Genomic DNA, 101,222 nt, shown 5'->3' with positions numbered 1-101,222 from the left:
TCTGTCACATAGGGCGTATACTTTGTGTGCCTCACTTCTTGCCATTAGATTACAAGCTCCAAGGGGACCTCTCCTATCTTCATATTCCACAGAGCCCTTCACAGATTAGGTGCTCAGTAAATTTGATGAATAGGACAATCAGCAGTGTGATTTAAACAAGTCGTTAACTCCACTAAGTCTGTTTCTTATCCATTAAATAGGGATAATAATAGTATTTTCTTGGTGTCTCTATATGAGGATTAAATAAGGAAATCCCTGTAGAGATATTGGAATAGTGCACAGAACACAGTAAGAACTCAATTTATCTAAGCTAGTGTTTATTGTTAATATTGGTGCACGTGCTTGTGTTTAAGGCAGGATTCAATATGAACTGAAAAAATTCACCACTCAAAATTGAAACCAATATGGAAGCCCCTGTATGAATCAGTGAGAGTCTCCTTTAATCTCTCTTCCCATCTCTACAACTTTGGAAGATGCTGCTTTTTGTACATCTTTTCAGCATGAGTAGACAATCAAATAAGGGGCCAGACACATGCTGTCATCTGACCTCTTGACACACTATACCTAGGTCAATAACAAAGAGAAGCTTTTAGTTCTTCTAGAAGGATATTCAATAGTGAAGGTGGTTGAGAAGTATATATTCTCTCTTCTGTAGAACAAAATGGATCATTCAGTATTCTTTTAGGCAGAAGTGGAAAATACTTCATTTGTGGTGAAAAAGTAAATTTTATTTAGGGGTGGTGTATTATACATATGTGTGTATATATGTGTGTGTGTGTGTGTGTGTGTGTGTGTGTGTTTATGTTTACTTTTAAGCTTCAAAGCCCTAATCTTGTCAGAATCCCAAACAAGTAAGAAATAAACCTTGATAGAAATAAAACATATTTATTTTATTTTTGAAATTCTATATTATTCACTGAGCTTTTTTCTCTGGGTTAGGTAAAGGTATTATTTTATTAATATGAATTGATTACACTTATTGAGTTTTTACTATATCATTATCTGATTTGATCCTCATAATGGATCTAGGAGATAAGTAATCACCCAATGGGTTCTCCCTGACTGTTGCACAGAAAAAAAAAATTCACTGAAACTATGATACTGCAGTAAAGAAAGAATTTAATTAACACAAGGCAGCCAAGCAGAAAGATGGAAGTTATCACTCAAATCAGTCTCCCTAAGAATTCAGAGGCTAGGGTTTTTATGGACAATTGGTGAGTAGGGGGCTAGCGAATGAGTACTGCTGATTGGTTGGGGATAAAATCATAGGGGTGTGAAAAATGATCCTCATACACTAAGTCTACCTCTGAGTATGGGCCACAGGACTGGGTAAGTTATGAATCATGAGTCACAGGTCCAGGCCTGTTGCCAGAGTGCAAAAATCTAAAAAACATCTCAAAAGACCAACCTTAGGTTCTGCAATAGTGATGTTATCTATAGAAGCAATTGGGGAAGTCATAAATCTTGTAAACTCTGGCCACATGACTCCTGAGCAGTAAGGGATTATAGAAACTATGCCTACATTTTAGCAGAGTTCAGGCTCCTCCCCTAATCCTAATCTCATTGCTTTTCATTAGTTTTTGGTCCCTGAGCAAGGAGGGGGTGAGTTTTAGAAAGGGACTATTATCACCCTTCTTCCAAGTTAAACTATAAACTAAATTCCTCCCATGGATAGCTTGGTCTATGCCCAGGAATGAGTGAAGACAGCTAGCCTGTGACGCTAGAGGTAAGATGGAGTCAGTCACGTTAGATTTCTCCCCCCGTTATGTCTTTGCAAAGGGGGGTTCGGATAGGCACTACTATTAATCCCATTTACAATCAAGAAAATCTGAACTCAAGAGATTAAATTATTTGCCCAAGAACACACAGCTAGAAAGTTGAAGGCTGGGATTTAAGTCCAGCTGTTAAATTCCAAACTTAATACCTTTAATCACTGCACTCTACTGGTAGAACTATCAACAAATGAATAAATAAACACATGAGCTCAGACTCTCCTTAGGTGGGACTTGCTGCAGCTACTGTGGGGTACAGGTGTGGTTCTCACGCCAATGGAGTTATGTTCTCAGGAAGATTATGGCTGCCTCTGCTGCATCATCCAGGTCACCAGGGAAGAGGGGAAAGCCAGCAGTTACAGGCTTCATGCAGCTCCCTTGCAGCCCAAAAGGCTGATCTCACTCCCATTGTGCCCCCACCCCAACAGCACCAAGTTTATTTTCAGGCAGAAGGTGAACAGGGCTGAGAACTTGCCCCAGGCTACCAGTCTCACGGCTGAGAAAGCACACAGGGTTTTCAGGTTTAGCGTCTCCCCACCTGCTACAGGTTCTGTGCTATGTCTGCATTCCAAATTCACACCCCTCCACACACCCTCAGATTCTCTCCAGGAAACTTTGTGTTCGGTGAAAACTGTTACAAAGTTCAGCTAGAAGTTTCCTTCTCCCTGTGGTCTTTTCTCAGTTCCTCTGGCAGCCCTCCCCAAGGACCTCTGTGAGACAAACTCAGAAACGGCTTCCCTTGGGACATAAAGAACCCACAGGGCTCATCCCTCTGCTTCTTCTACCCCTGTACTTTGCTCAGCTCACTAAATTTGTCTCAGCTCCAGGTAAGATCAAATCCTCCCATGATCTGGACCTTCAAGTTCTCCAGTGAGGGTGTGTATTCGAGGGCAGACAATTCCCCTTTCACACTTTCACACTTTGGACAGTTTTTCAGCTGTCTCCAGAGGCCTGCAACAGCAACCTGCTTCTTTCAAAGGGTTTGTGGATTCTCTCGGCTTTCCTAGTATGTTCCTGCAGTAGTTCTTGGAGCAAAAATTCACTATGTGAGTCTCCACACACTGCTCTGTCCATCCAAGTGGGAGCTACCAGTTAGTCCTGCCTCCTATCCACCATTTTGTAAAAGAACGAATGAAAAATCCTGACATGATTGATTCTCTTTTTTTAATGACATGATTCTTATGAAAGTCTAATTTTGTAAATTACATTTATTTTTTCCTGTTACAAAGTTAACTGCATAAGGCTGTTCCTTCAACAGGATCATGATGTAACAGGCATGATAATATAATCAAATCAACATAACCACAAGAATATTGACTCCAATTAAACCAGCATAGCTTGTCAAAGGCCATTGGTTTCTCAAGGGCCTCAAAGATTCTAGTAATAGGTCCCTCCTGTTTTTGAGCAGAAGCAAGAAATAAATACTCTTCTTGACAAGAGAACAATCATCTCAGAACTCAAGGATCCCGTTATTAATCACCTCTCCTTCAACTCAAATCCCCTTTATATACTAATTTAGAATTTCTATGTCCATTTCTATCATCTACTCAGACAGCAAACTGCCTAAACTACAAAGGGAAGGGTCTATGGTCCTCTAAGAGTTTACCTTGCAAGGAAGATCAACATTTTCTTGGGGAAAGAAGCCAAATAAAGCCAAGAGTTTGTATACGTCTTCCAAATATCCTGAGCTACAGAAAAGAAGAAAGGGTCAGAAAGAAGATTCTCTCTGCTAGTAGGTCTGAAACAATCAGATTCATATGTGTCTTTGTGTATTAATATGAATATCTTTTCTTGAATAAATGAGCTTTAAATTTAGAAAACTTTCTGGTTTATATTAAGCATATTAAAATTTTATCTTTTTGAAGGCTGATTTCCACCTCCCACCTCCTACATCTACCTCACACAAATTTAGAGTAGGTTGAGTCTCACCCCAGCAGTGAGAAGAAAGGACTGAAGCGATTTTGAGAGGGTGAGGTAGATGCTGCCCCTCTTATTGTACTTTACCTGGCCCAGGGCTGCATGTTGGACAACTCCAGAGTGCGCCATTCACACTGCACTCTTTGGAGGCCAAAGCAACTCCATCTTGGATGCTGATCTACCACACTGACTTCAATTAAGCCCTGTTCTGGGAAGGCCTCTAAGACTTCCAGTTTATCTATTGTTCCTTGTGTAAGAGCAGGTACTTACCATAAATTCTGCCCTCAGGTCAAACAGTCTAAATACTTTTATACTTCAGTCATCCTACACATCCATTCTGAGTCACCTTTCTCTATGGTATATAAGCCCTGGGTCTGGAGAGTAACGGCATGGGATCCACCATCTTGTCTCACCTACACCTGAGACACAAACATGGCTTCTGTTTGTAAGTCCCTATTAAATGTTTCTTTTTGAGAAATATGACACACTAAATATGCCAGCCTCTTTCTTCAGCCTCTCAGCTTCCTGGGACTTTGGGGGTAGGTTTGCACATACCTGCCCACTGAAGAACACACTCTGTGTGGATGTGGCTAATGCCCTTGGAGATGTGCAATGTGGCTGGCTTGTCATGGCCTGTCTTAAACCAAATTGGGAAACAGATGAAGTGTGTCATAGCCTCAACCTATCTTTTACTCCATTTCCTTCTTTCACTTGGTGGTGGTCTCTCTCATGTCCCCCCTTCCTCCCTCCCCAAGCACCTTCTCAGATGGCAAGGTAGTGTGTATGTGGTTGCTATGTGCAGTCAGCCTGTGTGATTGGTCCACCCCTGACTCCATGCTTTATGAGCACATGACCTTGGGCAAGTTATTTTACTTCCTTTTGTTTCAGGTTCCTGACTGTAAGATGAGGCCAAGAGTATTTTTTACCTCATAGGGTTATTGTGAGTACTAAATGAAGTCAGCCATGTGAAATGTGTAGCCCTCAGAATGTGGTTAGCTATTTTTAGTGCTATTATCATTATCACCACTGCCATTTGATTGCCCAAAACCCAATACCCAAAGCACAGGAGGTCTTGTTCACCCTCTAGTGAAGATAAGTAGAGATGTTAGTCAGCTCAACAGTGTCTCATAGATTACAAAACCCCACCCCTTCATTTCAAATTAGTAGCCTGGCAATACAGAGATAACAGGAAATTCTCCAAATCGCATAACTGGTTGTAGATGAACTAGAAACAAGAACTGGAGTCCCCTGCCTCCCAGTCCAGTACATTTTTCATTGCATCAAACATTTGATTAAACTTCCACGAGACCAGCCTGCTTCAACTATTCAATCTTCAATCATGAACAATTTCAATCAGGCATATGTATCTGGATGATTATAATCAGCTACTAGGAAACAAAGTCCTGATTGATCAACTCATTTTCATCCTCTTCTCCCTAACATGAGGTTAATGAGACAAATATCTTTGGCTCATGAATTCTGAGCAGTAAGAGGCAGAAAAGACCTTGTTCCTGAGAAAGAGAGGTTAGTGCTGGTCAGCTTTTCCATGTCCCTGCCAGGCAAGGTTCTCTCTGAGCTCTGTGTCAGACTTTATTGAATCCAGAAAAGAGGAACCAAACTTCTCAGCAGAAAGATTGTCTTCTTCAGAGTTGTACAGTAAGGGTTCTTTGCTAGATTAATCCTGCTTGCCCTTGAGAGTTCAGTTTAAATCCTTTTTCTTCAGAAAGGTCTTTTCCCCAGCCTCTAGCCTAGCTTAGTCCTGCCCACCCTTACATTCCCACAGCCTTCTGAAAGAATAAGCAGTATTATTGAAACCACCATAGCTCACTGGGGGACTTTTTTGGAGCGGGTCATATTATCACATCATATTTTCAGGGTCTTTCGTCTTATGACATTTCAACAAAGAATTACAGTGATTCTCTAATCACTGACATTAAGGGAAAGAAAAATGCTTAAGTTTTTAATCTACTCTTCTTTTTCTAGCCCCTTAAAATGGATGTTAGCACAGTAACATTCATCCTTTGCTTCTAATATAAAAGTTTCTAACTATACATTTCTCTCAAAGCTGGCTATAAATATTCTATACTGACCTTCTTTTCAAGCTTATGCAGGACATGAAAATTGACTTTGAAAATCACCAAGTTTGAAATTCACCATGGTTTAGTAGAAAGACTTCATTTTTAACCATTATACAGTTAAGGTAGAAATCAATAATAGGTCATTAGAACAACCTCTAATATTTCACAATTTCTAAAATACTCATGTGTATTCTCCAGTTGCTAAACATAACGTCCTATATAGAGCAGATCATTAGATCAAGGTTGCTATTGATTGACCAAATAATCAATATTTGTTCTGACTGTTGTCTGCTTTATCCATCAAGTACTGAGAGGGAAATATTAAAATTTCCAACTGTGAGGATGGGTATGTTCTTTTTTCCCCTAATAGTTTTGTCAATCTTTTATTGATATATTTTGAGGCTATGTTACTACAGATGATATGGTTTGGCTCTGTGTTCCCACCCAAATCTCATGTCAAATTGTAATTCCCAATGTTGGGGGAGGGACTTGGCAGGAAGTGACTGGATCATGAGGGTGGATTTCCCCTTGCTGTTCTTGTGATAGTGAGTGAGTTATCATGAGATCCGGTTATTTAAAAGTGTATAGCACTTCCCGCTTCACTCTCTCTCTATTGCTCCACCATGGTAAGATGTGCTTGCTTCTCCTTCATCTTTCCACCATGATTGTAAGTTTCCTGAGGTTCCCTTGCCATGCTTCCTGTACAGCCTGCAGAACTGTGAATCAATTAAACCTATTTTCTTTATAAATTGCCCAGTCTCAGGTAGTTCTTTACAGCAATGTGAGAACAGACTAATACAACATACCTATATTTTTAATTGTTTTATCAACACTGAGAGTTGATTGTCTTATAAATATGAAGTAAACCTCTTTATTTCTAGTAATGCTCCCTGAGTTTATTTTCTAAACTCAATTGATTATAAACCTTTTTCATTTTGATAAACGTGTCTGAGACCAAATGTTTTCCAAATATACACTCTGAAAAAATGTTGTCGTATGCCAAGTAAACTTTGGTTTAGGAATTCCCTGTCTCTTTATTCAGAACCTTCATAGCCCCCTCAGGTAGCCAGCGATGTTATAGAGAAATTGCTCTCTCTTCACCTATCAAATATTGCTTTTAATAAAGAAAACTCATTCGTCTAAGATGAGCAAGTACTTTTTTTCTACATCAAACATGGTATTTTAAGTTGATGGGAGTATATAATGTGATCCTTTGGATTGTGAGGTAGGGATGGGGTAAGAAGCCTTCCCAGAAGCTAAACATTAGGTCACACAAGCCATGACATGCTTACCACTACTCTTTTTTTCCCCCCACAGAAAGCTGGTGAAGTATCATTTTTTTAAATTTTAGACTTAAGGGGTACCTGTGCTTATTTATTACATGGATATATTGCTTACTGGTGGGGATTGAGTTTTTAGTGTACTCATCACCCAAACAGTGAACATTGTACCTGATAGGCAATTTTTCAACTCCTGTTCCCTTCCTACCTTCCCCTCTTTTGCAGTCCCCATTGTCTATCATTTTCTTTTTCTTTTTTTTTTTTTTTTTTTTTGAGATGGAGTCTTGCTTTGTCACCCAGGCTGGAGTGCAGTGGCATGATTTCGACTCACTGCAACCTCCGCCTCCCCAGTTCTAGCAATTCCCTTGCCTCAGCCTCCCGATTAGCTGAGATTACAGATGTGTGCCACCACACCTGGCTAATTTTTGTATTTTTGATAGAGACAGGGTTTTGCCATGTTGTCCAGGGTGGTCTCAAACTCCTGGCCTCAATTGATCCACCTGTCTCAGCCTCCCAAAGTGTGGGATTACAGGCATGAACCACTAGACCCAGACTTTTTTCCATCTCTATGTTTATGTGTATCCAGCTTTCCGCTTTAAAGCATATTTTGTCTGATGTGTTATAACAGCAATACCATATGTATGTTTTGTTCCGTTTTCCTGAGACAGGGTCTTGCTCTGTCATCCAGGCTGGAGTGCAGTGGCATGATTATAGCTCACTGTAGCCTCGAACTCCTGGGCTCAAGCAATCCTCTCATCTCAGCCTCCCAAGTAGCTTGGACTACAGGTGTTCACCACCATCACAACTGGCTAATTTTTTTCATTATTTTTTGTAGAGGCAGGGTCTCACTGGGTTGCCTAGACTAGTCTTGTTCTCCTGGCCTCAAGTGGTCTTCACACCTTGGCCTTCCAAAGTGCTGGGATTACAGATGTGAGCCACCATGCCCAGCACCCATATTTCTGTTTATTGGGATTTGATGACATATAATTTTTATTCTCTCACTTTCAACTAGTCTGATTCTTCATTTTAATTATATCTCTCATAAATGAGTTATATTTTTTTAAAAAGTCCATTAGAACTACCTTTGACTTTTTAAATAAACTTTTTTGAAATAATTTTATATTTACAGAAAAGTTGCAAGTATAATAGTTTCTATATACCCTTTTCCTAGCTTCCTCTCATATTAACATATTATGTAACCTTGATACTGAGAGACAGGACTAGCTGGATTTCCTAGGCCGACTAAGAATTCCTAAGGCTAGCTGGGGAAGGTGACCTCACTCACCTTTGAATACAGGGCTTGTAACTCAGCTCACACCCGACCGATCAGGTAGTAAGAGGGCTCACTAAAATACAAATTAGGCTAAAAGCAGGAGGTAAAGAAATAATCAAATGATCTATTGCCTGAGAGCACAGGAGGAGGGACAATGATAGGGATATAAACCCAGGGCATTTGAGCCAGCAGTGGCAACCCCCTTTGGGTCCCCTCCCATCGTATGGAAGCTTTGTTTTCACTCTATTAAATCTTGCAACTGCACACTCTTCTGGGCCGTGTTTGTTCCGGCTCAGGCTGAGCTTTTGTTCACCGTCCACCACTGCTGAACGCCGCCGTCGCAGACCCGCCATTGACTTCCACCCCTCCAGATCCGGCAGGGTGTCTGTTTAGCTTCTGATCCAGCGAGGCACCCACTGCCGCTCCGATAGGGTTAGAAGCTCACCATTGTTCCTAGCGCGACTAAATGCTCAGGTTGGTCCTAATCGAGCTGAATGCTAGTCGCTGGGTTCCACGGTTCTCTTCCATGACCCACGGCTTCTAATAGTGCTATAACACTCACCTCACGGCCCAACGCTCCATTCCTTGGAATCCGTGAGGCCAAGAACCCCAGGTCAGAGAACAAAGGCTTGCTGCCATCTTGGGAGCAGCCTGCCACTATCTTGGGAGCTCTGAGAACAGAGACCCGCCAGTAACAATACATTTGTCAAAACTGAAAAATCAACATTAATAGAGTGCAACTAAGTAAACTACAGAGTTTTTGTATTTCATTAGCCTTTTCACTAATGTTCCTTTTCTGTTCCGGCATCTAATTCAGGATACCACATTGCATTCACTATCTTTGTCTCAAAGAGTTTAGCCCTTTGCATTTATTGTGATTTGTAATATTTTTAAAGCTGTTGTCACCACTGTATCTTATGCTATGTGTGCTGTTTTTTGCTAACTTCTTTTCTTTACTTTGACTTCTATTAATTGAATTTTTTATTTGAATCATTCTCTTTTGCCCTCAAATAACATGCAGCTTATATAAGTGATTTTCTAGTCTTTTAGTGGTTATGCCAGCAATTTTAATAGACATAATTAAAAAAATTAATCAAAGCTGACTCTAGTCACCGCCTCCCAAAATATACATTCATATTTCTATGTATTTTAATTCTGTCTTCTTTTAAGCATACATGACACTGTGATTGTTTTTATATAGTGTTTGTTCAGATCATATTAAACTCTTTAATATGTAGCATCATATTAAACTCTTCCTCTGCTCATCAACACATCTTTCACTTAAGACCTTTCATCTGGGAGTTTTTTTCTTTCTACTTGAAATAGTTCCTTTGGTAAAGATCTGTTTTTGGCAAAATGCTTCTGTTTTTACCTGAAAAATAGTTTTACATTTATCCTTGAAATATAGGTTTATTTGGATTTAAAATTCTAGGTTAGCAGCTATTTTGTCAGTTACTTTAAAACATATTTCACTGGCTTCTCCCTTCTTTCTCTGCTGTTGAGAAGTTTGCTGTTAGTCTACTTGTTATTCTTTTTCAGATAATCTGTCTTTTCTCTCTGACTGCATTTATGATCATCTCTTTTTCTTTGGTTTTCTGCAATTCCACTAACAAATATCTAGAGGTATATTTATTTTTATTTAAGCTGCTTGGAAACGTTTTTGGGTTTCTGAAATTAAGAATTCATTAAGTCTTTAAGATTTTTTATATTTTTAAATTATTTATCTCAAATTATTTTTTTAATACTCAGGCATAATTACTTCTAATTTTGCCTCTCACACATTCCATTATTTTATTTTGGAATTCTAAATAATTCCTAATAATTCCAATTAGATGCATGTTAGACCTTCTCATTCTAACATGTTAAAACTCTCCTCTTTGAAATTGTCTACCTCTGTATCTGTTTGTGTAGCTTTTGGGTAATTTTTTCATATCTATTTTTCAGTTCATTAACTTTTTTCATCTGTATACTATTTGCTCTTTAACCATTTATTATGGTTTTAAATTCAATTTACTTATTTATATCTCAAAGATCTGTTTGATTTATTTTCAGGCATTTTAATCATATTTTATTGTCATCTAAACTTATGTTAATCTTATATTTTATTTATTGTAACAAGTTAAACATACAAAGTTTATATTCTTCACTTGGTCATTCCAGTATCTGCAGATACTTCACATCTGCTCCTACTCTCTGGCATCATGTGTGTTTGTCCGGCTTTGTTATGCTGATGAACTTTATCAGTCCAAATTTTTCAAGGCCTGCTTGAAGGTGATTTAGAGGGGACTTGCCTTTGTCTCAACGTGGAGTCACTTTAAAATTAAACCTTGACTTGAAGTTTTTTGAACCTGCACAAGTAATATAAACTTAGGCTACAAAGTGGCCAGAAAATAGGCTCATAGCTAAGACATTTCACTAGAGATATTTTTTCCCACTTCTACTCAAAACCAAGATGGTAACAGATAAGTTTTCTTAATATTTCCTTCTGGGAGTAATTTATTTTTCACCCTTGCACTGTAATTGTGGCCCTTCAGTCCCAGTGTCAAGAAGGGGTCATATTTAGACTCATTACCTTGGTTGGGCTCTATATGTTTTCTTCTGCTCCCCTGTTCCCTGCATAGCCTTCAAACTAGGAAGTGAAGGTCATGAAGGCCCAGTAGATGGGCAAAAGCTGACATCAGAACTGGCTCATCTTTCTGGAGACCCATGTTCACGTCATTGGACTCTCAGGATGCCTTACCATGTTGTTAGCTCACTAATGCATAGTTTTAATATGTTACCCATTTTTAGTTGTTATCAGTGACTATGTTGTTTAGCATATCAGACTGTGATACACTAGAAACAGACAGCAAGGAAACCTAAATATGACTGGTTCAAACTTTAAATATTTTTCTAAGCCCTTTTGTTTCCCAAAACCATTATCTGGAATTTGAATTATAATCTAGATTTCATGACAAAATCTCAGGCAGAATTCATGAAATGCCAAATCTGCTGGAGTCCCTGATGACTAATTATTAACTTCTCAACTTAGCAAAATATTTTGCTATCTTATTAGTTTCCTAGGGTTTTAATAATACATCATCATGAACTTAGCTTAAAACAACAGAAATTTATACCCTGATAGTTCAGGAGGCTAGAAGTTCAAAATCAAGCCATGAGCAGGGTTAGTTCCTTCTAGAAACGCCAAGGGAAAAAATTAGTCCCATCTCTCCTCTAGCTTATGGTGATCCCTGACAATCTTTGGTGTTGCTTGGTGTTACTTCACTCCAATCTTTGCCTTTGTCTTTATATAGTTCTGTCTGTCTCTGTGTGTCCTTTCCTCTTCTTATAAAGAAACCAATTATTAGATTTAAAGTCCACCCTAATCCAGTGTGATCTCATCTTGTTTTCTCTATTTATCTAGCAAAAAATGACTTCATTTTAACTTAACTAAATATATCAGCAAAAACTATTTCCAAATGTCACATTCTGAGCTTCCAGGTGGACATGAATTTTGGGGGAACACCGTTCAATCCTTTACAACCACCTTGAGCTTTCTCCTGAAGATAAAGCTCCCATGTAACCCAGAGAAACAAATATACATTGTGTCATACCAAAACATACTTACTGGCCTAACATCACTTCCCTATATTTCATAATGTCAAGCACGGTTCCCACTGTCGATTTTTTTGACTTCAAATAAGTTCATTATGTGTGAAGGTCTCCTTCAAGAACTCTGTAGTCCAGAGCTCATCACTCCTTTATTTCCACCATCAGAATTGTTTTCTAGACAACCTGATAGCTCCACATTCTTAAAATGACCCATCAAAACACAGCCAGCCATATAAATTGTATTGAGACTTTCTCAATGCAGCAAAGCAAGTTAGTTTGTTAAAGTTTAGCAACAAACTTTGTCTAGCAAGGAAATTCAGTGATCTAGCTCCTACCTAACTTTCCAGCCATATCTCTTGTCAAAATTACTCCCCTACCCACTCTCCTGCCCTTGCATCCTTCTCTTCGGCAATATAGAATTTCTTGTAATTCTCCGAATATAAGATACTACATCATGCCACTGTGGATTTACAAAGCCTGCTCTTTCTGCCTGGCTGGCCCTGGCACTACTCATTCACCTAGTGATCTCCTACTGTTTCTTCAAGAAACTAATCCACCATTTTCTTTTCTGTGAAGGCTTCTCTGATCCACCTGTTCAGATCATTCTTTTACTAATATTCTTTCTAGTTGCACCAGTCATAGTACCTCGATATTGCACTTTTTCACTGCATCTAATGTATTAGTTCATCTTAAATGTCTTCCTTTACCAGAATATAAACTCTCTTGTATCCTCAGCCCAGCACAGAGTCTAGAACATGGTTGGCACTCAATATGGATTTAGCAAAACGGCTATTGCCTACTTATACAGGCCCAGCTTAGTGAAAATAAAAGGATAGTTAAGGTCTGATTCTGACTTTCTGGGTATTTGTATTGTGTATCTATGTATTGACATCTACTTGGTTGCATGAACTTTCAAACTCAAGATCTGCTATTTGATTGCTCAGTATAATTCTGATTTGGGGAGATGTGATTTATTAAACTGCTATCACTTCAAATTAGCAAGCGAAGCCTTTTAAGCCATCATTCACAACTACTTCTAGACAAAAAAGAAAAAAAAATGCTTCTTCCTCTCCACTAAAATCAGATACTTCATTAGTATATGAACCCTCTGGCTTCTCTACTGTCAGACTCACACATTCATCTTTCACCTAATGCTCGTCAGGCCAGTCACTTCCATTCCATTTGTAAAACTTCTGAAAAGAGCATTCTTTTCTAGATCTATGTATATCATTCAAATGATTTAATACAAAAACTTTTGGGCCATCTTAAGAAGCTCTAACTCTTGTCTTCTTGCTGCATAAATGAAGAAAAACTTTTGCTTCTTCTTCAACCTGCTAATCATGTTTTTAAAACATGATTAAACCATTTCTCTAGCCCCATTTTTCTTCCTGCATTTGTCTGGTCAATGCTCCATCACATTTTTTAAGCAAAATGCCAGTTATTCAAGTAGATGACAATCTATATCAAGAGCATCTCACACTACCGTCAATACATATCTTCACAATCTGGCAATGCAATTATTTCTCCTTTTTCAAAGCCGGAAAGAGCTTTCCTATAAATGCAGTGTAACCTTAACCCATGCACTTCCAAATGCTACAGTTTTAATTAAGATTTTTACTGCATTCTCTTTCTCTGCCTTTTAAATTAACAGCAAAATAAAATTCCAGAAGGGTTTGTTTTCTCTTTTAGAGATTTAATGATGGGAAATTCCCTGAAAAATAGAGAGATAAACAGTACATTTCCTGAAAAACTGAAGATATAAACCAGGATCTTCTTCAACATAAAGGCAATCTTGAGGTTGTCCTCAAAACGGTAATCTGTGGACTTTTGTAAGCAACCTAGGCTATTATTCTAAATCCAATTCCATTGTGTCATACACTGGTCTTGTAATATTTGAAATGGTTCAATTGTACTAATTTCCTCTTTCCCTGGAAAACATTGGAGAAAATTTTAGCTAAATGTGGTGCTTTATTTTTTCTAATTCAAATTTTTACTTGTTTGAGTAGAGGAGTATGACTCTCTGTGTGGGCATGTCTGTGTGTGTGTGTGTGTGTGTGTGTGTGTGTGTGCGCGTGTGTGTGATATGGAAAAGTCTTTATGTAAAAGGTGATAGGATAGAACTGGATGATTTTTCTATTTGACCTTGGAATATTCCATTAGCTTTTATATTTTTTTCACTAAATGAATTAGATAATCTCTAAGTCATTCCTGGTTCTGACACTCTAAAACATCCTTGATTAAAGTTGAAACCTGAATTTTTATGTCTGTGCACAAAGATTATTGACACAAGTTTTCAGGACAATTTCAGAAGTATCTAAGAGAGTACAGAAACTCCATTCCTCACCTAGAAAGGCTTCATTTTGTTCTTCCATTTATCCAGTAAGCCATTGTTAAGTATGTGTTTCATGCAAAGACTAAACACCCTGCTAAAATGGTGTTTATGCATCCTTCCAGTAGAGCCCTTACCACACTGAATTAACATAGCTGATTAAAGCCTGTCTGCTCCATTAGAATATGAACACCTGCAGGGCACCTCATATGTTACTTTTATCTCTATATTTCCTAGGTCTCGCATGGTGTTGAACACATAGTAAATGCTGAATTACTATTTCCTAAATTATCATAAACCTGAGAAGAATCGTGATTCTCAAACTTCACCTTGGAATTAAAATGGATTTCCTTGAGAAGCACATATGAGGTATACTCTTACTGGCATTTTCAACTTAAGCCTTGATATCTCTTGACATGTGATTCTTCAGCATAAGAGTACCGATGCTCTAAATAAAATGCCATTTTTATGGGAAGATCAGGATAAATCAGCATGCCTTGGTTACCTCACACTTTCAGAGTCACTGCTGTTTTAACCCCCCAAATAGCATGTTGATTATATTAGGAAACCTTTCTGACAAGTATACTTAGAGCAGAAAGGAAAAATAAATATTTTATCTTAACAATTTGCATCATAATTCCTTTTAGGGAGAAAACCATGTTTAGGGAATTAACTCACAAATCTTTCAAGTGGGCATTTCTTATTTTTGATTCCCCCAGAAGCAGACCCTGAAACAAAGATCTGAGAACAGTTGGCTTATATGGGAGGCAAACTTGTAAAACACTGGTAGGGGAGTGAGAGACTGAGAAGAGAAATAAACCAGTCAAACATGTATTAGCAACGAGAGCTTAAACATGCCGAAGGATTCTAAGACTCCCTTTAGAACATAGGCTCAGAGTCACCTAAACCAAGGGTAAGGGACCTGGGGTATCTACACATGGGTATCCATCAAAATCAGTTAAGAATTATCTGAGGAGGGGATATTGTCCAGTAATTTTGGCCTAAGACATACATAATCATATGCATGGGGCTGACTGAGATGACCAGACAAAACACTCAGGCAAAGAGACACAGGTGCTATGGTTGAGTTCAGGACTGCATGCACTAATATGGTATGTATATGAGAAAAGAATAGGGATTTCAGGATCAGAGGAGAGAAGGATAAAAAACTGGAATGGAGAAATGGAGAAACCACCCAAGCAGAAACTATGCATTTTAAAACAGTGAATTCACATCCCCTGCAGCAAAGTGGCTGATGAAATTTTATGAACACGAATATCTAATGTTTAACTTTTGTTGCTTATGTTGCTGAGATGTAAATCCGTCCTCTGTCATCAGCACCAGTCCAAATTTTTAGCATAATCAGCTTTACATAAAGCCCTTGAGAGAAGATCTTTTTTAAAGTTGAATGTGAAGAAAGGTCTGAAGTTGATGTTTTTGGCTAATAAGGTATAAAACAAAGCCAGGAGAAGCATGATGTTAAGATAAACCCATGAACACCCCTAAGTCCCTGGACGCTGAGGTTCAGAGCTATGAGTGACCATAAGGCTATGAGTACCTCAAGACTTTTCAGATTTTTGTAGTAGTAAGCATGGAATTATATTCTCAAATGGTGGTTTATGGAAAAGTTATCCAAATCTTACAGATCAGGAGACACAGCTAACAGTCTGTTTCCCACCACTCCTATTCACATGCAGAAGGAGCCCCTAATTTACACATGAAAGGCTGGATCACACAGAAAAAAATAATAGTGAGAAATGAATCACCTTTTACTTTCCCAGAACAATGATAGGTCTAAAAGACCATATGGCCAAATGATGGACCAGATTTCTGCCTTGTTTCTGCAAATGACTCACTATGAGACCTTGAGGTTCTTTGGCTGGTCTACAAATAAAGTTGACAAAAGACAGATTGACAGGAGAAAAACAATTTTAATTGCAAACGTACACACAGGAGTTTCACAAAAATATGAGGTTCAAAGAAGCACCCAGATGATTGAGTTTTATACATCATTTTGAGCTGCAAAAACGAATAGGATTTTGTGGCCTCTAGGGGCTGATAGAGACAAATTCCGGGAGGGTAAAGGAGGGAAATATACAATGAATAAAAGTTGCCTTGTTATTCAGATAAAAATCTCTCAGGTGACAAAAGTTGTCTCAGAGTAGCTCTCTTCCTGATACAGATAACTTTACTAATGAAAATTTCCTCTATGAATGTACATTTCTTTACAAAAGGATAGCCTTTCAGAGCTTATGTGTCTGTAGTTTCTCAAACCAGCTCAAAACAATCAATACGCCAAAGAGGCATATTTTTACAGTGGCATATTCTTGTCTACTATAGTCATGTATTGGGGTGGTATGTTCTGAACCTCATTACCCATGTGTTGTTCATTATGTGAAATGATGTTATATTTTATATTGGATTAAATAACTGGTAAAATTCTAGTCAGTAAATTTATCTCCAGAATTGTTCTGTGGTGAAGTCAATTTACACAGACAAGCCAACAACTATTTACGAGGTTCTCTTTTTTTTTTTTTTTTTTTTTTTTTTTTTTGAGATGGAGTCTCGCTCTGTCGCCCAGGCTGGAGTGCACTTACACCATCTCGGCTCACTGCAAGCTCCGCCTTCCAGGTTCAGGCCATTCTCCTGCCTCAGCCTCCCGAGTAGCTGGGACTGCAGGAGCCTACCACTTCTCCAGGCTAACTCTTTATATTTTCAGTAGAGATTGGGTTTCACTGTGTTAGCCAGGATAGTCTTGATCTCCTGACCTCGTGATCCGCCCACCTCGGCCTCCCAAAGTGCTGGGAATTACAGGCGTGAGACACTGTGCCCTGCCACCAGGTTCTCTTAAGGACACCATGTGCCTATAATTCACACCTAGAACAGCTCTCTTTTCCCTTTGAGTCAGCACTGATCATTATGGCATCCACTGTTCTATAGAGACGAGGAAAAGAAAGTAAGAAATATGACATAGAAACAAGAACGCTGACTTTAAGCACAGAGAGGCTTGGATTTGAATTATAACTCTGATACTTCCTAGCTATGTAGTGTGTCCCTAGGCAAGTTACTTAAAAGGACTTCAGGCTGGGCGCGGTGGCTCACACTTGTAATCCCAGCACTTTAGGAGGCTGAGGCGGGCGGATCACGAGGTCAGGAGATCGAGACCATCCTGGCTAACACGGTGAAACCCCATCTCTACTAAAAAAATACAAAAAAAAATTAGCTGGGCGTGGTTGCGGGCGCCTGTAGTCCCAGCTACTGGGGAGGCTGAGGCAGGAGAATGGCGTGAACCCGGGAGGCGGAGCTTGCGTTGAGCCGAGATCGCGCCACTGCACTCCAGCCTGGGTGATGGAGCCAGACTCCGTCTAAAAAAACGGAAAAAATAAAAAGGGACTTCAAAATCTCCATTTCTTGCACTGTTAAGTGGGGGGTAATTGTAATGGTTATTTTATAGAATTTCTGTGAAAATCCAGTGTGAAACTGTGTACAGCATTTAACAGACTCCTCGGCACATAGCTGTGCTTAACAGTGTTTGTGATTTTTGTTATTGTTATAACCTAGACGACTATACACCTTGCAGTGGAATAGAAATATGGTTGAGAAAAGAAAATACATGGTTAAGCAAAACAGTATTTCTGATGTTTGTTTCAGCTCTGGCTCTGTTTTAATTTTCTCCTCTGTTTTATTATTAAGAATTAAGAATTTCGTAGGGTTAGAAAATCTAGACAAAATTCCCCACTATTTTCCTAATAGAATTCCAACTGTAAGACATATAAATTAAGCATCTTTCAGACTCAAAGCTTTGGAATTCTCATGGCACTACCTTGAGTCTGCCATTTATTTATTTATTACTATTATTATTTTTTGAGACCAAGTCTCACTCTGTTACCCAAGCTAAAGTGCAATGGCGCGATCTTGGCTCACTGCAACCTCTGCCTCCTGGGTTCAAGCAATTCTCCTGCCTCAGCTTCCTGAGTAGCTGGGATTACAGATGTGCGCCACAACGCCGGGCTAATTTTTTGTATTTTTAGTAGAGATAGGGTTTCATCATGTTGGCCAGGCTGATCTCAAACTCCTCATTTCAAATGATCCACCCACCTCAGCTTCTCAAAATGCTGGGATTACAGACATGGCATCTGCCACTTTTTAGGTTTTATTGACAAGCTCAGTTCTTTCTGACTTGGTATCTTTATTAATGTTTCACCATTACACCATTTTTTATTTATTTATGTGACATTTGGTTTTTTTAAGAGATAAATACAATTCAGTAGGATTATTCTTTTCCCAATAGAACTCATCTTTAATTTTATAAAAGAATATTGGTGCTAGAATGAACTTAGACATCATCTAATCTCACTCACTCATTTTGTGAAGAAAGAGTCAAGGCATATTGGAAGTTCCATCACTTGCCCAGTGTTACATAGATTTACAAACATGTTGCTTAGATGAATGAATAAATGCTAAAATTAGAATTCAGTTTATCTGCCTTCAACTCTAATCCATTTTCTACTATTTTAACAATAATGAATAAGTTTAAAAATGAGTTAAATAAAAATTTTGCAGACAATATTTTTAGAAGGCTTCTAGGCCTTCAAGTGTAAATACCTCTTTAACTTTGATCACAGGTAACAAATCCAGTTTCATAGAAAGAAAGAAATGAAAATCCATACTAAAGCCCTTTCCTTTGACCTTGGATGTGTAAGAGTATTCAGAAAGAGTCTGAATTTTGGAGGTTGCCACTAGTTGCTTTATTCAAGACTCTGAGTTGAATAAGTCATCTGGACTTAACCTCAGTTTTTCAGAAGTCTTTAATTTAAGATCTTCTTTTACTTGATTCTAAGGTTCATAAAAGTGTTAGGAGCTTCCTGGCTTATATCTTAGAGTAAACATTAAAGAAAAATGAAGAAATTTTTTCCCTTGGCTAGAATATTGGTTATGTTAGAGGCAAAGGAAACTTTTTCCTTCGTCTGAAGTTTCAAGTCTGCTGCAATAGACTGGCAATAGATTAAAAGGAGAAAGGACACATAAATGTATTAATGTGCAAGTGTGCACAAGAGCCAAGCAAGGTACGATACTCAAAGAAGGGCCAAATGGTTGATGCTTAAATACTCTCTTTACAGGAGATAGGGAAATGCGGGAATATAAGCAATTTTGAATGGCAGTAAATTATTTTCAGGAGAGTTGTTTGAGCCCAAAGAATAAATGATAGTTTGTAAGTAACTCTCTTTGGAAATTGAATGGGACTGGAAAACAATAGCCTGTGTCGAAGTGTCTAGGTGTGGTGACATTCCTCAGTCTTCCTTTCCGAGATATGAATCTAATATTCTCTGGTTAATACAATTTCAGGGAGGGGACTGAAGGCAATTGTATTCCAAACTTCAGATACTGGAACTTCAGAGAGAGAGATTTCCGCCCTGTACTTAGGGGGAAACACAGGAGAATGTTGAAAAGTCCTTGGTTCTGGGGCTACTTCTAAGTTCTTATAATTCACTGTAGTTCAAAGTGTTCAGCATGCCATAGCGTCACACTTCGGGGTATTACTTTCTGAACTCCAACAGTTACTACATCATGGTGAAACTGGCCTAGCCACTGTAGCCTCTAACTTTTCAGCAAGCCCCTTGCATCCTTTTCTGTTCATTATTAGCTCTGTGTCCTCAGTACTGGGTGAAAGACTTATCCTTACTATGCAGCTCCATCACTCCTAACACTTGATGGAATTTGTGGAATTCTAAGGATGTAGTTATGAACACTGAAATACAAGGGAGGAAATGACCATTTTAATCAGCAATTGAAATTAGTTCCCAGACCTTGAGCATGAGGAAGAGAGAGGATTGCAGACAATTAGGCCTCCTGTGGTTGCTCAGTTAAGGACTGGCATAGGATTTCTGCATTCTTCTATAATTCATAGTGCAAAATTTATGGCCATTGTGTTCTGCCTAGAATCAGAAAATTTCCTGCTGTGGTTTACAAGGAGGGTTATTAACCATGGTGATGCCTGATTAGTTTCATTGAATTAATAAAATGAACAAGTCTCAATGCTTTAGCAACTTTAATACACACACAATACATTACAATCCCGCAAGGGCAGGGCAAGGACAGATGCTACCATCCACTGAGCCATAGCATTGATCTTTATTCTGCTTTGACCACCAGGCTTTACTACTATCCTGAGCTCCAGACATGTGTTCCCAACTGCCTCCTCAATTAAATGTGTCCCAGCAAAGACTACACTTAATTTTGTATTAATGTAAAAAATATAGGCCGAGCACAGTGGCTCAGGCCTATAATCCCAGTACTTTGGGAGGCCGAGGTGGGTGGATCACCTGAGGTCAGGAGTTTGAGACCAGCCTGACCAACATGGAGAAACCCCATCTCTACTAAAAATACAAAATTAGCCAGGTGTGGCACATGCCTGTATTCCCAGCTGCTCGGGAGGCTGAGGCAGGAGAATAGCTTGAATCAGGGAGGTGGAGCTTGCGGTGAGCCAAGATTGCACACCATTGCACTCCACCCTGGGCAACAAGAGCGAAACTCCATCTCAAAAACAAAAAAAAGTATATATATATATATATATAGAGGGAGAGAGAGAGAGAGAGAGAGAGAGGGAGGGAGAGAGAGAGAGAAAGTGAGAGAGAGACAGTGCCTTTTCATTTCTGTCCCTTCAAATAACAGCAGTGTATCCAAAATTAAGTTCATTCCTCAAAATCTGCTTCATCTTCTCCGTTCTGTATCTTAGTAAGCAGCTTTATCATTCATCCAAATGGCTGTGGTGGTCACACTTTCCCTCTCCTCACCCTTCCCATTCAATCTATAATGTCCTCTAAGTTTTATATTCTGAACAATACTTGACTATATCTTTCCTATCCATTCCCATTGCCATGAACCTTGTTCTTGAATGTACTAAATTTCACCCAGACTGAAGCAATTGTTTCTTAATTTTTACCTTTACCTATTTTAAACTTACATAGGTTTACATTGCTAAGTGTTAGAATTTTTACTTTTTGCTAATGCTTTAAATATATTTTCTTAGTTAAAAAAAAAATCTGGGGGTAGGAGGGACCCTTCCTATATTAACCTGTATCAACCACACAGCTTAATAGGATTAAGAATTAGAAATGTCTATAGTAACATCACTTTACTATTTTGGGAAATTCTCACCCGATGAGGTTAAGTTACAAATAATGTTATTGGTTGACAAAGAAACTTCCTAAAAATACATTTATCTGAACAACGGACTGCACAACCAGCTCCCTCTTCAGACAATAGATTACTCATCAGGATATATAGCCCTCGTGGTACAATATAAAGTATATTTAGCCTTTGCCCCAATGTTGATGAAAAAAGCCAAACTCTGTAAAATATTTGAAAAGGTTTATCCTGAGCCAAATGTAAGGGCCATGACCTGTGACACAGCCTCAGGGGGCCCTGAGAACATGGGCCCAAAGCGTATGTGTTATGGCTTGATTTTATACATTTTAGGCAAACAGAAGTTACAGGCAAAGACATACATCAATAAATGTAAGTAATACATTGGTTTGGCCCAGAAAGCTGGAACATCTCAAAGCAGGAGCTTCCAGGTCTTAGGTGGATTTAAAGATTTCCTGATTTGCAATTGCTTGAATGAGTTAAGCTTTGCCTAGAGAGTTAAAATCAGCAAAAAGAAATGCTTGGGGTTAAAATAGAGGGCTTATGGAAGCCAAAGTTCTTGTTATATAGATGAAGTCTCCAGGTAAGCAGGCTTCAGAAAGAGTAGATAGTAAATGTCTTTTTTTTTTTTTTTTTGAGGCAGCATTAACATTAAAGTAGAGATCCTTAGACTCACAGAATAAACTCTTTGTAGCAATAAGATACCAAGTCCAGCCTAACTCTAGTATAACATCACATGACAGATAACAGGCCCTATCTCTCCTAAAAACCCCATCTCTCCTAAAAATACAAGAAATTAGCCAGGTGTGGTGGCACACACCTGTAATCCTAGCTATTTGGGAGGCTGAGGCATGAGAACTGCTTGAACCCAGGAGGCGGAGGTTGTGGTGAGCTGGGATCACGCCACTGCTCTCCAGCCTGGGCAACAGAGTGAGACTCTGTCTCAAAAATAAGTACATAAATAAGTAAAGTATTCAGCATGTCAAAGCACCAAACTTTTGGGGTATTATTTTCTGAGTCCCAACATTAGCAAGACTTGTTTGTTCAGCTTCTCTGTGTCCTTGTGTCTTCAGAGATAAGAATGTTTCTTTATTCTGAGTTTAAGGAGGGCACCTCAATAATGGACTTCTGACCTACTTCAGAAAAGAAGGGTGAGGGTAAAGTGGGGATGACCTTCCTAATTCTGCTGTTTTCTTAAATGCCAATGTGCCGTATTTTGGGGTATGTGTCCACTGTCATGTCTCCAATGTCTCCTTCTGTGTAGACATCCAAACAGCCCTCTGGCATTCCTTAAACTGAATCAGGCTCTTCTACCTCCCTGGTCTTTGCACACATTGTTCCTGTAGCCCACAGTGTTTGCACACCCCTTTCCACCTGGAAAATCCATTTATCCTTCAGGATAGGACTGGATGTCCCTGATAGTTGGCCATTCCCTCCTCTCTGCTTTCTGAGCATTTTTCATTAATCCATATTTTTAATACTTACCTATGTTATATCTATTTTTCTGCCTCTCCCTTGAACTGAATAATGAGTCATTCCAGAATAAGGATGAGATGATTTTTGTCCAACTGAGGAGCTAGACAACCTGGATTTCATTTCTCTCTCTTCCACTTTCTGTTTGGCTTTGGTCAAGCTACCTAACTGCTCTTTGACTCAGTCTCCTTATATGTAAAGTTGGGGTAATAATAGTGTCTAATTCATAGGATTATTGAATGGATCAAATGAGCTTATATGTATCCAACTTTGCTGGCAAACCTCCAAGTTTTTCTGTCTTATTCTTTGAACCAGGGCTTCTTTGAATCTGTTTTTTTTTTTTTTTTTTTTTTTCTGTTTTGTGGGAGCTGGGAAGGTGGTAGTGACCAACAGCCCTCAGGATACCAGTGAGATAGCAGAGAGGGAGAGAGACTTACAGAAAATTTAAGAGTGAAGACTTTGGTATGTAGCCTTGCCATGGATGAATAAATGAATGAAAAAATAAAATTTAAAAATATATAATAGGTGAATGTATGGAGAAAAGACCAAGATGAAAATGGTATGAATTTTAAAAAGCATGAAGGCATAAATGATTCAAGCTTTAGGATACATAACAAATTAATATACAAACATCACTTAAAAATCATGACACCTTGAGTCTATGGTGGAATTCATTGTTTTACTTTAGAATAATAGAATTAAAATTTCACGTTTATTGAGCACTTATTACACATAGCATCATTCCCAATGCTCTATTTTTATTATCTCATTAAATCTTCACAACAGCTCTGTTACAGATGAAGAAACAGCATTAAGAAGTTAAGTAAATTGCTCAAATTCATACAACTGATGAGAATTAGGGCTGCAGTTTGAACCAAAGCAGATGAGGCTCTTTTATACTATTTACAATTCAGATATATATAAATCATGTATTAATTCAGAAATTTGAAGTGCTTGAGAAAAGGCACAGCTATTAATGATTAGATGCCAGCCCAAAAATATGCATTCTCAGGTTTTCACATTCAATGTGACTCCAAAATGAAGCAACTTATTTCCAAAATTCTATGGTCAACTCTCTTGAATATCGTAGTCAGATGTGCTTAGAATTTTCCGATATACATTGCGTGTAATAGAGGAGGAAGGGGAGGTGGAAGACAAGAGAAAGAGAGGAATGGGAAGGATTTATATAAAATGATTCTGAGTCAATGGCTACTTCTGATCAGATGCAATAATTCCAGTAAGCCTCAAGCAAGGCTTCCACCATTAAAGCTAAAGTTATTTCATTTCACCAATTATCTTCAACACATAAATGTGGAGCATTTAGTAAGTGTGACTGCACTACATGCTGCTAATTCAGTAGCATAAACAACTAGGAGAAAAAGAAACACACAAACCACCAACCATGTAACACTGTCAAGTGCTACAATGGAGGAACAGGAAGGAGAAGAGCACCTGAAGCAATCTGTGTGTAGGGGAAATGATCCTGAAGGAGGTGATTCTAGAGCTAAGCCTTTAAATGTCTCCTGTTCCCCTTCCCACTTAAACAGGTTAGATTGAAGGCTCTTGGTGTATTTCTGTAGAGCTCAGTTTAGAGGAAAACAGTTAAACTCTGGCTTTCCTAGTTGTTTTTTTGAGAGCCACCCTCATACCTTGCAATTTTGTCCCAAATCAAATATCAACGACCAACAACTGCCTGGCTGGGAAGTCTGGGAAAGGGATACAGAAGCTTTGTGGGCCTAACACCATTCATGTTCCTTACCCTCTGTCTCTCCTCCCTGCATCCCACCTATGGTTCAGTGTTGCAAGAGTCTGGGCTTGGGGTCTTTAAAGCCAGCAAGGGGAAATGGTAAAAAGAGAGCTGCTTTCCCTTTCACCTTGAGGTATTTGTCCCTCGGAACAGAGCACAGTTTGGCCAACTCTGGTAGCATTACCCTGTGACACTGTTTTGAGGCCCCCTTCCCTTCTTTCCTCGAGAAGGAATGTCTTCTGTCTTTGGTATTATAGTTCATCTTCCCGTTCTTTTACTTAGAGCATTTGTGCAGGTATGTTTAACACTGTGCATCAGAAAAGAGCCTTTGGTAACCAGTTTTGTTCTTCTTCTGCCACTCCTTCTTGCTTGCATCTTGTTGCTGGCAGAGTCCTCTTGTACTTCAAGAAAGCGAGGTGATTTTGTCTGCTTCTAGAGCAGGTCCGTACCAAGTAATAGAGTCACTTTAGCCTTTACTTGGGGGGTAAGGCCTGATCATAGTATTGTGTCAGATAACGCCTAAGAATGACCTCTGAAGAGCGTTGACCCATTTGAGTGCCCAGTCTCAGTCGTCATGTTTAAGTCCAGTGAGCCTTGTGATAGTTGTTCTCAGATTGCAGTTTCTTATGTTTTGAGTTTGAAGCTGATTTTCAGAATGTTCTTAGAAAAAAAACTGCATTTTTTTCCTTTCTGGATCTGCTTTGTTTGGCTGCTGGGATAGATAAGCACGGGCTTAAAAAATGTGTTCCTACCAGTTTTCTTGCCTTTCCTATTGTACTCTGAATTTCCCTCCCTACCTCCCTCACTGTCTTCCTCTTTCCTTTCTTTCCTTTCTCTCTACCAGGCCATTTTTCAAATTTACATCAAATATACCTCAAGTGTTGGTATATGAGAACATCTGTCTCTCCTCTTATCTGAGAAGTGACCTTTTATTTTTAAGATGATGACAGACCTATTTTTAGATACGTTTTCAGTACAATTTTGAACAGCAACCTTTTAGTTAAACATCTTCCAGTGTTAGCAAGGTGAGAAATGTTCATAGGCGAGCCTGCTGTTCTATGTCACCATGTTTTGTATCCCCTCGTCCCCCAGGAACTCTTTCCTTTCCCCTCTAGTTTTTGGGTGTGCATGCTTGGAGTCTGCAGTGGGTGGTTTATAAACTGGACCATTCTGCCTTGCTATGAGTTGTTCATAAAAGCCTCATTCTTTTCTCTGACCCTTTAGCTTTTGCATTCACCCTCCTTCCCACCTACGTCTCCAGGGACTATCGACTGACATAATAATCCTGGGAGAATGACTCCCCTCATAGAAAGACTAAAGCATCCATCACCTCATAGTTAAGTAGCCAATGGTGTCCTGGGAATTTCTGGCTGGATTTGGTGCCCTGAACTTTCTTATTAAGAAATCAGATCCCAGGGTGAGAGTAGAAGGCCATTTGGCCAAGAAAGAAACCTGTTTTTCTTTTGAACTATGAAAATACCCTGTTTGTGAATACATTTTAGAAAGAAGAGAGAAAGGATGTCTGCAGAACTTTGTTCTGTTTTCTGCTACAAAAATGTGAATAGTTCAGAATGAAAACATTTTGTGATGGTTGATGTCTCTCGGGAATAAGCTGGATATCCAATGTTTTGGGGGATGCTTTGAGTCTCAAGAATTGATAATCAGAAAAGTATTTTTTGTTTGTTTGTTTAATGTATCCCTGTTCTGATTTTAATTAAACTCCAAGTCTCATTTTACATATTCTTGGAAAAACCTAAAAAAAAGAGAGAGAGAGTGAGAGAATGTGGTGACGGAGAGAAGAGGTGAGTGAATGAGTTGGGGAATTACTTTTTTTTTTTTTTTTTTTGACACTGAGTCTCCCTCTGTTGCCCAGGCTGGAGTGCAGTAGTGTGATCTCAGCTCACTGCAAGCTTCACCTCCCGGGCTCAAGTGATTCTCCTGCCTCATCCTCCCCAGTAGCTGAGATTATAGGTGCCTGCCATCATGCCTGGCTAATTTTTTGTATTATCAATAGAGATGGGGTTTCACCATGTTGGCCTGGCTGGTCTTGACATACTTACCTCAGGTGATCCACCTGCCTCAGCCTCCCAAAGTGCTGGGATTACAGGCATGAGCCACTGCACCCATCCAGAGTTGGGGAGTTACTTTCAAGGTGAGGGAAATAGTTTGAGCAAGCTTCTGAACACTTGCTCAGATATTTCCCTCACCTTAAAAGTAATTCCCCAACTCTAGCCTAACTCCCAAAAGTCCAAACTAAGAAACTCAACGCATGACATTCCCTCAGGCAGAAGGATTGGTTCCAAATGGGACTATGACCCAATTTGTTGCAATAAAACATAAGGGAGAGTTTCAGGGGGCTAATTAGGGAGAGACTCTGTTGCTCTTTGAGAGCTAGTGGAGAAGACACTCTTCCTCTGGTCTGCATAGGATGTAGATGTGAATGCTGGAACTGCAGCGGTTACTTTGCCATTATGAAAAGAGCTGGCTTGATAATGAAGCCAATATACTGAGAAGAGCAGAACTGGGAGAGTCATCACAGAGAAAGAGATCTGACTGAAGTCCTTTCTCCAGGAGAGTAGGGCTTCGTTATAAGAACACTCTGGGCTTGTTTCACAAGGGTTACTCTTCCCCTCCCCTTGCCGGGTCTGCAGGGGAATTTTCTCAAATCATTATTAGGAGAACCTGGTGGGTTTCCTGAAGGGCAAGCCTATAAATGTGAGACTGAAGTGTCCAAGTGTTTCTTACTCTCAAGGTAATCCACGCTCAGCCTTTAGCAATTCACCAAAATTACCATTTAAAGTGCATCCACCTGTTTTCACCTCTAGCCGCTTCTACCCCAGGTAAGCAGACCTCTCCTGTGATGTTCTGGATATGCCTGTCTCAACAGATTTCAGGGTGGCCGTCTTCTCTGCAAATTCAGTTCTCTGATGTGTCCAAGGTAAGTCATTTGTTTTTAATTTGTCCAGCTTTTTCTTGTAGTAAGGATGAGTTGACAACTGGCAATGACTCTTTAATCCTAGATGGCCAAATTTACTTGGCCATCTGAACCTTTGCCCATCTGTGCACTTCCTGGTAAAATCCAGTTTTAGCCATCCTTGCTAAGTCAATTTAACAAGAATCCCCTATCTCCAATATCTGATCATCCTGGATATCTTCAGCAAGAATCCTATTAGGTCATATAATAGGTTCATTTGCCTGATGCACAGCAAGTGAATATACTGAGACACTGGGGACTGCGGCAGAGAAAGGGTTTAATAATCATAGGGCAGCCAAATGAAGAAACAGGAGGAAACCTCAAAACTGCCTCCCTAAAAAAAATTTGGGATAGGAATTTTAGGTGGGCCAAAGTGTGGCAGAGTGGTACAGTTTGCAGAGTGCAGGGTGAAGTCATGGGTTGAGAGATGAAAAAACTACATTGTCATGCTGATTCAGTTTCTCTGTGGAGGTCCTCAAACTGGTTGACATCAGTCATTCCATTGGAATTCCAGTTCTAAAGAACATCTTAAGCAATTCTTAAACAAAAGCCTATGACTCTAACATCAGAATTCCTATCTGTAGGAACAATGGGGATGTAAGTGGTCAGTATCTAGTGCTACGTGATTCAGTTACAAGGAAGTGGGTCAAAGTGCAGCCTGTTTAATGCTTAATTATAACTATATTTCTGTCCAGACCCTGGTGTGTAATTCTTGTTAACCCTGTAAGGATACTTTCAGTTGATTTGGCCAGAGTCCCCCTTATCACAGATGTTTCCTATTAGTAATTTCCATCCACTAGCCCCTACCCTGCTCCCTGCCTATAAATTTCTGCTTTGCCCATGCTGTGTTCACAGTTGAGTCCAATCTCTTTCCTCCACTGCAAGACCCTGTTGCAGTGGCCCCGTGCCTATCTCAATGGTCTTAAATAAGGTCTTCTTTAATATGCTTTAGCAAATATCACTGAATAATTTTTTCTTTAATACAACTTCCAAGTTTTTTACATATTACAGCTAAAACTGTAATTCCTTTCTATTAATAGTTCAGTATTGTATTTTCTGTGTGAAAAGTCTTTAGAAGGTATTCCGCATGTGTAGGGGGTTTCCAGCACTAAGATTGATCATAGATTGGGTAAGATTGACGTAATAGAGAAACTGTATTTCCTATACAGAAAATGTTTTTGACCAGAAAAAATAGTATTTAATCAGGTGGAAATTCTGTTCTGATTTCCCCTTCTTTTAATAATCATCTTCTTTTTTTTTTTTTTTTTTTTTTTTGAGGTGGAGTCTCACTCTGTTTTGCACAGGTTGGAGTGCAGTGGCGTGATTTTGGCTAACTGCAAACTCCGCCTCCCAGGGTCAAGTGATTCTCCTGCCTCAACTTCCTGAGTAGCGGGACTATAGGCACAGGCCTGGCTAATTTTTGTATTTGTAGTAGAGATGGGGTTTCGCCATGCTGGCCGGGCTGGTCACGAACCCCTGACCTTAAGTGATCCACCTGCCTGAGCCTCCCAAAGTGCTGGGATTACAGGCATGAGCCACTGTGCCTGGCCCCTTCTTTTAGTCTTCTATTTTATAATGACAACAACAAATTTAGAGATGGAGAACACGGATATGAAAGTGATGTGTCACTGAGTCTTTTTATTTACTGCATGAACAAGAGTAATATTTTTTCAGTTTTATTGAGGTATAATTGACAAATAGAAATTGTATTTAAGGTATACAACTCGATGTTTTGTATATGTATACATTGTGAAATTAAAACCACAGTCAAGCTAATTACAGTATCAATCAACTCACATAGTTAACATCTTTTCTTCCTCTCTGTGTGGGGAGGTGGGGGATCAGAACTCTTAAGCTCTACCCTCTTAGCATATTTCAAGTATAAAATACAGTGTTAACCATAGTCACCACGCTGTGCATTAGCTCTCTAGAACTTACTCATCTTGTGTAACTGAAACTTTGTAAAAAGTAACAGGAGTTTTTAATTATTTTAAAAATTTTCATTCTTAGTTGTAAATTGACAAATTATAGTTGTATATATTTATGGGATACAAAGTGAGGTTACAATTTATGAATAGAATGTAAAATAATTAAATCAAGCTAATTAACATATCTATCACCTCAAATATTTCCTGTGGTGAGAACATTTGCAATTTTTTCTTATCAATTTCAAAATGTATATTATTTACTACATTCACCATACTGTGTAATATGTTACAAAGAAAAAAACTTATTTCTCCTTTCTGAGGCTTTTTACCTTCTGACCATCACCTCCCCATTGCCCTCATCCCCTCAGCTTCTATAACCACCATTCTACTCTCTGCTTCTTTGAGTTTGATTGTTTTACATTCCACATATGAGAAAGTGTATTTGTCTTTCTATGCCTTGGTTTACTTTAGTCAGCATAATGTTCTCCAATTCCATTTATGTTGTCACGAATGACAGATTTTCCTTCACTTTTAAAGCTGAATAGTATTTCCTTGTGTGTATATACCACATTTTCTCTATCTGTTGACAGACACTTAGGTTGGTTCCATATATTGTTCCAATGTTCCAAGTTTCAATATTCCAACTTGGATATTATGAATAGTGCTGCAATGAACATGGGAGCACAGATATTTTTTGACATATCAATTTCAAGTATTTTGTATAAACACCCAGAAGCAGGGTTGCTAGATCATATAGTAGTTCTGTTTTTAATTTTTGAGTAACTGCCATAGTGTTTTCCATGGTGGCTGTATGAATTTACATTCCCACCAACCATGTACAAAGTTTCCCTTATCTCCACAATTCTTATACATCGACCTGAAGCATTCCCTCAGAGATTAGGTGAGGAATGGAAGAATTTCAAGCTCGCCTGCTTGCCCATTTCCCTAGTCCAGGAGCAGAGCAGCCCACCACATTAGCCATCCAGTTGCCTGTTGCCCAGCTTGTGCAGCTTTCTCTGGGGCTGTCATCCCAGGTAAAGGTTATTTAGGAGATGATACCAAAGTAAGGGGGACAATGATGAAGATTCTGCTTCAGCCTGTGCCCACCTCAACCTTCTCCATTCAGGAGAACCTAGTCATAAGTGCTGAAGCATTAGTAGCTGCTGAGAAGTTCTCTGATAAAGACTGGAGAATAAACTTGTTACAGGAACCCTTAATGAAAGCCTTCTACCTTCCAAGACACCACGAAAAAAAGAAAATGCAGTCCTACTGCTTAGATAGATCTTTCAAGGGATCTCTACCTGATGCCAAAAGCATGTGTATACACTACTTAGCTTGTGCTCATTTAAGCATTTGCTGAGAAAGTGATGGATTTATTTATTTAACAATTGCTCATGAATGGACCTTGGCTATTTTAGCTGTTCACTAGCTTTGACTATAAAAAATTAAAATGTAGATTACAGCGTGGCTGAACTATATGTCAATTAGGTTTTAAAAAAATCCATAAACTGTCTTTGTAAATGATAGGCGTAATCCTTACCACATAAAATTCCTGCACAGAGGGCATATGGTTTATGGCAAATTAGAGCTGTGTGATCTCCAGTAATTTAATTCAAAATATTGCCTGAGGTGATTGTGTCTCTTGGGTTATGTTTTTACAAGGCATGAGGCCCTGCTCTGGCTACAAAATGACTGGAGTAGAGTGAGCTTAAAACAAGAGTTCTCTAATGAAGCTTGATAATTGTTAATGCCAATGTGCTCTCAATTTGCATGCTGCTTAGATGTCTGGAATTTCTGGTGTGTCCCCCTTCCTGGAGCTCTAGAATGCACCACAGCCACCCTTTAGCAGATCCGGTAGAGGAAGATGGTCACATGTGTGACCGCCATTTCAGGATATATAGAGGACATTTGGGTTCTAGACCTCTTGGGATACAAAATAAATATTTCTATTAATTTTCATGTCTTGAAGATGTCTCAGTTTTCTAAGTCTCCACTTATCAAATAGAGAGACTCTATCTACTTAATTCTGTGATGTTGGGTTTGCCTAACTCGGGATGGCAGTGGCCCCGGGTATCACCCTTGGGTTACCTGTTGCCCTCAGAGGCATAATCACACACACAATAAAAGACTCTTGAAACTCTGTGTTTCACCTTTCATTCTGAAAGCATGAATTTGCAGGATGACTGACTGGACAGAGTGATTGTCTTTGGCTAGGGAACCTAGAGTATATTGTAAACACCTGTATTCCCCCTACACTGGGGAATAGGGACAGTGTTGTGTTGACAGTTGTAAACCTAGACTCTAGACAGTGCCTAACACATATACAGTTTTGTATACATTTTTTAATAAAAGTTTTGTATAAATTTATAAATACTCATAAATATTTGTCAAACCAAAGCACAAAACCAGTGTCCCAGTTAACACCTATATTAGGGTTCTCTTAGAGGGACAGAACTAATAGGATAGATATATATGAGTTTATTAAGTATTAAATGACCACAAGGCCCCACAATAGGCTGTCTGCAAGCTGCGCAGCAAGGAGAGCCAATCTGTGTCCCCAAACTGAAGAACTTGGAGTCCAATGTTTGAGGGCAGGAAGCATCCAGCATGGGAGAAAGATGCAGGCTGGGAGGCTAGGCCCATCTCTCCTTTTCACATTTTTCTGCCTGCTTTATATTAGCTGGAAGCTGATTGGATTGTGCCCATCAGATTAAGTGTGGATCTGCCTTCCCCAGCTCACTGACTCAAATGTTAATCTCTTTTGGCAACACCCACAGAGACACACCCAGGATTAATACTTTGTGTCCCTCAATCCAATCCAGTTGATACTCAGTATTAACCATCACAACCATCACAATCCCAATCCTAAGCAAAAAAAAAAAAAAAAAAAAAAAAAAAAAAAAAAAAAATCCTTAGCAGGGCTGTGTGATTACCAAAGGAATTGTGTACCAAACCCCTACCCTGGGTTCTGGGTAAGGCTGAGATCCAGTGACTGAAGGACAGCCAGAGGAAGCCTATATAGAGTATGCTTGAGAAAGGCAGAGAAAGGGTTTTCATTCTCCCTGTTCTAAAAAGAAACAAAAAAGTGATGGCAGTTGTGTTTGGGAATAGGAAAGAATGAAATGCTGAGAATCTACCTCACTGTTGGCTTCTTGGTGACCTCCAGTTAACTCTCAAACCCTCCCTTCCCACCTATTTCCTCACCCACTGCCTTCTCCACTCTGCCAGCACTGACAGTCTTCCCTCTCAACTGGCTGAATGCTGATTCTTACAGTTTTGCCATTTATTGCTACCCTTGTTTACAGTCCTTCATCTCTGTTCCAAGACCATTTAAATTAATTTTGCAAATAAGATTTCACAAGACACTGCATAATATGCTTCAATAGGATCCAGACATATTACGTTTACTGTATAGCAAATTAGCAAATTAGCTTTTGCACAGATTATAATTTATTGTTTTACTTATGCATTTCATTACTTCTCTTCCTATTTTTCACTATACAAAGCTGCCTGAATTACAACAACTGGCTGCTGAATAATACAACATCTTCTCATGCTACAGCTCAGCAGAAATTTTTCAAACACATGCCGCATGGGTAATACTGAACCGTGCAATTGTACAGGAGTTCATTAAAAGCAAACTTTCAAAAGCAAATCAGAAAGGAAAATCATGTTTTATGAAATATATATCTAGAGTTCTGGGCTCAGACTCTAGGAGACAAAAATTAAGCTTATAAAAAAATTTCTAAGAAACTTTATCGAATTTTGACATTTATGACAGCCTTGTGCCTAACTGTTTGGTGTATTATTCTGGTTCAAATAAAAATGACTTCAGTATCTGGAGGTAGAATGTGTGTTACAAAGGCATAGAACAGTACACAAAGGAGCTGGTGCTTGCTGTTAGGCTTGTCAAATTGTCCTTGCCACAGGAGATTCAAAAAATAAGCTTCAAAGAGGAGGCAGCCTCTGTTCCTGTGATGTCTATCGTGGTTGCTGTATGTGAGCATTTGTGGAGCTTGTGAGCATCAAAAATGAGGTCACTGTGTTCACCTCTGTTTCTTGTATCTCTGTGATTTTGTGCCGCCCTAGTTAGCCGTTTCTCTAACTCGGCCATAGATGTGATGCTTGCCCTCCGAGGAAGAGCAGAAAGCCTCTGAGCATTGACCTTGGACACTCATTTGTGATTTAGAGAAGAAAAGGTGATGAATATGCTAATTAGCCTGATTTGATCTTTTCATGTATTGAAACATCACATTGCACCCCATAAACATATACAATTATTCTTTGTCAATTAAACATTAAAAAAATCATAAAATAATGAATACAACAAAAGGTAGGTTAGGAAAGGCAGATGGAATGAGAAGTAATATTTCTCCAAGTTGTTTTTTTTTACACGGGTGTCTGTGAACAAGCCAAACAACAGTGACACAGCTGCTTCAGTTTGGCACCCTCTGCCGTTTAGAGCCAAGTGTTGACAGGGGATAGGATGGTGCAGAAAAACATTTTTATGTGTATTATCTCTTCAGCTTTCGAAAGATGCTTATCCTCACTCTATTGACACAAGATGCTCCAAAATAGCATAACTGATGGCAGAACGAGGAGGTCTGAATCCTTAAGGAAAAATTCCCCAAGATCAGGATCTGCCCCTTCTCTCCCTCTAGGAGATAGTGTGATATGGAGAAAAAAAAAAAGCCTCCCCTACTCCTCCCTTTTTTCCTTTTTTTGTCTTTTCTTTTTTGGGGTGGGTGTGTGTGTGTGTGTCTGAGTCGAGCTCTGTCATCCAGGCTGGACTGCAGTGGTGCAATTATAGCTCACTGCAGCCTTGACCTCCTGGGTTCAAGCAATCCTCCTGCCTCAGTTTGTGTCTGGGAATACAGGCATGCATCATTATGCCTGGCTAGTTTTTAAATTTTTTGTAGACAGGGGGTCTCACTATGTTGCCCGGGCTAGTCTTAAACCCTTGGCCTCAAACAATCCTCCTGCCTCAGCCTCTCAAAGCACCGGGATTACAGGCATGAGGCACTGCAACATACCCCTGCCTCTTTTTTTTTTTCCCCCAAATTTTGCAATCACTTTCTACTTATGAGACCCTGGCCGTGTTACTGAAAATTTATGAGCCTCAGTTTCCCACCTGTAAAATTGGAAAAAGATTACTTACTTTTCTTATTGTGTCTTAAATGTTGTTGTGACATTTGAGGTGTTCATTAGATAACTGTTGCCTTCCTCTCACAAACTGCATCATCAGTACCAAATAACCAGCTCCTGAGAACCATCTGTGGTGGACATGGCAAAAGAAGCGACTGCCAATTCTGTTATCCGCGGATCAGGTTAACTGTTTCCACATTGCCTGAAGATGCAGCAGTGGTTATTGTCTCTAACAAGTACATTCCTGCTGAGTGTTTAACTCCTGCAAAATGAAGGTTACCCAAGTAGATGCTACACATAAATGAGTCATGAATCCTGCAAAATCTTTGTAACTCACTCTCAGTACCCCTTTTTAAAGTTATATAAACTTCAGATAAGATGATTCTGGGTGGATCTCTTGGAATCCGTCCTACTCTAAGGATCTTATATATTCAAAAGGCATTTGGGATGGGCTTCTCATCTCACCCCACCAAACTAATGATAATGGAGAACAATAACACCTCATGGCAGAATTTATCTCTTTTAAATGTGGCAATAGAGAAAATAATTACTGCCTCTGTTTCCTATCTTCTTTGGTTTAGCATTTACACGCCTTTGTTAGAAGAAGTTTAGATATAATTAATCCCAAACTGAGCCCTAATAGAGTTCCTAGCTGTAGGTACAGTCTGTCACTATCCAATAGATTTTTCTGCAATGTTGGAATGTTCTAATACCTGTGCTGCCCAATATGGTAGCCACCATATGTGACTGTTGACATGTGAAATGTGGCAAGTGCAATTAAGAACTAAATTTTTTTTAATTTACATAGCCATGTGTGGCTGACGTCTACTGTGTTGGACAGTTTAGGTTAGGGCTGTAGGTTGGGTTTATTTTCATATATATGATTGAAAACCTAAAGGAAATACAGATGACACTGAGAGAGAATCCATATATTGCTTCTACTTTTACTTATTAAATTGTCTCCCAAGTAGCTGGCCCTCAAGGGTTTATAAAATATAGTTATTCAGTACAATTGCCATATTTCTAATAATCGATATCCCAATAGGATCATATCATTGTGCCATTTTTGTTATATTTGTCATGAATATTTCAAAGCCAAACTTATTAGAATCATTTCAGTATAGTCACTTCCAAATGGAAATGTTAGCTGATAGGAGCAACTAATATTTAGACCACTGAGCCTAAGGAACTGAATTGGAAAGAGGGTTATATATTCTTACTCTTCTTCCATTTCCTGACACACTGCAACTACCATTGTCTTTTCTTAAACCATAACTCACTATCTCAATATTTTATTAAGCTAACACATATATAGTACTTATAAGACACTATTCTAAAACAAATGCCTTGTCTACCCATATTCATGTTGGAAGAGAGAGCACACAAGAATACACTGAAATTTTTACTGATATGTAAAAGTGTATTTTTGCTATGACTGAGGAAACAACTCTTTTATATATATATATATATATATATATATATATATATATATATACACACACACACACACACACACTTTAAGTTATAGGGTACATGTGCACAACAAGCAGGTTTGTTACATAGGTATACATGTGACATGTTGGTTTGCTGTACCCATCAACTCATTTACATTAGATATTTCTCCTAATGCTATCCCTCCCCCAGCCCCCCAACCCCCTGATAGGCCCCAGTGTGTGATGTTCCCCTTCCTGTGTCCATGTGTTCTCACTGTTCAATTCCCACCTATGAGTGAGAACATGTGGTGTTTGATGTTTTGTCCTTGCGATAGTTTGCTGAGAATGATGGTTTCCAGCTTCATCCATGTCCCTACAAAGGACATGAACTCATCATTTTTTATGGTGGCATAGTATTCCATGGTGTATATGTGCCACATTTTCTTAATCCAGTCTATCATTGATGGACATTTGGGTTGGTTCCAAGTCTTTGCTATTGTGAATAGTGCCGCAATAAACATATGTGTGCATGTGTCTTTATGGTAGTATGATTTATTATCCTTTAGATGTATACCCAGTAATGGGATGGCTGGGTCAAATGGTATTTCTAGTTCTAGATTCTGGAGGAATCACCACACTGTCTTCCACAATGGTTGAACTAATTTACACTCCCACCAACATTGTAAAAGTGTTCCTATTTCTCCACATCCTCTCCAGCATCTGTTGTTTCCTTTTTAATGATCGCCATTCTAACTGGCATGAGATGGTATCTCATTGTGGTTTTGATTTGCATTTCTCTGATCACCAGTGATGATGACCATTTTTTCACGTGTCTTTTGACTGCATAAATGTCTTCTTTTGAGAAGTGTCTGTTCATATCCTTTGCCTACTTTTTGATGGGGTTTTTTTTTTTCTCGTAAATTGAAGTTCTTTGTGGATTCTGGATATTAGCCATTTGTCAGATGGATAGATTGCAAAAATTTTCTCCCATTCTGTAGGTTGCCTGTTCACTATGATGGTAGTTTCTTTTGCTGTGCAGAAGCTCTTCAGTTTCATTGATCCTATTTGTCTATTTTGGCTTTTGTTGCCGTTGCTTTTGGTGTTTTAGTCATGAAGTCCTTGCCAATGTCTATGTCCTGAATGGTATTGCCAGGGTTTTTATGGTTTTAGGTCTTATAATTTAAGTCTTTAATCCATCTTGAGTTAATTTTTGTATAAGGTGTAAAGAAAGGATCCAGTTTCAGCTTTCTACATATGACTAGCCAGTTTTCCCAACACCGTTTATTAAATAGGAAATCCTTTCCCCCTTGCTTGTTTTTGTCAGGTTTATCAAAGATGGTTGTAGATATGTGGCATTACTTCTGAGGCCTCTGTTCTGTTCCATTGGCCTATATATCTGTTTTGGTACCAGTACCATGCTGTTTCGTTACTGTAGCCTTGTAGTATAGTTTGAAGTCAGGTAGCATGATGCCTCCAGCTTTGTTCTTTTTGCTTAGGATTGTCTTGGCCATGTGGGCTCTTTTTTGTTTCCATATGAACTTTAAAGTAGTTTTTTCCAATTCTGTGAAGAAAGTCATTGGTAGCTTGATGGGGATGGCATTGAATCTATAAATTACCTTGGGGAGTATGGCCATTTTCACGATATTGATTCTCCTATCCATGAGCATGGAATGTTCTTCCATTTGTTTGTGTTCTCTTTTATTTCATTGAGCAGTGGTTTGTAGTTCCCCTTGAAGAGGTCCTTCACATCCCTTGTAAGTTGGATTCCTAGGTATTTTATTCTGTTTGTGACAATTGTGAATGGGAGTTCACTCATGATTTGGTTCTCTGTCTGTTTTTGGTGTACAGGAATGCTTGTGATTTCTGCACATTGATTTTGTATCCTGAGACTTTGCTGAAGTTGCTTATCAGCTTAAGGGGATTTTGGGCTGAGACAATGGGGTTTTCTAAATATACAGTAATGTCATCTGCAAACAAGGACAATTTGACTTCCTCTTTTCCTAATTGAATACCCTTTATTTCTTTCTCTTGCCTGATTTCCCTGGCCAGAACTTCCAACACTATGTTGAATAGGAGTGGTGAGAGAGGGGCATCCTTTTCTTGTGCCAGTTTTCAAAGGGAGTGCTTCCAGTTTTTGCCCATTCAGTGTGATACTGACTGTGGGTTTGTCATAAATAGCTCTTATTATTTTGAGATATGTTCTATCAATACCTAGTTTGCTGAGAGTTTTGAGCATGAAGCACTGCTGAATTTTGACCAAGGCCTTTTCTGCATCTATTGAGATAATCATGTGGTTTTTGTCACTGGCTCTGTTTATGTGATGGATTACATTTATTGATTTGCATATGTTGAACCAGCCTTGCATCCCAGGGATGAAGCCGATTTGATCATGGTGGATAAGCTTTTTGATGTGCTGCTGAATTTGGTTTGCCAGTATTTAATTGAGGATTTTGCATCAATGTTCATCACCGATATTGTCTAAAATCCTCTTTTTTTGTTGTGTCTCTGCCACGCTTTGGTATCAGGATACCTCATAAAATGAGTTAGGGAGGATTCCCTCTTTTTCTGTTGATTGGAATAGTTTCAGAAGGAATGGTACCAGCTCCTCTTTGTACCTCTGGTAGAATGCGGCAGTGAATCCATCTGGTCCTGGACTTTTTTTGGTTGGTAGGCTATTAATTATTGCCTCAATTTCAGAGCCTGTTATTGGTCTATTCAGCAATTCAACTTCTTCCTGGTTTAGTCTTGGGAGGGTGTATGTGTCCAGGAATTTATCCACCTCTTCTAGATTTTGTAGTTTATTTCCATAGAGGCATTTATAATATTCTCTGATGGTAGTCTGTGTTTCTGTGGGATTGGCGGTGATATCCCCTTTATCATTTTTTACTGTGTCTGTTTGATTCTTCTCTCTTTTCTTCTTTATTAGTCTGGCCAGCGGTTTATCTATTTTGTTGATCTTTTCAAAAAACCAGCTCCTGGATTCATTGATTTTTTTTTTTTTTTTTTGTGAAGGGTGTTTTGTGTCTCTATCTCCTTCAGTTATTCTCTGATCTTAGTTATTTCTTGCCTTCTGCTAGCTTTTGAATTTGTTTGCTCTTGCTTCTCTAGTTCTTCTAATTGTGATGTTAGGGTATCAATTTTAGATCTTTCCTGCTTTCTCTTGTTGGCATTTAGTGCTATAAATTTCCCTCTACACACTGCTTTAAATGTGTCCCAGAGATTCTGGTACGTTGTGTCTTTGTTCTTATTGGTTTCACAGAACATCTTTATTTCTGCCTTCATTTTGTTATTTACCCAGTAGTCATTCAGAAGCAGGTTGTTCAGTGTTCATGTAGTTGAGCGGTTTTGAGTGAGTTTCTTAATCTTGAGTTCTAAATTGATTGCACTGTGGTCTGAGAGACAGTTTGTTATAATTTCTGTTCTTTTACATTTGTTGAGGAGTGTTTTACTTTTAATTACGTGGTCAATTTTAGAATAAGCACGATGTGGTGCTGAGAAGAATGTGTATTCTGTTGATTTTGGGTGGAGAATTCTGTAGATGTCTATTAGGTCTGCTTGGTGCAGAGCTGAGTTCAAGTCCTGGATATCCTTGTTATCCTTCTGTCTCATTGATCTGTCTAATATTGACAGTGGTGTATTAAAGCCTCCCATTATTGTGTGGGAGTCTAAGTCTCTTTATAGGTCTCTAAGGACTTGCTTTATAAATCTGGGTGCTCCTGTATTGGGTGCATATGTATTTAGGATAGTTAGTTGTTCTTGTTGAGTTGATCCCTTTACCATTATGTAATGCCCTTCTTGGTCTCTTTTGATCTTTGTTGGTTTAAAGTCTGTTTTATCAGAGTCTAGGATTGCAACCCCTGCTTTTTTTTGCTTTCCATTTGCTTGATAGATCTTCCTCCATCCATTTATTTTGAGCCCGTGTGTGTCTCTGCACATGAGATAGGTCTCCTGAATACAGCAAACTGATGGGTTGTGACTCTATCCAATTCGCCAGTCTGTGTCTTTTAATTGGGGCATTTAGACCATTTACATTTAAGGTTAATATTGTTATGTGTGAATTTGATCCTGTCATTATGATGTTAGCTGGTTATTTTGCTCGTTAGTTGATGCAGTTTCTTCATAGCATCAATGGTCTTTACAATTTGGTATGTTTTTACAGTGGCTAGTACCGGTTCTTCCTTTCCATGTTTAGTGCTTCCTTCAGGAGCTCTTGTAAGGCAGGCCTGGTGGTGATAAAATCTGTCAGCATTTGCTTGTCTGTAAAGGATTTTATTTCTCCTTCACTTATGAAGCTTAGTTTGGCTGAATATGAAATTCTGGGTTGAAAATTCTTTTCTTTAAGAATGTTGAATATTGACCCCCACTCTCTTCTGGCTTGTAGGGTTTCTGCTGAGAGATCAGCTGTTAGTCTGATGGGCTTCCCTTTGTGGGTAACCAGACCTTTCTCTCTGGCTACCCTTAACATTTTTTCCTTCATTTCAACCTTTGTGAATCTGACAATTATGTGTCTTAGGGTTGCTCTTCTCGAGGAGTATCTTTGTAGTGTTCTATGTATTTCCTGAATTTGAATGTTGGCCTGCTTTGTTAGGTTGGGGAAGTTCTCCTGGATAATATCCTGAATAGTGTTTTCTAACTTGGTTCCATTCTCCCTGCCACTTTTAGGTACACCAATCAAATGTAGATTTGGTCTTTTCATAGTCCCATATTTTTTAGAGGCTTTGTTCATTTCTTTTCACCCTTTTTTTCTCTAATCTTGTCTTCTTGCTTTATTTCATTAATTTGATCTTCAGTTGCTGATATCCTTTCTTCCACTTGATCAAATTGGCTACTGAAGCTTGTACATGCATCAGGAAATTCTCATGCTATGGTTTTCAGCTCCATCAGTTCATTTAACAACCTCTCTACACTGTTTATTCTAGTTAGCCATTCGTCTAACCTTTTTTCAAGGTTTTTTGCTTCCTTGCAATGGGTTAGAACATGCTCCTTTAGCTCAGAGATGTTTGTTATTACTGATCTTCTGAAGCCTACTTCTGTCAACTCGTCAAACTCATTCTCCGTCCAGTTTTGTTCCGTTGCCAGCGAGGAACTGCGATCTTTTGGAGGAGAAGAGGCATTCCGGTTTTTTGGAATTTTCAGCTTTTCTGCTCTGGTTTCTCCCCATCTTTGTGGTTTTATCTACCTTTGGTCTTTGATTTTGGTGACCTACAGATGGGGGTTTGGTGTGGATGTACTTTTTTGTTGATGTTAATGCTATTCCTTTCCATTTGTTAGTTTTCCTTCTAACAGTCAGGCCCCTCAGCTACAGTTCTGTTGGAGTTTGCTGGAGGTCCACTCCAGAACCTGTTTGCCTGGGTATCACCAGCAGAGGCTGCAGAACAGCAAATATTACAGAACAGCAAATATTGCTGCCTGACCCTTCCTCTAGAAGCTTCGTCCCAGAGGGGCACCTGAATGTATGAGGTGTCTATCGGCCCCTACTGGGAGGTGTCTCCCAGTCAGGCCACACAGGGGTCAGGGACCTACATGAGGAGGCAGTCTGTCCATTCTCAGAGCTTGAACACCATGCTGGGAGAACCACTGTTCTCTTCAGAGCTGTCAGACAGCAACATTTAAGTCTGCAGAAGTTGTCTGCTGCCTTTGTTCAGTGATGCCCTGCTCTCAGAGGTGGAATCTCTACAGGCAGTAGGCCTTGCTGAGCTGTAGTGGGCTCCACCCAGTTCGAGCTTCCTGGCCACTTTGTTTACCTACTCAAGCCTCAGCAATGGAGGACACCCCTCCCTGCAACAGGCTGCAGCCTCACAGGTCAGTCTCAGACTGCTGCGCTAGCAGTGAGCAAGGCTCCGTGGGCATGGGACTCACTGAGCCAGGCACGGGAGGGAATCCCCTGGTCTGCCAGTTGCTAAGACTGTGGGAAAAGTGCAGTATTTGGGCAGAGGTGTACCATTCCTCCAGGCATATTTTGTCATGGCTTCCCTTGTCTAGGAACAGGAAATACCCTGACCCCTTGCACTTCCTGGGTGAGGCTACACCCTGCCCTGCTTTGGCTTGGCCTCTGTGAGTTTCACCCACTGTCCAACCAGTCCCAATGAGATGAACCAGGTACCTCAGTTGGAAATGCAGAAATCACCCGTCTTCTGTGTCAATCTCGCTGGGAGCTGCGGACCAGAGCTGTTCCTATTCGGCCGTCTTGGACTCTGTCTTCTGTTTGGAAACAACTCTAATGGTGATGCCTGTGAGCTGGAGCATTAGCCTGAATGCCACCTGCAATGCAGGTAAAGCAAGGTACAACCTAACATGACTAGATTAGAAGTGTGGCATAGCAGCCAGCTGGCACCAAGGGAAGGCGGCGAGTTATCTGAAGTATACGGGAAAATATAATAGAGTGTGTTCAAGGCAGTAAATAATTTTACCTAAATAGTTACATGATGCTGAAGGGCCAATTCATAACTAGCGGGTTTACTATAAATGCTTTTGTAAACATTTTGAAACACTGCTATGAAGGTGTAGAGTTGTGATTATCGATGTGTGGTATTGGAGTACTTTAATATTTTGATCTCTTGAGCATACCCACCAACATTTTAGTATTAAAAATAAAAGTTTAAAAAGATGAATGCAAACCATTGCTCTACAATGTCTGTATTTTCCCCTAAAGAACCATTCTATGCCATTCTCTGAGCCTAATTGATTATTTTCATCCTTCCTTCTAAAAATTACATTCTTAGCTATCCCAGTTAATTCCCAGAACTGTATCTCTCCCAAAGAAAACAGCCAGCAGCTGACCAATTTCTTACTCAATACTGTGCAAAAAGTCATTTTGGAGGCTCCCTTAGTAGAAAGGAAATATACTAAGTATCCCTACTGTATTAGTCCATTCTCACATTCCTATAAATAAATACCTGAGACTGGGTAATTTATAAAGTAAAGATGTTTAATTGGATTATGGTTCCACAGGCTGTACAGGAAGCCTGGCAGTATCACCGTCTGGTGAGGCCTCAGGGAACTTTCAATCATGGCAGAAGGTGAAGGGGGAGCAAGCACTTCACATGGCTGGAGCAAGAGAAAGGCGAGGGGAGATGCTACACACTTTTAAAACAATGAGGTCTTATGATAACTCACTCACCATCATAAGAACAGCACCAAGGGGATAGTGCTACACCATTTGTGAGAACTCTGCCCCCATGATCCAATCACTTCCCATCAGGCCCCACCTCCAACATTGGGGATTACTGTTAAACTTTAGATTTGGGCAGGGACACAGATTCAAACCATATCACCTACAATAACTCTTACCATGCTGTTGGCAAAACCAAAGGAGTCAGTAGAGTCTGGAAACATCTCCAAATATTATACAATTTTTCCATGAAGAGATATTGGCCAAGAGGCCAGAAAGGAAGGATATCTTAAATGCATCTGTAGATATTAAGATAATTGTGTGTATTATCGCATAACAGAGAGGGAATAATGAAGGCTAGAGGATAAACATGTCCACATAGATTCCCTGTTAGTGGCCTTTTTCCCCACATAGGAGGGGAACTCATCCTCACAGAACTACACAGAAGGGAGTTTAAGGTGTATTTCTCAGGCATTGGATAAGAGGTTTTGAGGATAGCAGAGTCCAGGGCCCACTCTGTTGGTTTCCCATTTGCCTTAGTTATTAAATCATCACCTTTTGGTTCCAAACTCATTCAAGACTACTACTTTGCTTCACAATGCGGGCTGGGACTCAGAAAACCACATTTCTGTTTTGCCAGCTAGTCCTGTTAGACTCTGCCAGTAGGGGGACTGGGGAGGACTGCAAGGCTGGAGAAGGAAAGAGAACATGTTCTTTTCTGTGTGCTCCTGGTTTCCTGTGGTCTTCCCATTACTGTGAGTAACACCTCAGGAATGTTCTTCATCTCAGCAGCAACAGTTCCTAGTAATAACTGAATTGGTGTTTCCTTTTTCCAACACTTATAGAACCAGCTTCATCATGCCTCCCCGTAAAACCTCCAGTACCAACCAAGCCATACCCTCTCTTTGGAGATTTGGGACCCCACAGGGTCCCTCCTTCAAGTTTGAAAGTGTTCATAGTTCTAACCTGTTACCTGTGTTCTTTCAGCCCCAGGGGTGGTAGCATAGCTGCTTCCTGCAGTAGCCAACTCTATAGCACCTAACTTTTCACCACTTTAGTTACGTATTGACAACTTACTTACAACCTACTTACGGCATTCCTTTTCTTTTTTTCTTTATCTTTTTCTTTTTTTTTTTTTTGAGACAGGGTCTCTCTCTCTCTCCCTCTCTTCCTCTCTCTTCCTCTCTCTCCCTCTCTCTCCCTCTCTCTCCCTCTCTCTCCCTCTCTCTCCCTCTCTCTCCCTCTCTCTCCCTCTCTCTCCCTCTCTCTCTCCCTCTCTCTCTCTCTCCCTCTCTCCCTCTCTCTCCCTCTCTCTCCCTCTCTCTCTCCCTCTCTCTCTCTCTCCCTCTCTCCCTCTCTCTCCCTCTCTCTCCCTCTCTCTCCCTCTCTCTCCCTCTCTCTCCCTCTCTCTCCCTCTCTCTCCCTCTCTCTCCCTCTCTCTCCCTCTCTCTCTCCCTCTCTCTCTCTCTCTCTCTCTCTGCCAAACCAGGCTGAGAGAGTACAGTGGTACAATCATAGTTCACTGCCACATGGAACTCCTGAGCTCAAGAGATCCTCCCATCTCAGCCTCTGGAGTAGCTAGCACTACAAGTGCATGCCACCACGTGCAGCTAAATTTTTTTTAACTTTTTGTAGAGACAGGATCTTACTATGTTGCCCATATCCATTCTTTGTTCTAATAACAAGTGTGGTTTCTCTCTCCTGCTTGGACCCAGACTGATGTACCTCTGAAATGGTCGTTTCAATGAACAAATAGATACATGGGATGTACCAAACGTTAATAACTCATTGTTTAGAGCTGGGTGATTCTGCTAAGCCATGTGGTACTTGTGAGTCACCAGCAGTGGCAGTGGCTAAAAAATGCTACAGTGAAATGGAGTCACACCACCTTAAAAAAGCCTTTCAAGTCATACAATATTTGAATTGTTTACTTACCCATAACTACTGGACTGCAAGCTCTATGAGGTGAATGATGATGTCCTGTTGATAGTTTTATCTTCAGTTTCAATGTGTACTTGTTGAATAAGTAAATAAATGAATGAAAAATTTAAGCATTTAGTGTGGTTTTAGATGATAGCAAATTTAACCACATATTCAAGGACCTCCTTCCGCAACAAAAGTTTAAAAATCAGGTTAAAATGGAAAAGAATCCCTTTATAAATTTAAGGGTGAACTTTCCACATTCCTTTTTATTCTACAATTTCTGCTCTCCCTCAGTTTCCAGACATCATTGTGAGCTCTTTAGGCCCTCGGTTCTTTCAACATTTTTAATTACCTTTAAACATCATTCAACTCTAGCAGTCTTGGCAATCTTATTATCTCGAAGGGACAAGGAGCAAAGATTAGTAGATTAGTTGTTTTATCATTTAAGTAATGAGAATTTTACACTTCTCTAAAGAGATTTATGAGAGTAATTAGTCTAAGCAGGAGTTTCCAGCATGAATGTTACTAGGTGTAATAATTAACCCTAGCGGGGTGAGTTACTGCCTAGTAACTTGACAATCATTGAGGATGGCATGAAATTTCAGTTTTAGGCATTTGGAAATATTTATAAATATGCATTACTAATAAGCATTTAATAAAACACTAAATTTAATTATAAAAGCATCAATATAAAACAAAGTATTGGCAAGTTTCATGCTTTATTAGCTTATTTTTTGTGTTCTTACAATATAATTACTTATCAAAGAAATGAGAGGGCAGCATTATATACTACCAGAGCACTAGTGTTAGAGTTAGATCTCAGCTCTGCCATGTGCTAGCTCTATGACTCTGGTTAATTCATTTGACCATCCAAACCTCAGGTTTCTTCAGCTTCAAAACAGGTGGTAAAAAGTGATATCTAAGGCCTCTCTCAACCCTGGCTATCTATAACTATATAAGACACAAACATAAATTAAGTAGCTAGAGTTAGTACCTAGGCCACCCAGGCTATGACTGACTCCTTTGTCCCTAAAGGGAAAATAAAATTAATAAAGTGTTTACTATGTAATATAATTTTCATATACATGATCTCATTTATATTTCTTTAATAATGATATCCTTATTGTATAGATAAGAACACTCAAGAAATTTGAGGAACTTGCATGGCAGGTAAGTTTGTATGAAACAGAATAGGTTCAAATACCAATTCCGTTACTATATAACATCTATAAGTGAGAATAACCATAGTTTCTACCTTAGAATTACTAAAGGAAATAAATTAGATTTCACATGCAAGGTTCTTAGCAAAATATCTAGCTAGAAATGAACACTCTATAAATGTTAACTATTATTACTATTATTGTGATTATTTTTAATGTCATAACTACAAAATGCCAGTCAAGTTTTGAATCCAGGTAATTTTGACTATAAGCACCATATAGATTCAGTTATATCATCTTGATAAACTATGAGAACTTGGAAATGTTAGGTTTTTTAAAATTACTATGCAGCTCTTTCTCCCCTATTATCTCCCAACTAATGCCTTATGCCTTAATACACCAAGAGACATTCGATTTTTCAGTTGTGAAACACAAGCCAATGTCTCCATGCTACTTCATATTCCATAAGGTCAGATTCTATGATAAATGAACTATTTCCCAGACATAATAACATTAGCACATTAAAAAAGATTTTTGAGGAAATTAATGTAAGTCTAAAACATAACTAAAATTTAATTTCAGTTCTTTGGTTTCACAAAATCCTTGGTAAGACCATAGAAATGATAGGACTTTATTAACTGGGAGGAGAAGAATTTATTGAGTCCCTGCTAAGTGTTAGGCATTGTGTTATCACTTTTAGCCAATATCCAAATCACTTGGTTTAGCCTTTCTCAGTTTGGATTCCTCATATGAGCCATAAAATTAAAAAAAAAATTTGAGTGATTATTTTATCCATCTTCCCAAAGGTGGTACATAATTAGTACTATAGCATATTTTATTTTCTAAATATAGAAGTACCTATATATCCCACACAACTAGCTTTTCTTTCAATGTGACATTGGCATTCCTCCATTGAGAGATGGGGATTACATTCCCTCCACTTGAATCTGGGTGGCTCTGTGTCTACAGCAGAAGTGACGCTATGTGATCTCCCAAGGCTAAGTCGTTAAAAAATTCTTCAACATTCTCCAGTTCACTTCCTGGTCCTCATGGAAGTTTGCCCTTAGAACTCAATCACCATGCTGTGAGGGAGCCATGAAAAAATCATGTGTATGTATCTGGCCATAGCGCCAGCTGAGATCCCAGCCAGTAGCTAGTGAGGCTTTAAGATTATTCTGTCCTCCACCCTTGGAGCCACCCTAGCTGACTGAGTAGAGCAGGAACAAGTTGTTTCCACTGAGCACTAGCCAAATGCAAACTCATGGATGAAATACATGTTCCTGTCTTAAGCTACTAAGTTTTCAAGTGGTTTGTTGTTAGCAAAGGTAAGCAGAAAGATTGTCATTCAAGGTGCATTGTACTACATATAATGGTCACCTTAAGGCATTAGAGCTTATTTTTTATTCAAAACCAATTGAGTACAGTTTGGACAAATAATGGTTGTTATTAAACACATTATTTTCTTCTGTAGTGGTCTTACTCTTCGTATAGATAATCAAATAGATATAGATATAAAAAGTATAAACTAATACTATATGAGAGGAAAACAAATTCTGAGATTTCTAGGATTTAAAAACTATGAAAATTGATTTGTTTTAATATTAGAAACTTCCAGAATTTTATCATCTTCTAGAGTAATAATAGAACAATGTGATACATGCAAGCGGTCAGGAATTTAATAAATAACCCTTAAGGTTTAGATGACATTTGATGTGGACAGAATCCAATTAGAAATATGCTTTGCCTCTAACCTAATGTAATTTCATTTTCTGACACTGCACTGTGAATTTTTAATAAACCAACCCTTTTTCATGTATGTCCACTTATTTGTTAATCTTTTTTTTTTTTTTTGAGACGGAGTCTCACTCTGTTGCCCAGGCTGGAGTGCAGTGGTGCCATCTCCACTCACTGCAAGCTCTGCCTCCCAGATTCACGCCATTCTCCTGCCTCTGCCTCCCAAGTAGCTGGGACTACAGGCACCCACCACCATGCCCAGCTAATTTTTTTTTTTTTGTATTTTTAGTGGAGATGGCGTTTCACTGTGTTAGCCAGGATAGTCTCAATCTCCTGACCTCATGATCCGCCTGCCTCAGCCTCCCAAAGTGCTGAGATTACAGGCGTGAGCCACCATGCCTGGACATTTGTTATTCTTGTTCTCATAAAAAGAATAGACTTAACATGGAATTTTTTCCTTATTTTTTTCTCCTCCTTTCCATGTTTATTAGCATCAACCCTAAGCAAAATTCTTCACTTCTTTCCAACATCTATACTCATTTTTCTATACCCTATCCTTTTTGGTTCTGTTCTTTACATTTTAGTGCATCTCCCAAGTTTTACAATTGTACTGTTCCCATGAGCTGTTTACATATGTCCAAAAGATTTTCAACCTAGGTCTGCTTTCCAAGTCTTATCAATGTTCTAGAATATTCCCTTTGCAGTATCTGGGATGTTTATGCTTTGTAGAGCTTCAGGGAGACTTAAGACACATAAGGGATTCATTTTGCTCTCAGGAGGGGCTAGGACTGAGAATTATAAAGTTGATGAATGGGTAAACGAAAGAAAGCTAAGGCCATGATATCTATTAGTAGCAGTCACTTGACACACACTTTTTACTTCTCTTCAGATGCCAATCACAAACATTACTAACCAATTATGATAGTATTCATTGCTAAGCCCTGGCCTCCCCAAGCACCTTTCTTAAAGCAGCACTCAGACAGCCATGACCAACTGCCTGGACAGAGAAAAGAGGGAAAAACTTTTTGTCATTCCAAATAGATAGTAAATAACAAGCTATTAGTCATTTCTCCTGGAATGAGGCCACCGTGAAGAGTTTTTGCTTTTTTGGTCCAAAGCCTTTTCTTGCTATTACCCAGTTTTCAAGTGCTGATGCATTTCCCAGGGTTCCCAGCACTTATTAAAAACTGAGTGTCCCCCTTTCATGTCTTTTGCAGATAAAATGTATGTAACTTCTACCATATGTAACAATGAGCTGAGCTCTGGCAACATAATGCCAACGAACCAGCCAGTTATATAACACTTAGATTTCTTTGGTGTTCTTTATTGCTAGGTGATGATATTGCACAATATATTACAACCAGAAAGAGAAAAGGAGAAAGAAAGTCAATCGTGATAAAAAATGTAAAGAAAAAATGAAAGAGGATCATACATTACCAGTTGAGCTTTAGGCTGCCTCCTCGGGGGCTGGGTGAAAGTTTTAGAATCATCATGTGTTAGTGCTTCTCCATCAAGAAAGCTTTCGATTTTAGAATGATACAGTCAATGTAATAAAAATAGGAAAATAGTTGTTTTCTTTTCAATAGCCTTATCCTGCTTTTTGTGTTGTTTCTTGTCCTCCACATGCTTACAGTCCTCCTATTATAATCCATCAAGCCCCCATGGTTGGATCTGATTTTTTTTTAATAGGAGAAGGAAAGAGAAAAGGAGATTAGCATTTCATCTCTATAACTAAGCTATGAGCCAATAAAATGACATTTTCATACACATTTTAAGAGCTAGCCATAGTAACTTAAGGAACCATGGTTAGAATCCTCTGACATCTTATTAAAACCCTGAGTGATAATAGAGTACTGTGATGGTTAAGGAGGTTATTGGTCTTTAAAGAGAAAAATGCTCTCTGAATACTGATTCTGATTGTTTCTGATTAAGGCTATCCCTTAAACATGACTCAAGAAAAAAATTGTTACTCTGGAGCTTTTATTATTCTCCATTATTTTATTTCTGGATACCTTTATTTTTAATCAATTTCATTAAACAGAATATTCTCATTCTCATAAGGATTGCTGTCCAAAATGCAATTTACAATCCCATTCAGAGATCTGGTTGTCCTTAATGACTTTCAGTGGACAAATTTGCCATCCCCTTCAGTAGGCAGATGTGTAGCTGCTTTTAGTTTGGATGTTTCAAATCGGGTAGAATTGCCTGACATTCCCCATCCCCAGTGTCTGATTAAAGTTACTATACAGAGGAGAAAGAGAATTTATAGTGTGAGCAATATCATCAAGAGTTGATCTATAATCCCCTATAAACAATTGGCTTTGAATAATTGATCGCTACCAGACCTGGAAAACACAGGACGTTGCGTTAGATTGGCGATTCTGGGAGTAAATGATCTACTTTCTGTAAAGGCATCTCCTGCATAGACGCCAGTTCTGTCAATTGTGAAGTAGCAGTTTCATCTTCCCTAATTAATTTGGGAACAAAAGGTGGATGGCACATCCCAAATGGTAATAATCTGAACAAATTCAGCAGCTGCCTTTGTGTACAGGCTGTGTACACGAAGTCCGATGGAAAGATTTTTAAAAGAGCAGTAAATGGCAATTCACATGGATAATGAACTGGATTAATGTAGCAATTAAAGTTTATTAAAATGAAGTATTACCCTTAGACAGAACGTGGCAATGATGTAAAAGCTGAGGATCTGCTTACAAAAATTGAGGCTTAGCAAAGGAAATTTAAATTCCCAAGTGGTTAATAAAGTCCATTGTGAATATGCATAACCATGCTGAGACAGTTGAGGTTTAAGAAGTAATCTTAGAAGAGTAAAGGATTTAGAGCAAGAATAATTACATATCTCTCATATAGAAGATAGGCTTTCTTTAGACAAAGGGTGCCAAGTTTTCTGCTGATAAAGGAATCTCTGGGAGCTAATGTTTTGTTCTTATCCTATCTTGAGAAAGACATTTGTGAACTGTAAGTACCTCACCTGAATGCAAAAACCAAAGAAAAATGGTAGTGGAAAAGGGAAGGCAAATGATGTACAAATTATTTTACAAATGTAAAAGGAGGCATTGGGAAATGAAGGAAGGCTTCCAGCAAAGTTAATGAACCCCATTCTTAGGAGGTATCTGACATCATTAGATCTTACTAAATCCCATTATAGAGATTATGCCCAAAGCAAAATGTATGAAGGTCCCTGAATTTTTTTTCCTGTTACTCATCAGTTTATATTTCAGGGATGAGAGAAAGGTACTCCAGAGGAAACAACATATAAAGCTCCCCAAGTTGAGCTATTAAAATTTGTCAGCATTTCATTATGGAATTTTCCTCTGTGCTAGAGGTTAGGTTACCATATCTGGTTTGTTCTCAGAGGTATTCAAACATAAAGCTATTACGTTTTTCTCTAATCAGTGTCCCCACTAGTACTGTGTCGAATCCCTCTTCCTGACTTGGTGGTAGATCTCCCAATAATACCTTGTGCGGAAAACATTGACTTCCGAGTTATTTTAGGTTCAATTTAAAATATGACTGATTAAAACATTCCCTGACTTGGCCAGACCTGTGGTTTGAGGGACCTGACTTGGTGAAGGGACATGGCATGGTTCTTTATTTCTCCCTGTTCACCTCTACCTTGAAGTACAGGAAAGATTTTAGTCTGCTTCTGGAATACTTCTTTTACCCCTTTTTATAGAATTTTGGAAGTTCTCAACCCTAGCTGCTCATTAGCACGAGCAAAGACTTTTAAAAAAACATCCTTACTTGGCTCCTTTCTGGTCTCATACAAAATTTTAAAGATGAGGAAAAAAAAGAGCATGTGTTCATTATTTCACAAGATACTGATATTGTCCTCTATGTTCACACTGACTAGTGATAGGGTTTAGGACACACTACCTTACAATTTGGCACCTTGGTATTTGAGAAAACAGCAGAAACAGGAAGGTCTTGCTGACTTTTTCCTGCTGTTCTCCCCTGTTCTAGACCATAAAATAATTATCTGACCTTCCTCTAAAGTATATCATAAAACTCCCATTCCAGAGTGATCCTCCCTATACCTGGAGGAAATGAATTAATATACAGAAATGCCAAAAAGCGTCTGAAAAAGAAATCATGCATTACTAAGTTCTTCCCAGTTTATTATCATTAAGTCATAATCTTCTGTTTTCCAATCATACTTCTGGATGACTATCAAAAATACGTAGGCTTCCTTGTTTTGGGGGGTCTTCAATTCTGAAGGCTTCCATATCACATAAAATTTATATGAAATGAATTTTTTATGCTTTTATCTTGTTTCTCTTGCCATGAATCTAGTGATAAGTGAGAAAGGAATCTTTTCTCTCCTGCACTGGCCATTGATGTCCTCTAGGTGGCAGGCAACCCAATGGCATGACTGGAGAAGGCATATATATGGAAGAAGAGTCCCTTCAGCTGACCTCCCTGCTATATAGAGAGAAGTGGAACAGTTGATTTCAACCTAACCTCTTCCAAACCTCCTAATTCCCTCTTAATACCACTAGAGCGCAATCGTCAGCCTTTGGCTCTTGGAGTCTTCTTGCCCCGAGGTCAGATCTCTTGGATGGGCTATTGGCAAAAAGCTTCTTCTCCAGGTACCCTATTACACACAAAATGGTAAGAGGGTGAGCAGATTGCCCCGCTGATGCCCTTTCTCCCAGCCTGCCAACTTTCTCCAAGTCTTTTTTCCTCTGTTCAAAGGGAAACAGGGTGCATATCCGCAGAGCTCTGTATAAGCAGATGAACCAGTGATGAGATATCATGCTCTGCTCTTTGGGGCATCATAGTCTTCACAATTGATTTAGTCAATGCCATCTTCAATTGGCTGGAAGTAGAGTTGGGAGTTTATGCCATTCTTTTTCTAAGACATAAAATCTTCACTAGACATTAATGGACATTAAAAGAAAGAGAGAGATCAAGAATGCAGAGCACAGAAGGGAGACAGTGGGAATGCTTAGGTTAACAATTCAACCTTGGAAGCCAACTCCAGCCACAGCCTTGCCAGGATACAGTCTGAGGGACTTAGCATTTCTCTACCCTTTGCCTTGAGCAATTTCATTCTCTTGTGTTGAATGAATGCATGGCCCCAGACAATATTTCTCAAGCATAAAAACAATAATTAGCTTAGACGTAACACAGAAGTAGAAAAATTGGCTACCTCCACAATTACAGAATACCTAATAAATAAGGTAGGGCATGGTTCCATTCACAGATGTACAGGTAATGTAATGGGTATGTCCTTTGGAGGAACTTTGGTATGTACGAGAATTTTTAAAGCTTCACAAAGCTACTAATCAAGTATGTCACAGTGACAGGTTCATCTGCATTTATTTAAAATAGAAGAAAATTTCAATAAGTTAATTATGAGACGCTTCATTTACAGTGGTAGAAAAATTTTACCTGTGTAGCTTGGCACTAGATTCTTAAAATGTGTCTTCAAATACAGACCTACAAAGGACTTCCAACCAACTTCTCCTCAGCGAAACAGCAATGCTTTTAACTCACACAGCCACTTAGAACTGATGAGAAAGTCTTCTAGGTGACCTCTTTGAGAAGTGGGCAATTTCACTGTAGGGATGGCAGATATAAAAAATCAAAACTTTAAGAAATGAATATCAAAACTACAGTTAGAATTTCACAAATTAGAGTATTTTCTTTTTTAAAAGTCAGAGCACATCTGCTCTCCTTAATGGCAGGCTAGACCAATCCTGCCACCAAGAACAACTGAAATATATGGAGAAAATGTTTTTAAATTTTTGGCACAGTGAGAATAGCAAAGCAGACAAAAATAACAGTAGCAAGGTTAGGGAAGAGAAGGAAATGTGGAGAAGGAAGCCCTACAATTGAGGGTGCTGTCAGTTCCATGGGAAGTAGCTGAGAGACTGAAAAACATAGTAGTACTTACAATGGCCCAAGGGGGCATGTGGTAAATTTGGAGTCCCAGTCCACCAGGTAGAAAGGATTCTGGTAAACTCTTCAGGATTTAGGTTTAGACCAGAAGGGCTTTACCTCAGAGTAAGAAAAAAACATAAATCTCTGTTGTGACTGAAACCCGGTTTTGAATCATCTCAGAGCCCTGAGGCTATATTAAGGTGATCCAAGTTTACACCTACCCCTAGTTACCTGACCAAAGGAAATGTACATCCCACATAGAGAAAGATGGTTGATATATTTTGGCTCTGTATTCCCACCCAAATCTCATCTCAAATTGTAATCCTCACGTGTCAAAGGAGAGACCTGGTGGGAGGTGACTGGATCACAGGGACAGTTTCCGCCATGCTGTTCTTGTGATATTGAGTCAGTTCTCATGAGAGCTGGTGGCTTTAAGTGTTTGGCAGTTCTTCCTTTGCTTGCGCGCTCGCTCGCATGCTCGCTCACTCTCTCTCGCTCTCGCTCGCTCTCTCTTCCCCCACAGCCGTATGAAGGAGACGCCTGCTTCCACTTCCCCTCCTGCCAAGATTGTAAGTTTCCTGAGGCCTCTCCAGACATGTGGAATTATGAGTCAATTAAACCTCCATTGTTTATAAATTGCCCAGTCTCAGGTAGTATCTTCATAGCAGTGTGAAAATGGACTAATACAATGGTGTCACCCGGAATCTCAAAATATGTCTATATTTTTCCATGGAAAATGAATAGCACTCTATCAAATAACAAATCACACAGAGAAAAGATATTGTAAATAAAATCCAGGATAATAAGTAGCAGAAACACATCAGGAACTCCAAATTTTAGAGTTATTGAGCATCGTTTTAAAACAACTATCCTTAATCTATTCAAGGAAATGAGAGAAAAATTAAGAATTGGGACAGCAAACCAGAGATTATTAAAAAATATTCATTGGAAATTTTTAAACTAAAAAAACACAATAACTGAAATTAAAAACACAGTGGGTGGATTTAAAAGGATATTAGACATGGTTGAATAGAGATTTAATGAACTAGAATGTGGGTCAGATGTAAGTATCCTGAATGAAGCACAGAGAAATCGATGAATGAAAACGCAAAAAAAGAGCATAAGAGATACAGGTGATACAGTGAGGTCAAACATAAAGGTAATTAGAGATCCAGATAGGATAGAATGAGCATAGCAATACTTGAATATGTGATATGGACAGTTTTCCAAACCAACAAACGCCATCAAATCACAAATTCAAGAAGCATTTCTATCCCCGAGCAGTATGAACACAAGCAAATTAAACACATCAAGGCATATCATGGTAAAATTGCTGAAACAAAAATAGAAAAAACTTCTAAGCAGCCATGGAAAAAAAATATAAATGAGCATCAAAGAAGTAACAATCTCTTTCCTCAGAAATCATATAAAAGATGCACTGTGAGCAAAATACATCTTATGCACAAGGCTATTCATTGTGGCATTATTTGTGATAAACAATTGGAAAAAACCCATAAACATCTACCGATAGAGGACTAGTTGAATAAGCATGGTATCTGCACAAAATGCTGCTATGGGACATTCAAACATGGTGTGCTTCCTGATATGATATAACATGAAGTACACAGAACCACCTGTGAAACATTCTTGCCAAACATAGTTGAATCTGAACCTTATTAGAGCTAACTTTCAATTTCTAGGAAATATGGGGCTAAAGGAACAAATTAAATGACACTCCAAAGAAACAGACAAATCCAAATTATGGGACAATATCCAGGAAAATAAATCTAGTTCTTCAATAAGACAACAGCATGAAACAAAAGAGGTGATGGGAGGAAATTTAAACCATAACAACCAAATGATATGTGGGTTATTTTTCCCCTAATTGGAATAATCAGTCATAAAAGCTCACAGTTGACAAAATCAGGTAAATCTGGATCCTGACTAGGCAATAACTACACAAAAAATTTTTGTTGATTATGTTTTGTTAAATGTGATAAGGGCATCATGGTTAAACAAGAATATGGCCCTGTTTTTAGAGATGTATTCTAAATATTTAAGTGTAAAAAAATGAGATTTGGGCTTTGCAAAAAACTACAGAAGAGGAAAGATGAAGCAAATATGGCACAATTTTTATCTTTATCACTGTTGAATTTGGATTACGTATATATGGTGTTTCATTATATTCTTCTTTAGTGTATGTTTGAAAGTTTCACCGTAGGTTTTTTTAAAGCGAATATGTGTCCCAGAAATAGAACCTCAGAAATAGAACATCTGTCCCTGAGATTTGCAATGTGGGCTCCTATTTGAAATCACCTGTTTCCTTCTGTCACCTGTTTTACTTCTTTAAATATATATATTTAAGCAGAGTAGACAGAAGGAAACAGGTGATTAGGCTGCTAATTTATTATATATATATGCCTCTCAGTGTACCTGTTTTAGCTACTTTGAAAGAAAACTTTATCTTCAAAGTCAATTCCTTGGATCTGTCAATGTGAATTTTGCACATTCCATATGGTTTATACATTGAGGACACATTTTCTGAACATACCCTCCATCTTTGGATACAGTCTCCCTAACTGGTTTTACATGATGTGGTAACAGATCAACTGACACGAGCTTCATTTTCTTCATGTCGTTTTGATTCTAACAACAAACCCGTGGTAAAGGCACCGATATCCCCATTTTACCAAGGAGGAAACAATAGTTCAGCAAGATTAAACAACTTGTCCAAATTAATGCACTGGGATTCTTGTGAATAAAATCAGTTTTCTTCCCCCACTCCCACCACCAGTACCCTCCAATGCATCCCCTAAGCTTAGGGTCATAGTTGAAATAGAAATTGAAGCAGAAATTGGGTTTGTCATTTCCAGGATTAGATATAGGTCTATGATAAGAAGCTGGCAATTCTAAGCTAGTTGAAGGCTGACTTTTGCAATATGACTGGAAGTACTGGTTGAAATAAAATGTCATCATCATCATCTGGTACAGGGCAGCGTCAGAGAACTGTGTTGAACAAATTAACTTCTACTGAATTCATGGGAATCATCCTCATAAAAATATACTGTGTGATTTTATAATCTAATTTTTGAGAAATTGTATACTATGAGAATGTTACCCTTTCCTTTTATCTCAGCTTGGCCCATTCTGTACGTTCATTTCATCACTGGTCCTTGATTGGACTCGAATTTCCAGTGTGGTCCATGAATGTATGAATTACCATCCTGGATAAATAGCCACATCCAATTTCCAGGAGCAGAGAGAATGGCAACAATGATTGTGTGGTTTAAATAAATATAGCAACAGTAGTGCCAACACAATCTATTCCCATGGTGAAAGTAATTTAGCATCCCTATTCAGACATCTCCTGCTTACCATCAATTACCCGATCAGCATGAATCACACATTCCAACTGAGCCACCTGGATAATTGTGGAACGCATCTATGCTTGTTTAATCCAGCGAATCTACTAAGAAGGAAAGGGCTGAAATGTTCCACTGCAGCAAAATAAACTTGCCTCTGTTTTTCTTTAGCAGCCTAATTCTGATGCAGTGAAGCCAGGAATACGTGGCATTTTTGTTTTACTTAAAATGAAGGAGAACACGCTTCAAATCAGAGTGCTGTTATGCTACACTAACAATAGCTTCTACTGCAGGGTAAAACTAAAATATTGTTTATCAATACTGTAATCGTGACAAGCAGTTAACATTTATTAAATGCTTACTGCTTGTACATTATCTCATGCCTCACAGTAATCTTATCAAATAGGTTTCTATTATCTTCATTTTTATAGACCAAGAAACTGAGGTAAGAAGGTGAAGTAACTTGTTTAAGCTACTAAATGGCAGAGTCTGGCCTCAAATTCAGATGCTCATTCGACTCAAAAACCTAAGTGCTAAATGAATGTTATACAGACCCTGTACGTAGTATTTAAGGAAGACTTGTCTATATCAATCATTTAGGATGTTTAATGTTGCAAGTAACAGGATCCAATTAACTGTTTCAACACCAGGCCTTCATTATCTCACTTTACAAGAAGTCAGGTGCCAAGCAGATCCAAGTTCATTCAGAGGCTGCACCATGTCAGCTGGGACCCAGGTTTCATCCATGTTTCTGCTCTGTCATTATGTCATACTACAAGGGAGTCACCAGATGACTGCTGCAGCTGAGGCTTTTCTTTCACAGCATCTAACAGAGGCATAGGGAGGGTTTTCCCACACACTTGTGTTTTACAGGAAGGCACACCTGTTCCAGAAATCTCTAAGAAAGTTCTTTTGCTAAATGGCCAGGGTGTAGTCACAGCCCATACTTAAACCAATGACTGTTGCTGATCATGACTTTGCCATGATTGCCTTAGACCTATCAAATTTTCTCACCCCCAGGCTGGGGAGAGGCCCCATGAAGCACGTGGTTTCCTAATACCAGAAGAAAATTCAAGCCTTTTAACATGGCAATCCACAGTGGTAGGAGGCGGAAAGAGACTTTGGGTATTCAGCAATGGTTTATCACCTTCTACTTCTTTGGCTGCATGATACTCAGAGATGCCATTCATGTCTGTATCTAAATGACACTCATTTTTTTCCTTTCTAAAGGGAGCACCTGGCTCTAAGTTCTGGACATCTGGGTGATGCAGTGTTTTCTTCATTTATCCCCTATGTACAACCCTATGGATATAAGACAAATAATTTACTAATTACACACAAATATACACTGAGAAACAGAAGAAGCTAATTCCAAAATTCTTATTTGCTACCCACTGTCTGTACCTTGACCTTGGAATCCTGACCTTCTCCCTCTCCATTGGTTTAATGGCCTCTTCCTTAAGACCTTTGAAAGGTGTGGCCTTTGTTGAGAAAGTGCCCATCTTTATTCAATCTTCACAGACAGACTTGCCTCTCTTTCGTTTAGAAGTAAGTAATAATGGGGTATTTGCGAGAGGCCCAAGGCACCAAACTGCTTAATTTTATCTTATAAGTTTGTTTCCCTGCTGCTTCATAAACTAGCTTTAGCTTGGGGGAGGGGGGGTGGGGGAGTTAACACTGCAAGGCAGTTTTCACTGCCATGAAAACTTACATTTGAACAGCAATAGAATAAGAAACAATGCAGAGGCCCTGGTGTATACTCATCCCTACCCAGCTGGACAGGAATCATGAGGATTCTAAGCCCAGGCAGTGCAGTCACCTCTCAGGACAGCCAGTCTGGAAGCCTAGGTTCTGCCCTTTAAGAAGATGGCCCTTGTCCCCTGTCCTCAGTAGACCTGGTTCTGCCATCTGGTGGAGATAGCTTTTGTCCACAGTCCTCTGAATACCTGGTTCTGCACTCTAGGGAGATCTACCTTTGTGTCCTCTCCTCCATAAACCTGGTTCTGCTCTCGGATTGGCTGATCCTCCCTGGCTACCTCTGAGATGAGCAATGTGAGACTGCATTCCTGTAGGAGGCACAGCAGTAGCTACCCCCTGCATATTTGTTCAGGTGTAGAGGCCTGCAATTTGCGTCAGGGGTTATAATTCATAAGCTGTTCTGGGCCAGGATCAGTGTTTCTTTTCAACACAGTAATCATACAAACTTGGCATACATGCAGTCTATTTACTTCCAATTTCATGGGTTACTAAACACAGCTAAAATTTTTGACTGGACATGGTCACTAATTCCAAAATTCTTGTTTCCTACCCACTGTCTGTCCCTTGATCTTGGAAACCTGACCTTCTCCCTCTCCACTGGTTTAATGGCCCCTTCCTTAAGACCTTTGAAAGGTGTGGCCTTTGTTGAGAAAGTTCCCATCTTTATTCAGTCTTCACAGACAGACTTGCCTCTCTTTCATTTAGAAGTAATTAATAATGGGGTGTTTGCAAGAGGCCCGAAGCACCGAACTGCTTAATTTTATCTTCTGATAAGTCTCTGTTTCCCTGCTGCTTCATAAACTAGCTTTAGCTTGGGGGGCAGTTAACACTGCAAGGGTTTTTCAACACTGCAAGACTTCAAATTAAAAGATTCTCAGTCAACACAGTTTTCAGCCTCTGGGTATAAAATACCTCTCTTAGCAGTTTGTTTTCTTTAACTTTGTTCTCACATGGGCCACATTCAGGGGGTGTGTCTCTTGCAGAATCTTATGAAGGAATCTATAAACAGTCACAAATCCCTCATATACTGAATTTTTCCTCTCATTTCCTCTAACTCAGAGCCAAATCAGAATATAATCTGCATCACAAGAAACAAGTGGCAGTTGGATCAAATACCTGCATAATGGGTATCTCCAACTTCCCAGCCTGGAGTGGTCCAGTTGCCACTGTCTTCCATTCTATCTGCTGCACTTACAAGTCCAACATGTTATGGTCTGTTCCTTAGAGCATTCTGGAATAAAACTATCATAAGATGCTATAAGTTTCAAATAGCAGGATATCTAACTTAAAGTAGTTCAAATTATATAGGGCTTATTTTCGTATGTAAGTCCAGTGGCAAGGTATTTCAAAGGTTATTTTTAATCATTAGCAATGTCATCAAGAACCTACATTTCTTCCCTCTTTCCTCTCCGTCATCCTTAGTATACTGGCTACTCTGCCTATGCTAGGATATGGCTTTGCCAACTCCAGACACTATCTTCCCACACAGCTTCATCGAGGGGCAAAGAAAAATTTAGCAGTGGTTTGGTGCATTGCCCTTTCCAATCAGAGTGAGAAAGTTTCCCTAAACACCCATCATGTTCTCTTACTGGCCTGTGTAACTTCTCATGCCAATGCCTGTCAAGTGATTGGCATTACAGCTAATGATTTAATCAAATCAAAATTCATCCCCTTGAACTGGGGTGGGCTCATAATACATAATATTCAAGAATCTTTTAGTTAAAAAGTCAGTTGGGGAGAGGAGGTTATTGAGTCGGTAATCCCATTTTCTAATCCCCCAAACCCTTATTTTTGAACAGTGTTTCTTAGTGTGGTCCATGTATAGTGCTAGTATTCTGATGAACACAAACATATACCTGGACCCTACTCAGACCTAAATTAACAAACACCCTACAGTAATGTTCAGGAACTTGCATTTTAACAATCTCCCCAAGTGATCTTTTAGCACATTGCAGAAGTCCTTGGGACCTCATCTGATTCAAATTCACATCCTCATGCCATCTATAGAGAATATTGTTCTTGGGCAGATGTTTAATGGAGTTGTTTAATTACTGTTATATTAAAAAACTGATCAATTTTTTTCTCTTTTCCTTAATTTTTCTTTTCAGCAAAAGTCATCTAGTTTCTTATTACTCCCTATAGGATTAAGCACTTCTCTTTGTGCACTGTGGGAACCCTGTAAATGCTGTTATAGGGTTGTGTTATTTCCTCTTCTGCTCATATTATTCCCAGAAAAAGGGGCAAGAGGAAATATTATTAAAAACAGCAACAACAAATAAGATGGAAAAATAAAAGTGAGAAATCAGTTCTTATTTTTACGAGGAAATAATTTTTTCATAATTTTTTCTGGGCCCCCCTTGATGGAAATTTAGATAGAATATAGACTGAGGTTGAAATAGGGAAAATATTATAAAATCAATAGTTTTTCGATGTCAGTTATTTGATGTCTGCACAGAACATTCTTTTCCAAGAAAAGCTACTTTACTTACCACCCAGAGCTATGCAAGTTCTACATTCATTGTGAATGATTGATTTCGTGTCATGGAGCAAAATTATAAGAAGATATAATAATAAGTACTAACATAATGCTTATCATGTGCTAGACACTATGCGGGAATCTTAATATTAACTCATTTAATCCTTATGCCAATAATTTGAAGGATACATCCTCACTTATGTCATGAGGCCTATTTTAGAGACAAGGTGACTAAGGCCAAAAAGGTTAATGACTTTCTCATTGTTAATGGGGTGGGCATTTGAACTAGAAGTCTGGCTTCAGAGACTTTCTTATAACAATGAAGCTATTAATGTGCTCAACTGACAACACAAACTATTGTCCTGTGAACCACGGATGGCTTGTGTTGAGTTCTTAAAATTTTGTAATTAGTCTGAAACAACTAACAATCAGTAGAATACATTTTAAAATTCTGAACTCTGGCCTTTATTGAAAAATCAGAATATTTATGCTGGCAGTACTAGTCCAAGAACATCCATGGCAACCGACACTGGATGTGAGTAGAGCTGTTACCTTCAGATGAGTCATGCGTTCTTTTGTTTGCCAGTTTCCCTTACTCTCTATTACTTTCCAACACTTAGACTAAGAGATTATGCTATTGCTTTGACTATGGTAAATGAAAGAACCCACATCTCTATCTAAGACAGTCAATATAATACAGTGGTTATGCCCATTGATTCAGGAGGTGACTGCTTAAATTTAAACTCCAAATCAAACATTTACTAGTTGTATGATCATGAGAAGATACTTTATCTCTCTATGCCTTAGTTACCTCATTTTTAAAATGGGAGTAACGATAAAATCCACTCAAAATTTTTTATGATTGGCTGGGCTCGGTGGCTTACACTGCAATCCCAGCACTTTAGGAGGCCGAGGCGGGCGGATCACGAGGTCAGGAGTTGGAGACCAGCCTGACCAACATGGTAAAACCCCGTCTCTACTAAAAATACAAAAATTAGCCAGGCATGGTGGGGCATGCCTGTAATCCCAGCTACTTGGGAGGCTGAGGCAGGAGAATGCCTTGAACCTGGTAGGCAGAAGTTGCAATGAGCCGAGATCGTGCCACTGCGCTCCAGCCTGGGTGACAGAGCAAGACTCCATCTCAAAAAAAAAAAAATTGTGATTTATCAAATGAGTTAATATATATATGAAGTGTTTGAAGCAATATCAGGCATGGAGTATCATGCACTTCTGATGAAAAAATAAAAGATGAACCAAGAGAACCCTGTGTGTGTTTCATGGAGAAGAAAGCATATTACTTTGGAAAACTGAAAAATCTTCCTGTGTGATGTTCACTGCATAAACAATATTCATGATCCTGAAAGAGGCAGATTGGGTCCAGGCCCAATAAATGACCCCAGCTTAATCTCTAAAAGCATGGAGCAGGGGAATTCTCCATCAGTCTCCTAGAATTTTCTTGTTGAGGAGGCCTTATTTCAATCCTCTTTTATGTCTGTGAAGCTGAGGCTCAGAGAGTCCTGTGACTCCACCTAATGTAACACAGAACTGTGATGGCAGAGCCAGGATTCATAGCCAGGTCAATCATTCCAAAAGGAAAGGTTTCTTCTACTTGGCTCCTGGATCCATTTTTACATCAAAAAGTACAAGCAGATTGATTTGTTTTGGAGGTAGAAACTTAACTCTGTTTTCAAATGCCATATATTTATTCTCAACTTTATCCAGAAGTTTGAAAGTTGTCTAGTTATGCCAATTTTCACATGAGGATGCTGTAGAAAGGGATGCTGAGGAAGATCATGGCTTCTTGTTTTCACTCCCAGAATCCCTATAAAATGGGTAAAATGCATGTCTTTTAGTAGCTCAGACACTACCATTCCTGGGTGGCATATTTTTGATTGTCTTTTTATCCCCAAATCACCTCAATTAAAACATTATTGAAATGGGAGAATTTCCTGATCCCCTTATGGGATGGTGTGGCTCATTTATTTGGCCACCATGTGCTCAAATCCCTTACAGGAAGGGAAGTATGCAGGTGAGCAGGTGCAGGAGCTGGGATGAGCACTTTTGGGCTCCAGCCCCACAGCACTGTCTAGGGGTCTTACAGTGCTCTTTTAGCCCTGCTGTCCAGGGATGGCTTGAGTGTTAAACAGCTCTGTGAAGAGTCAGTGTGACAGCCTTTTTGGGTTACCACACCCAGTGTGTCCCAAATTCTTGTCCAGCATCCAGGAAGAATCAGGTTGCACAGACTTGAAGGATGGTGAATGCGGGGATTTTATTGAGTGATGGAGCTGGTTCTCAGTGGGATGAGGAGCTGGAGAGGGGATGGAGTAGGAAGATAATCTTCCCCTGGGATTTGGCCATCCCATGGCTGATCTCCACCACAACTTCCCCTAGCCAAACTCCTCTCAACATTCAGACACTTCTCTCTTCTTCTTCTCTGCCATGCTGCTCTGCCACTCTGCTACTCTTCTGCTTATGGAGCCTGGGGTTTAGGGTTTATATGGGCACAGGCTAGAGGGGCATAGTGGGCCAAAAGTCAACATTTAGGTGCAAAAACAGGAATGCCTGTTCTCATTTAGAACTGTGGGTCCAGGCTTGAGGGTGGAGCCCTTTCCAGGGACCCCACCCTCCTGTCTCCTGTCCATATCATTATTACTCTCCGTTTTTTAATACGCTGAAAAGCTAATCACTGGAAGAAAATGGCAGGATCTAATGCATTCTCATGCCATATAAAAAGTATTTAGGCAATGAACTCAGAATAAATAGCCAAGCCCTAACTTCTTGACTTGATGTTTAAGACCCTCCATGATTCATCACCAACATGTATCACACTAATCCATATCTATACCTTTTGGAACCTGCCATGAGGATTTGCACAAAATAGTTGCCCTCTTTTCCTGTCCTACTGACCATGCCACCGTTGTTGCTCCCTCCATCTACATCTCAGACATTACTGACTCCAAGAAGTATTTCTAAACATTTGCTTTCTGCCCTCACGGGGTTCATCTTCCCCTGCTTTGTTCTAGCATTTAATAATTATACTTAAAGTGTGTCCCCACAATTGTGTCTCCCCCACTAGACTATGAGGTCTCTGATAGGAGAGACTGAGTCTTCAATTTCTGCTTAAAATTATTTCCATTTAATAATTTTAGTTTTTATTTTAGAATCTGTTCTTGTCATACAAACATTCTTTCAAGATAAATCAAAAGATATGTCCCTCAAATCCTCTCATATTGATTAATCCACTGTGTATTTTCCACTGGCCTTTCTAAGTTCACTCTGTTTTCATAATTTCACAATGTTCTAGCACAGTGCAGATATCACATTAATAGCTGATATTTATTGAACTTCAGCTATGGGCCAGGCATTCTCCAAAGCATTTTACAGCCATTATCTCATTAGTAATGAGGTGTAAGAGCTATGCATCATCATTTCTATGTCCAAGATAAGAGACCTGGGATCAGGTAAGTTATATAATATGTCAAGTGGGGGTAGGAATTCAGATTCTAAAGCTGTGCTTTATTACTCACTGCACTACACATCTTCACAAACCAATCTTTGTAATCTGTTATTTTTATATTTGACACTGCATCATCAACAATTGCCATATCACCTAGATTTAAGTAATTATTATTTATATCAAGACAATGCAATCATTTCAAAATAAAAAAAGTTATCAAAAAAAGCAAAAGCAAGGAATGTGTTACTCATTTCCTTTTTCCGAGCACCTAACCCAATGTTTTTTACTTGAATTGTTAAATCTGTTGATTTGATTTGACTTCCTTAGATATTTATAGGACAGTGCAGGATCTTTGCCTAAGGGGAAGTGTTTATCCAGGGAGACAAATGCTCTTGAGAAGAGCAAGAAGTATGAATACTGCAGCCTGGATTCCTCTTTCATGCAACCACTGCAGGATATGAAACATAATGTGTGTTTAATACCCATTGTTCCTCTAATTCACTCATCCGTCTGGCCGAATTGGTCTTGACAAAGACTGAAATTGTGGACCAATCAAATCAGAACATTTGCACTGTTAACAAACATCTTGTGCTATTCTTAGAAATTGTTTGTGACCTTGGAGAAGTCTAACAAATCAGTCTTCCACTGACTCTTACCACCTCTTCCCTCTTCCTTAACACCATTTAAGGTGACAAGGAGACAAGCTGAGGGCTCTTGGTTTGTTGACAGTGCATTCAGTCATAAGTGTGTTGCTAAATTCCAGCTTTATCAAGTTACAAGTAACAAGTAATTACCATGCAGCACATCACCTGGAGTCCCATTATGCAAATTTACATATGGCTCAGCTGCACAATCTAGACAAATATTTATCATCATCCTAAAGCCTGCCTTGCAAAGAGAAAACAGGCCGAGTGGCATTTTATCATTGCACATATCCCATTTTTTAAAGTAGAAATGAACTAGGCTGTGCTTATCTCTGGCACTAAAACTCTCTAGAGGAAGTATCCTCTTATTAGTCTTTCATGGAGGAGGGAAGTTTCAAGGATAATTTGATTAACTTCATGAAGAGACAATTCAAGGAAAACCAGAAAACTGTCTTCAGATATGTGTGGGGCCTTCATCTGGAAGAGGGAACACACTTGATCTTTATTGTTCTGAAAGGACATGTTGGAAGATGTGGGCTGGAATTTCAGAATTACAGAGACAGATCTCAACCCAATCTAAGGTAGAATTTTTTTTAACCAAGGGGGTTGCTTTTTTGGAAAGTTGGACTTTGTGTGTGTGTGTGTGTGTGTGTGTGTGTGTGTGTGTGTGTGTGTGTGTGTGTGTATGAAGTTTTGTACATTAAATTTGTGGACTTTTTTTGACCAAATGAGTCAGATATCCGAATTAGTATGTTGCTTTCAAAATTGTCACCCTAGAAGGTTATACACTCATTCCATAAAGGCTGCCCTTGACAGTTCTAGAACACCCTTTTGAGAAGAGCCTTTGTAGCCTATGGACCATTTTCTCCTGGGATGCCTCTGTAATGGCAAATCCACAATACTAGATTCTTGAATAGGTCAACGGATACCCAGACCTATATCTCTCTCATAAATAATGTGATTAATAGAGGTAGATGGATACTTTTGAGGGATCAGAAAGTCAAAATCAAAATTAAAGTGTTACTATAAATGTTGAGATGGAGCCGCCTAAGAGGTTTTTGAAAGCAATTCTTGCTGAGATTCCCCCAAACTTCTCTTTAACCCTGCTAACTAACTTGGAGAATGGAGGGTCATCCAAGCAGGAAAAATATTCAGTGTGTTCTTCACTCATAACTCAAGCTAAAAATAGAACAAAAAACATTGCATTACATATCAGGTGTCTGAGTTCTATGAGCTCCCAAGAATGGAAAGGTATAGAATGTCACAGCTGGGCCTGGGTTTAAACCACAGCTCTGCTATCACTTGCTAGATCACAGCGACACATAATGTAACCTCTTTGAGTCTGTTTCTTCACCTGTAAAATTAGAGTGATGATAAATACCTCAAAGGGTTGTTCTAAGAATTTAGACAATATACAAATAAGTATGTAACACAGTGTTAGGCATATATTAAGTTCTCAACTCATTGTAGCTGATACAATTATTATTACCATTGTTAAATGCTATTATTGTTATCTTCATTCTGAATCACCATTCTCATTGCACTTCCTTACCTCATCTTTTCTGCTTTCTCTAGTTTTCAAATTAATTTGCCTAAAATTCATTTTAATTACCCTGCCAATTTCCAGCCCTCTATAATCCTCTTTAAGGGATTTTGTCAAATTATGTGTGACAGTATTTCTATACACAACGTGAAGATTAGAAAAACAAAGCTGTTTTTAAACAAGTTTTATCATCCAATTATACACATACTACAATGAGTTTTCAGTGCTATCACAGTATACAAGCTAATAAAAATTTATAGAGAAATCTTAAAAAGACTTGAGACAAGGTTGCTGCAACAACCTTGGAGCAGACTCCCTGGGATAAAACTCTCTGACTAGTTCTCTAACATTGTACAAGTTGATTAAACTCTGTGTGCCTCAGTTTTCTGATTTTTAAATTGGATATAAAAATAGGACCTATCTTATAGGGTTCTTATGAGGCTTAGATAAGTAAAAAGTACTTAGAATAGCACTTGGCAAATAGAACTTAACGAGCGGTAGCTATGATTACCGTTGTTAGTGGTTAATGTGGTTTGGCACTGTGTGCCCACCCAAATCTCATGTTGAACTTTAATCCCCAGTGTTGGGGGAGGGACCTGATGGGAGGTGACTGGATCATGGGGCAAATTTCCCCCTTGCTGGTCTCATGATAGTGAGTAAGTTCTCATGAGATCTGGTTGTTAAAAAGTATGTAGCACCTCCCCCTTCGCGGTCTGTCGTCCTCCTGCTCCGCCACGTGGAGAAGGTGCTTGCTTCCCCTTCACCCTTCTGCCATGACTGTAAGTTTCCTGAGGCCTTCCAACCATGCTTCCCATATAGCCTGTGGAACAGTGAGTCAATTCAACCTCTTTTCTTAATACCCATTCTCAGGTAGTTTTTTATAGCTGTGTGAGAATGAACTAATACGGTGGTCCATTGTAGCAGGGACATAAGTTTCAAAATTATGGAAGAAAAAGACTGAATAGTCAGAATAAGTGGATGACAGATATGATTTCATCGAAAACAGATCCCATTGTGGTATCTCAATTAGGTCTTTAAAGTTTCCTGCTCTTGCTTAACTATGGAATACAATCCAAAGAGAATGGCAGGCATGCTTTGCATGCTGAAGACATGAAAGGCTGACAGCTGATATACAATCTCAGATTTTACAGCCAAGCCCAACAGGCACTACCTTTAAAACCACTTTTCCGTATTCATTAACTATCCTGTTAAATGTTTTTTCCCAAATTAAAATTTTATATCTAATACATAGAAATTAAATGCATGATTTAGCAATATAAAAAAACTGTTGATAGATGTGAGTATGCAAAGAACAATGTTACACATTTGTGAAAAAAGAGAATATGATGAATGAATTAAGAGTCCCAAATCCTGGCTTAAGCCCCAGATTTACAAGAGATTCACTGAATGACCTTGACCTAATCATTTGTCTCCTGGGTCTCAGTTGTCCCAGCTGTTGAAAGAAAAATGTAGATAGCTCAGTGCTTTCCAAGCTTCAGCCACCCATAAACCCTTACAACTATTGCCATGTCCATGTGTACATTCACCCTATGTAATAATATCCTTGAAATCATGCTTTTCTTGTACTATTCCACATTTTTTGTAATGCATACAAAAATAAATGTTTGCCTATTTATAATTTTTAAAGTTAAAAAATAATTATTTCATGTACAGTCTAGAATCATACTGTGTACTCTGTGAAACATTAGAATAGATGATCACTGAGATCCCTTACAATTTGCAGGCTTAGTCATGCTGTACCTGAAAAAAAAAGAATGAATGAAATTATAATATGGAGATAAACAACCTTTAGCCTTGCAATGTCTGCATGATTTTTCTCATTTTCAGTTAAAGGAGCCAACACCAAGCATATTGTTGTCTTCCAATATGGAAGATTCTATCGAATCTCAAAGTGAATGCTTTGGCCAGCCTATAAAAGAGACTATTAGCTACAGTGAGAAAATTGAAAATCCAAACCACAAGACTGCCAAGAGCACTGAGTTAGGCCCATCAGTCCAAATGAAGGACAAGATAGCATGACTTAGGTTCAATCTGGAAAAGAGTCCAGGTATATGTGATAGAAAAGGGTAGGAATTTTCATAGTAAGAAGTAAGGAAGATGTAATGTGAGGGCAAGGGAAAAACAAAATGTTTCTTCGTTTGCATTCTCTCAGTTACTTTTTCTCAATTGTCATCTTTGTCACATAAAATTTACTGTCTCAACTGAATCAGAACATCCTAGTAGGTTGTTAATGACCTTCATAAATCAGGTAAATTAGTTATTTTTTTCTTACTATTTTTTCTTCTTCAATAGTTGTGTGATCAATTTATGTTGCCTCTCATCCAAGGAAGAAAGTAAGGCCTTGCCTTCTCTTTGCAGAGAAAAGGAAGGCAGAGAGCTCAGCCCACTTAACACCTCCCTCTGTCCAGGTTGAGAACTATCGACAGCACCACGAGAGCCAGAAAAGAAATGAGTCTTTCCTTCAAGAGTGAGCCTTAGGCTGTCTTCTTGTGTGACATGCAAAGCTCAGTACTTTGGAATGTTTAAGGAGAAGGGAAGAAGGAAGGATTCTTTTCTGTCCTATCTTCCTGGTTTAATGAAGGGGCTTCAGGCTCCTTGTTTCCTTAGAGTCTGTGTTCAGGAGCATTGTTGAGGACCCATGGGTCTCTATGAGTTACCTTTTTAGAGCTTTTGGAATACTTAAATTACTTATGGCATGGAAAATGTCAGTCTCTATACCAGTGTCATAGAAAATCCAGGGAAAAGCTAAACTCACAGCTGGATCCCAGGAAAGAAGCCTTCACAGTTTTGTTCTTTCTGCTCAGCTTCCTCTTCTGCCACTGCAGTGAGGGCTTGTTCTTCCCCTCTAGAGAATTGTTCTTATTCTTGAATATAAAATTTGCTCATAACAGCTCACAGATTATTAGTTTGAAAGATGCTCTGAAGACTTATGAGTGTATTTTCCTGGTAGTTTTTTTCCTAAAATTAGTCACCCCAAATCCTCTGATAGTATATGTAAGGAATAATATGCATATCCTAGACTAACAAGAGACTTCAAGCATTTTCCATATGTGGAGGTGCCCAACATTTTTGTGAGAGGTACGTTTTAGTTTCCCAATGCCTTGAGGTACCCATGTGAGTATAACTCCAAAGTGCACATTGGTGACGTTGGACTTGTACATCTCAGAGGGGCTCCACATCACCTCTGTCTGCCTCCACCAGAAACATTCATGAGCCCCCAAGGAGGAGAATTCATCTACTGACTGTGGATGCCTGTCATAATTCACTCAGTTACCTTTAGACCAGGGGCAGTTGATGTCTTTGTTTTGTATATGAGGAAACTGAGTCACAGAGCAAGGAGAGAAGCCTTCCTAAAACTCAAACCTCTTGCACTTTGTAAGCCTCATGGCTCCCTCTGTCCTAGTACTCACCCTACCATAAGACCGTGAACCTACCATTAGGATTTAAGTAGACATATTAAATTCCATATAACTCAAGGAACAAAAGGCTTCAACTAGGGAGGGAATAACATAAGAAAGATAATTTAATTGCTGTAACTGCCATTTTTCAAGTAGGCCTTGCTGTTCCAAGATTTTCCATATTTATGATGTCTAAAATGTCCTTCTCCCTGTTGCTTGTCAAACTCCTGTCCATCCTTCAGGACCCAACTCAAGTGTTATTTTTCTCAGTGAAGCTTCTATTGGCTTGCACCTGTGCTTCCACTGCCCTCCTTGGTATATCTACGGTAGCAGCTATGATAGTGCATTCTGATCACCTGTTGATACACTTGGGAGCCCCCTAATACTTAGAATGTTCAAATTTTGTCCTCACTCGAGTCATACAACAGACTCAAGATATTATTGAGAAATATAATTCCACACTGATGAGCATTTTCAACTCATAGTAATCTAGCTGGAGTAGGAAGCAGATTGTGCAAACATGCACAGTTAGAAAACCAAATTACACACCACTTGGGATTTGTAAAGAGAATCGTTGTCAATCACTGCCCTCCTTCTCAAACGATATGATAATAAATACATCCACAGCCCAGAAGTGCTAGGGGAATATAATGCAGAATGTACAACTGACATTAATTAGGAAGGGATGTAGTGTGCAGGAATTTTACACCTGAAAATGATTGTAGAGGCCACTTCCACCTTTTTTACAGGAAGACATCTACACTGTTTAATAACTGAACACAAATGGCAGGTTCCATTTTCTACCTGTGAATACTAATGAGTCACATCATTATTTTCAAATCACTGCACAGAGCGATTTACAGGGCATATTTTCTTTCTAGCCCAGGTTTGACAGGCATGAACCTGCAGCCTTAGGAAAGAGCAGCCTACTTTTACCAAAGTGTTGCCGTGTATGAAATCACAGAAGTAGGCGAACAGAATTCCTGAAAAAGGGATAAAGGATTTATGTGCTTTCAGAGAAGCAATGCAGTGTGACTTGAGGTAACAAGCCTAAGTTATGAGTGGGCATGATCGATGTCACCCCTGATGGACGACTGCCCTGAGACCTTTAAGAAACACAGCAGGGCGATGAGAAACACCATAGAGGCAGAGCACCAAAGTGAAAGATGTAGCTTTCCCCGCTCCAGGCTATCAGCATTAGGTCCTGCTGTGCTAATGTTAAGGCCATAAAACCCAGGGTCTAACCACTGTGGGGAGGATGGTTTTCAGCAGTCATCACTCATACGTAGGTAATTACCTTTCTTCTCCTTTCATCGTCCTGCTGCTTCTGCAGAAGCTCAGGGTGGAGGCAGGTCACATACTTACCATTGTGATGTACTGTGTTGTCCACTCTCACTCCTCTGCATGGTCAAAGGCCACCTCCACTGTTCCAGATGAAAGATCTCTCTATAATCATGGAAACTGGCAAAGCAATATAATCATTAGCCAGCATGTAATCTTAAACAAATAAGCTTGATGACATGCATAGTCACAAAAATTGTGGGCTCGGTTAGTTTACAATATAAGAAGCTATCCTGCTATGTTTCTTTAAAAGGCACTTAAGATCATTTTAAAACAGCATTTCAAAGAGTTTTCAAAAACAAGTAGGCTGCCAGTATCTTTTCGGAGACTACTGTGAATGCAGCATAGTATAGTGGAAAGAATTTAGAGTCAACAACCCTAGCTCAGCCCCTCATTAAACTCATGACTTTGGATCAAGTTATTAATGACAGTCTCTGGTTTTCTCATTTGTAAACCGGAAGTAGCAATATCTATTTTCTAGGGCTGTGGTGAAGGTAGTATACATAGTTTTTGGCACAAGTTTGACACTAAATAAATAGTGGCTTTTAACATTATTGGTAGTATAATTACCTCCCATTTCTCTCCCCAAAATCTGTGCCTACATGTAACAAACTGTGTCCTCTTACACCTCAGTTATAGCTGAGTATCTTTGTAAAAAAAAATTGAGAATTGTCCGAAACATAAATTTTAGTCAAATCTTTATAATAATACCAAATTTCATAATGCTGGATTTTCAACGTTAAGGTACCATCCTACTTCCCTCACAAATTAGACGGTAAACAAATAAACCCATAGACCATAAGGTAGAAGACAGAAGGACAGAATCCCCCAACAGATCACTGGGAGACATAAAATAATTTTGCTGGTGCCATCAAACAGAGAAACCAGATTAGGGAACTGAAGCAAAGCTATGCTGAAAAGGTTCTTGAACTTTTCTTATATTCTGATGTAAGCTATATAATAGACATTATATCCCAAATTAATGGAGTACCCACTACATGCCAGGAACCTTTCTAGACACGGGGGATAATGTAATTAGCAGAATCAAGTTACTAAACTTATAAGCCTTTCTTTCCAATTGAGAAAATGGGATAACAAATATATAAATGCATATATGTGGGAATATAAGTGCTACAGAGAAGTAAAGCAGGAAAATGGGGCAGGGAGTTTCCATTGTTGGGGGTGGGTGTTGTATATGTTTGTTTGAGATGAAGTCTCGCTCTGTAGCTCAGGCTGAAGTGCAATGGCACAATCTCAGCTCACTGCAACCTCCATCTCCTGGGTTCAAGTGATTCTCCTGCCTCAGCCTCCAATTAGCTGGGACTACAGGTACCCGCCACCACGCCCGGCTAATTTTTTGCATTTTTAATAGAGATGGGTTTTCACCGTGTTAGCCAGGATGGTCTCAATCTCCTGACCTTGTGATCCGCCCGCCTTGGCCTCCAAAAGTGCTGGGATTACAGGCATGAGCCACCACTGCCCTGCCCAGGTATTGCCTTTTAAGATGACTGTTAAAAGGTCAGGGAAAGCCCCACTGGAAGGCGATACTTGAGTAGAGAGCTAAAGGAATGAGGGACGAGCCATGTGGATATCTGAGGGAAGAGGGTATCAGGCATAGGAAATAGCAAATGCCTTTGGAAAATGTTTAACAGAAGATAATCATGCATTTTTAAAAATCCCTTTGGAGGCTATGTTGAAGGTAGATTTTATGTCAAGGGTTGAGATAAGGAAGCTAATCCAGAAGAGAGGTGATGGTGTCATGGCCCAGGGTGAGAAAGGTGGTAAGAAATACAGAATCTGGATGAATTTTGAAAGGTGTGTTAGTCCGTTTTCATGCTACTGATAAAGCCATACCTGAGACTGGGTAATTTATAAAGGAAAGAGGTTTCATGGACTCATAGTTCCATGTGGCTGGGGAGGACTCACAATCATGGTGGAAGGTAAAAGGCACATTTTACATGGCAGCAGGCAAGAGAGAAAATGAAAGCCAAGCAAATGGGAAACACCTTATAAAACCATCAGATCTCATGAGACTTATTCTCTACCACAAGAGCAGCATGGGGAAAACCGCCCCCATGGCTCAGTTATCTCCCACCAGGTCCCTCTCACAATACATGGGAATTACAGAAGATACAATTCAAGATGAGATTTGGTTGGGGACACAGCCAAATCACGTCAGAAAGCCACAAGGATTTTCTAATGGATTGAATGTAGGTGTGAGAAAGTCATGGATAATGATCAGGTATTAGGGCTCCTGTATCTAAAAAAGCACAGGCGCCACTTACTGAGTTGAAGAAGACTGGAAAAGAAGTAGATTTGTGGAGAAGATAAGGCATTCCATTTTAGACATTTATGTTTGAGAGGCCTGTTAGACACCTAAGCAGGGCTGTTGAGTACGCAGTTGGTATCTGAATCTAGCGTTTAGCAGAAAGGTCTGCGATATGAATCTAGGTTTGGGAGTCATTTATAGATGATATTTAAAGCTGTAGTACTGAATAAGATAACCTAAGGAGTGAATGGAGAATAGCAAGAGAAGTTTGAGGACTCAAACTTTGTTAAGCAGCCAAAGCAAAATAAAAAAAAAAAAGTATAATATAATTAAAACCTCCCTAAATCCTATGTGGTGTGGAAACAGTTCCAGAATTTCTGCATCCTGTGGGGCAGACATGGAGAGTAGTTGATGATGCTGACTGGTGATTCTGTAAGGGGAGGTAACTGCATTGGGAACAATGTGGTCCCCAGTTAAGAGCTATGACCAGGTACCAGGGAGATAGCCAGTCAGAGTGTAGCAGGATGAGCCACAGACAAAACTCCTCAGACACCTGGTTAAAGAAGGAAGGAGCTTTATTCAGCCAGGAACTTCAGTGGACGTGCATCTCAAAAGCCAAGCTCTCTGAGTGAGCAATTTCTGTCCCTTTTAAGGGCTTACAACTCTACAGGGGTCCATGTGAGAGGGTCGTGATTGACTGAGCAAGCAGGGGGTATGTGACTGGGGGCTGCATGCACTGGTAGTCAGAATGGAAGAGAACAGGACAGGGATTTTCACAGTGCTTTTCCATAGTGTCTGGAATCTACAGATTCATACAGATAACATAACTGGTTAGGTCAGGGATCGATCTTTAACTACCAGGCCCAGGACATGGTGCTGGGCTGTCTGCCTGTGGATTTCACTTCTGCCTTTTAGTTTTTACTTCTACTTTCTTTGGAGGCAGGAATTGGGCATAAGACAATATGAGGGGTGGTCTCCTCCCTTATTCCCCCTCTTTGAGAACTTCACCCATTAGTGGGAGTTCTCACTTTCATCCTCACTACCCATGTCTTCTTGCAAGACAGATCGATAGTGATTCATATAGAACACTTGTGCTGAAGTATTTTGATGGACTAAGGTAGTAACAAAACTTCTCATTACTTGAAGGAGCAAAGGCAGCACACAGGGAAGCAACAAGCAGGTTCCTATTACTATTATAATTCTTATTATAGGAGTTTTAAATCCTCCTAGTGCTGGAAACCATTTTCCAAACATGGACCTAGGATTAAACCCATGCCACACCTGCAAGGGCACATGTGCCAGCTTTGTTATATCTTTATATCTTCAACTACTTGCCCTTGGTCATCTATGTGCAGGCAGCAATTGGTCAGGTTAAACTTTCCACAGACCCCTCCTTCAGCTGCTAGCAAGTAGTCTAGGTCTAGTCTATTTTATAGATAGCATTTCTCATCTGGGTTTCTTGCCGGGCTAAAACAGTTAAAGCTCTGACAGTTTTATTAGTGATTATTTCTAAGCTTGTAACCATATGATTCGGTTGAGTATATAAATAGGGGTTCGGTATCCCTATGAGCCATCCTGTGCCCAAGTGGCAGGCCCATAGTAATGTATGATTCTTTCAGGGCACCACTCGTCATCTTTCCAGTCGCCTATAGCTATGCTTCTCTTTTCTCGGGAAGCATAGACAGGGAAGCCTAGGAGCTCGCCTGTTTTTATGGGCAGTAGAAAAAAGGCTGGTTTAATGGTGCCAGTAACAGAACTACCTGCCCATTGGTCAGGTAACTTGGCATAGGCTCTATGCTCACTTATCCTGTATAATCCAGTGGGGGCTGTCTAGTCCCCATGGGACTCCAGGTGGGTCCACACGGTTTGCAACTTTGGAAATTTACTAAACGGATTTCTTTCAGTGTGGTTTGAACTCCACCAGGTGGCTGTTTTTGTAGTACTATTATACAGTTTTTGCCCAAGGCAGCTGAGTCTTCCCACAGGAAGGGTGAAGTCCTTCCTCACCCTTGCTATACAATATTGTCTAATAACTGAGGTTTTTCAGAACCCAGAAGTTGCCAGTCTTTAATCTTATTTTAAAAACGGGAGTCATAGGGGGCTCAGATGGGTTATAGCACACACCAGGCTGGTCACATCCTGGGCTACATACCTTGTATGGCATTATACAAATAAGTTCCTTTTAGAGTCCTGGTACACTTATAATAACCATAAAATAATAGGACTGTAGCAACCTTTTGTCCTACCTCAGTAACTTGATGTATATACTGGGAACAATCCTCAGTGTGCGGAAGGTCAGTTGAAGTCCTTACTGTACAAGTCCAAATTTTAAGGAAAATGAGTCCCACAATGAGTTCCTCATGCTTTGGCTGTGCATGGACCAGTCAGCTTCTGGTGTGACTGAAGGAGGGCTTGTCGTCATCTTCAGAGTCACTTTGCAAGGGTTGGCGAAGCTGCTCCCGTTCAAGTACAGCTCCCAGTCTACTGATGTTCAAGGATGGTCTCAGAGGTTGGGCCTGCTAGAATAAATTGAGTCTAACACCTCTACACAGTTATGTTCAACTGGGCTCTCTGATACCGGGAGCAAGGTTGTGGGATTCAGGGTGTTGCAAACTTCAGTAGTTATGCGGGAGTTTTCACAGAGCAAGCTTTGGTATTTAGTTAGTCTAGCATTCGTTACCCAATGATGTCCTTTGGTATTTATTAAAGTCAGCACAACATGGGGGGCCTTTATGTTTAGGTTTTGCCCAAGAGTTAGCTTATCTGCTTCTTGTGCTGGCAGGGCTGTTGCTGCCAAGGCCCTCAAACATGGTGGCCAACTCTTAGAAACCCCGTCTAGTTGTTTACAGAGGTAGGCCATCAGCCTTGGCCAGGGCCCCAAGGTCTGGGTCAAAACTCTAACTGCCATTTTTTCTCTCTCTCTCTGTCTCTGATACATATAGTGTAAAAGGTTTTGTCAGGTCAGGTAGCCCCAGGGCTGGGGCCAACCTGAGTTTTTCTTTTATCTCATGAAAAGCTTGTTGCCATTGGTTGTAATAGATGTAGTTTATCCAATCTACATTTTTATTAACTGTCACCTACCAAAATATTGACTCAAATCTTGCCGCTATTTGATTTCAGGCTTCAAATTGATCTGGTTTTCCCCATGGGATGTCAATTGTGTCTAAATAGACATGAGAGTCCAAAGACCCATAAGGGGCTTCACTTGCTTTATGGTGTCTTATTTTTCCTCCCTCTGGTTGATGAAATGCCAGGGTGAAAGGGATAGCCAATCAGACTAAAGCAGAAGTGCCACTCCAGTTATTCGGCAGAGTGCCCAGTAAAGGTCGACCACAATACCACCACACATCCACTCGGGGATGAACAAGGGCTGACTGATCGATAAGCTCTTGAGAATTCTTAAGCTCACTGCATCCCTTCAGATCTCCAAGGAACACTAAGTTTCCTCCCTGTCGTGAGAGACACGAAGTGAACTTAGTGTTGGGAGACAGAAGCTGGATGGCCCTCGGGGTCTGACCCTCAGGGTGCCGGACTTTGGGATATAGCAGAGAGAGCTTGGCATGACTTATTACTCCAGGCTGTAGAATCCTGGAAAAAAGCTACCATGCAGCCCACGCCTGGTCAACTGGAGGACCACTTTAGTGTAAAGGGGGACAATCTGGACCTCTTGCCTGCCATGTGCACAAGCATAACAATTGCTTTTGTTTAACATGTGGACAGAATATTTGATCCATTCCAACCAGGCATTTGCACCTTGGTATCCTGTCTTAATGGCCAAAGTTTAAGTCTTTAACTTCTATAATCCTCTAGTAAAATGAATGTATGATTTTAGGAAATTACAAAAACCAGTTGGGGCAGTCCATCCTTACTCTTTAGTGGTCCACAGAACGTTGGACTGACTATGGCATAAAAGCTCTACATCGGGAGGCAAGACTCCTGGTTGTCACTGGGGTCTTTATTGAAATCTCCCTGGATTAAATGACCCCAGTTTACTAATGCCCAGTCTGAGGAGAGTCAGGAGGGACACAGATACTTTTCTGAAGTAGAGAGCTGTCTTGACTTGGCAAGTCCCCACAGGGTATAACAAGGCAAGCATTAAATGCAATAGTTTGAGATGAAATTGACTTGGTTATGTTAATAACTAGACGGTGAGCAATAGAGCCAGGAAAGAAGAAAGAGTAATAGAATAGATGAAAGAGTTAAATTTTTCTTAGCTTTAGTTTGGTAGGGTTTTCCCCTGGGACTGTGGCCCACAACTCTGGAGGGGGTGGCACTTTGACTCAGGTGTGATGAGTGCATCCCTTTTTCGCTGTACGAACAGCAGTCTTGGTGGTTAGCAACACAAGGTAGGGTCCTTCCTAGGCTGGCTCAAGTTTTCCTTCTTTCCACCCTTTGATGGGAAGGTGATCTTTAGGCTGGTGCTAGTTTACTGGAAATTCTAGGGGTGGTACCTGTGCTAAAAGACTTTTAGTTTTGAGGGGAAGGAAAGAGGAAGATAAACCAAGTATATAATTTCTAAGAAAATGACCTTTGGTTTTAAATGTGGGGGCATCAACAGTGGACTTTATAGTCTTTGGTGCCTTCTTACTGAGAAATTTCCTTTAGCACTTATTTTTATTAGTTTTTAGACCAAAGAAAGCCAAACACCATTTTATATTTAATAATGCTTCTTATATGATTTTTACACCAGATAGGCTAAATTTTACCTTTATATTAGTGTGTTATTAATGTTAAACTTAATTTTAATAAAACCTTGTAGACATGTTTATCCAATTTTTAATGTCTGACATAAGGTAAGATTTTTATACTCTTTTTAACCTATTTTATAATTTTTGTTAAACAGCAGGTTAGTGCTTTAAGAAAAACCAGTTGTGCTTTTATTTTAATGTCCAGTTCACAGAAAAACTGGATGATACTCCTTTAACTTTAGCCAGTATGTTTACACACAGAATTTCCTTTACAATTATTGTTTTAAAACTTGCTTAAACCTTTAAAACAATTTTTTTAACCTTTTAATGTAGATAAAAATCCACTTTCTTATGCCTCCCTATAATCTTTTTACCAGAGGTATATTTTACTTTCCTTATACACCTTGCACATAAACTGTTTCAATCATTTTACATTCAGGAGGCCTAATTACTTTTAAATTATACAGCATTTCTTGCATAAATTCTTTTTTTATAACTTTTTTTCTCTTTCATGACTTTCGCAGACAATTCTACGATATACCTCAATTTTCTATTGCAAACATTTCTTTCTTTAAACAACCAGTTAATTTATTTCAGAACGAGAATTTACCATATAACATTCTTTTTACATAAATTCTGCCCCCCAATTTTTTTCCCTTTTTTCTCCCTTTTTTTGAAGGTGATAACCATTTTTTTCCAAAGCGAACTTCCTTTATATCTGTTAACTAGACTGTCTAAGGCCACAAGATTAGAAGTTACTATAATACATGTTACACTGTTAACTTTCAGCAAGCTTTACTTTTGTTGAAAACCTTTTAAGTTTGGGATTTTAATTATCTGTTGCTATTAATAGATGTTGTTTAGTCCAAATTAACTTAGAATTGGTATGGATGGCTTTTTTTTTTCCTTCAATTATGCAAGAGGAACCATCTATCGTCCTATCCTGAAGGGAGTTCCTCCTAGGTCTGGTTGGACCTTTGTATGGTAATTAAGACTTAGATCCCCTATTAGGAAACCTGCTGGGTTAAGGGGATTTTCAGTGGTTAATGTTAAATCATCTTTTTTTTTTTTCTTAGGATACTTCTCAACTGGTGAGGTGTGCTCACAATGAGGTTTCCTCTAAAAGTTATTTTTCTACTTTCTTCTGTTAGCAAAGCAGTTGCCGCTACAGATTGAATGCATCTGGGCCATCCGAAGGTTACTGGGTTAAGGATTTTTGATAGGAAGTCCTCAGTGCTTTCGGGATATGCCCTTGTTTAACTGACAACAAAGTGGTATTGGAGTGTTACAGAGAATACCTTTAATTATCAATTACAGGTTTTAAATTTACCTTGGCTTTTAAAGGAATAGGGTACACTGTGTTTTTATTTTCTTAACTACTTGTATATATCTCTTTCTCTTTCTGTCTTTGACTTTCCTTTTGCCTCTATCTCTTCCTGTCTCTCTGCCTCTCTCTCTCTCTCTCTCTCTCCTTGACTCCCTCTTTGTCTCTCCGTCTCTTCCTCTCTCTTTCCCTCTTTTTCTCTATCTCTTTCCTCTCTCTCCTTCAGCTGGTCTTTCCTTGCCTCTGCCAGCAGCTTATGCTGCTGTTCTCTCAACCACTGTGGCGGGGGCCAGAGGTGGGGTGTCTAAAACCAGCTGTAGCCAAGTGTCTATGTATGGGAACTGGTCTGGGTGCCTGGCTTACAGGTTACCTTGTGCCATACCTTTGAAACAAGGGACCTTTCCAGGCTTCCTTCTGACGGGCCAACCCACCTCAAATGCTGGCCAGTCTATTTCACACAAAGTTCTAAGTTTTCCTGGTGTCATAGTAACACCGTAATCTCCCTTAAATCCTTTCTTGAAATTTTTCAACATAGTTCCTAGTGGGGTGGGCTTACTTTGTGCCTGACCCACGCTTCCTTGAGACAAAACACCACGCTCACACCACACACACACCACAAAACAAAGAATGGGTAAAAAGGGCATACACGCACTTTTACAGTTTACACCAAACCAGAATCAAAACCAAAATCAGAGTATCAAGATATCCAAGCCAGGCCAAAACCAAAACCAAAGTATCAAGCAATCCAAATCAAGTCAAAAACAAAAACCAAAATGCCGGTGCGGGCACGCCTTTCCGCTCAAATGGAGTGGGCAAGTTCCAAAGACCAGTCTTAACAAGTTTCAGATGTCCAGACTCCAAGAGCTAGTTCCTTCCCAGCGTTCAGCCACTGCGCTGATCCTCCATGGGGGCCTGCCACATGCTGCTTTGGTGAGGCATCCCACGGGGCAATTGCCTACCTGGGAGTGCTGTTAGGATCCATGTCACTCAGGCCGGTTGGAGTCCCCTGCAAGGATGCTCCATGGGGCAGGGCTAAGTCACCTAAGGGGCTGCCTCGACTGTCCACCAATCACCTCACTTCCCAGTCAGGGAACCAGGGAACCAAGAAATGTAGCAGGATGAGCCACAGACAAAACTCCTCAGACACTAGGTTAAAGAAGGAAGGAGCTTTATTCGGCCAGGAACTTTGGCAGACTTGCATCTCAAAAGCCAAGCTCCCCGAGTGAGCAATTCCTGTCCTTTTTAAGGGCTTACAACTCTAAGGGGGTCCGCATGAGAGGGTCGTGATTGACAGAGCAAGCAGGGGGTATGTGACTGGGGGCTGCATGCACGGGTAATCAGAATGGAGCAAAACAGGACAGGGATTTTCACAATGTTTTTCCATACAATGTCTGGAATCTATAGATAACATAATCTGTTATGTCAGGGGTCAATCTTTAACTACCAGGCCCAGGGCATGGAGCCAGGCTGTCTGCCTGTGGATTTCATTTCTGCCTTTTAGTTTTTACTTCTTCTTTCTTTGGAGGCAGAAATTGGGCATAAGACAATATAAGGGGTGGTCTCCTCCCTTAAAAGCAAGGGTCAAGGTCAAGGACTGAATCCTAAGGCTCTGACTCCACCAGGATTTAATGGAACCAAGAAAGAAAATCTACCAATGTCATAAACAACAGACTGAGCCATTAGGTACCAATAGGAAACCCACTGACCAGAGGAAAAGTGGCATTGCGTGGGCCTAGAAGATACAAGAAGATGCTCAAAAAACATGGACACATAGCTGAGGGGCTGTTCCTCTTCCCTGCTGCCATGAGGTCACATAAGCCTCTTCCCTATATTCTTGGATTGATATTGGAGAGAATCAGAAATGCAGGAAGCATAAAAACAAAGACTTATCCAAGAGACTAAACTATACATCAGATGGTCTTTAAATTATAGGATTCAACTGAGTTTACTGAATTGGACTAATTGTAGTGTCCTCTTCCCATGCTACCCAATAAGGAGGGGACTTCTTAAGATGATTAGGTAAATTATGAAAAATACATAAGCTGTGCTTTCTTTGCATATTTGAAAGTGGTAGGTAAATTTACAATCTGAGAAATTTATAAAAGCACCTTGTCAACTGTGAAGTATTTAGTCTGAGAAACATAGGAGGGTAGGGATATCTGGGCAAACCCCAAAAGTGTCAGGAAATTGGAACCCAGAACACATATTTAAAAGTTGCTATGAGATACCGATTAGATAAAACTACTAACATGTAATTAGACTTCAGTGCCTGGCAAGATAATGGAACTGACAAGGAAAGAGTAAATATCTTGGGAAATTAACGGAGTCACATCAAATATTATACATTAGTTATATGATGTGCTTAAGGCTATTTTTTAAGACTCAAAAGCTAATTTACAGGCATCTCCTCAATTCCATGAGTCTTTCTGAATCATCTTGACACTGTGTGACAGCAAGTCTCCTAGCATTCCCAAATGGTAGGAAAGAGATACGTCAAATGTGTGGGTTATCTGACCAATGGAGCCATGGATCCAAAGGCAGTAGAGTTATCGTGGTCACTCTCTTCCTGTTAGCCTTACTCCTTAACGGGTGTTATTCCTGAGTACACTCCCCAGTAACCCACTAGAAAACAAATCTTCATCTCGGAGTCTGTTTTCTGGGGAACCCAACCACATGGAAGATGATTGATGATCTTTTGACTTTAAAAGATCTACCCAATTGTTTCTCCCCTAACTTCACCTTCTATTCACTTAGATTCTATGCAGGATTGGACTCCCACTAGGACAATAAATACCTTTCTATTCAGTGCTTAATCTTTGGTCTCTGTGACGGTTAATTTTATGTGTCAACTTGACAGGACTAAGGGATGTCCAGACAGCTGGTAAAACATTTATTCCTGGAAGAGATTAGCATTTAAATCAGTAAACTAAGTAAAAAAGATCTGCCCTCACCAATGGAGGTGTGGGCATCATTCAATCTTTTGAGGGCCTAGAAAGAACAAAAAGACAGAAGAAGGGCAAATTCTCTTCTTGAGCTGAAACATTCATCTTCTCCTTGCACTCAAATATTAGAGCTCCTGTTTCTCAGTCCTTTAGACTCCAGGACTTACACCAGCCCTCACTCCAGGTTCTCAGGCCTTTGGGCCTCTGAGCGGGAGTTATACCATAGGCTCTCCCAGTTCTCAGTCCTTTCAACTACAGACTGAATTACACCACCAGCTTTCCTAGTTCTCCAGATTGCAAATGGCATACAGTGGGACTTCTTGGCCTCCAGTATACACATCCTGTTCTATTCCTCTGGAGAATCCTGAATAATACATTTTCTTAATCTTTGTGTCACCTTCCAAATTCTTCAGGGAAATAAACAATCTAACTGGTCTACTATTTCCAGTTGCTTTTACTTCTACCACTTTCACATGTTGTTGCTGGTAAAACTCAATCATGAAATTTTAGTAATTCCATACCTGTCCACAGCTAGGCTCTTGCTGGCTCTCTCCACTTTAGCTATTTAGTTTACATTTACATGTTCAGATCCATTTCTCAAAGGCAGCCACTGTACTAGAATGGCTAGGCCCAAAGTGCTCTTAGGTACAGTCACCAAATGTCAAAACCAAGTCTCCTGTGATCGCAGTATCAGCCAAGACGCCAAGGCCAAATTTAGCCCTAGTGCCCTGAAGAATTTTCTTGTAGGACTCGTTTTTCTGCTGTTGAATCTCATCAGCAGCGTCTACACTTTACAGAGAGTTTCTTTTAACATTAAATTTCAAATATTTTTAAAGTAAAAAAAGTTTGGGGTCTTAAATGCATTTCTCAGAAAACTTCCAGGAAGTTTCAAGGACCTATATCAGTTTGCCTATTCCCTACCCAAGAATTTAGTAAGAGTATTAGAAAGAAGAGCCTATTTATCTCATATTTGCATAATGAAGACGACCCTGCTTATGACTCTAGAAACAGTACCCAAAAGATGAGGTTGGCAACTTTTGAATGAAACCTTCTTTATTTAAAAACAATTGTAAAGTCCACCAAACCAACCAGCCCATTATATCACTAAAGACTTAATTCTGACTAATAACCAAAGCTTTAAACGTCAAATAATTCATTACTTGATCCACTGCTTATGCTTAATTTTAATTTTTAATTTGTTTAAGTCATGCTCTAAGTCTTCTTTGGGAGTTTCCAGTAGAAATATGGGCTGAATTTCTTTCCTGTGGTGAAATATTAAAGATTTACAGAATATAAACACAATTTAACTGAGTAATATACACTAATGGCCTAAAATAAACTCATAATCTCTTCTGCTAACAAACAATTAACTTGTTTGTTTGACTTGTACATAACAGTTAGTTCATGAATATGTTTATTATGGTTCCCTCTAGCAGATATTAACCTATCCCTGGACTTTGCCTGAGTTTTTGGATTAAATCATTAATCCAAACATTAAGAATGATAAATAGGAATGTTTGAGGTCATAGATTGAAGACTTTGATCCATCTTGAGTTGATTTTTTAATAAAGTGAGAGATGAGGATGCAGTTTTATTCCTCTACATGTGGCTTGCCAATTATCCCAGCACCATTTGTTGAATAGGGCATCCTTTCCCCACTTTGTTTTTGTTTGCTTTGTCGAAGATTAGTTTGTATGTATTTGGTTTTATTTTTGGGTTCTCTATTCTGTCTATGAGCCTATTTTTATAGCAATGCCACCTGAAACCATGACGATTCTATAAGATAACACTGAGAAAACCCTTCTAGACATTGGCTTAGGTAAAGACTTCATGACCAAGAAGCCAAAAGCAAATGCAAAAAAAACAAAGATAAATAGATGGTACCTAATTGAACTAAAAAGCTTCTGCACAGCAAAAGAAATAATTAGCAGAGTTAACAGATATTCCACAGAGTGGGAGAAAATCTTCACAATCTATACATCTGACAAAGGACTAATACCCAGAATCTACAAAGAACTCAAACAAATCAGCAAGAACAAAACAAACAATCCCATCAAAAAAGTGGGCTAAGGACATGAATAGACAATTCTCAAAAGAAGATATACAAATGGCCAACAAGCACATGGAAAAATGCTCAACATCATTAATGATGAGGGAAATGCAAATCAAAATCACCGTGTGATACCACCTGCAACAATGGCCATAATCAAAAAATAAAAAAATAGATGTTGGCACAGATACAATCAAAAGGGAACACTTTTACACTGTTGGTTGGAATGTAAACTAGTCAACCACTATGGAAAACCGTGTAGATATTCCTTAAAGGACTAAAGGTATATTCACCATTTGATCCAGCAAACCCACTACTAGGTATTTACCCAGAGGAAAATAAGTCATTATATGAAAAAGATACGTGCACAGGCATGTTTATAGCAGCAAAATTTGCAGTTGCAGAAATATGGAACAAGCCCAAATGCCCATCAATCAACAAGTGGATAAAAAATGTGATATATATATATATATCACATTTATATATATATATATACACACACACGCACATACACACACACCATGGAATACTACTCAGCCATAAAAAGGAATGAAATAATGACATTTGCAGCAACCTGGATGGAATTGAAGACTATTATTCTAAGTGAAGTAACTCAGGAATGGAAAAGCAAACATCGTATGTTCTCACTCAAATGTGGGAGCTAAGCTATGAGGACACAGAGGCATAAGGATAATACATTGGACTTTGGGGACTCAGGGAAAGGGTAGGGGGTGGTGAGGGATAAAAGACTACACACTGCATACAGTGTACACTGCTCAGGTAATGGGTGCACTAAAATCTCAGAAATCACCATTAAAGAACTTACTCATGTAAGCAAACACCACCTGTTCCCCAAAAACCTATTGAAATAAAAAAATTTAAAGAATGCACTAAGAAGATATCCAGGTTTACATTACTCATTGCCATCTGATCTATTGCCATTTCACTCACCAGAGAACTTGGCACAATAGTGAAAAAAGGATGTTGTTGTAAAAGTTTCACCATGAAGGTAGACATATATATATATATATACATATATATGTATATATATATACATATATATATATGTATATATATATACACACACACACATTTTCGCAGGTGCACATGCATGCACACATACACACACACCCCTATAAATAGACTCTTAATTGGGAAAAACAAATCAAATAGATGATCAACATATGACGGGAGCATATCAGTTAGAGACTTAATTTGTGCTAGCTATGAGTACTTTGTGGCATAAACAAGTAAAAGTTTATTCTTCCAAAAAAATGCAGTTTGAAGACAGACTGTTCATGGCTAGTGTAGCATTTCTACCAAGTCATCAGTGACCTAGGCTTTTTCTATTTTTTGTTCTACTGTGTATGGTTTTCTAGCCTCCACTTCATCTCATGTGACAGGGGCTAGAACATCATCCATTATATCCACATTCTAACCAGCAGGAAGAAGAGGGTTTTGCTTCCTTCTTTGAAAGGCATCTTCCCAAATATCCCACTCAACATTTCAATTTACATCTCATTAGCTAGAATATAATATCCCTAATTAGCCACAAGGAAAGATGGAAAATATATCTTGCCATTCAGGCACATTGCCCTGGATATCTGCTTTTTATCACTTTTAGTAATAAATATATATTATTATGCTTTATTATGTTATTTGTATTACTCATTTAATGCTCACAACAACCTTATATGATTATTTCTGTTTTTGCAGATGAAGACACTTAGGCATCAGACACAAAAAGATAAAGTAATGTCCCTAAGGTCTCACAGCTGATAAATGCTAGAAATTTGGATGTAGGGTTCTTACTTCCTAAATGCCTAGGAAAGGCATTTAAGAAATGTTGCTTCATTCTTTGGCTAAAGAGAATTGTAGTTCTTATTTAAAGACTATTTATCGAATAAATATTACTGAACATTTATTATTTTCCATTTTATGCATTTTCTGGGGAATGTATCAGTGAACAAGACAGATAAGGTCCCTGCCCACATACAGTTTACATTTCAAGGCCAGACAAAAAGAATAAAGAAACACATTAAGAGTGTATGGATCATGAACAGTGCTACAAATAAGTGATTAAGATGATTTGATATGAAGTATCAGAACAGGCTACGAGATTATATTGCAGTAACAAACAACCCCCTCCCCCTACCCAAAAGAAAGAGGTTTATTTCTCATGTTACTTGGACATTGTGGGTTAGCTTGGGAGCTCTGCTCATGTGGTCACCCAGCTACAGGCTGGGAGAGACGCTATCTCCAAACTCCACAATCACCTTGCCAAGAAGAAAGAGTGTCAAAGTTCTGGCAAGTAAATACTTCCACCTAGAAGCAATACATCAACACATACCACATCTGCTCACACTTCACATTAGTTATGTATGAGTTGAGGAGATGTGTTCCAGGCAGAGGAAACACTAGTAGGAAAATGAGTTGGTCTGATGGAGAAGCAGCAATACATCCTTTATCTTGCAACTGGAGAGTCCGGCCCCTTACCCTTCACAGGCACCTCTTTAAGGTCACTGACGATACTCCTCACCCCACAATTGGATATGCTGATTAGGGTTTTGTTTGGGATATTTGTCTATAAACAAGGAAATAATATCACCCAGTCTACCTTCCCCTCCTTACCATGAGGGCTTCTGATGATAGCCTATGAATTTGTCCAATAATATCTCTATAATATTGGCACTAATTGTCATTTTCTCTCCCTAAATCTACCCATGAGAAGCTGAAGAAGCAATTCATCACTCCATCAACTGGTTTTACTGAATCGAAGCACAGAGAATGTCCACAGTCACAGTGACTGTAGTGATTTTCTAAAGCTGCAATCTCAGTACAGTTTTACTTTGTTGTGTACAACCTTCATTATACTCATTACTCCATTCTGGAGAATATTTTATAATCACCATTAAAGTTTTCATTGGCAGGATGTGTCTCTGTTCCTACTGCTTTTTTTTTTTTTATCCAGTAAGAGGGAAACGATTATCTCATTTCTTAGGGGATATAATTGGTCTATACCAATAATTTCACTTAATGGTTTCACTACCTGGTAGATTGTTGTATTTTTTTTTTTGAAAAACTGTGATAAAGTTTATGGAGCCATCCATCTTCTCTTGGTGGCTTTCCGCTCTTTGAGTCTCTAATGGTTTCCATTATTTCTTCCCTTGTGATATACCCCTCTAATTTTTCTTTATTGTTCTGTGGTTACTGGTGTATTGCTGTTTTTGTAAAGAAATTGTGAAACTTGCTATACCCTACAGGTTTTTGTTCTGATTTATAATCATTTTTATGAAATGTTACTAAAGCAGAATTAATTTTAAATTGGCTAATTTGAAGCATTTCAAGGCCCACATTCTAAAACTGGAATTGAAGACAAGTATTTCATTTAAACAAATAGAAACAAATAGAACAATAATTTTCATGTTCCATTAATGAAATGCCAGTGGATTCATTTTGTCCTAAAAAGAATCATTTTGGCTTTCAATATTCGCAGTATGACTCACTAGTTGATATTCCTGGCTCAGTGATATGGTTCCACCTGAATGAAATATTGCTATTTGCCCACCCAATAGTTATTCTCCACTTTTCTTACAGAACCCGATTACACTCTAGTGGACAATACGCCCATCTAGAAACTACATTTCCCAGCTCCCTTTGTTGCTAGAATAACCATTGTAGCCCAGGTTTGTCCAAGGGAAATAAGTGGTAGTCACTGGACAAGACTTCTGGGAAACCTACTTAAAGAGTAAGCCCATTTAAGTGGCCTATGTGATTCCCTTCCCTTGAGTACGGTCAGAACCTGGGACTTGCTCTAATAAAACAAACACAGCAAATATGACTCAATGTCTAAGATTACATGATTACATTATATACATTATAGAAGATTGAAAGAGGTGTTTTGGACCAGGCACAGTGGCTCACACCTGCTCTGGGAGGTTGAGGCAGGTGGATCACCTGAGGTCAGGAGTTCAAGACCAGCCTGGCCAACATGGTAAAACCTCATCTGTACTAAAAATACAAAAATTTGCCAGGCATGGTACATGGTGGTGGGCACCTGTAATCCTAGCTACTTGGGAGGCTGAGGCAGGAGAATTGCTTGAACCTGGGAGGTGGAGTTTACAGTGAACTGAGATCATACCATGGTACTCCAGCCTGGGCAACAGAGCAAAACTCCATCTCCAGAAAAAAAAAAAAAAAGGCGGGGGGGGATATTTTGCTGGAATCTCTCTCTCCATTGCCTTTGAAGAAACAACTGCCCATGTTGAGGAATTTCAAGTGGCAAGGAAATACAGGCAACCTCTAGGAGCTGAAGGTGGCCTCTAGCCAACAACCAGTAAGTGAAGCTCTCAGCCCTATAATCATAAGAAACTACCAAAAACCTGAGTGAGTTTACAGGACTATCCAGCCTCAGTTGAGCCTCAGATGAAACTGCAGCCCCAAATGACATCTTGATTGCAACCTTGTACAGTACTAACTTGAAGACCCAATTAAGCTATGCGTTGATTCCTGACCTACAAAATCTGTGGGATAACTGCATATTGTTTTAAGTTGCTAAATTTGTAAATAATGTTAATATTATTACACAGTATTAGATATCTAAAAACCAATCTTACCTTCTTGAAATAAATCATACTTAATCATGCAGTATAATCTCTCTCTCTTTTTTTTTTTTTGAAACAGGGTCTCATTCTGTTACCCAGGTTGGAGTGCAGTGATGTGATCTTGGCTCATCGCAACCTTTGCCTCCCAGGCTCAAGCAATCCTCCCACCTAAGCCTCCTGAGTAGCTGGGACTACAGGCATGCACCACAATGCCCAGCTAACTTTTGTATTTTTAGTAGAGATAGGGTTTTGCCATGTTACCCAGGCTCATTTGGAGCTCCTGGGCTCAAGCAGTATGCCTGCCTCAGTGTCCCAAAGTGCTGGGATTGCAGGCATAAGCCACCTTGCCCGTCCTGAGTACAGTGTTTTCACTATGTTTCTGGATTCAACTTACTAATATTTTGATAAATATTTTTAACCTATATTTATCAGTGATATTGGTCTCTTGTGATGTCCTGTTTGGCTTTGTTATCAGGGTAACACTGGCCTTGGAGAATGAGTTGGGAAATGTTTCTTCTATTTTCCAGAAGAGTTTGTGAAAGCACTGGTATGATTTATTCTTTTATTTGTTCCAGAATAAATGGGATAATCTATATTGGAAGCAAAATTCTGGTAACTTTTTTTGGAACTATCTGTATCTTCAAAAAATATCGTGATTCAGTCTATGTTGGGTATGATATCTAATAAGTTTGCAACCTATTTATTAAATGGGGCATTTGGGGAAGCATTTTGAACAGTATTGTATAGAATATATTTTAGAAAAAGCTGATATATGTAATATGTAATTATTAATTATATATAAAAACAATTACCAAGCATTAAATTATACTGTTATTCTCAGTAGTCCAGATTAGATCAAATGTAGCAAACTGTTCACCTACTCCCTCCCAACAAAAATGATTGTGATTTTAGGCCAGGCATGACGCCTCATGCCTGTAATCCCAGCACTTTGGGAGGCAAATCACTCGATGCTAGGAGTTTGAGACTAGCCTGGCCAACATGGTAAAAGCCCATCTCAACTAAAAATACAAAAATTAGCTAGGCATGGTGAAATGCGCCTGTAATCCCAGCTGCTCCAGAGGCTGAGGCATGAGAATCACTGAAACCTAGGAGGCAGAGGTTGCAGTGAGCTGAGAAGGTGCCACTATACTCCAGCCTGGGCAACAGAGCCAGACTGTCTCAAAAAAAAAAATTATTGTGGTTTGAAAAAATGATGTCTAGAACAATAACAATGAAACTAATTTGCAATTATAAACTCAAATGTAAACTCTAGGCATCATGGAATGAATTAGTCTTACATCTTAATTTCTCAGTGAAGGAAAGAAGGAAATTTATAGGTTTACATGGCAAAGGTACATTCTGACTGGTGCCTAGTACAATGACTAAAAACTAGGAAGTTGCATAGTCTAAACGTTAAATGATTCCTTCATATTTGTTTTAAGATTCCTGAATTCCAAGGGGGAAATAGAACTCAATTTCAAAAATAAACTTTACAGTCAAAAGGAAATCAGGTAAGCCTTTCCCTTGTGTAGAAAAAGCTATTTCTAAGTTACAGTGAAATTAATCAGCTTGTTAAAGAGCATCACTAAAAGTCAATGCGGGATATTTGTTGCTAAAATATCGAAGGATATCTCCTATATGTGAGATCCCTGACCTCAAACATCTACCTTACTGGAAAGTTGCAAGAATAAACTCAAATAAGTTGTGGTAAATATTTTATGTGCCAGAGGTATTCAGGGAGGAGAATAAGAACATTTAGCTGGAATGAATAGGAAAAGCTTCCCAGCAGAGATAACATTTGAACTGCACTTTGAGTCATGGCATCAAAGAATCAGAGAATCTTAGGTTTGGGGATCCAGTGGTAGCAAACTGAGATCCCAGACAGGCAGCATAGGATAAAAGCTGTGAGCTAGAGCCTAAATGGGTGGGAATATTGGGACTGTGGTGAACTATAGGCTGCTTGATCTGTTTAAAAGAAACAATCTATTTTTAGCATCACCAATTGTTGCCAAAAGGGAATGCAGTGCTACCATATTTTCATATTTTTCCCTGAGAAAAAAGAAATTTCAGATGTTTATGGGAATCTATTGATTCATAAATGTTGATAACTAAATCCACCTGTGTTATGGCATCTCGTAGACCGTATTTGGCCACGAACTGCTGGTTTGCTACCTCCACCTTAAGATCATCTGCCTCGACTCTTGCATACTTCCCACTTCAGAATCCTTGGATCGCCCCTGTGACTTTTTCACTAAGTGGCCACCCGTCTTCTGCTTTAACTCCTCCTGTGATGGGAATCTTAATGCCTGACAAGGCAAGTTGACCACTGAAACTTTTCTTCACATACTTGTCCCTAAAAATTGTCCTACTTCTTCCTATGTACTTGAATTCTTTCACATAGGGTGCTCAAGATATTTAAAAGGAGCCATTATGTTCCTCATAAGTTTTGTCTGGTACCGTTGATCTTTGCACAACTCTCTTTGTTTCAAGTTTCTCACCTTCTTGATTACACTCTTATCAGGATGGATTCAGTAATCTGTTTTCCTCAGTGTATAACTTCATTTAGTTCTGTTTTGGTAATGGCAATGAATTCATCAATTTAATATGGACTAATTCCCACAGAAATGTTGGTAGAATAGCAGTGGCATCCGTCTCTCTTCCCATAGTAGAATCTATATGAACCATTTTTAAATATTTTAAAAATATGACATTAAAACTAAAGATGAACAACATTAAGTGTTGCTAAGGATTTGGTGAAATTGGAATCATCATACATTGCTGGTGGGAATTTAGTCCTCAACCCAGGACTAAATGAAGTGATCTAGGTGAAGAAGGAATAATACTACCTTTCTTCTAGTTATTGCAGGTTACACCAGTCAGGTATCAGCGTATAATACTAAATATTATAAAACTAAAATCACCCTAGATATTTTAGATAGAAAGGACTTACATAATACAAAAACATTACAGATGATAAGGAATGGGTGACAGAGACACCACTGGGATTCAAATTGGAGAAACGAGCACACTGTTTTCCAAAGCTACTGCATCATTGCACATTCCCACCAGCAAAGTATGAGGGTTCCAATTTCACTAAATCTTTAGTAACATTTGATGTTGTCCATCTTTAGTTTTGAATGTCGTATTTTTACAATACTTAAATATGGTTCATGTAGATTCTATCATAGGAAGAGAGATGGATGCCACTGCTATTCCATCAGTATTTCTTTGGGAATTCGTCTATATTAAATTGATGAATTCATTGCCATTACCAAAACAACAGGAACTCGTTCTCTTTCAACTACAGAAAACTGCCTCATTCAAGGTTTTGCCCCATCCAAAGGGCATCTTGTGATCAAAAACTGGCTTTTTGCAGAGATACAAGGCTTAGTCCCCTAGCTTTAATTTGGGACAATGCTGTTGTCCTGTAGGATTGTCTGAGGCCTCATTTGTGATAGCAGTGAAGGTTAGTTTGTCCCTCTGCCCAATTCTTTTCTCTTCATTTCCTAGCGATGTATGTCCTGAGAGCACTCTTTAATAAACCTGCACAATATTTTCCATCTTACAGTTTGTTTGCAAGAACCCAATCTAGCCTCTCTGGATCTTAGTCCCATGATACATTAAAATTGAGATAATAAACCCTTTCTTACAAAATCACTGAGGAGAAATTTGTCATTCCTCTGAACTCCTTTCCAGATTTAAGAAATCAATAGGGAAAAAAAATGGTCTCCCCAGGTCAGAACTGAAAATGCTAGTTATTTCTCTAAACATCTGAGGGTAGAGCCAAAAGACATCAGCTCTCCAACGCCTTGCCATTCTCTCCGGACCTAGTGATGCAGCAGTAGTAGCAGTGGATGAAATTTCTTGGAGAAGAAATGGCAGTCACATTAATGATGCAAATGGCTGCTTTAAAGTTTATTTTTTAACATAGAAGTTGCCAGTGATATACTAAAACCTAGTATGGGGGCAGCAGTGTTCATTTTTCTCATTAGACCAGTTTGTGTGGTATAGGTATTGCTCTAGGTAGCACAGTCTTGGGCCTGATTCTCCAGCCCTCCAGATGTCTCTGTGGTCTATCTAAAGAGACAGACCTATTTTTACTTAGCTTCTTTTCTGATAAGTCAACTAGAGTTAACAACTAACATGCTTTAGTTTGCAACTAAACACTAGATTGATACAGTGAGGATTAAATGGCATATTGTGTATAAAGCATGTTACCTAAAGTGTAAACTAAGCACATGGTAGGCACTCAACATACTACAAGTATTAGGATTTTAAGGTCTTTCTGGTGGTTGTGTAGTTTTTAAATCATGGCTTTGGTCATTGTGAGAAGTAATTGAGTTCATAAATGGAAAGCACTAGAACAGTGGCTTGCACATGATAATCACTCAGTACATGTTTATTATTAACGTTACCACTTTTTAATTATAGGATCTTCCCTATATGTTAAATTGTTAACTCAGGCTGGCAGTGGGAATTTGGGGCTTGGACTGAACCAAATGGCTTTTTCTTAAGGTGTCAGAAGTGAGATCAGAACCCAGCTTTTCTTAGGGAGACCTGATTCCCAAATGAGCAGTGAGCACTGTTCAATTGGTATTCTGGTGCCAAGTCCTACCATCAGTCTCTATCCCATGTATCTGAAGCTAAGAGCTTTATAAAAAAGAAAATTAACCTTTCTGTTTACTCTCAAGCCATAAGCTCTAATGTCATCAGTTTCCATGGGAGAGATGCAGATGGTCTCAAAGCGTATTCACATCAGCATTTATCAGGAAACTTCATATGCTTTCTATACACTTAGTGTCACCAGAAAAAGCTGGGAATTTTTAATGTTCTTTACTTACCACAAGAAAAACATATTTAAAATTCTTTGCAGAAAAGTTTGTAAATCAAGCATTTGAAAGTTGTCTTTTTGATGGCTGGTATCCTAGATTTCATTAAGCAAAACTTTTCTGTTTCCCAGAAAATGCTTTACATTTATTTTTGTTTCATTAAGATCTGAATTTACATGGACACAGACTTTCCCAAGGTCAGGGCAACAATCTCCAACATGGGTCTTGATCAGAAGGCATGATTCATCAGTCTTCACTTTCAATTCTGTGAACAGGACAAAAAAAAAGATTCAATTAAAGCAAAGAAAGAGAGCCTCTCCAAGTTTAATCTGCTTGTTGTTGGCACTCAAACTGGGATATGCAGAAGTGATTTTAAGTGTGTTTACTCTGCTTAGAAGTGGAGGTTTTAATAATCAAATGTGTTTTCAGAAATATTAATATACTGAAATACAAAGTAACTAAATATTTCAATTATGTTTTAAGTGTAAGATATTGCATATGCTTTGAATATGGTATGGTTATTTTCTCCAACCAAATTAATTTTTGAAATTACAAAATAATGGGACATTCTGCTCTGCTTTATTTACTTGGGAAGCAACTGCCCCTGGGGCACACACAGGGCTTGCCCAGCAAATGGTGGTAAGGTCGTTTTATCAGGTGTTCAGTCATGTGAAGCCTGTGATTGTCACTCATTGAAGGCACATTCCACAATAGCACTCTCAGTGCTAAAGCTAAAATTTGACCTCCATTTGTCCAATTCACAAGTATTAATTCAAAACTCTAATGAGTAAAGAGAACAATTTTGTTTTATCCACAAACACTGACACCAAGGTCTCTTCTATCTTCTTTATTTTTTTCTTTCATTTATTTGAGACAGGGTCTTGTTCAAGCAATCCTCATGCCTCCTGAGTAGCTGGGACTACAGGTGTGCACCACCACACCCAGGTAATCTTTTGTGTTTGTGGAGAGGAGTCTCACTATGTTGCCCAGACTGGTCCCAAACTCCTGGCCTCAAGCGATTCTCTTTCCTCAGCCTCCCAAAGTGCTGGGATTATAGACATGAGCCACTGTGCAGTAATAGACTATCGAAATGATCCCTAACACTAGTCTTTGTGTTCACTAGATACACATTCTTACTTTTCATTCATCCTTAAATGTACTTTGTTTGAAAAGACCCCAATATTCTGCTACAATTGTTCTTCCAAAGTCACCAATGGCTTTAGAGTGGATAAAAATTAATATTTCATCCTTTTTCGCCCTTTCAGCCATTGGCCTCATTGACCACTCCTCCCTGTATTCTAAGCAGCCGCTCTCTGACAGTTCTGCTCCCGCCTCCTGAAATGCCTTTCTTCAATATCCTCATGATGTCCTTCTCTTATCCTGTAGATGTTGACAGTACCCAATTTCCACCATCCACATTTTCTCACTCTGCACACTGCCCCCCAGCCCCTGTCCCATTTTCATTTCCATTCAGATGGGAGTAAAATTACCCACCCAATCTCCATGATCGGATTGTTCTAAGAATCAAAGAAATAATGGTTTTGAAAGTGACTCAAATTAAGTAAAGCAATTTATGGACTATCATGTAAGGAACACAGATTCTTCATTCATATGCAGGTACTTTCGGTTATTTTTTTTCCCTGATGACAAGTGGAAGCATATTATTGAGGGAAGTGTCCGTGAGGGTTCAGATGCTTAACTAGTCTATTTACATTGTGCATGGGCCTCTCAGGTAAACAAAAGCAGCCATCAGTTTTATTTTCAATATTTTAGTAACTAAGGATTCTATCATTACAGGTCAATTTGGGAGGCTGACGTAATATGAAAACATATAATTCTTAATAAAATATAACCCACTCCCTAAATATAGTACTGAGGTCACAACCAAAAAAATGAGAATTTGCAGGTAGCAGAAATGAAGAAGAAACTCAGAGCCAGAGAAGTAGTATAAAATCTGAGACACTAACAAAGGGTTTTGGCCTAAACAGCTCTAATGCCTACCCAAGTAGAGCCATGGAACTGAAATATCTGTGTCCAGCAATTCTATAGGGCTGGTCCATATGTGAAATGGATTTTAGAAGACTGCTATTTGCCAGCCTAGAAAGGAGCTCAGACACTTGCTATCAAATCAGGGCCCTGCTAGAGAAAATAATTACCCCTGAGATATTGTAAAATATATCTTTGGAAAGGTGAGCTTATGAATTTAGGCATACTGCTTAGGCCTGACTTTCCCAGCATCAGTATACATGAATAGGAAGTCTGAATTAACAAGCCTGTTATGATACAAGATCAAAGCATGATCCAGGCCAGGTATAGTCTATAGACTCTGGGTTTGAGGCAAACCCAAAACATTTTGTGAGCACACGCCTACAAAGCCACAACTCCAGAGAAGATGATCAGTCTAAACAGAAGATCAAAGATTAAAATAAAAAGTTATGAAACAAAAATAAATGAACTATTATGATACAGGAATTTGTACCTCATAGGAAAACAAAAACACTATTTCTCTACACTCTCAACAGAACATTTCTGACACCAAATATGTGGGTTTTCCCCTCACATTAAGCAATTATCCAACTCTCTAGATGCCAACCGGGTGTCCCACAGTTGAACTCAATTCAGATACTGACTGCCCAGAGTTAGGGGAGTCCCTTGGGGTTAAAGACTCAGTCCCATAAGACTTCCCTCACTTCAGATGGCAATCCCAACTCCCAGGATTCCACCTGTACTTTGAATGACTGCCTGTAATTCAGGGGTTCCCTCAACCCCTTCTCAGGTTTAATAATTTGCTAGAACAGCTCACAGAACTCAGAAAATCACATATTTACCAGTTTATTATCCAGGGTACAACTCAGGAAAAGCCACGTGGAAGAGAAGAGTAGGTCAAGGTATAAGGGGGTGGATCCTCCATGCCCTCTGTGGGCATGCTACCCTCCCAGCACCTTGATACGTTCATCAACTCAAAGGCTCTCCCAATACTGTTCTTTAGAATTTTTATGGAGGTTTTATTATGTAGTCATGATTGATTACATCACCGCCCTTGCTAATTAGGTCAATCTTTATCACCTCTCCCTTCCCGGGAGGTCAGGGAGTGGGGCTTAAATTTCCAACCCTCTAATCACATGGTTGGTACCTCAGTTCCTATCCTCCAAGATAGCATAAACCCCAGTGTGGTTGAAAGGGGCTTATTATAAATAACAAAAAATGCTTCTCTCACCCCAATCACTCAGGAAATTCCAAGAGTTTTAGGAGCTCTGTGCCAGGAACTGGAAATGAAGACTAAGTATATATTTCTTATTACATTGCAATATCACAACAAGACTTGAAGATAGTAAAACTATGTGAAAGAGACTAAAATATAAATACTTGAAATGTCCTAACAGACAAAGGGAGAAATAAAAATATATGAAAGGAGAAGGCAGTATTAAAAAAATAACAAAAGAGAAGTTTTACAAACCAAAAATAACAACCCTCAAGTGGTAATTACAGTGATACCATTCAAGAGAATTAAAGAAGAATATGAGTCCAGCATAAGATAAAGATGGAAAAGATGAAAGAAGAGTTAAAAAATTGAGAAAATGTAAGGAAAAGGTATGTGTAGCTGTACTTATATTCATATGCACACACACACACACCCACTCCCCCCTCCAACACACAAAAGCACAAACATGTATATATTGGAGTAACTGAAGAAGAAAATAGAGAAAATGAGACCTAGGTGATACCATTCAGGACATAGGCATGGGCAAAGATTTCATGACAAAGATGTCAAAAGCAATTGCAACAAAAGCAAAAATTGACAAATGAGACCCGATTAAACTAAAGAGCTTCTGCACAGCAGAAGAAACTATCAACAGAGTAAACAGACCACCTATAGAATGAGAGAAAATGTTTGCAAACAATGCATCTGATAAAGGTCTAATACCTAGCATCTATTAGGTTGGTGCAGAAATGATTGCAGTTTTTGCCATTAGAAGTAATTACTTTTTTCAAAAAACACAGTTTTGCACCAACCTAATACAAAGAACTTAAATTTAAAAGAAAAACCATTTTAAAAGGGGGCAACAGACATGAACACTTTTCAAAAGAAAACATACATGACATGCAACCAACAATCACATGAAAATAAGTTCAAGATCACTGATGATTAGAGAAATGCAAATCAAAACCACAATGAGATACCATCTCATGCCAGTCAGAATAGCTGTTATTAAAAAGTCAAAAAATAACAGTTGCTGGTGAGGTTGCAGAGAAAAAGGAACACTTACACACTGTTGGTAGGAGTGTAAATTAGCCCGCCCATTGTGGAAGACAGTGTGATGATTCCTCAAAGACCTAAAGATAGAAATACCATTCGACCAAGCAATTCCATTACCGGGTATATACTCAAAGGAATAGAAGTCATTCTACTATAAAGGCACACACACCCATATGTTCATTGCAGCACTATTCACAATAGCAAAAACATGGAATCAACCTAAGTGCCCATCAGTGGTAGACTGGATAAAGAAAATGTGGTACATACACCATGGAAGACTATGCAGCCATAAAAAAAACCTGAGATCATGTCTTTTGCAGAAACATAGATGGAGCTAGAGGCCATTATCCTTAGCAAACTAACACAGGACCAGAAAACCAAATACCGCATATTCTCACTTATAAGTAGGAGCTAAATGATGAGAACACAAGGAAACTTAGAGGGAAACAACACACACTGAGACCTATCGGAGTGTAGAGGGTGGGATGAGAGAGAGGTTCAGGAAAAATAACTAATGGGTGATGAAATAATCTGTACAACAAACCCCCATGACACAAGTTTACCTATGTAACAAACCTGCACATATACCCTTGAACTTAAAATAGAAGTTAAAAGAAAAATAGAGGAAATGAAACAAGGGTGATATTCTAAGACATAAGTTCATAAAAATTTTTAAAATTAATGGGAAAACATGAATACTTAAAGGAACATGCAAAGACTTGAGCAGAAAACAAATTAACCTATATCTGAACATATGATAGTGAAACAATAAACACTCAAACTAATAAAGGCTACTAGATAGAATTGTAACTGAGTAGCCCATTTAAAATCCTTTTCTTTTCTTTCCTGTTTTGTTCTTAATAATGTAATAACCTTTGCTCCTGTCTTTCCACCAGTCACTCCCTTGCACACTGTTTCTTTTTTATCTAATTATGTGATTGCTTACAAGTTCCAGGGACTAAATCTTGAAACAAACCAGTTGATTGTGGATTTCTCCCCTACCTGGAAATTACCTCAAGGCTAGAGTTAATTTACAACCCAGCTGTAACCAAGACTTTGCCAGCCCATTCACCAGATGGAACAAAAACTCAAGATGGTCGTCAGAACAAGTCACATAGACCAGCACCTCCTTGGCCACTCCTGCATGCCCCTCAAGCCAAGTTTTCCTTTCTTATCCTCTATACTCAGCCCAAAAGTTGAAATGGTTTATTCAAGGTATGAGCCTGGCCATTTCCTCAATTGCTAGCTTTTGCAATTAAAGTCACGGTCCTTTCACTGCGTCTCATCTTTGTTCATTTGATTTTGCAAGCAGTGAGCAGCTGAGCTTGTATTCAGTTATAGAATGAGCCTCGGAATGATGATTGGTTATGCTAACAAAAAGAATGCAAATCAATGGATTACTCAAAGCTACTTCTTCGTAGTTGGGGTTTATAGTTATTTCTAATAAATGGGAAATTTAAAAGTAAATTAATACCTGAAATTTGACTGTAGGTATACTAATTGATAGCTGGATCTTGGCTTAATTGCAATCATACTGCCTATTTAGTAAAATTCTCTTTGGCCCTTAACCGTGTGCTGAAAGCTGAGAGGGCCACGTGGTCTTGTTTAAGCATCATCTGGCAGCTTCTCTAAGCCATGCTCATCAGCACAATCCCTCTGTTTCAATTTAATTTGATCTTTGGCTTGAGCTTGCTGTGAAAGGTGAGACAATTCAGTATTTGGATTTAGAAGGAGGGATATTAAAATTTCCTCCAGAGACCACTGCTTGTCTGCTTTAGAGTTCAACACCCAATACAAGACTTTATCTGGTCTTTTCCCACAAAAACCTCTTTCATACTTAACACAAACGATCTGTTAATGGAAAAACCAGACTCAGTAAAATATTTTAAAGAGGTTTATGCTGGGCCAATATGAGTGCCCATGTCCTGGGGAGTGGTCTCAAGAGATCCTGAGAAAATGTGCCCGCAGCAGTCTGACTAAAGTTTAGTTTTATACATTTTAGGGAGACAAGAGTTACAGGCAAAGACATAAATCAATACATCAAAGGTTTACCTTGGTTTGGCCCAAAAAGATGGGATATCTTGAAGCAGGGACTTACAGGTTACAGGTGGATTCAGAGATTCTTTAGTCTGCAATTAGTTAAAGAAGTAAAGCTCTGTCTAAAAATTTGGAGTCAGCAGAAGGAAAGGTTTTACCATAAGGAAGTCTATTAACCAACACACTGGGTCACAGTGACTTGCAGGGGTGTGTGACTTAACCCTTGTCAGACATGGCCTTAGGTATTATTTATAATTTGGTATTTTATTGAGATAAATTCCGTGTTGTTGGTCTTATGATCTC

General features: G+C 39.1%; 1 long non-coding RNA gene across 1 annotated transcript; it reads left to right on the top strand.

Moving 5' to 3' along the window:
- The first annotated feature begins 26,815 nt into the window (after window positions 1-26,815).
- LOC129525486 (uncharacterized) lies at window positions 26,816-100,154 on the top strand. The gene is made up of 4 exons (XR_010129185.1): window positions 26,816-27,358; window positions 27,447-27,544; window positions 95,502-95,569; window positions 99,832-100,154. It is a non-coding gene; the product is annotated as an uncharacterized lncRNA (long non-coding RNA).
- The last annotated feature ends 1,068 nt before the right edge of the window (window positions 100,155-101,222 follow it).

This window comes from Gorilla gorilla, chromosome 9, assembly GCF_029281585.2.
Source record: "Gorilla gorilla gorilla isolate KB3781 chromosome 9, NHGRI_mGorGor1-v2.1_pri, whole genome shotgun sequence".
NCBI classification, from domain to species: domain Eukaryota; kingdom Metazoa; phylum Chordata; class Mammalia; order Primates; family Hominidae; genus Gorilla; species Gorilla gorilla.
Note: the sequence above shows the minus strand (reverse complement) of the source record. Positions and strands in the feature narration are given on the sequence as shown.